The 144,179-nt window shown below is 36.9% G+C and overlaps 3 protein-coding genes across 3 annotated transcripts; all 3 read right to left on the bottom strand.

Moving 5' to 3' along the window:
• Positions 1-8,339: 8,339 nt before the first annotated feature.
• Positions 8,340-13,636, bottom strand: LOC131407137 (serine protease inhibitor Kazal-type 14-like). Its single transcript, XM_058543312.1, has 4 exons — positions 13,589-13,636; positions 12,640-12,720; positions 9,625-9,761; positions 8,340-8,385 (listed from the first exon to the last, which is right to left on the bottom strand). Exons 1-4 carry the CDS (start codon positions 13,634-13,636, stop codon positions 8,340-8,342), a joined length of 312 nt encoding a protein of 103 aa, XP_058399295.1.
• Positions 13,637-33,690: 20,054 nt separating this feature from the next.
• LOC131411035 (double-headed protease inhibitor, submandibular gland-like) lies at positions 33,691-37,625 on the bottom strand. Its single transcript, XM_058549748.1, has 6 exons — positions 37,559-37,625; positions 36,952-36,965; positions 36,290-36,411; positions 35,592-35,634; positions 34,253-34,359; positions 33,691-33,796 (listed from the first exon to the last, which is right to left on the bottom strand). Exons 1-6 carry the CDS (start codon positions 37,623-37,625, stop codon positions 33,691-33,693), a joined length of 459 nt encoding a protein of 152 aa, XP_058405731.1.
• Positions 37,626-60,310: 22,685 nt separating this feature from the next.
• SPINK5 (serine peptidase inhibitor Kazal type 5) lies at positions 60,311-122,720 on the bottom strand. The gene is made up of 28 exons (XM_058543186.1): positions 122,666-122,720; positions 121,405-121,430; positions 116,525-116,652; positions 114,856-114,928; positions 100,880-101,007; positions 98,981-99,044; positions 97,958-98,085; positions 96,428-96,494; positions 92,991-93,118; positions 91,547-91,634; positions 88,813-88,940; positions 87,510-87,591; positions 86,234-86,361; positions 84,602-84,683; positions 84,128-84,255; positions 81,431-81,479; positions 79,561-79,688; positions 77,906-77,993; positions 75,331-75,458; positions 74,605-74,671; positions 72,142-72,269; positions 70,524-70,617; positions 69,476-69,603; positions 65,775-65,847; positions 64,491-64,618; positions 64,249-64,327; positions 61,731-61,858; positions 60,311-60,456 (listed from the first exon to the last, which is right to left on the bottom strand). The coding sequence occupies exons 1-28, from the start codon at positions 122,718-122,720 to the stop codon at positions 60,372-60,374; spliced, it is 2,736 nt and encodes a 911-aa protein (XP_058399169.1). The 3' UTR covers positions 60,311-60,371.
• Between the last annotated feature and the right edge of the window lie 21,459 nt (positions 122,721-144,179).

The following is a 144,179-nucleotide window of genomic DNA, read 5'->3' as shown; positions in this document are numbered from 1 at the left end:
TTTTTTTGCTGAGGAAGACCAGCTCTGCACTAACATCTATTGCCAATCCTCCTCCTTTTGTTCCCCCAAAGCCCCAGTAGATAGCTGTATGTCATAGTTGCACATCCCTCCAGTTGCCGTATGTGGGACACGGCCTCAGCATGGCCAGAGAAGCAGTGCGTCAGTGCGCGCCCGGGACCCAAACCCAGGCCGCCAGCAGTGGAGCGCGCGTACTTAACCGTTAAGCCATGGGGCCGGCCCAGGAAGTTTCTTTGTTAAAAAGATTTTTAGGGGTCAGCCCCATGGCCTAGTGGTTAAGTTTGGCGCACTCCGCTTCAGCAGCCTGGGTTCGCTTCCTGGGTGTGGACCTATACCACTTGTCAGTGGCCATGGTGTGGCGGTGACCCACATACAAAATAGAGGAAGATGGGCGTGGATGTTAGCTCAGGGCAAATCTTCCTCAGAAAAAAAAAAAAAAGATTTTTAACTAGATCGAACTATTCACATTATTTATTTCTTCTTGAGTGAGTTTGATAATTTATAACTTTCAATGAGTTGGTCTATTTCAGCTAAGTTCTTGAATTCATGTCATGGAGTGGGTTCATCATATTCTCTTATTATTGAACTAATGTCTGTGAGGTTCCTCTATTATTTCTGATATTGGTTGTTTTTAGTTTCTCTCTCTTTTTTTTGGCAACCATTTTAAATGGCTTTTGGTTTTATTGATTTTATCTATTGTTTTTTTCCTTTCAGTGTCACTGATTTCTGCCATATCTTTGTTATTTCCTTCCTTCTACTTGCTTTAGGTTGTGTATACTTTTCTATTTCCTGTTCCTTTAAATGGAAACTTAGATTACTGATTTGATACATTTCTTTACCTATACCATTAAATGCTACAAATTTCCCTCTAATCACTACTTTAGATGTAACCCACAGATTTTGATAGGATGTTTTCATATTTCATTCCATTAAAAAGTGCTTGAGGGGCTGGCCCAATGGTGTAACGGTTAAGTTCCTGTGCTCCACTTTGGCAGCCTGGGGTTCACAGGTTTGGATCCCAGGCATGGATCTACGCACCACTTATCAAGCCATGCTGTGGTGGCGTCCCACATATAAAGTAGAGGAAGATGGGCATGGATGTCAGCTCAGGGCCAATCTTTTTCAGCAAAAAGAGGAGGCAACAGATGTGAGCTCAGGGTTAATCTTCCTCACACATGAACATAAAAATTGCTTGAGTTTTCCTTTATAATTCATGGGTTATTTAGAAGTGTGTTATTTAACTTCCAAATAATTGGAGATTCTCCAGATTTTTTCTATTGTAGACTTCTAATTTAATTTCTTCTTATTCAGAGAACATACATTATGTGTATGTTAAATTTTAAGGTTAATTTTTCTCCCATGATATGGTCTATCTTGGTGAATGTTTATACACACTTGAAAAAAATTAGACAATCTGCTGTTGTTGGGTGAAGTGTTCTGTAAACATCAATTAGGACAATTTCTTTGGTTGTGTTCTTCAGGTCTTCTATATTCTCGACGATTTTCTGTCCACTTGTTCTATCATGTTTCTGAGAGAAATGTTGACATCTCCAACTATATATGTGAATTTTTCTATTCTTTCTTAGCCTTCCATCAAATTTTGTTTAATATATTGATGTTCTGTTATTAGAGGAATGCACAACTAGGATTGTTATTAGGTGAAAACACATGTATAATTGACCCCTTTACTATTATGTGATGTTACTGTTTATCCCTGGTAATATTTCTTATTTTGAAGTCTACTTTGTCTGCCATGTGGTTCTTTTAGCTATCAATAAGATTAAGGAAGGGAGAAGTAAACTAAAAGAATTGTCAATTTTTCCAGAATAATGTAGATAAAATACAGAAGAACGTAGATGAAATGCTCCAAGGTGACAGTTACACCTGAGCTCCTGATCATCCTGCAGTACCAACTGCTGCTATGCGAGTGAGGCCATTTTGAAACTTCCAGCCATGCTAGCACTCCAGCTGACTCCATGTGAAGCAGAAGAATTAACTGGCCAACCCCCAAAATTGTGAAAATGAGAAATTGGTATCGCTTTAAGCCAGTAAGTTTTGGAGGATTTGCTATTCAGTAAGAGATAACCAAAACAGAGTGGCAGAGTGAAATCAGATCACAGAATTGCCTTCTTCTAAATTTAAGCAAATAAATCACAAAAATGAAAAGGGTGTCAAAATTTCTTGTCAGCATCAAAAAAGTACGTGGGGACAAAATTGTGAAGTATATGGCAAAATTTGAAAATAAAAAAGGAAAAAGAATAGTCTGATATGTCAAAGCTTAACTCCTAAGCTGAAACACCCTTAGAAAGCAGAAATGATGAGATTATGAAATTCTGCAAATTTTTCAGATAAGACTATTTGAGGACTAAGGAAAGGGCATTCTTATTGTTTTCCTCTTCTTGTAGATTGGGTAGGTGAGGAACAGAACGAAAAAGATGCCATGAAATGAAGGTTGAAAAAAGTGAATTAAAAAATTAAATTTAGTCGTCTCTGAAGGAAACTTAAACTCTAAAGTTTCACACCAAAATGGGGGACTAAATGAATCACAAAGTTATTCTTTCCATGTACATAAGATATATTACCACTCATGTCAATTTAAAAAGAAGAAAGAAAGCAGAGAGAGCCTAATTGTTCCAGGAAAGCTTATATTCTTTCTAGTGAGCTCTCCCTATATTAATTCCAAAACTTCACACCATGAAAAAAAGTAACAGAAAAATTAATTTAAAGTTCAAATGGGAAGATAATAAAGTTGCATATGATAATACACAGATAATTAAGGAAAATTAATTCACTTTATGTCAGGTCAAAGACAAGTATGGATAGAGCTGCACACTTTAAAGTTGAAATTAAAATGGGAGAACTGAAAGGTAGGCAATCTATAATCATAATATAGCCAAAGAAAAATTTAAGAGAGTAACACATCACACAAAAGAAACATGACAAACACTGTCTGAAAGTAAATATAATTTAAAGAATCCAATTTTATTTTTCTTTATTACTTCACACTAACATAAGAACAAGATTTATTATAACATAAGATAAAAAACCAGACAATCTAAAAACAACTGAAATGTGAAAGAAAATGGAGATAATGCATATATTTATTAGCTATTTTAATATCCTCATTCTATGTTTTGCACATTTTTCTATTAGGATGTTTGTGTTTTTCTTATTTATCTGTAGGACTTCATATATTTCTGTTATGAGCCACTTGTTGGATAATACGTATTGGAAACATTTTCTCTTAGTTGGTAGTTTACCTTTTATTCTACTATTGGTGTATTTTGATGAACTGAAGTTCTTAATTTTAATATTGCACAGTTTACCATATTTTTACTAATGCTTAGTGGGTTTTTTTGCCAGTCTAACCAATATATTTCCTTCCAAAAGATTTCTTGAATTGGTTTTTTTGAGTATCAATTTAAATTAAAGTTGAGTTGAGATTCGTTTTCTCTCATGTGTCTATCCAATAGACTCAGCATAATTTAATAAAGAGAACATCCTTTCATAATTTTACTACAGTGTCTTTTTGTCATAAATCAAATGACCACATATGTGTGGGTCTGTTTCTGGGCTCTAAATTCCATTCCACTCATCTATTTGTCTATCTTTGTACCAATATATTTTCTTTATTATTATTGCTTGAGAATATGTCCTGTTACCTGGTAGCGTAAGTCCTCCAGCTTTGTTCTTTTTCAAGATTATCTTGTCTATTCTTTATTACTATTGATTTTCATACGAATTTGAAAATCAAATTGTTATTCTCTCACAAAAACCCAGCTACCTATTTGAGTAAGATTATATTGAAACTATAAAACAATTTGGAGTGACTATACCTCTTTACAATATTGATTTTTTAAATTGATGAATGGATATGTACTTTCAAATAAAATCTTTGATTAATATTTTGTAATTATTCAGGGTCAAGATTATACATAACCATTTTTTAGAATTGTTTTTCCTTATACATTTGTTATTTTTGATATTCTAGGAAATAATATCTTTTAAATAAGTTTCATTTTCTATTTATTTATTGTACACATTTAGAATATAATTTTTTCTTTTTTCATGTTGACCTTGTATTCAGTAGATTCTCATTTCAAAAGTACCATGTATAGCATGATCCTGTTTTTATGATATCATTTGTATTACTGTCTTAATCTATATACTTAGTTGTTAAGAGCGATAGAAAGAGTTCGGGAAAGATTTTCATCTAAAATTAATGACAGTAAGTCTTGGTTGTAATGTTTTGTTTAAATTATTTTTAATATAAATTTAATTAAAATTTATAAAGAGTATATATTACTATTTCAAAGCAAAATAATATAAAAATACACACTTAAAATTTAAATTAAGGAAAATTAACCACAGTGTAGGTTGTCTTGTTGTTCACCTGTTATTTCAAAAAGCAGTAAGTAACCTCTTTGGCTGCCTACACAGACCCATACTCCAAGTCATTTCTAATTTTTGTTTGGAAAATATATGGTTAAGAGTTTATTCAAGTCTGTCTCTGAGTTAACTTTCTTTGGGTAAAAAGGATCTAATCAGAAGGAAAAAAAAAAAAGAACTCCATAGAGTTAGAAGAGTAATGTTTAGTCCATTATTTGATAGGAATATTTCCTAACTCTCTCACCCACGTGAGACCTGAATAAGAGCTAAGCGTGGAGTGTGTTAGCAGATTTCACCTTCCTGGGAAGAAGAAAAATAGAAAAACAACATCAGAAATTGCTGACATCTCTCTCCATCTCAAGCTCTCCCCCTTAATTGGGTTCAGAAATGAGATTTCTAGTTAGGCAACTAGGAGGGCCCTCTTGCTTCTACCTAAGATTTTGCCACTGTTTGTTGCTCACCTGTACATCCATATTTAAACTTTTTTGAAGCTTCACTTCCCCTCAGAATCAGGTATGTGCTGTTATTATTCTCGTTTTAAGTGATGAGAAATCTGCAGCTCGTAGAGCCTTAGCAACTTGCACCAAATCACATGGTTGGTGTGTGACAAGTTGGCCATTAGTCAGTTACTGGTTTAAACAGCAGTGCTTTACTGCCACCTTATGGGCAAACAGAGTTTGTTACAAGTCCTACAAGAGTTCATTACGGTTGAGGTTGGGCTTTAGAGAGCGCCTGTAGCAGATGAAATAAAGTGTCTTGTAAGTCATACTAAGATATTTGTTGGTATTATAACTCAAAAAGAATAGTGATCTCTTAAACAAGTCATATGTAAATGATAATATAATGGAGACAGGATTATGGTTGTGAGGATAAAATGGAGGCTGAGGAAACAGTTAAGGAGAGCATCAAAATAACCTATTAAAATATGATGAAGACTTGGATTAAATACATGTTCACGGGTTTAATTTATACTTAAGATGAAATAAAGAATATATAGAAAATGTGTATACTGAAACTGAGTTTGAGTGAGAAAGGACTCAGAGAGTAGCGACGTTGACTTCCATTAAATCAAAACATGCGAGGGAGCACCTTTAGAAAGAAAAAAATAGAACTTATATTGGATAGATTGATTTTAAAGATTCTGTAAGTCAATGGAATTAAGGTGGCTGGTATCTGATACTATAAGATGGGTACAGTGATATGGATATGTGAGTTACAAGTATATAGGCAATAGAGTAATTACAGATGTGAGTGGGATCGTCAAGCAGAGGAAGTAGGAGGGGGAAAGAGAAGATAGCAATGACAAAAACCTGGGACTGATCAATAATTAGGGGATAAAAAAATAAGGGGAGCCAGACGGAGGGATTTCAAAATTCAAAACATCTGCCAGAGAGGGGAAGAGAGAAAGAGAGAGAGAGAGGAAGAACACAGGCAGAGGCTATCAGAACTAGGACCGCTAAGGGGGAAGCTCATTTTATGTTGGCAGCGGTGGGATATGTGTGGAAGTGATCAGCTTCTAATGGTTGCGCTGAAAGGAGGGAAGTCTTGCATTTAGATAAATATGCTGACCTCCTTTTCCTTGTTAGGAAATGTCTATCAAATGACAGAAAAAATTATTGTGCAAGTCCTTTTTACTATTGTGTATAGCAAATTTAAGTAAATGCTTCATTATCAACTGAAAATATTTGTATTACTACAGAGCACAAGTCATCCTTTGGAATCCTTAGAAAAAGTAGATTAATGACATAGCACTCTAGTCTAGACTTTAGAAGGTATCAGAGGAAAATATATATATGATGACACAATAAAGATAAGCTGACTTCTACTTACAGATAACATAGAGTTAAGAGAGACCAGATATACCCTCCTACCTGAAACAATAACAAAAAGTCAGACTAAATATATGAAACAATGACACTAGATATCAGGCAATGAAGGATACTGATTCCTGAGAGATGGGAACTGAATAGATGAGCTCTATGATTGACCTTAGCCTCTACATTGTGAGAGATTCTAGGAATAGGAAAGAGGAACCCAGATGGAGCGAGTAGATTCCCTGGATTGAGGAGATAGACCAAAGTGGCTAGAATTTGCAGGACAACAGCATGGGAGAGCTGGACAGAAATCTCAGCAAATTACTGACTGGTACTTGTGTGCAAGCCAACTACCAAGAGCCAAGAAAGAACCACCAAAAAAGATTAGAGAAAACAGAGCCCATCTCATATAAGTCTGGTAATAGTGCCTACTCCTATTAGCCAGACTAGAAAACCGCCTAATTCACAGAGTATTGAGTAGAGTACTCAAAACGGTCTTGCCTCAGTAATGAGGAGTAATTAGCCCACTTAGTGAATACTGCATTGGTCCCACCTAAGAACTCCTAAAAGTGATATTCCAGAAAATCAGATTGTTTCCAAGTAATTGAGCTCTGTCTCATAACAAAGCTCAAGAATATTTCTAGAAATACAAAAATATTCAGAACCAAACAAGACAAATTTCTTAATATCTGGTATCCTAAGATATAATCCGTAATGAGAAGAAAATCAACCAACCCAAACCACCCAGAACTGACACAGATACCAGAATTAGCAGATAAAGTTATAAAAATAGTTATCAGTTTAACTGTTTTCCAGATGTTAAAAAGTTAGAAAAATGGAAGGTATAAACCAAAACTGTAGGGATGAAAATTACAACGTTTGATATGAAAGATCTACAGAATGACATTAATGGCAGATTAATTATTGCAGAAGAAAATAGTGTGAACATGAAGTCAAAGCAATGGTATTGGAAAATAATCCTCCCTGGAGTTCTGCATGTTCTTGCATGGCCCAGGACTTGGAGCAATGGAAATTGACATGCTATGAAGATAGAGAATATTTCATTTTCCCCAGAGCTATTTGCTTTTCACATTCTAAAGATGATAGACCAAATGTGACTGCTTGCTTTTTACTGGAGCCATGTGTCCACCATGTGGTCAGCATGGTAGTTAAGGTCAAAGAGCTAACAGAACATATAAACAGTCTAACCACAGTCTTACAGGATATTCAGAGGCAGGAAGGATGCTCTCTCCCAAGCCAGCAGGAAGAAAGCTTCTGGGAGGAGAAGAGAGCATATTAGTATATATTAGTCTTCTCTCTATATTAGGAATATATATAATATTAGGAATATATATATTATATGTATATAAATATATATATACACACAGAAGAAATATAACCCAAAGAAGAACTTGTCCCTATATATTTCAGATGTTAAAATGTGTCAAGAGAATTTAAGAAAAAAGACCAGTGACCAATGGGACACTCATAGATACCATTGATGTAAGCCTCCTTCTATGGAGAAAAGTGGGGCCATTGAAAATGTTGGGCCATGTTGATCTAAGCCAGATATGCATAAATGTCATCTCTTCAAGGCTGAGTCTGAAAGTAAGGTTGCTTAATAAGGAGTTTGCAGAAGGTGGGCAGCAATAGGAATGGATGGGAAGAGCACAGTGTTCCATAGTTCCTATTAATTGGTTTTAAAAAATGCCAAAGGAGTATAGAAAAAATTCTGTCATGTTCCTTAGAAGACACCTGGAGCCTCTACATAGATAACTCCACAGTTCAGAGTATCAGAGAACTGATTAATCACAATGTTTGTCTTTGATCCTTGGCTCAAATTTTCGATTTGTTCTACTTCTGAGACTTGAGACACAGATGTGAAACCCAAGGTAAATCAAACTTTCAGAAAAGTTTATTTATTAGGGAGAATACGGAAGGCAGTGAATCAGTGAGGGAAGAGGTCTAACGAAGAAACATTTAGCCGTCTGATACGAGCTCAGTAGGGGCAACTCTCTGTCACTAAGAACACACGCAAGGAGGGGTGAGTTGCAAGAGGAGGATTGTCATGATGGGGAGAAAGAGAAGATGGCTTCTTTCACATCTAAGTCCGCTTGGCTAGCATTTTCCATCATGTTCATATCTAATTTTTCCCCGAGATTTCCTAAAGGAAGAATCAGAATAAACATTTCATTAATAGAACGTCAGAACTACAAAAATACTTTAAAAATTAGCTTATCTGGGGGCTGGCCTGGTGGGGTAGTAGTTAAATTCACCTGCTCTGCTTTGGTGGCCCGGGGTTCGCGGGTTCGGATCCCAGGCATGGACCTACACACTGCTCACCAAGCCATGCTGTGGCAGTGTCCCACACACAAAATAGAGGAAGATTGGCACAGATGTTAGCTCAGGGACAATCTTCCTCAAGCAAAAAGAGGAAGATTGGCAATAGATGTTAGCTCAGGGACAATCTTCCTCACACACACAAAAAAAATTAGCTTATCTATCATCCTTATTTTACATTTGAGGAAACTAAGAGCCAGAGCATAAAGGGAACTGACAAAAGACGACAGTCAGGTTATTGGATTTCCTACCCGGTTATTCTTCCACGATTCTAAGATGTTACTGAAGATATTATGACCTGTGCTACAATCTCTTTGACAATAAGCTATTTAATCAGGCCTGAGCTTGTGGTATAAAAGTCATATCAATCCTCATCATCTTCTATCAATACTCTCACACTTTGGTTGAATTACTCATTAGTTGGGATGACCTGGGGTCTACACATTCCTGTCATTGCCTCTTGTACAAAATTACAAAATTATTGTTGGGCTGAGGACTCCAGTCTGATGCCATGGGGAGAGTTTTTCTCCCTGCGAACTGCACTGGCTTATCCAGAGATCAAACCCAAAGCAGTGGTTTTCTGAGACCCCAGTGTCTAATCAGTGACAATCATGTCACATAAATCCAAAAAACTGAACACTGACTCTTAGCTAAAGACCCAAACTTTGCTGTCAGCCCATCCTAGCTCAGAGTTTCAGATACACAAGAGGTTGAAGATATCTGAGAGAAGGCAAAACCACAATTTGTCTTAAAATCAAAGAATTTCAGGACTTGAAAGGATATTTGAAGCTTCAAGCGAAAATCCATCAATTGGCATAGGGGAATATGAAGAATCAGAGAGAAGAAAGGACCTGACGAACACCACAGAGTACAATGAGTCAGCTTTCTGCTCCAGTGGGCTTTGTATTACCACACGCTCTTCTGAGTGGGGACTGATTATTATCTGTGCAAACTGGAGCAAATTCCTGGCTTTAGGGCTGATGTACTTGATAGAAGAGGTAGACAGCAATTGCTGTGGACTAAGCTTGTCGTTCTTCTCTTCTTTTTCCTAAATTGTACTCACAAGCTCTCAACACACAAGATGCAGGGGTTTTCATAGGTTACGAAATTAGTGCCACAGATGGGTTGATGTAAACCAGGGCAGGGGTTCACTGTTCCTCTGAACCAACTCAAGTCTACTTTCCTAAATGGACATTTCACCTGAAATTGAGTTGAAAAGAATTATATGATTAGAATCATGCTTATAGACAAGTAGGTCATCTTTGGACTTTATTAGGAAAATCTAAACATAGGCAGGATCATATCCCAGTCTCCTAAAAGCTCTCACAGCTCTCCCTGCCACAAAGCAAGGGAACTAGAACCTATGTATATCCCATCTAGTACCAACGTGGTGCCCTGATTGTCAGGACCTCCTGACAGTGATAGAGAACAGAGGCCTGCTATGCAATAGTGGGAAAAGTAAGAGTGGATAAACAGAATGTATTGGGGAAATTTAGCTTCTCTCTCAATCTCCTTTATTCCCAGACTGACAGACCTGGGAATATTCTTAGAGATTTCCTATGCCAACTCAGCTAAGGAAATGGAAGCCCCATAACTTCCAGATGGAAAAGATGCTTCACTGGAATCCATATGCCTTGATTTAAAATATTTATCACATTTTATCCACTCTCAAATTCCCAAGCCAACTCCTATCCTGAAGTCGTGAAATGTGAGATCATTTAGAATAACTCCCTGAGTTTGTAGGGAAAACTGCAAACAAAGGAAGGGACATGTCTCATCTGGGACTAGAACCCACGTCTGCTTGCGGTGCTGGTGTCAGCAATGGCTTGAAGAAGTGCTCTGGGATGACAGAGCTTGAGGATGGTGGTCTCAGAGGCTCTATAGTGCCGTAAGATAGATAGGTGAAGTAACTCCAACACGAAGTGGGAAGGAGTTTTGGCTGAGTATTTAGAGAAAGAAGAATCATGCTTGAGATTCGAAACTCTTCTGCCTTTTTTCCTTATTCGTCACCACCACTGTGGCCAGGCCACCATCATCTGCCTGCTGTATGTCTGTCACCCAACTAATCCCCCCACTTCCTTTACTCCTCATGTCCTCTAGTTTCCATAGTTTAAACATCAATTGAATCATTTTATTCCTGCAATTAAGCTCCTTTAATTGCATTTCATTTCACTTAAAAAAAATCTGTCTTAATATGGGCTAAAAGGCCCTAAGTGGTCTAGAGACTCCCAACTCTTCCAACCTTGCTTTATATCACCTTGTTCTTTGCCTTTTTAGTTTAGTTTTTTTTTTCCTCAAATATTTCATACTTCCTCCATCTCATGGTTTTCTGGTTTGTCATAACTACCCCATCAAATATATATATATTTTTCTGAATCTAAATTCATTCTACCTTCAGAGCTCAGGTTATAACTCACTTTCACAGATTTCTCAAAATACAATCCCAACTTCCCATTCTTTCTTTTTATACCTCTAATCAGTGTGTAATAAAGCATTTGTGTAATTATTTGATTAATTCCACACCCCCAAAGGATTATAAACCCATAAGAAGAAGGTCTGTGTCTGAATCGACCAACCATTTTGCGCCCAGCACTTATATTGGCACTTAGTCATTGCTCTATAAGTATTTGAAAATGAATAAGATATAAAATAGTTCAATCTGAATGAATATAGATAATCAAATAAAAGCAAGAGTAGTTAGTATCATTGTCTATAAACACAGCTCCTTTTTTTTTCTCTTTCGAGTAGGATATGTGTTCGTCAAGTGAGGGTCCCTACCTACTGCTATCACTGCAGCATCTGCTGTAGACCTCTCTGCTTCTGTGCTCCAGTCACAGAGGACTTCCATCAGTGGCTCAAGTAGACGAAGTCTTCCTCACTGCTCTCCACCTGGGTGGCTCCTGCTTACCCTTCAGGCCAAAACGGTTTTCACTGATCACATTCTTTATAGTAGTATCTCTACTCCCAATAGATATTGTACCTACTTCTTTTATCTGTAGAATTTGCCACAAGAAATAGTTGTTCCCTTCCTTTTTTTCTGGCTGTGTGTAAGCCTCATGAGAGAAGGGAATATGTCTGTTTTCCTCAATGTTGCATCCTAGGGCACAGCACAGGTGATAAATATTTTTTAAAGAAAATAAGTAAAAATAAGTAAGTTTATTTTTATTTATGGATTGATGGGCAAGGGAAGGACTAATCCTGCAGACAACCTTCTGAAGAGGAAAATTCTAGGACTGAACTCCGTGAGACCAGAGTATAAATCCTGGACAAATTCTACACATTCTTTTGCTATAGCTCCTCATGGGTTCTACACTCTGACCTATAGGTCCCTTCAAGGTCAAGCTGCCCCCAAAATGCCTTTCTTACAAGTCAACTCATGACTGACTATTTTTTAAGAAGTAAAATTTAAAATTTACTGAGACAAAAACGTAAAGTCCAAACACTCCTGAAGTGAAGTACAGTGATGCAAATCTGCATCAAAAATAATAATCTCTCACTCACCTTTTCCCTCACTTATCACACATTTATTGACCTCACAATGTATTCAGCAACCAGAGGGGTAGGTTAAAATGAAGGTGTCTCCTTCATTTGACCCTCATATAAGTTGCACACATAATTTGAGGCTCTGTGCAGAGATTTCCTATTCTTTCACATTTTCCTCAGTCCACATCTCAGAGGTAGCTTCTCCTGTTCACAACTCATATAGGCATTTTCTGCACATCTCAGGGCACTTAGGAGCATTCCCTCCCCCAAACTGTGAGCTCCTGGGGAGCAAAAACTGTGTTATGCCCACATCTTTGGGCTCTTAAGAACCTGCCCTGCCCCTGGCAATTGTCGGCACTCATAAACATTTCCCAGGCATTATGGAGGGTATTCTGGTGTACATTTAACCAAATCTCAGCTTAGTGGATCACTGTACTCTGAGCTCCTCCTATACCTGCAGTGTGCCTGCCCCACTCATGTGAGTGGACCTTGAAGAATGTCACAGATGACCTTGCTGCAGTAAGGTTCTAAAATAGCAATTCCAAAGAAAATTCAGATTAGAATCTCAGTCCTGGGAAATCTAGTGGAAGATTACCTTAACAGGTCCATGTGGTGGCCACCATTGTCGAGGGCCTGAAACCAAGGCATAAACGAAATTAGTTACAGAGTCTAATATCTGGTAAATCATAGTTTAATTTATTGGCAAAATAAAAGATTTCTAATCTATTACCAAGAAAGCTTGCAATAATTGAAAACATGGTTTCATTTGTACGTGTATTCATTCATTTTTTTTTTCAAAAAGCAGAATAACTCTTCTACTCCTGATGAATGATCAGCAGAGGACTATATAGATGAATCATTGCTCTCATAAATGTTGCCTGTCCAGTGTACTAAAAGATTTTTTGATTAACAGTAATGAGCCTCGACTTGAGAGGATTCAGAACTGGGCCAATATACAAAAGAAATTAAGAAATGCTAGAATTATAAAGAGATCTTTTAGCACAATCCCCATATTTCAGAAATGAGAGAAAGCTACTTGCTTATGAAATGCCCAGGAATTCACGGTAGATTTGTGGAAAACCAAGCTCTCCAGTCCTTGAGGCTAGGTCTCCTTGTAACTCCCTACACGACTCTTCTCTAAAAGAGGACACAAAAGATAATGACTCACTCAAATACATGGCAAAGCATTTTCGAAAGCTCGGAATTTTTGAGATGTACTATGGTGTAGGTGTATTGCTAGCCCCTTTCACATGTTACCTCCCTGAATCACCCAAGTCCCCTGGTCCCCGTGTGTTAGATCTCATAATCTGCATTAATAGATAAGAAAACTAAGGCACCTACCCATTGGCCCATAGTCTTTTTTTGGACCACATTCTAATGTCTCTCTCTATGTAGATACAGATATATAGATATAGTAAAATGACACGTTTAAATAAATAAATAAGAATTTCAAAGCATTCTCTTTCGGATTACAATGTCAGAGCCCACAAATCAACCTTACACACCTGCCAGAACCAGCCAAATTACTCACCAGAAGGTAACACCAAATGTATCAGCATGAAGAACAGAAGTACTGGGAAAGATTTGGCCATTTTTCCTCCTGCTGTGTCCTTAGAATGAGGTTCTGAGATATAGCCTCGGGACGCTGACCTCTAGCACAATCACCAAAGCAGAGATAATCAGGATATTAAGGCCATCTTTGAAGTGAATATCCATCCCCAGTCTGCCCATTGTAACCTCTGTCTACCACCTGTTCCATCCTTCCCCAAGAACAAATGCTCAGGAGAAGTTCAAGTGTGGTTAGTCACAAACAGCAGTATAGACCTCAGGGAGAGATCTGTGACTACTCGAAGACAGAAGTGATCAGAGGTTACTCTATGGGCATAACCGTATTATTTTAGTATGAAGGCGTTTTAGGTGTCTTGAAAAGGCAACTCCTTACTTGAAGATTCACCCACATTTTTTCTTTGAGAGAATACAAAGAAAATGATGAGACCGCTAGAGGCTTCTAAACAACAGGAGCTTCTCAACTGAGGAAGCAGATCTGTACTTGCTCTTGAAGCAGAGGCTACTTCTTGAGATTAAGGCAAAAATTTCTAATATTCCAGGCATACTTGGCTGTGCTGAGAATCTTCTGACTTGGAATGTGAGACTCTCTTGGAGCATTCTGAGAGAGTGCATAGGGAGAAAAACCATTTTGTGCCATCTCTTGGGGGCCCCAAAGCTATTTGCGTCCAGACACAGAAAGGGAGGTCAATGAACAAATCCTCCCATGCGATTGCCTTCCCTTGTAGCAGCCTTTCTGACCCTCGAGAATGGTTTAGGCTGCTTCCATTGAACTCTCCCTATCTTCCTAATCCTGCAAAAGTGACCTGGTCCTCCCTATGTCCTCTAGGCCTTTATCTCTGCTCGATAGCATATGTCAATAGGTAATTTACATCAAGTCTTTGCTCATATGCTGTGGTGTGACATGTGTTATCTGAGACGTGGAAATGTCACCAGAGTATCCCACTCCTCAGGGTGATTGGAGGTTCTTGGCGCAATGTCCAGAGCTGCCTACTCTGCCTGCTCCTGAGACAATCTAGGACACCCTGTTTTCGCTAAGCACATCCCCTTCTCTTTCTGATGTCATCCTTGGAATCTTTCAGGAATGGAGCAGCAACAATGAAGATCCAGCTGCACTAAAGCACAATGCCAGGTGCCCACTCTCTCACCTCCTATGCCCTGGTTGACCCACCTCAGAAAGAAGAGAAAAGGAAGAGAGATGTAGCACGCTCCTTTGTGGTTGGTGCGTCTCCTTTAATGAGCGTGTGTGAGGGCCTCTGCAGGGAAGAGGGTAGCTGCACAGGAGAGAGAAGGCAATGAGGCGTTGTGTGGTGGGCTGAGCAGGCCCTGGGAGGCCCCACATTCGGGTTGAGTCAAAGTCAACCTTCAGCAGGAGGCATTGGGGGAAGGTAGCACAGAGCTGCCTAGAAGACTTGGGGCGTGGGAACAGATCACTGGACAGGGCAGCTCTTGGCAGGCAATCCACAGAGGCAACAGCATGAGGAAACATACTACAGTAGGAAAGAGCACAGCAGAAAAAGCAGAGCATGTTCCACAACAACGTGTGCCTTCAGCCAGAAGCAAAATGTGGAAACAGTTGAGGAAGAGAAGGAGGTTGCAATGACAGACAAGGTCCGTGGGTGACATTTGTGATGGGTCCAGCCTTGTCCCTGCAGCAATCCAGACTTTTGCAGCTTTGTCACAGGGGAGATATGTCATCATAGCTGAGTTTACTTCTGTTATCTGAACATCCTGCTTCTTTCTTCCTATCTGTAAGAAACAATTGTGTTTTTTTTGTTTTGTTTTGTTTTGTTTTGTTACTGGGGAAGATTCGCCATGAGCTAACATCTTTTGCCAATCCTTTTCCTTTTTTTTTTTTTTCACTCGAGGAATATTAGCACTGAGCTAACATTTGTGCCAATCCTCCTCTATTTTTTTATATGTGGGACACTTCCACAGCATGGCAGGTGAGTGGAGTATGTCTATGCCTGGGATCTGAACCAGCAAACCCGGGCTGCTGAAGCAGAGTTTGCAGAACCTTAACCACTCAGCCCTGGGGCCGGGCCCAGAACAATTGTTCTTTTTCAAAGAAATATATATTAACTTTAGAAAATTCAAAAAATAGAAATATAAAAAAAGAAATAAGAACAAAACCCAGAGAAAATTGTTAAAACATATATTAAATTATATCATTCCAGTTTTTAAAATAAATATATGCACGTACGAACATATATACATGTTCTTATTGTCATATTCAATCAAATTTTTGTAGTATATATTGTTTTCCACTTTTTTCACCTAGAAATGTACTATTACATTTTCTTGATCTTTAAATATAATCATGTAGAACATGAATTTAGATGCCTGGTGTCATATTCTGTCACAAATATGGATTTTCATTATGTTAGTTTATTTCTGTTCTTTCTCAATTAGGTTGATTCCAATTTTCATTATTATTGACAATGTTGAAATGAATAAATTTTTATTTACATCAGTTAATTTATCTCTTTTTTTTTTAATTTTTTGTTTATTGCAGTAACATTGGTTTACAACATTGTAAAAATTTCAGGTGTACATCACTACACCTCCACTTCTGCACAGATTACATCATGTCCGTCACCAAAACACCAACTACAACCCATCACCACAAACATGTACCGAACCATTCCCTTCACCCCCCTCTCTTCCCCCCCCCCCCCCGGCAACCACGAATCCAATCTCTGTCCCTATGTGTTTGTTTATTGTTGTTATTATCTACTACTTAATGAAGGAAATCATACGGTATCTGACCTTCTCCCTCTGACTTATTTCACTTTGCATTATACCCTCAATGTCCATCCATGTTGTCACAAATGCCGGATTTCATCGTTTCTTATGGCTGAGTAGTATTCCATTGTATATATATACCACAGCTTCTTTATCCATTCGTCCCTTGATGGGCACTTAGGTTGCTTTCAAGTCTTGGCTATTGTGAATAACGCTGCAATGAACACAGGGGTGCATGTACCTTTACAAATTGGTGTTTTCAAGTTCTTTGGATAAATACCCAACAGCGGAATAGCTGGATCATATGGTAGTTCTAACCTTGATTTTTTGAGGAATCTCCATACAGTTTTCCATAGTAGCTGCACCAGTTTGCACTCCCACCAGCAGTGTATGAGAGTTCCCTTCTCTCCACATCCTCTCCAACACATGTTGTTTCCTGTCTTGTTAATTATAGCCATTCTGACGGGCGTGAGGTGATATCTCATTGTAGTTTTGATTTGCATTTCCCTGATAGTTAGTGATTTTGAACATCTTTTCATGTGTCTGTTGGCCATCTGTATATCTTCTTTGGAGAAATGTCTATTCAGGTCTTTTGCCCATTTTTTAATTGAGTTGGTAGTTTTTTTGTTGTTGAGATGCATGGGTTCTTTATATATTTTGGAGATTAAGCCCTTATCAGATGTATGGTTTGCAAATATCTTCTCCCAATTGTTAGGTTGTCTTTCGTTTTGTTGATGGTTTCCTTTGATGTGCAGAAGATTTTTAGTTTGATATAGTCCCATTTGTTTATTTTTTCTATTGTTTCTCTTGCCCGGTCAGACATGGTGTTTGAAAAGATGTTGCTAAGACCGATGTCGAAGAGCGTACTGCCTATGTTTTCTTCTAGAAGTTTCATAGTTTCAGGTCTTACTTTCAAGTCTTTAATCCATTTGGAGTTCATTTTTGTGTATGGTGTAAGGTAAGGGTCTACTTTCATTTTTTTGCATGTGGCTATCCAGTTTTCCCAACACCATTTGTTGAAGAGACTTTCATTTCCCCATTGTATATTCTTAGATCCTTTGTCAAAGATTAGCTGTCCATAGATGTGTGGGTTTATTTCTGGGCTTTCGATTCTATTCCATTGATCTGTGTGTCTGTTTTTGTGCCAGTACCATGCTGTTTTTGTTACTACAGCTTTGTAGTATATTTTGAAATCAGGGAGTGTGATACCTCCAGCTTTGTTCTTTTTTCTCAGGATTCCTTTAGCTATTCGGGGTCTTTTGTTGTTCCATATAAATTTTAGGATTCTTTGTTCTATTTCTGTCAAAAATGTTGTTGGAATTTTGATAGGGATTGCATTGAATCTATAGATGGCTTTAGGAAGTATGGACATCTTAACTATGTTAATTCTTCCAATCCAAGAGCACAGAATATCTTTCCATTTCTTTGTGTCTTCTTCAATTTCTTTCAGAAATGTTTTATAGTTTTCGGTGTACAGATCTTTCACCTCTTTGGTTAAGTTTATTCCTAGGTATTTTATTCTTTTTGTTGCTATTGTAAATGGGATGGTATTCTTAATTTCTCTTTCTGCTACTTCATTGTTAGTGTACAGAAATGCAACTGATTTTTGTATGTTGATTTTGTATCCTGCAAATTTACCATGTTCGTTTATTACTTCTAAAAGTTTTCTGGTGGATTCTTTAGGGTTTTCTATATATAAAATCATGTCATCTGCAAATAGTGACAGTTACACTTCTTCCTTTCCAATTTGGATCCCTTTTATTTCTTTCTCTTGCCTGATTGCTCTGGCTAGGAATTCCAGTACTATGTTAAATAGGAGTGGTGAAAGTGGGCATCCTTGTCTGGTTCCTGTTCTTAGAGGGATAGCTTTCAGTTTTTCACCATTGAGGATGATATTAGCTGTGGGTTTGTCATATATGGTCTTTATTATGTTGAGGTACTTTCCTTCTATACCCATTTTATTCCGAGTTTTTATCATAAATGGATGCTGTATCTTGTCAAATGCTTTCTCTGCATCTATTGAGATGATCATGTGATTTTTATTCTTCATTTTATTAATGTGGTGTATTACGTTGATTGATTTGCGAATGTTAAACCATCCCTGCATACCTGGAATAAATCCCACTTGATCATGGTGTATAATCTTTTTAACGTATTGTTGTATGCGATTTGCTAGTATTTTGTTGATGGTTTTTGCATCGATGTTCATCAGTGATATTGGCCTGTAATTTTCTTTTTTTGTGTTGTCCTTGTCTGATTTTGGTATCAGGGTAATGTCAGCTTCGTAGAATGAGTTAGGGAGCTTCCCCCCTCCTCAATTTTTTGGAAGAGTTTGAGAAGGATAGGTACTAAGTCTTCTTTGAATGTTTGGTAGAATTCACCAAGGAAGCCGTCTGGTCCTAGACTTTTATTTTTGGGGAGGTTTTTTGATTACTGTTTTGATCTCCATACTGGTGATTGGTCTATTCAAATTCTCTACTTCTTCTTGATCCAGTTTTGGAAGGTCGTATGATTCTAAGAATTTATCCATTTCTTCCAGATTGTCGAATTGGTTGGCATATAGCTTTTCATAGTATTCTCTTATAATCTTTTGAATTTCTGAGGTGTCTGTTGTAACCTCTCCTCTTTCATTTCTGATTTTACTTATTTGTGCCTTCTCTCTTTTTTTCTTGGTGAGTCTAGCTAAAGGTTTGTCTACTTTGTTGATCTTTTCAAAGAACCAGCTCTTGGTTTTATTAATTTTTTCTATTGTTTTTTTGGTCTCTATTTCATTTATTTCTGCTCTGATTTTTATTATTTCCCTTCTTCTACTGATTTTGGGCTTGGTTTGTTCTTCTTTTTCCAGTTCCTTCAGGTGCATTGTTAGATTGTTTATTTGAGATTTTTCTTGTTTGTTGAGATAGGCCTGTATTGCTATAAACTTCCCTCTTAGAGCTGCTTTTGCTGTATCCCATAAATGCTGGCATGTAGTATTTTCATTTTCATTTGTCTCCAGGTATTTTTTGATTTCTTCTTTGATTTCTTCCTTAACCCAGTCGTTGTTCAGTAGCATTTTGTTTAATCTCCACGTATTTATGGTTTTTCTAATTTTCTTCCTATAGTTGATTTCTAGTTTCATACCGTTGTGGTCAGAAAAGATGTTTGGTATTATTTCAATCTTCTTAAATTTATGGAGCCTTGTTTTGTGGCCTAATATGTGATCAATCCTGGAGAATGTTCCATGTGCATTTGAAAAGAACGTCTATTCTTCGGTTTTTGGATGGAATGCTCTGTATATATCTACTAGGTCCATCTGTTCTAGTGTGTCATTTAAGGCCAATGTTTCCTTATTTATCTTCTGTTTGGATGATCTATCTGTTGGTGTAAGTGGAGTGTTAAAGTCCCCTAATAATATTGTGTTACTGTCTATTTCTCTTTTTATGTCTGTTAATAATTGCTTTATATATTTAGGTGCTCCACGTTGAGTGCATAGATATTTACAAGTGTTATATCCTCTTGTTGGATTGTTCCCTTAATCATTATGTAATGCCCTTCTTTGTCTCTTTTTACAGTTTTTTGTTTTAAAGTCTATTTTGTCTGATATGAGTACTGCTACCCCAGCTTTCTTTTCATTGCCATTTGTGTGGAGTATCTTTTTCCATCCCTTCACTTTCAGTTTGTGAGTGTCTTTAGGTCTGAAGTGTGTCTCTTGTATGCAGCATATATATGGGTCTTGTTTTTTATCCAGTCAGCCACCCTATGTCTTTTAATTGGAGCATTTAGTCCATTGATGTTTAAAATAGCTATTGATAAGTATGTACTTACTGCCATTTTTTAACTTTTTTTTTTTCCTCAGTGTTTTAGTAGTCCTTCTCTGTTCCTTTCTTGTTCTATACAGAATTGATGGTCACTTTAGTTTGACCTCTGTCTGAAAGCTGTACTCTTTAACTCCCCTCCTCCCTCCTTTTATGTTTTTGATATCATATCTAACCTCTTTTTTGTGCTTTTGTATCCATTACCCTCTTATCATGGAACTAGATAATTTTTCCTATTTGTGGTCTTCTCTTTTCCCCTTAAATCAGTCCCTTTAACATTTCTTGTAGCACTGGTTTCTTGGTGACAAACTCCTTGAATTTTTGCTTGTCTGGGAAATTTTTGATCTCTCCTTCCTTTTTGAATGATAACCTTGATGGGTAGAGTATTCTTGGCTGTAAGTTTTTTCCTTTTAGCACTTTAAATATATCGTGCCATTCTCTTCTAGCCTGTAAGGTTTCTGCTGAGAAATCAGCTGATAGCCTTATGGGGTTTCCTTTGAATGTAACTTGACTTTCTCTTGCGGCTTTTAGGATTCTCTCTTTATCTTTAATTCTGGACATTTTGATTATGATGTGTCTTGGTGCAGACCTCTTCGGGATTTTCTTGTTTGGGGCTCTCTGTGCTTCCTGTACCTGGATGTCTGTTTCCTTCCTTAGGTTAGGGAAGTTTTCATCTATTATTTCTCGAAATAGATTCTCTGCCCCCTTGTCTCGCTCTACTCCTTCCGGGACACCTATAACACGGATGTTAGTGCGCTTGATGTTGTCCCAGAGGTCCCTTAGACTGTCCTCACTTTTTTTAAATCTTTTCTCTTTTACCTGTTCACCTTGGGTAATTTCTTCTAGTCTTTCGTCCAGCTCACAGATCCATTCTTCTCTATCCTCTACTCTGCTTTTGAGTCCCTCTAATGAATTTTTCATTTCCAGTATTGTATTCTTCATTTCTGATTGGTTCTTTTTTATATCTTCCATTTCTTTGTTGACATTCTCACTGAGCTCATCTATTCTTCTCCCCAGATCAGTGAACATCCTTAACACTCTTAGTTTGAACTCTCTGTCGGGTAGGTTGCTCATTTCTGTTTCACTTAGTTCCTTTTCTGGGGTTTTGTCCTCTTCCCTTACTTGGAATGCATTCTTTTGCCACCTCATTTTGACTCTTTCCCTGTGCTTGTGTCTATGTATTAGGTAGGTCAGCTACGTCTCCTGTTCTTGGATAGGTGACCTTATGTAAGTGATGCCTTAGGAGGCTTCCAGTGTGCTTCCCTCAGTTCTCAATGTTCCAGGGGTGACCCCTATGTGGGCTACATGTGTCTTTCTGTTGTGGCCTGTTTGCCCTCCCTGTAGGCACCCAGGGAGGCCGAGTTATGCTCCTGGCCAGCTGTTGTAATGCTCAGCTGCTTGTAGTTGTTGTGGGCCCTTCAGTCTCTTTATCAGGTGTGGGGAGCCCCAGCACAGTTGGCTGCAAGTTCTAATACCACATTTGTGTTGCAGTGTTTCTTTTAAGTGAGTAGGCCCCCAGCGTGGCAGGTTGTTAGGCCCAGGGCCTTACAATTGCTGTAAGCCTCTAGCCTATTAGGTCTCTTGTCAGCTCTGTGAGGATTGCAGCTGGGTGGGGCTGGCCTCAGGCACAGGAGCACCCAATTGTTTCAGGCTTTGGAAGGTGGGGCAAACCTCCTATGTGGGTCTTTGAGAAGCACAAGTCTTCTGCAGCTGATAAGCCCTGTTGCCCACAGGTCCACACACACAGTCAACACAGTCCTGCCCCATGTGCACGCCCCGACCTCCCCAAGTAGACCCAGTCTCTCCACGGCAGGAGCCCCACACACTCCGCCACCGCCCCACACTCTCCACCCGCTCCTTGGGGACACCCTGCCCCGCTAAGTCGGCTCAGTTGCCAGGCTGCAGAGAATCCAGTCACCATTCTATGCAGGCGCACAAGTTGCCTGAGGGCTTGTTGTTGGGTGGGGCCAGTCTCTAGGGTGGGCTGCCTGCCCTGGCGGAGCTGGATTAAATCGGTGCTCTAGCGGGTGGGGCAGACCTGGGCTAGCAGGCCTTAGGGAGAACTCCAATGGCGTCTGTGTCAGCATGCCCACACCAGGCCACAACAATGACAACAATGGCCACCGCCAATGTCCCAGTCCCTGGAGAGGTCTCACCCCCTCACCAAGATGCACTCAGTGCCTATTAGGTGAGTCTCTTTTCACCACAGCACTGTGCACCTTTCTTTCTGGTGATTTTAGGATGCTTTCTGAAATGAGTGAGTTTGCGCATGGGCCCTTTAAGAGCTGGTTTTAGTTTCTTTGTGAACCGGGTTTTCTGGGGGTATTCCCCAATGTTTTAGTAGCAGCCACAGTCAGATATTATGCCACTGGTCTCGATTGTGCTGGGTCCACAAAATGCCCACAGAGGGGGCGCTCACTGGCTCAGGGCCCCACGCCTCCAGCGAGGCTGCGTACCTGTGGGCTGCTCCCGGCGGCTGTGAAGCTGGCGGCTTGTGAAGGCGGCGTTTTTCCTCTCCAGAAGGGAGTCTCTGCCTCTTCCACCTCAGTTAGTATTGTCTGTTGTTGCAGGAGTTCCTCTTATCCAGTTTTCAGTTCTGTCTCAGGGGTAATTTTTCCACGAGTAGTTGTAAATTGGCTGTGTCCGCAGGAGGAGGTGAGTTCAGAGTCTGCTTACGCCGCCATCTTGACTTCTCTCCTAATTTATCTCTTATTATTTCATTTTAATAAATGCCTAAAAACAAACTACTGGAAACTTCCAGAAAGGACCTGGATCACCTAGAATATGAAAGAGGTGGTTTTCATCTAATTTGTGGGCTCTGTGCTTATAATCTACCATGGAATATTTAAAAATACCCTGTCAGTTTCCTAAGTGAATCCCTCACCTCCCCCACCCACCCCCCACCCCCGGTTCAGAGAGGGAGAGGCACTCCATTGTTTAGAAAGGATTCTGGGCATAAAAACAGAAGATCTAGTTAGAGTATTTTGTCAACTTGGAAAGTAATTTCTTCTCTCTTGAATTTTTCCATTTTCACGATGGAGTAATCAAACTTTCCTTAAGGGGCTGAAGGTTTATTGGAGGTTTAAATGAGCTAACATTTAAACAGCTTGGAAAACTGCCTGACCTACATTAGCCACCAATAAATGCTATTTATTTTGGCTCACTCTTTGCCACAGCTACTGACTGATGTGGGCCTTGTAGGCCCAGAGCCACAGATTCATTGCATTGCATGAATATTCAAATATAATAATCACCGTGAAATTACCTCTCACCTGAGAATAAATAATTTACACTTTTCAACTATGCTTTGTCACAGATTTTGTTATTAGCAGAGCATCACTGGTTAAGTGAGTTCCCATAGACCTTCCAATCTCTGGGATTCTGAGTTGTCAGGAACTGGGGCACTGGAAATACAGTAGTGAAAAAGACTGGCATCTTCCTTACCTTATGGAGCTTGTACCGCATCAGGGGAAAATCATTAAACAAATAATTACTCATGGAAGGCATACTTGAGGAAATAATTTCCAATATTTGAGTTTTCTGAATTCTGTGACATTCAGGTGTGAATCCCTGCGTTTCTCATCCATATAAGCATTGAGAAATCAAACAATAAATTCCACAAATCCAGTATACCGACTAGGTAAAAGTGAAGCAAAATATCCTAAGATAAAAGGAATTGCATATTAATCACCATGTGGCTCTATTTAATAGATACAAAAATAAGATAACAGAGTGGTCTATAAACATTATTTAATTCTAAAGCACACAGAGGAAAAAATAAAACATCACAGGAAAGAAATAATGCTAAAATATCTTTAGCTTTTCCAAACTCCCCCAAATTCCAGTTGAGCTAATACTGGGAGCAGAGAATAAGTGAGACTAAGGAATCACATGTCCCTCAGGGAATCCTTAGCTGTGACTTCCTCTTCATCTGTCACACCCATGGCTTACTTCCAAAAGCTACGACTTGGGGCTGTGTTCCTGGATATCAGGCTCCTTTTCCTAGTTAAGAAATAATTCGATTTGTGTGTTCCAATGTCACCTGAAACCAACAATTTCACAAACAAACTCCTCACTATCTAGTCCAAAGCAGATTCTTATCAGCTTTCAGAGATGCCTTCACAGGATTTAATTTACAGCTCCATTGTTCTCCTGCAGAAAGGAAAGTCTCAACTCCACTGCCCAAACTATAGAACTTCCATAATCTGGCCCATTCGGGTAACCAATTATATTTCCACCACAGTACTGAGCTGCCTTCCCTGAGGTTCCTCACAGAACAGCCCTCACACAGATTATCAGCCTCCCCCCAGGCTATAGGGCAGAGTCTTTCCCTTCTCAGGGATTCTGTGGCAGCCACAGGACAGCATTAGCCACACTCACATATTCTCCTGCTCTGGTCTTGAGCATTGATTTGGGTAACAGAATTCCTGACCTGTTCTTTGGACTGACCAAGATGGCCCTAACTTTCCCCTCAGCTTGGTTCAATTTTAGACAGGCTTCTACCTGACTGTAGGCCCCTGATCTCTCTTATCCTACAGCATTTACTTTAGAAAACTTGTAATTGTAAATTCTTTCTCGGTTCCTTTGAGATGTAAATATTTTAGAAGACTCTTGCCAGTTTTATCATCCAGATACATCTTTCTCAAGGATTTGGGAGCCATCTCTTTCAAATGTAACCATCAAAGAAGACAATACAGGCTATCTCCTAGTCTCTGTGGAAGGACAGATGCCTGACTTCAAGTTGCAAGACTACCTCTTGCCATAAAGATATGAGAAATTTATGTTTCCTTTAGTTAAAGCCAGCTAGCAAACACAGATGGCCTATGACTTCCCCCAACTTCCTCCGGCACTTTTTCCACCAACTCACTCCAGAGCTTAGAAACGCTCCTCTTCCTTTTTTTCAGCAGAGTTGATCTCAGATTGAGTTTGGGCGCCTCACCTGTTGCAACAGCCTTGAGTAAAGTCTTCCTTGACTATTTAACTTTGTCCATGTAATTTTTGTTTCGATAGGACCATCTCGTATGCCAGATAAGACAAGATTTCTTGTTTCTTCTCTTTGGACAGAATCACTGTTTGGTTGTTTTACCTATACTCCTTCTTTCTAAGACCCATGTTCAACCTTGTACAATTCTACTGTCAGCCTTCCTATCTTTCAGAGGTGCAATTCCTCTAGCATAAAGTAGAAACACTATTTTTTAACCTTAGTTCTTTCCGAAGTTGTCCATTTTTTTACCTTGTCTGTGTTTCTGAGCTCCTCCCTGAACTACCCACTCCCTGGCTTGCTGGTCCCTATTGGGTAACTCCCATCTGCTGTTCCCTGTCACCAAGGATTAACCAAAAGGTAGAACTGGGACAGGCCACTCTTCTCTTTTATTGCCCTGATCCTTCATTCTCCCTGAAACCCACACCCCTGGCTGTACAGAGGTACATGAAGGTACATGAATTTCTTTTGTTTTTTTTTCACCAAGGAAGATTCACCCTGAGCTAACATCTGTTGCCAATCCTCCTCTTTTTGTTTTTTTTTTTTTTGGCTTGAGGAAGATTAACCCTGAGCTAACATCTGTGTCAATCTTCCTCTATTTTGTATGTGGGTTGCTGCCACAACATGGCTGACTAGTGGTGTACACCTGCCCCTGGGATCCAAACCCACGGACCTGGGCCGCCAAAGTGGTGTGCCAAACTCAACCACCAGGCCACGGGGCCGGCCCCAAGTACATGAATTTCTTTACTAAAAGTGTGGAGAAAGGAAATCTTTAAAGGGAATTACTGAGAAGGGAAAAATGTAAAAAGCTGTCACATAGAGATGGAATTCTCAGAGATGAAAAGGAAAATAACTAAGAAGTCCTTAAAGCGAGGCCTTGATGGTGAGCTCACACAGTGTCTAATCTGACTCCTCTTCCCTCAGGTTTATGTCCCTTTCAAAAGATTGATTTGCTTCTCTCCATTTCACTTTGGGACAACAAGTCCTGCCCATAGTATCTTATAGCGTATCTGGGAGGAGAGGTGATGGCAATCTAAATCTTGATAAGAGCCCAGGTTAGTTGTGGGCCCTCTGGATCAACTCTCCTTTGCCGTGTTTTGATCAGTGTGAGTTGAAGATGTCGCTCTTGCTTTTCACAGTTGTACCTGTCACCCAAGTATGAGCACACACACACACTTGGCAAAATTAAGCATTATTTCTCAGGACAGGACAGCACAAGTTTTTCAAATTGCATATTGTGACCCTTTAATGGGTTGTGAAATTTATGTTGTTACAACCACTATTTTTTTAAAAAATACAATAAAAGAATAAAGTAAAATAGAGTAGAATAAAATAAAAATTAAAAAGCAACTTGAATCATGTGTGTGTGTGTTTCTAGGTGATGAGGTAAAATACATTTTTTTTACTGTGAGTCACAGTCAAGAAAGTTGCAAAGCCCCTAGAATAAATCTATAAGTAAGGAAACAAAATTTTGCTATCTGCAAGCTGGGTATGTCTTACAAGGAGAAAATAAGTTTATTTTCTTTCAAGGTTTCAGAAGGAGCTCTTTCAGGTCTGCCAGAATAACAAAGGAACCAAATATCCTTTGTCCAATAGCATGGACTATTGTATCAGTTTTATATTGAATATATTTGAAAAGACCATTTTAGTGAGGACTTAAATTCTCAGATAAGAATCCTTGATGTCCCAAGGCTCCATACTGAAGAATGAAAAGAGAGGTTCTATTCTTCTCTTGCTTTCGTTTTATTTCCTTTTCCTGCTATTGACAATAATACTGCCATAAATTTAGTTCTGCATTTCCTCATCTAGCATTCTCCCTGTCTATTTGCTTGGATTTCTCTATGTGGCCCACCTCTAAGAAGACTAATAATATCCATGAAGGCAGAGATTGTCTTGGGCATCACTGAATCCCTAGAACCTGGCACAACGTCTGGCGATAGTGGGTGGTAAATTACAATCACTGAAACAGTTTCATCCTTTCTTTTCATTACTTTCTGGGGCATCAACATCTTACTGTATCTCACTAAGGCCAACCACCAGCCTAGACTCCCAACCCTTGTAAAATAGCAGCTGATGCATATATATCCACAAGAGGTACATAGATCAGTGAGGGGTATCGAAGATTGCAGCACCCTGAGAGAGTGCCCTTGACTATGGCCAGTGCTTGAATGAAGACGGCGGCACTGCCTCTCCTATCCTTGGTTTTTCTGTTTCCACTTGGCCAACACGATCTTTCTTGACATATATTAAATTCTTCTGTCATATCTGATCTGATCTTGGAGCTATTCCTTTTGGTAAGAAAACCTCTATATATTTTAATAAGCTACCATCACTGCCTGATTTTCCCTAAATGATAAAGAGATTTATTTTCGGGTGATAATAATATTTCATCAACTTCTAAGATCTTGGACCATGAGTTCTTAATTGTGAGGGTTGGATGATAAGCAGGTGAATGTTTATGATTCTTTTCTCTCTACTTTTGCATGTGTTTGAAATTTTTTATAGTACAGCTCTTTGTAACGTACATAAGTGACACTATGAAGAACTAAGTAAACAAAGATATGAATCTCATTTATGAAAACAGCATTTCTCACCTATAAAAAATGAAAGCCTCTGAAACATATCGAGTCGTCATTAATCTTGGAAGCCATGCTGCTGTATTTCCGTATTCTGTGATCCCCAGGTCCATGAAATCTTGACTCACGCATGCAAAATCCATCCCACCTCATTTTACTAAACAGGTCTGAAGCTTAATCAAATAAAGCTATTGCATGTGATACTTACTATAAACAAGATAATTGAGTGTGGTAAAGCCTGGTGTACTGTTCCCCTTAAGTAACAAGTGCTCCATATTTGAGCCATCTTTGCTTCCTGAGGGCAGAGCAGCAGAGACAGCAGAGGAACCTAAAGGAAAGCAAGATGAGGGGCAAAGAGATGCCCAGGCAAGTAAAGGAGTCTTCTAAAACCCCAATTCTGCAGGCTAGGCAGCCTTCAACGTGAGCATGGACTTGGCTGACAAACTCGAGGACGGTGGATAGTCACTCCAGTGACAAGAATGGGGTACGGCGAGGCGGGGTGACCATAGCCCTGCGGACAGCACTGTAGTCCCCCGGCAACTTCCAGGTTGTAGCAGGAGGCAATCCCACAGTTCGTGGCGGGGAGGACCCCAACTCGCTCCAGAGGCAGAGATTCTGACGGTTTATTTACATAGAACATATATTGGAGATGTACACTCACAATCAATTTGGAAATAAAAGTGCACGATCAAAAATTTTAGTCCCTTGCCCCTTTGCACAGAGTAGACTACTAGTGGTCATAAAGCTGTGTTGAAGATTAAACCAATACGAATTGACAAGTCAGAAGTGTTTAGCAAGTATGTTTCAACAACTTAGAGTATGTTTATCTAAGATATCTTAAAAGAAGAAGATATTTGGGAGGGGATATTTGGATACATTTTAGAAAAATGTATTTTCAATACACGAGAGACATGTTTTCTTAAAAAAGACTAAAACCAGGCGGGCCCGGTGGCGGAGCGGTTGGGTTCACGGGCTTGGCTGTGGTGGTCCGGGGTTCGCAGCTTTGGATCCCGGGCGCAGACATACACACCGCTTGTCAAGCCATGCTCTGGCAGCGTCCCATATAAAGTAGAGGAAGATGGGCACAGATGTTAGCCCAGGGCAATCTTCCTCAGCAAAAAGAGGAGGATTGGCAAGAGATGTTAGCTCAGGACCAATCTTCCCCACACACACCAAAGAAGACTGAAAACCCAAAGCGTAGGCTCAAAAGTTTAGAGAAATATTGACTATCTTAATTTTTTTAAGTTTTGGTTTATGCTTTTATTAATAATAAATGGTGTTTGGTTTCAGATTTTAATAATATGGTCTAAAATTTATCTTTCCTTTCTCTTGAGTTTGGCATCTCAGCTGATGAATGTTTATAATTGTTCCAAGAAAACTTTAAAGGATGTGTTTTTGCAAAAGAATAAGCTCTGTGACGTATGATTAAAATGTTATAATTTATTTATATCTATATATTGTAGAGTAGATTTACTTATATAGCTTACTTTTTAAAATATATATAATTATGGAATAATTACATAACTGTGTTTTTTAACCTGTAAATTGAAAAAGTGAGTTTACTTACATGAATTCTGTTTTTGTCTGAACAAATTTGTTTCTGTATTTAAAAATTTTTTTTCCTAAAATTGTAGTAGCCATTCTATTCGTTTAATGACACCACATCTTTACTTTTGATTATTTTATGAACATATAATTACTGTCTTTATTTTGCTTACTATGTTTTACTTAGAAAGTATTTATTTGATATTAACCTTAAATCTTTACTTTCTTAAAGTCTATGAGGAGTATTATATGATTATGAATTATTTCATTTATACCATATGCATGTTATGAAATCAAACAACACGAATATCAAGACTCTTGATTAAATGGAAAAAATATAATTATAAGTTATGTTTTATATTTTAGTCTAATATCAGTTTCAGGTTTCACTTTTCTTGTCAGTTTTGTTTTTGTTGCTGTTGTGGACTGAATTGTGTCCCCGTTCAAAATTCATATGTTGAGAATCCAACCCCCAGTGCCTCATACAGTGACTGTTTTTGGAGACAGAGTCTTTAAAGATGTGATTAAGGTTAAATGTGGTCATTGGTTGGGCCCTAATCCTATATGACTGGTGTCCTATAAGAAGAGGAGATTAGGAAATAGACAAGCACAGAGGAAAAACCATGTGAAGGCGCAGGGAGATGGCCATCCAGAAGTCAACGAGAGAGGCCTCAGAAGAAATCAACCTTGTTGACACCTTCATCTTAGATTTCTAGCTTCCAGAACTGTGAGAAAATAAATTTCTGTTGTTTAAGCCACCCAATCTGTGGTGCTTTGTTGTGACAGACTCGCACCCTAATACCGTTACATATTTAGAATACTTAGGTTCACCCAGATGAATAGTTGAAGATGTTTTCAAACAGCTCTCTTTATTTTCCTGAAATACCTGTTAATTACACCAAACCATAAGCTTGATAGAGGGATAGAAGACTTGTTTTTAAATCTCAAAATTGAATCACTTATGTAACAAAGTGGGTAGAATAAAATATTAATGACAGGATCTTAGAGGTGGGTTTACTGGTTTTACTGTAAAATTCTTTCACTTTTTGTATTTGCTGATATTTCATAACAAAGTATTGGAAAAAGTTATACCACTACGAATATCAAACCCTCACTTTCAATAATAGTTCAGTATAGATTTGGAGAAAGTTAATGAGTGCATACCTGACCAATTCATGTCTCCATGACTTGGATAAAAATGTAGCACTTTTCAAATACATTTAGTAACTTATGAGAATTTTTAAAAATATTATTAAAAGCAGACACTTTAGTTATCATTAGGAAATACACATTCAAGGAATTAAAGAAATCACACAGTTTCCCTTGCACGCAGAATTCAAAATTCAAGCTTCAAGTTCGTTGCTAGCAATTTATTTCAAGTAGGTAACATTACGGCTAGCATCGAACTCATTTAGCTTCAAATTATTGAGACATGCAAGCTGGTAGAACTATCTTATCGTTGAGAATTTTTAACTAACAATACTCGAAGATACTGTGTGAATTTCCCTACTTTACACTTTCATGAACATCCAACATTTTCAGCATAAAATAAATTTGTAGTCTTGTTGAACGGCTCGTTGCCTTTTTGACCCCTAATACGACCAGTAATGTTGAAAATTTTTCTGTTCAAAAACTGTGGCTCTCATGATTTTCCTGGTTTACCTCTCTTTAGCTATTCCCCACTTTTCAGCTATTCTCTATTCACAGAACCTGGGCCCCTCCTCACATTTTTTTTCACCTGCTCTTCAGTCCTCAGTTGCTCACATTTCACCAGCTTTTCCTAGATTTGTACATGCTCCGAATTCCCGAATTTCTCAGAGCTCATTGGCTATTCTAGTCTCCTGTATTCCTCCCACCATTCAAACCTCTCTCATTACTTCAGCTTCTCTTGTCCTTATATCATTGTTTGAAATGGTCCCTGCAATAAAAATTTTTAATCCTATTTTTTAACATTTGAGATTTTTTTGTCCCTCCACAGAAATTTTAGTGCCTATCTTCAGCTGTTTCTAACTTTTTAGAAATTTGTTTTGTTTTTTTTTTTTTTGGTGAGGAAGCTTGGCCATGAGCTAACATCTGTTGCCAATCTTCCCCTGAACTAACATTTGTGCCCATCTTCCTCTATGTCGTATAGGGGATGCCTCCACAGCGTGGAGGCTTGATGAGTGGTGTGTTGGTCCGTGCCCAGGATCCGAACCTGCGAACCCCCGGCCACCAGAGCAGAACACGCGAACTTAAACACTATGCCACACGGCCGGCCCCTTTTTAGAAATTTTGAAGGGAGCAGAGAAGAAACAAGGCAGGCTAGTAGAGCAACTGAAGAAATCAAACTTTTGACTAACTCTACCCTTCAGCCTTTCCCAGACTCTCACAAATTTTCCCACTTTTCCTGTCATCCCATTCAAATTCCTCACACACATTTCCCTACCGTCTGCATTCCTTAAGATTTGTTCTGCTTTTAGCTGATAATGAAATTACTCAACTGCTTAATTTTGCAGTTGCTCGCTTTCCCCATGTTGTTCCCATATCTCGCATTCATCCTATATTCTCAAATGCTACCATCTCCTCAGCTGTTTTCTCTTTTTCTTAGAAATTGCTCCAATATCCTCATTTCTTTACAGCTTACCCTGTTTCATCAGTTGCTCCCTCTAGCTTTTGTCTTCTTACACACACAAAAAGAATAATTGGAATTGGATAGTTTCAGAAGCTCCCTTAATGATTAAAACAGCTCTCACTACCACTGCCCATGTGTTTTCCTTCCTCCTGAAGTTTCCTGGAATGCTGCTTCTGCTGAAATCCCTTTCTTCCACTTAGATTATTCTCCAGGGACTACAAATAAATTATTCCATTTTATCTCCCATCTTGGCTTATTTAGTGTTGCTTTAGGATTTCTAGTATACATTCTGAGCTTCTCACAGTGTACCTTTAAGTGGCATTACACTTTACTTAGCATAGAACCCTATGATAGAATACCATCACTTCTCCCCTCCCAGTCTTTATATTGTCATCCATTTTATTTTAACATACGACAAAATAAAAATAAAGTTCTGGCAACCTGGCTGCAATGGACTGAACTGTATCTCCCTAAAATTCATATGTTAAAACCTGAATCCCTAATGTGACTGTATTTGGAGATAGGGCTTTAGGAGATAATTAAGGTTAAATGAGGTCATAAAGGTGAAACCCTAATCCAATAGGATTGGCCTTATAAGAAGAGGCCCATCTCTCTCTCTCTCTCTGCCATGTGAGGACACAGTGAGGAGGTGGCCGTCTGCAAGCCAGGAAGAGAGCTCTCACTAGGAGTGAAATTTGCCGGCTCCTTGATCTTGGACTTCCCAGCCTCCAGAACTGTGAGAAATAAATTTCTATTGTCTAAGCCACCCAATCTGTGGTATTTTGTTATGGAAACCTGAGCAGACTAATACACTAGCTCATTATATGACTAACACCTCAAGTCTTCCTTTCAGTTCTTCTTGAAATTTTAATAATTCTGGATTATAGTCTTTTTACAATGTATAGTAATCAACTCTTTAAAAGTCTGTCTTTCTGACTAGTCGACAAATTCCTTAATGACACAGACTCTTCTTTTTGTCCATTTGTATTGCCTCTCCCCACACAACACATTGCTTGACCGCTAGTGACCTTTCTATCTGTGTTGTTAGAAAAAACACACAAATCTCTACAGCATAGCTGGCAAGCATTTAACCACCCTATGCTAAAATACCATTGCGCTTTCGACACATGAACCTTTAGGGCATAACTTTATTACTATTTGCATCTATCTCCTCATATTACATTCATGATCTGAGCCCTCTCTCTGGAGCCTCAGACCTGAGAAAGTTCTGATCCCTCTATCTCATGACAGTCCTGCATATACCCTCATCTTTCCCATACCTTGAATTTTCCTCTGGCCTTTTTAGTGACTTCAACATTTGATCAGATGATATTGTCTTTAATCTCTTCCCCAACATAATTAGCAAGATGCCTTCTTTTGCAGATGTCCATATGTAACTGAATCCTCTTTAAATGGTGACACTTAAAGTATATATGTTATTCCTGGTCTGTTCTGATTAGTTTATAGTATTATGGATTCTCACTCTATCTTTCTCCAAGTCTGAATTTTCTGCTTTTCATTACTGTAGCTAAAGGTAATGTAAGACTAATGGTCAGATCCACCCTTTGACCCATGTTTACTTAAAAAATTTGAGTCTTTTTTAAATGGGATGCTATGAGCAGATTCTCCTCTTACCAGGGTGTGTATGATCTCTCTAGCTTCCCAACTTGAGGAGAAACAGAGGAAATCTTTCCATGTGACTTAGAGTTTAGGAAAACGACCATAGATATTCTCCTTAGGAGAAGAATCACATCCATAGAGACAAGGAATTGCTGCTGAGAATCTTTTATTGAAGAATCAAACCCATATTTTTGCCCCCACAGCCATCCTAGACAATCTGCTTCTCTATGAGGAATCCACCGAAGGGATTCTGGTACTCTTGAGCATCAGTGCATGATCCATAATTTGCCAAAAAAAGGGCACCACGGCTCATCCTACGAGAGAAATCATTTTTTTAAAAGGAAGGTCTTGAAGACTTCAAATTAAGTTTTGTATTCTTAGCTCAAGCCAGCCAAATGAGTACACAGCTCAATTACTGATCAATTACTGAGATTAATTACTGAGCTTCAGCACCATAGAAAAAGAAATTCAATGCGCTAGTAAAAGCCAGTGTTAGGAGCCAAAGAATCTGTAAATTTCTCTTGTATCTGCCCTTTAATAATATTATGAGGTTGATCAAGTCTCTTGTTTTCCTAGCTTCAGTTTCTTCCTACTATCCACTTATTTCTTTCTCTCTCCCTCTTTTTACTTCTTTTTGTAAAATATTATGATTATCAGTAAACCATCTCTTATGCTTCATAGCAGCATCCAGCTTATTAGGTAGCTAAAATGGTTTCTGGCTCTGTGGGAGAGGCTATTCCTCCAACTAACGTATCGAATTCAGCACTTACACAACAGCATTGCAAAACAAACATTTGTTGAGATATTTTCTTCCATCAGATCCACAGAGAGGCAGGTAATCCTTGGTGCATGCATCAGAATATTCAATACACGCAATCTGCCACATCCAAAAAAAAAGGAAAACAATTTCAAATAATTAAATTACAGAAAACGAACTTTTTAAAGACCTGAGGGATCATTTAGTCCAAAATCCCACATGCAAAGAGACATATCCTCTGCAGTTTACATAATCTGACCCAACAATGATGGGAATCTCATCACAGCAAAGAATAGCTCAGCCCAAGTCGAAGGCTTCCCTCTCACTCATTCTCTACATTGAAGTGACAAGTAGAATACATCCTGTGGGTTCTATCTTGTACCTAATTTCTGAATTTGTCCTCTCCTCGCCATACTGTTATCCACTTTATTCAGGCCCTCAATATGTCTTGTCTACGCAGTTGCAATTGCCTGCCAATTTATTGCCCCGCCTCCATGCTTATCTGAGATTTCAATCACCCTCCACACTGATGCCAGGGTGATCTTTTAAATCAAATCAGATCTTGTTCTTCAAATACTTAACTGATACCCTATCAACAGAACATCTCCTCATGACTGGGTCTTGTCTCTCCAGTCTCATCTGCCCTGCCTCTTACTCTAGCTAAATTTAAGGACTGAATTCCCGGAGTGTTTCCTGCTCCTGTATATCCCTGTGTCTTTGCTTAGGGTGCTTTTCCTGCCTTGCATGACCTTACCCACTTTATCCATCAGACTGACTCTATTCCTCCTTAAAAGTCGGTTTAACAAATTTTATAGCAGTTTCATGATGACATTTTTCTCCCTCACCCATTAAATTGGGTTAGATGTCCCTCCTTAAAATGAACTGTCTTTACTACCACAACCTCATTTTATAATTCTCTTATATCACGTTTCAAACTCCATTAGAATTATTGACATTCCACTCACATAGCTCTTTACCCCTGAATTGTCTCTACATTTGTTCTTGAATTTTTTGTGCTTTTTTAATAACTTCCTTTACTGTTATAAGAGCGTCCTTGAGTCCCTAATGTCCTCTTTCTAACCTGCTAATTAGTTGCAGTGTTAGAAAATAACCACATGAATACCAATGTGCCCCAATTAAAGGCTATGAGTAAAGTTTGTGGAGTCTTCCTCTGGGTAAATAAATTAGCTATACTTCAGGTCGTCTGTTTAAGCTGGCCAGATGTCTTATCTATGATTATAGTCATAGATAATTCCTAGAATATGTACTTTAAAGTAGTTTTCCTCTATGAAAGTGAGGAATTATTGTAACATTTTATATTAAGAATAAATAAGATTTCTGCATATACTTACACATATACCATCATGAAGTTTTCTGAGTAGAAATCCTTTATTTCTAGAAGAGAAGATTTTATTGAATGGGTAATGCAGTTACTTGATATTTCATAATCTACAGAGTGAAAAACAGTCATGTATCTACTCTAGTTGGCTAATATTGATCATTAACATCTTTGAATGGAGGATAATTTGTACTTTCACTCTCTTTCCTAGACTTTCCAGACAATCATGAGAAGCAATATGGATTTCCTCTGGGGTGTGAATGATCCATCAAAGTCTTGTAACAGTGTCCATGGCTATCAGCCTAAATAGAGATAGCTGTCTTCTGAGTTGCCATTATGCAATAAGAAAGATGTAACACAGGAGATTCATGGAATTTTGACCAAGGTACATTTCCTGCCTGATCCAGTTTCCTTAAACGGTAATGTGGGAATAAAAATGTCTATATGTAACAGCTAATGCCCCAGGATGGTGTATAATATGAATTGAGAATTTGACTGGATGGCAAAGAAAAATATATATATATAACTTTAGAGATCTAATTACGTTTATTTTTTTATTTTAACAAAGCAATGTCCAATGAGTATTGGAGGAGCATGACAAAAGGTAGGATTTGTCAAACTATGTTTTTAGAAACCAAGAAGATTTTGGCCAAGGTGGACTTTGTGATCTTTAACAAAGAAAAAGGGCTCCAGTCTGAGTACTCTACTTACTGGTTTAGCCTGCAAAACACGCATTCATTACTGTATGTCTTCTGATCTATGCCACATATTGGTTTCCACTCCCTTGTGCACATAATCCTGGAGCTTTTTCTGTTGTATTTGGAGCAGTCCACCTGTAATTGGAACAAAAAATAATGTCCTACCTTCTCTCCCTTTAATTCTGTGGTCATTCTCATATCAAGATGGTAAGAGAGAGAAGAAACTGGAAATAGTGCTAGCCTCTTCAACTTTATGGCAAACATGTCTAGAAGATCATCTATGGACCAGGTGCTGTGCTACAAAAATAAATCAGACCTAGAACATTCCTTGAATAAAATGAGAATTAGCTGTTTGAGAAGAAAATATTAATCTCTCTTTTTAGGGTTACAATGAGAGTCCAATAGAATAACAAATATGAAAATCACTTAGAAAAGTTTAAAATTCTACCCAAATGTAAAAGTTCACTTTATCTGCTGTTCTCGTTTTGCAAGGAGATTCTTTTCACAACTTTGAAAGAAAGAAACACCACCAGGAGAAGTAGAGTAGGGACTGTTTTACCTCCTGAGGAATTTTTTCAGTCCATTGTGATCCAGTTTAGCTATTTTCACAGCTCCGTTTACACCTTAGCTCTGATTTCATTTTTACAAAGACCACACAGAGAAGGTTGCACTCACCTTTGTCCCTATTTCTTGATCACCGGAAGAGAGGGGAATGAGATATAATTGCAGAGAAGGAATTGGAGAAAGAACAAATTCCATAGTTAGTAATGCAAAGCTGAATTCATTGCTCACAGAAACTAAAACCTATTTCCCAACATCCCTTGCCCAGGTCAGACCTTAAGAAAGGTCATTTCTTCCCTCAGGGCCACCTCAGTATGAAGACAGAGATGTATGTGATACTGATAAAAAAAAAAAAAACATGTGGGAAATCCCTGGCCTTTGGAGAAAGGGCTGTCACAGGTCTCTAGGATTTCCTGTGGGCATGCCCAGGGTAGGGTTGGATTACGGTCTCAAAGTTGCATAGGTGGTTTCTGAAAGGGCAAGTCAGACACCTGAGCATCCTTATCAGGAACTGCACAATGAGCCCACAATCCTTTTCTTCTTCTTCTCAGTCTCTCTTCCTCTTCTTGAAGGTCTGACCCACCCCCACTTTATTAATCAGACCAATCCAAATAGATACCTTTTAAATTTTCTTCTGACTTTAACGTTCTATAATTACTTAAGGCTGAATATATTGCAGTTAACACAAAAGTATGAGTATTGAAAAGGGATACTAACTCACCAGGCAGAGAGACAGCCCATGTAGTGGCTGCCAGAGCAAGGATGGCAAAAGCACTGATACTCTTCATAGTGATGATGAAGGAGGGTAGTAGAGATTTGCTGCTCTGAGGCAAGAAGTCCAGAGAGAGAGACAGAAATCGGTCTGCTGAATACACACACGCGCACGCACACACACACACACACACACACACACACACACACATATATACATCCATACACAGTACACAGGCAGGGTCCCACCCTCATTAAAAGTGGACCTGTTCAATCATGATTGGCTGTTAACCGAAGCTGGGATATTTATTTCATTTGTCACGGAAAGCTTCCTTCTTATCTTGATTTATAGACAGTTGGAACAGTTATGCCCTGCAATTCATCTACCAAAAGACGTTTTGTGTAATAATTCTCTGATCTCTCAGCAAATACAATGGCATGGCTATATTTGAGAACAAATAAAATCATAGGTATAGTAAAGAAGCAATAAACATTTAAATGACATGTCTAAAGGGTATTAAGGTTATGGTAAATGCAGGAAAGTTTAAATAGAAAATAGAAGCAAGGAGGACATTTCTTTAAAGTGTACGGTAGTAGACAACATTAATAGTTAGCACTGTAATACCTTGCTTTTCTAGATTATGAAGATACTTTACAGTGTTCGATGAAGGCTTATTGAATGATCAAACTTGTGAAATATGCAGACCAGTATTATTGCTATTTTGCAGGTGGAACAACGAAGTCAGAAAGATTAAGTGAATTCTTTATAGTCACATAGTTAACAGTTGGGAGAGCCAGTTCTCCAGAATCCTAGGCCTATACTTCTCTCCTAAAATCTGGGTTTTTTTCCCCACTAAGATATACTACTTCAATAACTAAAATGGATATTTTTAATGAAAATCCAGATTTTAACATAGTGTCTCATGCTACTTAAGATTATAGCCATCATATTCTGTTTAACAAATTCTCCTGCACCCATGTCTATATATTTCTGTCTATCCACATCACCAATATTTTTTCAATAATAATATAGGCCCAATGATTTCTAACTACTTAGCACTTTTGTCCCTATTATCTCGTGTGGTCTTCATATCAACTCTCCAGAAGGCAGAGTTAATATAAAGTTAAGATAGAGAATTCACAAAGGACAAACTCAAAGAATTAAGCAAATTCCCCAAAGCAGACAGCTTCAGAGTGATAGAATCTCGACCAAAACCAGATCTTCCAATTTCGGTTCTTATGATGTCCCAGTAACTGATTGCATTTGTTTCTCATTTTTAAAGTGCATCTCTCTCATTCATGCTTTCCATCTTCCAATACCACTTCTTTTTCTCAGAATTCTATAATTTTAATTTATGCCATTGTAAAATTTGAATACTTATACCTCACCCATATTTCAATGCTTCATCATTTGAAATATGTATACTACACTTAAATGCTCTCCAGAAGGTATTCTGAATGGGATGAATGATCTTCTTCCCACTTGTCGAGAAGCATCTGATTAGACTGACCATGTTCTAAGTAGATAACAGAATTAAGAACAATGACTCAGAGGATGTTAGAAGAATATCCTGGCAAGGCCCCAAAAAGGCATCTGGGTCTGTGTTTTTCAAACTTTTCATTGTTGTTGTTGAATTAAAAAATGGAACTTCTTTTTTTCTCTCTCAAATGTAATTTTAGAGGCACATAATAAATGAAGCAGTTTTTTTAAAGGCAGTAACTTAAACAGAAGCAAGACAGGGCTCAAGAATACTTGCATTGCCACCTCACACCTCAAGGTTCCATGGAAATCCATTTGAAAACTGACCTAGACTACAAAAAAAGGCAAGTGGGGCTCTGAGAGGAAGAGTATCTTGCCCAAGATCACTCGGTGAATCAGATCCCCTGATTCCAGTACAAGATTCTTTCTGCTATGCCTTACCCTTTCACGCCACCACGCAGCCCTATGTCAACGTGGGATTTCTGCCTCTACTTACTTTCCCAAAGAAGGCGAGAGAGGATCTGCCACCTGGGTCCTAGACTCAGCTTTCTACTACTTACTGGACATCACTTTCTGGACATCTCATAGGATCTTCCAAATCAACATGTCCCCAAAACCTGTTGCTAAATCTCATTTTTAGTGGCTTCTCTCCAGTTTCACTCTGTTAATATCTGTCAGTAGTAACCCAATACAGGAAAATTTAGGAGTCTTCATTTCCTCTCTGATTTCCACACTCTCATCTAATCTCTCACCAACCAGGTTTTAACTTGTGTGTGCCTTCCTCTCCAGGAAGAATATAAGTTTTTTGTTGTGATGTTGTTTTATTTTTTGAATTCAGAGTTCAAGAAAAAAGGCCTTATAGATCTACCTCCCATGTTCATCATTTTCCGGAAATTCTCATGGGAATGACAGAGAAATTAATCCTGTCAGCAAACTCTAACAAGACTGCATTCTTCTTTCTTCCTTTTGCCACTACTTGGTAAGTAAGGATTTAAAAACGGTATATGGAATTACGTCACATCATCACAATACGTAATTGTGATGTCAAAAGTCACTTCAAAGAATCCATACCCATTTCTATTACCAGTTCCTCAACAGGCTAAAGGTTTTTGTTTCAAAATGAATTGAGTGGCTGTGATTCTAGGGCAGCTGGCCCTTAATATGGATATGCACCACACATGAATTCCTAGCAATCCCCAGTATGGTCCCACACATAGTCGGTGTGAGTTTTGATCAATAAATATAGATGTACAAAATTATGAATTCCTTCTTTTTCTCTAAATAAAGTTACATATGATTCTGAGCCCTCCGTTCTTCCTGGATTTGGGGAGATTTGGTCTCATTCATTATTGGAGTTTATGAGGATCTGAGATGCTTACACAGTGCACAGAAAATGAGAGCAGGCTCTCTAATCCCTGGACCACCAGAGATGCTGCCTGCATCCTCATGATCCAAGCCAGCCATAACGGTTCCCTTCACTGAGGTTGCTCCCTGGTTCTGTGTCACACATGGGACTGACCCCTGAATCTAGGGTTCAGCAGACAATTTTTATAGTCATACCCTCAGCAGTCTTCTGTCTTTTCAAGCAGCAGTCTTGGGTAGTGTTAGAACTAGGTCTGTTTCATTTCTCTTGAAAGCTTTTTTTTTTTTTCTTTTTTTTTTGTGAGGAAGATCAACCCTGAGCTAACATCCATGCCAATCCTCCTCTTTTTGCTGAGGAAGACTGGCCCTGAGCTAACATCTGTGCCCATCTTCCTCCACTTTATATGGGACGCCGCCACAGCATGACCTGACAGGTGGTGCCCCATTGCGAGCCCGGGATCCAAACCCGGGCCGCCAGCAGTGGAGCGCGCACACTTAACCACTACGCCACAGGGCCAGCCCCTCTTGAAAGTTTTATTCCTTCTGTTTTGGTTGCTTTCTAAAGTACTCAGGTCATAAAAGTAATTTCTTGCCCATTACTTGTGTTTTTATCCAGTTTAACTCAAACATCCTCTAAAGCAAAAGTACACATATTTTTCTGCCAGCTTTGTGATTGGGGGAAAAGAAAACTAGTTAATAGCTTTTAACTATTGATTTCTATTGTTGATGCTGTGTTATTATGTTTTGTTTGACATGTTGACATTAAAATGAATATGAAATTTCATCCTTCTTTAGAACCTTATCTTATGCTTCCAGGAAAGTGCTAATCTGGAATTAAACAGCTCCACCAGAAATCCTTCAGTGGGCACTCGTAACTGGAGCTCATCCACCTGCCTGCACCTCTTCCCATGCATGGGAACAGCCTCTGAGTGGAGAAGGATGTGGCATCTCCTGCTTAATTCATCAGTGTCTGTCCTGTGACCAAAGGCCGAGACATAAGCAAATATCCTTTGTCAACACAACTTGTCAATAGCTCACTTTTTTGAGACATTGGCAACAGGAGTTCTGGCAACTTTTTCACTTAAAATTCCAGATGCAAAGAGATGAATATATAACAGCTGGCAACTTTTCATTTTATTACTGCTCCCAGAACTTCTTTCATGTCAGTCAAGCCACTGGAATTACTTTTTGTTGCTAATCCCATTACTAAAAAATCTGCCTGTGTACTTTCTCCTGCCACATGTTTCATAGATTTGGAGTTGAAATATTCCACAAATATTTTCTGTCGTTAATGAATAATTTTCTACAGTCACTGGATACAAAATTCATTCCTTTTGCCCAAAAACATAATCAAATAGATAATATTATTTGCATCAAGAGCATGGAACTGGATGGAGTTCGTGAGGCCAGAGGGAATAGTGTAAGAAACATGAGATTAAAAACCATTTACTTGAATTTGTAATTCTGATTTACGCCTATTTCGGTAAGCTGGAAAATTACTTTCCCCTTCTTGGCTTCGGGATTCCCATACATTAAACATGCTGGTTAAATCATCTCTAATTTTCTTCTGGCTCTGTCATTCTAGGATTTTATCAACCTGAGATAAACTAACCCTTCGCTGATTGAGATCTTCTTTATCACTGCATATTACGTATTTAGCTGATAAAAAGCATTTAATTGGCTGAAAGTCAGTACAAAGTTAATTATAACTATACACTTCACAGCTTGTTTTTTCTGGGCTCATGCTGCTCTTTGCATTCCTCTTTAGCCGCAACTTTTGCTAATATTTCTGAGAAATACCTCATGAATCTAGACTTCCTGGGGGGCGGGAGGGGAGATATATTTTATAAGTTCATATTTTCACGTAACTAGCTTGTTTCCCACCAGCAGTACCAGCAATTTTTAATTTGTACCAGGGAGAGTGTGCAGAATCTCTAAATTCTTTGAAAAATAATAATCCTTCCCTATCCTTGTAGACTCTATGTCATTGATCAGAACTGAGAGTGTCTGTCCTAAATTCCCTTTTAAAACACTCATCTTAAAGGTCTAGGTTTACTCAACAACTTTTTTTTGTGTGTGTGTGAGGAAGATCAGCCCTGTGCTAACATCCATGCCAATCCTCCTCTTTTTTGGCTGAGGAAGATTGGCCCTGGGCTAACATCTGTGCCCATCTTCCTCCACTTTATATGGGATGCTGCGACAGCATGGCTTGCCAAGCGGTGCATCACTGCGCGCCCGGGATCCAAACTGGCGAACTCTGGGCCACCACAGCAGAGCGCCGCACTTAACCACTTGCGCCACCGGGCCGGCCCCCTACTCAACAACTTTTAATGAACAACTGCTCCGTGCTATGCATTGACCTAGGCACCAGGGATATAAACAAGAATATTAAGCTGTCTCTTTTTGTAAAGAAGTCGCAGTCTAGTGAGAGGGCTGGACTTATACATAAGCAACTACAAAACAGAGACAGCTAATAATACAGGTGTAAGCACAGGATGTTATGAGAGCATAACAAAGGAATAACTAATTCACATTCTGAGGGGAAAGAGGTCATGAAGACTTCCAGAAAAAAGCTGCACCTTTAATGAGGTGAGAACAAATTAGTCCAGAGTTTAGAGGGATGGACCTTGTGAGATGGAAGGAAAAAATGGGAGAAGGACCAGGGGTGCATAAAGAGGATATGTTAGGAGGAGAGGACATGTAGGAACAAGTTTAAGAAATTTATTCAAGAGGAGAAGGGAGGGAGGGCAATGCAAGAGTTGAAGCTGGAGAGGTGAACAGAGGCCTGTGTGTCAGGAGGAGTTTGGAGTTCATCATGGGAGCTAGAGAAGTCACTTAAAGATTTTGAGCATAATACCATCGAATTTGGATTTCAGATCCTTACTCTGCCTACGGTGGAGAATGCAATGGAAGAGAGAAGACTGAAGCAGGGAAATTGTTTATAAGGCTGTCGTAGTCAATCATGAAAGGAAGATGATGACTTGAACCAAAGAGTTTATCAGATTTGGTTATTAACTCTACGGAGGACAAAAGAGAGGGAGGAAGACAAGGCCTAGATTTCAGGTTTGTCTCATTTTGCTTATTCTAGTGCATTGTGGCTGCTTAATAGGAGTTTTCAAAAAATTTAAACTGGGGGATGAAACAGATCTGTGTTTTGAAGAGGTCATTTGGAGATTAAAAAAAAAAAAGATCTGTAAAGGATAGAGAAAAGAAAGTCTGTTAGGTCCTTGAAAAAGTCCACTTAAGAGAAAAAGAGGGTCTAAAATTCACAAAAGAAAAAAATAAGGTAAAATGCACAATGTCTATAGGCTTGAAAGATATTTACACGTACTGTAACAGATGAGAATGGAATGCATAGAGTGGCCTGGAGGAAGAGAGCACATCATCCCTCTAATCCAGAAGGAGCTCCATGGTCAAATGAAAATTCCATCAAGGATGACAAATATTTTATTTGATTTTTTTCCTGGGACTGATCTTCCATTGACTCTCTGTTTTCTCTTCATGCTTGAAGAATAATTTAGGGTCACATATTATTTAGACAGAACTTTAATTTGAGTGCTGGAAAGAAAAAGGGATCTGTGTGCCACAATAGTGTCAGAGAAAGGACAAGATGTCTTGTTATGCTTTTTCTATGAGGGAAACAGATATCATCCCTCATAGGTAAAGGCCACAGGGAGAGTTCTTTGTGGACACATTCACTTTATTTGCCATAATCTAACTATGTAATACATGAGACTGGCCTTGGTCAAAGTCAACCAAGAAGGTCACAGAGAGTATTGGGTTGGGGTACAAATGGGAGTCTTGCCATGTGCTTTTCTCAGTTTCAAGCACAGATTAAATGTTTAGAAATGTCAACATTTACTATTTTCTATTATCGTTATCATCGAATGAGAAGTGTGGCTGGTATTTAAGAGTATAGATGGCAGCAAAGAGAAGACAACTAAGTTACCAAGAAGAAGGATAAGAGATAGACTCTTAACCATTACTGAGTTACAGCCCATAGGTCAAACCGGCCCACCACTTATTTTAGTAAATATGATTTTATTGGAACACAGCCATGTATATTTATTTATATAATGTAAATTCATTTATTTACAGAACAGCAGCATTGAGCGCTTGTGACAGAGACTATATGTCCCGCAAAGCCTAAAACATTTACTATTTGGCTCTTTACAGAAAAAATTTGCCAACGTGTAGTCCAGACAAGTGCCCTTCTTGGGTGTTTTTGAAGCCTTGAGAGAGAGAGGAAGACTTCAGATGAGTTCCTTACGTGATAAAATAAGAAGTTTGACAATGGTATATCTATAAAAACTTATATTCTGAAAATGGAATCTGCAATATCAGTTATAGAGAAATGCCTAAGTCTGTGGTAGAGACCAGGAAGAAATGATAGAGGCAATTCTGCTTTCTTTACTTCCAGCTCAGGATCATTTGTCACTTCCTGGTTTAGAATTTTAGGGCTGGTTTGTGAAACTTCAGTGAGATGGGGCTGGTTTTCATTTGCCTCCCATCCATCACGATATAACTCAAGAAGCAACTTGAAATTAGTTTACTTGACATTTAATGCAGCTATTTTGTTGTGACCATTTTGACACAGGTGACATTTTATATTTTTATATTCACCTCTAGTTTGTGTCTCCAAAAAAAAGAATCAACTTTCATTTTTTTTTTAATCCCAAGTGATGTATTCAACACATTCACACTCTTAACCTCAATCCCTGAGCCTCAGTACATTCTCTACTTTATTTTACTTGGTCCCCACCCCATTCCTCACCTCTGTACCCCCACTTCATCCTTCACTTTTAGTGGGTCCCTGGCCTTTCTCCATCTCTGTGCCCTATCCCATTCCAGATCTCTCTATCTTCCATCCCACCCTCTCCCTAAGCCATACTGTTTCCCTGACACTCAGAATGATTGGATTGATTAAAGATGGTTAAGTCTTAAGTGTGGGATAACAAAGTCTTTTGTGTATATTATCTGATAATCATAATAATAATTAAAATAATAACAATAATGAAAGAAGTGTAAACGGTTTATTGTTTGTATCTCAATAAAATGTTCAAAATGGCATGACAAAGCAACTACTTCTCAAAAAAGAACATGTCTCAGCCATGAAAACAGAGTTTCTAGATTTCCAAGAAATAACCAGGAAGGAGATAGAATCTCATATGTTACAGAATCTCTAAGTCATCTCCTTTATCCTGGAATTGCCAAAGAAAAAGGCAACATTGTTTTCTCACCTTTTTTTTTCTGAAATGATTCTGTATTTTATGCTTGAAAATGATTTAAAAGGCTTCTTTCTTTCTTTTTTCTTAATGATAACATAGAGAAAATAGGATAGGGATTGATTTATTTTCACTCAGTTACAAAAGACAAAGATCACAAAATCCTACTATAATTGGCCTTGTGGCAACTTATCTAAAAGAAAAAGGGCAGAGGAAAAAATACAAAATTAACTTCTTAAACCCAAGTAGGCCTGCCGTTCTGGGCACAGTCCTTCTGTAGCTGAGAACAACTTGAACCATGATGGATTCTCCATAAGCTTTCTCCCTCCAGAGTGTCTTCAGCATCAGCCCAGAAACTGCATGTGACCCATGTAACTAGGTAGTGTCACAGGACACCAGTAGCAAGATTCTGAGCATGACAGAGTTTCAGCGTTGACGCAGGAGCTTACAAGTTGTTTCATCCCACCTTGTCTAATGTGTGTGTTTCCTGGTAGATTTCTTGTGTGCATTAGCTCACTGACTTGTTTAGTAGCCTCTGGCCACGTGTAGCTATTGAGCACTTGAAATGTGGCTGGTCCAAACTGAGATGCACTACAGTATAAAATACATATCAATATCAAAAACTTAGTAAAAAAGTTTATATAGATTATATTTTGAAATGATCATAGTTTTTATATATTGGGCTAAACAAAATATATTATTAAAATTAATTTTACCCATTTCTTTTGTAGCTACTAGAAAATTTGAAATTACATATGTGACTTGTATTATATTTCTATGGGACAGTGCTGCTCTAGAGACTTGCATACATTGGTAACTCTCATTTCCTTAGTCTTCTCCGAGTCTATGGGTCCAAGGCCCTGATATAGGAAATTGTCAAGAGGTCACATGATTGGATATGAGAAATTACTGGTTTGTGTCATTGGATAGGGCCTATGTAACTGAGAGATAATTATGCTATTCATGGAAATGCAGAAGCTAGATAGGGGAGCTGGTAAGGTGACAGATAGTGAAGGTGAGGTTGATTCATAGCTGGTTTGGCTTTATACAGCCATTGGCTACCTGGGAGCCCATATCTCCCTACCTGTCTTCTAGACACGCCTTCCCAACTATGACAGCAACCTGAATCTGAAAAAAGTGAACATTCTCTGTCCACCAATGGGCTTTGCAAGACACAACGATAGAGTTTATTCAGCTTCGGTAAAAACCAAGTTCTTATTATCCAGGCAGTGGCAAAGAAATCCCAGAAATGGTGTTTGGCTGGGTTTACTTTTATTGAACAAGCAGTTGGACAGACAGCATTGTGATTAGGAGGTTTCGAGAGCACAGCCTGGGTGGAGGTGTCTCTGTGCGCTCAGATCACAGAATCTAGGAGGAAAGAGGTGGAAAAGACTGAAAGTCAGTGAGTCCATTCCCCCAACAGCTTTGTATGGTTTTCTACAGTAAATGAGATGAGCTCTGAAGAATTATTTGAATATACAGATGGTGAAGGTAGGCAATTCAGAGCTGGGGTATAATTTTCCCTCATGGCTTTCACCAATTCTCACATCATTTGCCCTAGAAGAGAAGATGGATAGGTTAGACACTTCAAATTCAGAGACATTGTAGAAATGTGGGCTATACATTTATAGCTGTACTATAGTCAAAGAAATCCATAAATGCTTGCATTCTGCCAAGAACTCACAATTTAAAATCACTTTCACATTTTATTCAATGGATGCAATGAGTATTTATTGAACACCTAGGATGTATTACCTGTTGAGATGGATACAAAAATGAACTCTGCTCCTGATTACATGTGATCCTCATCGTAATAAAAAGAGTCAGGTGTCCTTAACATCATTTCACAGAAGGGGAGATTGAGCTTCAGAGAAGTTGAATGACTTACCAAGGTCTCACATTCGGTCAGGACTTAAATCAAATTCCTCTAATGCTGATGCTTTACTATTATAGTTTGTTTTAGGCCATGAGAATTTACTTAGCTGTCTTCCTTGTCTGACTCATCCATATATTCATATTTAAAGCAACACTTAATGTCCTGAAATCAACTTTTAAAACACTAAATCAATGTCTCCAATTTTTTAAAATGGTGGTGAGGGCCTCAGGAATTTTTCTTCCATATAACTGCACATCGTAAGCTAGTACCACCTGGAGCACTAGTAGCTCTAGCATTCCAACCTCAAACCTCCATTTTAGTTCTCACATCAACCCCATGAGGCTTCTTTTGGTTTGAAAGCGGCAAGCTACGGTCTGGTTGAATCCTTGAAAATCTTTGTCATGGAATTGAGAATAGTCATTTATTCATTTCACAAAATAGTATTGGTGTTTTCCTTAACATAGAAATTTCCTCCCGATGTAGCTAATCTTTACGTTAATTGAGATAATGCCTTCTCTAGAGCCCCTGGTTTTCAGAATCTCCTGACAACTAAGGGATGGTGGCAGAGCATAAGAAATGAAGTCAGAAGATCTACACTGGACCCCAAATATGACACTGAATAACTGATAAATTACAGGATTTCCTCCAGACTGATTTTGGATAAAATGTGAAGCTTAATGATCCCTCCCCTAATCACAAGACTAGTGTGATGATGCAAAAGGAAAAAGCACATAAAACTGTAAAGAGTTACATAAATCTTTGAAGTTATTGTATAATAAAAAATACCTTAGATAGTAAGCAAAAGTATGGGTTCCAGGAGCCTTCAGTCTGTTTTTCCAAGAAAGTTGTGACTGCCTGGACTTTTATTCCATTCTTTGGATTCCAGACTCTCTTAGAGAATCTTCTATCCATCCTCCAAGATATGAATCCATAGTAGGCATCAGAGTGATGCTGGGCTGTGACCCACCCATACCACCTTGATGTATCCAAGACTACATCACTGAATCATACAGAGGGAACTGAAACCATGCCCAAAACATTTTTTGTTCTAATGACTTGTTCCATCAGCTAACATCATAAATAATCACTATCATTAATAATCTTTGTTATATAACTCTAGTGGAAAGAAAACACTCAAAAATGAAAGAAAGGAACTCTCTTACAAAAACTTTTGTGCTTACTCCTGGCAAGATTCTTCATTATTTGAATAAATACATCTTACCAGTATTATCCTATGGCAAGTTCCTCGGAAAGTTGTTTTTGTCAAGTTGTCTACATGAGATTGCAGCAAGGTGTGGTCTAAGGTGTGGTCTGTCGGACTTGCATAAAGATTATTCTTACCTCCCTGTTCTGAGATATATGTAACCAGGTGTGTCTGTGAGATGTTGGGGGACGGTATATTCTGTCGGTAAAATGAGGAGCAAACCACTAAGACTTTATGTGTAATAAGAGAGCAAACACAATATGGAGACTAGAGCAAAAGTTGAAACACTCTCTTTATGGATGTGTAAAGAACCAGAGCAGTTAGATGACTTTGTCAAGTCCACATGAGAAAGAAATGAAATGAAGATCTCCTGATTTCATCCCAGTACTCTGCCTACTCTGTCCTGCCTGCCAGCTGCTAGTGTGAAACCAGAAACACCTAGCTTATAGTTCTTGTTTTTCCAGTTTCCCATATCAAGGCTCGCTGAGTAGTTCTTTTGAATATGGCCTCATCTAGTGTTACTTAAGATCCCCAAATCTGGCAGAATAGTTCCCAATTCCATTATTGCCAAAGTTTTCTGTGGCAGTGGAATGGAGTAAAAACTGTTGTGAATAATAATTTATTAAATATAACATTAAAATATTGTTTGCTTTTATTAAATATAAATATATTTTTAAAATATCAAATATAAATTTATTAAAATATAATTCATTAAAATTATTAAAAATAAATAAGTGCTGCACCAGAGTCTGTTTCTCTAAGTTCATACTTTGGACTCTTCTCTTCCTCTAAGTTCATACTTTGGTCTCCTAGGCATAAAAATAATAGTGATAATAATTATAAATGCCATGAATTTTTAGACACTGCCAAATGCTTAAAAGGCAGTATTTATTGAATATTTTCAATAACTTGGTGAGATCTTTGGTTTAGATGTTTATGTGATTTGCAAAAGGTCTCATATATGAAGAATATCAAAAACTGGAATTTGAACCCATATTTATCTGGTAACAAGAAATTTTCTCTTATTTGAAAATTCCTGGTTTTTCCCCAAGTTACATATTACCTAGCCTTAGAAAGAGATTCCTCAAGTGCAATCACCAAGGAGAATGTTAAACTCAATAATGTGTGTCAAAACATCCTTGCAGGGATTTAAACGAAAAGGTCAACTTTTCATGTTGGGAGACAGTTTAATGTAATGTAAAGTGCAAAGATATGCGGGCTACACAGAAATGGTTTAAATCCAGCTCTGTCACTATCTGACCTCTCCTGGTCTCTGTCTCATCTTTTTATTACAGATCACTAAAATAAAACCTACTCTGCAAAAGTGTTAGATTAGGGACATTGCTCATAAGCAATCTATTAATGATCCCAGTAAACATCTAAAAATGTTAACTACTGTATTATTATTCCCATATATCTCAGTAATTACTTAACTATCTTCACAATGAAGTTGTGATCAATTCTGGGGTTACCTGACCCAGTTTCACTTCCCTGGCCAGAGAAATGTCCATCACAAAGTGCAAGAGAACAGAAGCAGAACCAATCGGTTCTAACATTAAGCACGAATGCCAATGTACTTACAGATGCTGGCACGCTGAGAGATGTGGTTCCTGGAGTGCTGCTCTCCTCACACCTCCCTTCACTGCGTATGTGTGTGTTAGTTTGGCGCATTCTAAAACAGAACAGAGGAAGTTTGCAAGGTGGGAAAACTCACAGTTATAATGAGAAAAAGCAAGGATCAATGTGGGTGACATTTGGTTGTCAAACCAGAACTGAAAATAGGGGTAGGCCCTGGGATCTGCACTCAACTATTTTCCAATAGGCACCGTCTAGGTTTAGCCTCTCTCTTCTGATTTAGCTCCTGATTTGTTCCCCAGCCTTGGATCTATTCTGTCACATTTCATTCACCTAGATAGTCACGGAATTGTTGAACATGGGAAATAAACTTAGGGATCATCCAATCCAAAAACCTTTATTTTATAGACGGGAAAATTAAATCCCAGAGAAAAGTTTGACTTTATTGAATACCTAGAAGGTGACTTGGGGATTATAAAATATAACATTTTTTTATAAAATATATTTTATGTAAATATATATAGGATATAGATTCTATATATAATATATTTTATAAAATAAAACCATACAGAATCATACAGTCTAAATTTTATAGGTGGAAAAACTCTTAAAAGGTATGAATTTTAATGCCTCTCTCTTAAGAAATATTATATATCAAACACTTACTTGTTTGCCTCTGGTGATGGGAAACTCACTCTCTATCAAGGCAGTTCATTTTTGTCTTTGAACATTGGTCAAGTTGCAATTGCTTCCCTATAGCTTCCTCTAAGACCACAGAAATTAATACTATTTCCTCTTACCTGGGATAACCTTAATCTTCTCTTCATAATATATACTCCCAGTTCCTTTAGCTACACAATCCATCCTGAATCATGCCTTAGTAATATTTTCATCATTGGAGTTTCTGACTCTGTAGTTCTCCTTGAGTAGAGGATCACTTGTTATGGGTTTATATAGTTAATAGAATGCTTGGCCCTGACATTCACAATAAAGAGAAGTTGAAGGATTTCTGGGCTGAGGATAAGGCATATATAGTAACAAATTCTTGAATGGTTGTACTTATTCCTCAAACAGGGATCTCTTAATTCTTAAAACTCTATAAGATCCGTGGATGGATTTCAAGAGATTTATGTGCCCACAGATATTATGCATACAAGTGGTTAATGTTGCATCATTTTCTTTTCTTACCTGGAAAGACATAACTTTCTCCATATTATCAAAGGAATCTTTGATTCCCAAATGTTTAAGGAACTACTGCCTTGGATAAAACAATAGTGTAGTGGGGAGAAAAGAAAACTGTATTTAGACCCAAGTCAACAAAGTTAAAATCCTGTCTGCTCTCCTAAGTTTTGTGACTTTAAGCAAGTTCCCTGAATTCTCTGAGCCTCAGATTCACCCTCTGTACAGTGAACATAGTACCACTCTATAGCAGGTACTGAGGATTCAGTGAGAGGGTGAATGTGAAAGTGTCTTACTTACAGATGTGAGAAGATCTAAAGCACTCATATTCAGATTTTATTCTAAATATATGACTGTGAGGTGGCTTTTTCTTTTATGAGTTATTTGATTTAAAAGGAAATAAACGTAAGCTCAAATATTTTTCGTGGCTTGAAAAGCAGGATATCAGGCCCATCCTCACATTCTGGGCCTTGCTCATAGCGTCCTTAGAAGGAGAGAATGTGCAGCGACTGCAACGTAAGTCTGGAGTGAGGTGGGGTGGAAAAGTCAAGATTTCCCACCATGATCTCATTTAAAGCCAGTCAAACGAGGCTGGGAAAAGGTAAGGAATGTGTATGAAGGTAAGGATAAGATAGCATTTGAACAGAAAAGCAACACAAAGCTACAACCAATAACAAAAGTATTAAACTCTCTTGTATTGAACTTAAAAAAAGAGTTCTTCTCAAAACCCTGTGAAGTCAGTTCGCTCAGAGAACTGTCTCCACTTCTCCAATGAAGAAACTGAATCTCAGAGGGATGAGATAATATGCCCACAGATGCACAGATGGCAATAAATTGAGAACAGACACGAGGTCTGCCATTTGCTCCAGGGTGCTTTCTTTTGCATTATACCACTTCCTACTCCAAGAAGACTTAGAGAGGATGGGAAATCTGTGACTACCAGGTAGTCATAAGGCCCACTCGAGATTATAAACCAGGTTGACTCTGTATAGCAATCATTCTCAAGTTTTTTTCTCTTTACACAAAGGATGGATTATGTTCACACTCCCATGAGTGCACATGAGTTTACAGAGATTTTCTCTAATTGTTGTAATCCCACCACTTTTTCCTTTTTCTTCCACTCAGTCAAGTACATTAGCAATTCTATTAAAGGGATAACTTTAAATCCTTTCTATTTTATATATGGTGAAGATCATTCACAAATTTGAGTTTTTAACGGCTGTGATTAGTAAATTAGTTGCAACATATCTCAAATTGATATCAGGACACTACTGTGGGTCAATGCTGTAGGCAAGAGCCTCTAGACTGGTTATGATGGTGTGACTTGTATACTTACAGATTTTCATGACAGAGCATGCAGGGATTGTTGTATGTCTGGCCATCATCGCCACAGACAGGCTGTAAATTCTTTGGGCAAAGGTAACCCATCTTAGGCAACACTCGGTAGTGTTTGCACATCTCAGAATCCTGAACAAGCAAAGCACAAGTCAGATTTGCCCAATAACACTCAAGAGGGATGGGTTTGAGAAAACTTTTTCATTTCCTCAGTCACATTTGAATAAACGATTAGTAAGGAACTGTAACATAGGTCATACAAACTCACATATTTATTTCACATCATTATTAGGTAATTTAGTGTCCTGGACTTGGCTTCTTTTTACAAGGGAAGATAAGTAGCTAAACCAAGAAACAAAGAAAAATAAAGCAATAAGAAAGCAGAAGCCCTACACGATATTGGGCACAGACAAACTGAGGCATGCCCATAGGATGAAAACAAGGATGGTAATCACGCAAGAAATAATATTTTTTCTTTTTTTTCTTAAATGAAGGCACTGGTTATATACAATCTAGAAAGGAAAGACTCAGAAGTAAATACTAGTTAACTGCTTAGACTTGAGTCCTAGCTCTGCCACTAACTAGAGGAGTGTTTTATCTAACTTCTCTGAGCCTTAGTTTCTCATCTGAAAAACATGAATAACCATAGTTCTGGGCTGGCCCGTGGCTTAGCGGTTAAGTGAGCGTGTCCGCTGCTGGTGGCCCAGGTTCGGGTCCCGGGCGTGCACTGACGCACCGCTTCTCCGGCCACGCTGAGGCCACGTCCCACATACAGCAACTAGAAGGATGTGCAGCTATGACATACGACTCTCTACTGGGGCTTTGGGGGGAAAAATAAATAAATAAATAAATAAAATTACAATAATTCTTACCTCATATTGTCGTTTTAGGGGATCAAATCAGATAATGCATTTAAATGTGTGTATAACACAGTGTTTGGCACACATGAAGTGCTCAGTGGGTGCTAGTATACTCGTCAATATATTTCCCAAGGTAAAAAAAATATTTTCATATAGAAGAAGGAACATATTTGTTCTTTGTAACCTTTTGGAAATACGAATTCAATAATAATAAGAAGAAGAACTTTATTAATTAAAAAAGTAGGACCAAAGGAAAAAAAAGATGGAGGAATTTTAAAAATAGGATTATAGATGACTTAAATTCAATTGTGTCAATAATTATATTATATATTAATGACTGAGCACTCCAGCTAAAGAACAAAAACCAAAAAGACTCAACTATACGATGTTTACAAGACATAAAGTCTAAATATATCTTTGTATTTCAACCAATAAGTTGAAAGCAAAAGGCTAGAAAATATATACATGCAAACACTCATCATACAAAGGCTAGTATATCTATATTAATAGCACACAAAGTAGAATTTAAGACAAGAAGTATTAACAGAGATAAAGAAGAGGATTTCTAGTGATGAAATAACAGATTCATTCAATCCCAAACATGTATGTACCTAAAGTATAGTTTCAAAATACATGAGGCAAAAATTGACTGACTGAAAGGAGAAACAGGCAAATTAGCAAATATAGATGGAAATAGTAACATACTTCTTTCAGTAATTGATAGCACAAAAAAATCAAAATATAGAATATTTGAAAAACAAAATTAACCAGTTTGATCTAAATGGTATTTATAGACCTCTATATCCAACAATTGCAGACTACATGTTCTTTTCCAGTGTACGTGAAATTATTGCCAAAATAGACCATATTCTGGGCTGTTAAGCAAGTATCAATGAGTTTCAAAGAATTGAAGTCATAAAATGTAAGTTCTATGACTACAGTGGAATAATACTAGTAATAAATATGATAACTATAAAGTTCCTAGGTGTTTAGAAATTAAGCAAGACACTTCTAAATAACCCATGACTCAAAATAATCATATTGGAATACAGAAATGTTTTGAACTGAATGATAATGACAATATAAATGATCAAATCACAGCAGCTAAAGCAGTGATTTGAGAGGAAGTTGTAACTAAACACATAATTAGCAAAGAAGAAAGTTTTAAAATCAGAGATCTAAACTTCCATCTCAAGAAGCTAGCAAATAATAAGCAAATTATGCTCAAAAATATAAGAAAACGAATACTAAAGAAGAGAAATTTATGAAATAGAAAACAGAAGAAAGTCAAACATTGGTTGTTTGAAAAGGTTAATAAATTGAGAAACCATTGGCAAAATTGACAAAAAGGCAAGAAACACACTTTACCTATATTAAAGATAAAAATGTGTCACTATATAAATATAGATGTTAAAAGGATAATGTGTGAATGTTATGAATAACTATATGCCAATAAATTTGGCAACTTAGAAGAAATTAACAAATTCCATGAAAACTACTTTCTGAAGTAGAGAAGAAATAGAGAATTAAATGGTATTCTATCTGTTGATATTCACTTCAGAGGCGTACAGAAGTATTTGCTTGCTAGTTTGTTTGTTTTGATAAATACTTCAAACATCTAAATGGACTGCTTTAGATTGTGGTGCATTCCAGATTGACAGAGACATTTGGGGAGAATTTGGACAAGCACCTCCTATGAATCACTGGCAAAGGTAGGACTGAACCAGGTATATCCTCGGTATTTTTCAGGTATCTGCTGCTACAAGCTTCAAAACTACCAGGATAAAGCATTACAAAGAAGCAACAAAGACAGAATGCCTCTTTTTTTCTTACATAGTACATCAACTCAACAAATTCTGTTTGACTCCACCTTCAAAACAGACTCAGAATCCAACCACCTCTCACGACCTCCACCACTACGACCATGGTATAAACTAGCATCGTCTCTTCTGTGGATTACTGTCATGGCTGACTAACTGGCTGTCCAACTTTTGCCCTTGCCTCCCTGTCGTGTATTTTCAATACAGCAAGCAGAGTTATCCTTATAAAACATAAGTCAGATCACGTAACTCCCCTTTTCCAAAGCTTCATTCAGAATAATGGCCAACATCTTTAAAATGGGCTACAAAATCCTACACAACATGGTCTCCTGTTACTTGAATGACTTCCTCCTCTGTAGCTCTCACTGAGGTCACTCTATCTCATCCACACTGGACTCTATACTGTCGTTCGACCACTCCCTCAGGGCTTTGCTGTTCCTCTCCTTAGAATGCTCTCCCCTCACTTACACATATGGAATCTATCCCTTTAGGCCTTGGTGCAAATGTCACCTTCTCAGAGAACTCTTTTCTGTACCCGCTTTAAAATTGGATCCTGGCGTTTACTATATCATTTTACTACTTTATTTCTCCCTTGGCATTACATTTTATTTATTCACATTTTCTATTATCTATGTTCTTCTAATATAAACTCCATGGGTGTAGAAAGGTTCTGTCTGTTTTGTTTATGGCTGTTGTTCACACACATAAGCAATGGTTGGAAAATAGTAGGTGCTCAATAAATATTTGTAGAATGAATAAATGGATAGCTAATTGGATAATGAATATAGTTCTCTTCTCCACGAGACAGCTCAGCTCGAAACCAGATTGTCCATTAGCTGGAAGCATGATGGGGCTTCTGGTCTACTGGCGATATCTTATTTCTTGACGTAGGTGCTAATATCACAGGCGTGATCACTTTGTGATATTTCATTTAGCTGTACACTTATGATAATGTGCACTTTTTCTACTTCACTATTATACTTCAGTAAAATGTTTTTTTTAAAAAGAACAGATTTTATTATTCACAATAGCCAAGATAGGAAAACAATCTAAATGTCTATCAATGGATGAATAGATAAAGAAGATGTGCAACACGATGGAATATTATTCAGCCACAAGAAGGAAGGAAAAAGGAAATCTTGTCATTTGCAACAACTTGGATGAGACTTGAGGGCATTGTGCTAAGTGAAATAAGTCAGACAAAGAAAGACAAATACTGGATGATATCACTTATATGTGGAATCTGAAAAAGCCAAACTCACAGAAACAGAGAGTAGAATGGTGGTTACCAGGGGCTGGGACTGGGGGAATTAGGGAGACGTTAGTCAAAGGGTACAAACTTTCAGTTATAAGATGTATAAGTTCTGGGGATCTAATGTACAGCATGGTGATTATAGCTAATAATACTGTATTATAAAGTTGAAAGTTGCTAAGTGAGTAGATCTTAAATATTCTTGCCACAAAAAAGAAATGGTAATTATGTGAGGTAACGAAGGTGTTAACTAACGCTATGGTGGTAATCATTTTGCAATATACAAATGTATCGAATCAACACATTGTACATCTTAAACATATACAATGTTATATATCAATTATATCTCAATGAAGGTGGGCAAAAAAGGAACAGATTTTGTGAATAGCTCTTCTGCATGCTTAGAGTTTTCTAGTGTAGTGCCTAATTTACTAGAAATATATAATTAGTTTATATTTTACTAGTGCAATTCATCCATTATCCTAGTTGAATTGGACAAATAATTAGATAAAATTCATGTTTGACACCTTTCTTTCTTCTTTTCTAAGTCATCGGACGAGGTGCTAAAGTCTCACTTTTAGGCCCCCATGTGAGATTCCACTTTATAAATATGCTTCACGCTCTCACATCCCCCTTCTTCCTTTCTACTCCTGACCTTGGTAAACCTCCAAAAAAAGCAATCCAATTAGGCTAGTTTACACTAAGGTATACATTACTGATGGGCATCAGCCTATATCTTAAATAAAAAGTTTTAATCACTATGAATTGCTAATTGGCGGAATTTCACAAGTGTGAACACGCTCAGCATAGTGGTCCAGGCTATTGGGAAAAGAATTTGGTTTGGGGAGGAAAAATGAGAGGAAGCTGGGTGAGGAGACTTTTTGGTGAAATTATAGAATTGTAACTACAGAATTACTGAACTGAGATTATAGAATTGAGCCTCCTTACTACTTATGTGACCGCATGTGCAATAAGTCATATTCATTACACACCCACTTTTTAAAATTTCAAAAATGTACTAAATTGGCTTGGAGCAGAGCTAAGAATCTCCAAGAGCACAGAATAATGCACTGGTGAGTAATCCCAGACTCTTACCAAGCCTGAACTACAACTAATCTTCAAAGGACTTGAGGCTGTACTGACTCAGGCTTTTCCAGACCTTTCTATGGAAATGAGGTTTATGGAGGGCAAGTGGCAACAGGCTCCCCAAAATAAGCGAATTAAGTTAATTGGTAGCTTTTCAGACATAGTCATTCTTACCAGAGAGGAATGGAGGGAATCTGGGCTGTGTTCCTCTTGAGAAGATCTAACATGGGATGGCTTTTCTCGAATTCTTGCCCTTTCTAAAGCTTCTTTTTGACTAGAGAAAAAAACGAAAAGGAATTTAAAGTTATGTCCACAAAGACCAGCTCCTATAACTTCCACTGGGAAGTTAAGAAATTCTAATAAAATATGATAGAGCCATAAAAAATTCAACCAGAGTGACCAGGATGATATGTTAAGAAAAGTAAACAACTGGGAACTGATTTAGAGCTCTCATCACTTAATAGATGTTCAACCTTGGACAAGTTGCTTAAATTCCTCGAGCTTAGATTTAGTGGAAGATAAAAAGAGGGTAGTATTGGTAATTCTTACCTCAAGAAACATACAACTGTCCCCCCATATCCACAAGTGATATGTTCCAAGACCCCAGTGGATGCCTGACACCGCGGATAGTACTGAACTCTATACATACTGTTTTTCCCTATACATACGTACCTGGGATAAAGTTTAATATATAAATTAGCCACAGTAAGAGATTGACAACAATAACAATTAATAAAATAAAACAATTATAACAATATACTATAATAAAAGTTATGTGATTGTGGTGTCTCTCTCTCTGAAAATATCTTATTGTACTGTACTGATCCTTCTTCTTCTTGTGATGATGTGAGATGATGAAATGCCTACATGATGAGATGAAGAGTGAATGACATAGGCCTTGTGATGTAGCATTAGGCTACCATTGACCTTCTGACCATATGTCAGAAGGAAGATCATCTGCTTCTGGACCCAGTTTGACGGTGGGTAACTGAAACCGTGGAAAGTGAAACCACAGATAACGGAGGACTACGGTACTAGAAGAGCTAAAATAATTCTCATTATTATTATTGTGTTCACAGTGTTTTTTCACAACCATTATCATTATCATTATCTATCCTGGCCATTAGTCCCCAAATATGGTTGTTCATCAGAATAACCAAGAAATCTTTTCTACAAAAAATTCTCTAGCCTGAAGATTCTGGCTTAATATATTTTTGGGGTGTAAAATCTGTATTTTTTTTTAATTTCTCTCTTGAGTCTGATCTAGTCGTGGAACAAAGATCTGGAACAATTTCTTGTAACCATGACCCCGAGAGTTGGAAAAACTTTTTTTCAAGTGACACAGCTAGTAAATATCATGGTTAGAACTTATATCTGGATTTCCTGTCTCCAAGTCCAGTCTTTCTCCTATATCAAGTGTTCTCAGTTTAAGGGTCTTGAATCTAAAGACTTATTTTAAGGACCCCATGGATTCATGAACACATGTTTATGTAATAAGCGCTTTCTAAAAACACAGTTGCCCCACTAGCTGAAGGCGTAACAGGATCCTCTTACTCACAAGACAGTTCTGCACATGTAGCACTTGTTTTTATATAACTTTCCATCAACGCCACGCACGGGGTCATTCTCTCGAGTGCACAAGAGCTCGTCATTCCTCGAGTAGTCCCGAAACTGACTACATTCGTCCTAGAAAATGAGAAAGCGGAAGTGAACATGGCTTTTTCCCTTCTTGGCTTGGTGGTTTTCTCAACCTTGGTTTTAGGAATTCCTTTCTTGGCTCCGGGCTCAGACTCACTGCACTTATCCTGACAATGGAGGCCAAAGGAGGCTCAGACTGTCTAAATTTTCCATCCTCCGCTTCACTCCGAGCCTCTCTGCACTGGTCCTGGAGACATAGGGAAACATAAAACAACACTTGATAGACCTCCTTGTCTCCCTCGCCCTTTCCTTCCATCTTTCCTTTCCCCACTTTTCCACATGAGGTGTACTCTTGACCAAAGAACAATCTCAGAAGAGTCTAGCTCTACAAATGTGACGATCACTGTTAAGGACTGAGGGAAGATGTCTTCTTTGCAGTCTTAAAAAGTAAATAGAAAAGATAGTATCATGCACGCACACTATTGATTTGTTGATGCTGAAAAAACCATCTGGAGAAAACAGAAAAAATACATCAAGGACAGAAGCTAAAGAGAAGACTTCAAGACTAGTTTATATGACCTGAATTGTTAAAATCAATGTCACAAGCTACCTAAAGCCCCATTTCACATTTAAAGTGTCAGAGATAAGCATGCAGTTGAGGTGGTAAAGAATTTTACCCTCTATTTTTTAATTCACATTTCTCCCAAAGAGGAGAGACTAAAGCAGTAATTAACACACACTGTAGGAGAATTCTCTACAAAATTGAGAAGAACATTAAACTTCAAAGCCAGAAAAAAAATCTTATTATAACCCAAAGTGACGACTTTGACAAAATCAATTTTCTTTGAAGCAAAGGATTAGCATCTTTATTGTTATGTAAGAGAATACAAGATTCTGAGGATGAAAAGTAAAATAGTTATCTTGATATCTTTTAAGAAATAACCTTTGCATCTTTTGAGGGCTTGGCATTTGATTTTTCTTCATCATTCTTTTTTCTTTCATTAGCTTCTCGCTCACTGCAGAATAAAAAAGAATAGAGTCATTTTTCCAGGGTTATTGTTGAATTTTTTTTAACCAAGTATTTCTCTAAACATCAGCAAATCTAACACTATTTTCTCATATCTAAAAAAAATTTAAATTTCTTTTTTTACTAATGAGTTCTGATTGTCAGAATTTGCATAATATATCTGTGACGATAACTTTCATAAATTCAGTTACTATATTCTCATCCAGAATGATATGATCCTAAAAGGCAATTTCTTTTTCTCCTTAATTGAACATATTTATGGCTCTCATATAAAGAGTTGCTTCATTTCTCCTTTTTTTTTTTTTGAGGAAGATTGGCCCTGAGCTAACATCTGTTACCAATCTTCCTCCTTTTTTCCTTTTTTCTCCCCAAAGCCCCAGTAGATAGGTGTATGCCATAGTTGTACATCCTTCTAGTTGCTCTATGTGGGACACCACCTCAGCATGGTTTGATGAGCGGTAAGTAGGTCTGCTCCCAGGATCTGAACCAGCAAACCCCGGGCCAGCGAAGCAGAGCGTGTGAACTTAACCGCTACACCACCAGGCCGGCCTGTCACATCTCCTTTTTATTTTTCTTATTACATTACAACTACACTCTCCAGTATTGATTGTTCTTTCCATAGTTAGAGTGCTTTAAAGTTTATAAACATTTTTTAAAGTATTATCTCCTTGAATCCCTACCCAAACTATATTATATTGTTATCTTTCCCTTTACATATAGGAGAAATTGAAGCTCTGCAAAGTGAACTGGCCTGCCCTATGTTAGTTAGCTGATAAGCTTCCTTTTTAAAAGTCCATGATTTGGGCCCTGTACGATCGCTATCTTCCCGTCTCAGATGCTCCAGGTATGATTATGTTTCTCATCATCAAAATAAAAATTTCTTGGGGCTGGCCTGGTAGCGTAGTGGTTGAGTTCACGTCTTCCACTGTGGCAGCCTGGGGTTCGCGGATTCGGATCCCAGGTGCAGACCTACACCACTCATCAAGCCCTGCTGTGGCAGCATCCCACATACAAAAAAATAGAGGCGGATTGGCACGGATGTTAGCTCAGGGCCAATTTTCCTTACCAAAAAAAAAATAATAATAAAAGAAATAAAAATTTCTTGTGAAAGTGCTTTAGAAACTTACTATCTTCTTATAAAGTGAGGTGCTATTATTATATTTTTAATGTGTGATCCAATGCCTTAAGTTGTAAATTAAGAGGAACTATTTTCAGGCAAACACGCACAACATATCAAACTGATCAATAAACCTCTTCACGTACAAGATGCTCTCACACATGGCACACTTGTTGGGATGCATCTTGCCATCTGGACCTCGAACAGGGTTATTTTCTCTGGTGCAGATAAGCTTTCCGTCTCTCACCATGTTCCGGAATTCATGACACTGATCCTGCCAATAGGAACAAAAAAAGATGTTACTATGATTGTCTGATCTATAAAACTGAAAACATGGTTGGTTGGTTAGACATAAACTCCTAACACTTGAGGGGGAAAATGAACACCTCGAGAAAAGGAAATTTTAGAGATGGAATGTGTTTTAAAGGCACTTTCTTCAATATCTGCTTAAGAAGTTTTAATCTTCTCCATAGCATCCTCTCAAATAATTGCCTTGCCCCAGTGGGGTTTCACTACTACCTAAGGCAGGCTGCACCATTTTTATACAATTTTCACTAGGCTCAGCCCCAAATCTGTCTCCTTGTAACTCCACTCATTACTCTATACATAAAAAGCCCTGGAATGAACTGAAAGATGCTCTTTTGGCACAGACATATAAACATGTAAACTTTTAGTTTTGGCCCTCAAGAACAAAATTAAAAAAAAAATTTTTATCAAATCGGTATTATAGACCAGGCATTCTGTTGTGTGCTCTAATCGATTTCCTTTGGTTGTCCTAAAAAAGCTGTAAGATAAACACCCATTATCCCCATTTACAGGTGAGAAAATTAAGGCCCAGAGAGATTAAATCATTAAAATCAATGTTGGAATTGTGATCAGAAACCTGCTAACAAGCAGACTATACTCCTTGCCTTCTTTGCTTTTACCTGGCAGAGAATAAAGCTCCCATACATTTGCAAGAAGATGGAGCTGCCATTTTGTTCATTGAAAAATAAGAACCTTAAAAAGAAGCCAATGAAACTGAGTCCACAGGATCTGGCCTCTATTAAAATTTTCGGACATCTACAGAAGTTTGTCTTAAACTTCCTTTAAGCCAAAAGAGCCAAAGTAGAGACATGGGAAGATTACCTTAAAAAATACCTGGTCACCTAGATTGTAGTTATCCTTCTTTATTTAAACTGTGATACCCATGAACAACTCAAGATCTACTTTTTCTTTTTTTTTTGTGGTAAGGAAGATCAGCCCTGAGCTAACATCCATTGCCAGTCTTCCTCTTTTTGCTGAGGAAGATTAGCCCTGAGCTAACATCTGTGCCCATCCCCCTTTATTTTATATATGGGAAGCCACCACAGCATGGCTTGATGAGCAGTGCAGAGGTCTGTGCCTGGGATCCAAACCTGCAAACCCCAGGCCACCAAAGCAGAGCCTGTGAACTTAATCACTATGCCAGCAGGTCGGGCCCCTCAAGAGCTATGTTTATCTGCAGCATTTAAAAAAGTCTCTGGAATTGAACACCTGATCAATATATTAAATGTCTCACAGCCACCATTTTTAGAAGTTACTAGAATTATCTTTTTATCCAGGTGCCCCAAATACCACACACACATATGTGTATGATCGCAGCCATCTGTCTGTATTGCAACTTTTGATTTATGGATGCAACCCCTGGCCCTTCTATTTATTTGGTGTGTACTTAACTTCTCTGAGTTTTTCTCAACTGTAAAATTGGAACAAAAATACCATCTTCTGCATAGATTTTGGGGAGGTTTAAATACGATGATGCATGTGCTTTGTAAAGCTTATTTTACTGTGCATATGTAGATAAGATTGCAGCTCTCTTTTGCCACACATACACAAAATATCTGGATTTCTATAAATACATATAGAGAGAGTATTTTTTTGTTTGAAATTCCTAAAATAGATATTTAAAAAATGAAAAGAAATTGACCAAGACTATAAACAGAATAGACGGTCAATAGAGATCATTTGAAGTTGTGCAATACAGTCTTTTCTCAAAGCCATTCATCTACCAAAATGCATAACAGAGATTCCCAAAATATTTTTAAAACATGATAATTACTATTAATGTTTCATTTTGTTTAGTCAGTATAGATCTAATGAAAAATTGCCTCATTAATGGGAAAATCTTCCTGGGGAAATGTCACTGTTTCACTTTTCTAATTAGAGTCTATAGATGTATTAGAAGACATTGTGCTGTGTCATATTCTATGTGTTGGTGTTGTAAAGCATTGAACATTATTCTTAAAAGCCCAAAATTGAACATAAGATGGCACTGGAATGCCAACTCAAGAATCTGTCTTCTGGAGAGCTCCAAGTTTTTGATACTTGCTTTCTTGTTTGTAATTTTAGTAACTCTTTGCTTGTTTATTTTTTGTTTTAAAACTTCAGAAAAGAAATTCAACTGATAACAAGAATAATTTGACAACTGTCACTGGTCCTACAAATGTGAAGTAATTGCTTCAGAGTTGTTCTCAGGGTATTGAATAGCATGCTATTTCTTTGCAAGATCTGGCTATGTCTTGCTTGTTTACTGTTATATCCACAGATTGGGACAGAGTAGACATTCCATAAATACTTGTCAAATTAATTAACCATACAACCAACCATCCAAATTTTAGCATCAGCGTGTCTAGCACATATTACCTGTTTTTCATTGCTCCTTTCTCCTGTATTTCTGCTGTTGTCCTCCTCTTTCTTTTTTCTCTCACTTGCTTCTCTTTCTCTGGAAGAAAAAATGGAAAGAAACATTTCAACCAAACTAAACAAACACCTCATTAATTACTAGATCTGCTTTAAAAAAAATCATCATTTTTCTCAAACTGTTGAGAAATGATTATTCCACTTTAAGACTCACAATTAAAAGCCCATTTTTGAAAAATACTCACAGTTTTTCCTTACACATAGCACACTTATTGCCATGTGTCTTGCCATGTGGACCCCGGACAGGATCACTCTCGCGGGTGCAGATAAGTTGTCCATTTTTCATTTGGCCTCTAAACTCATCACATTCATCCTGAAAAGAAAGGAAAGATTATATTGGGAATGCTGTTTTCACATAATATTTAATTGGGCTTGAAAATCTGAAGATTTCAACTTAAGAATCAGGCAGCCACTTAACCTTGCTGTGGGAGGCAGTACAATGTTCCACGAAGAGGTCTACATCCTAATTCCTGGAACCTGTAAATATGTTGCCTTACGTGGCGAGGAGGAATGAAGTTGAAGATGGATTAAAACTTTGAAATGGAGAGATTACCCTGGATTGTCTAGGTGGGCCCGACGTAATCACAGAGGTTCTTGTGAGTGAAAGAGAGAGGCTGGAGGGTCAGAATCAGTGTCAGAATGACACAGCATGAAAAAGATTCAAATGGCCATTTGGCCATTGATTATTTTAAAGATGGCCACAAGCCCAGGAATGCAGGCAGCCTCTAGACGTTAGAAAAGGCGAAGAACCACATCCTCCCCTGGAGGGAGGGAGATCACAAAGGAATGCAGCCTTACCGACATCTTGGTTTTAACACAGTGAGACCCATTTAGGACTTCCAAACTCCAGAAATGTATGATAATAATTTGCTTTGTTTTAAGCCACTGTTGGTAGCAAGTTGTTATAGTAGCTGAGCCTCATTTTGCCCATCCATAAAATAAGTTTAAAAAAACCAGGCTGTTGAGCAAGTTAAATAAACTACTATTTGTAAAAGAGCTTTGTAAAGTGTTTGACTGAAAGATTTCCATTTGGCATTAAATTTCTACACTGAACAAGTTACCACTGATATTCACATTCATGATGTCTTCTGACTTTCTAAGGGCAGGATCTTGGTTGGCAACATTGATATCCTCTTTCCACTATTTTTTTGTGTGTGTGTGAGGAAGATTGGCCCAGAGCTAACATCTGTGGCCAATCTCCCTCTTTTTGCTTCAGGAAAATTGACCCTGAGCTAACAACTGTGCCACTCTTCCTCTATTTTGTATGTGGGACGCCTCCACAGCATGGCTTGATAAGCAGTGTGTAGGTCTGCGCCTGGGACCCAAACCCATGAACCCTGGGCCACTGAAGCAGAGCACTCGAGCTCAACCACTATGGCAGTGGGCCAACCCCTTCTTTCCATATTTTTGATAGACATGTGTTGACTTACAGAAAGCCCATTCTTGCCAAAAACTGGTTAATGACTCACCTTTTGTGATGCTGAGTCAGTCTCATCTGATCTGTTACCAGAATGCTTATTTTTTTCATCTGCTTCTCTTTGCCTAGGAGAGAAAAGAGTCAATAGCCATCTTGTTAACACATACTCAGGTTTGGAAGAAGGCTTAGAGCTTATGTATCCTAAACAATTTCCTTCATAGAGAATCTCTCTGTATATCCCCAAAATGGACAGTCAGCTTGGTTATTAAGAAACTCCTTCCCCACAAGGTGGATATTCTAGGTAGATCAACTTAAGTAATTTCAGAGTCTCCTTTGTTTGAGTCCAAATTTATCTCCTTATAACTTCCATCCTTTAGCTTTATTTCACATTCTCAGGACAACACAGAAGAAGCCTGCTGGATCCATACCTCCTCCCGATATTAATCCTTCAGATATTTAAAGGCAAGTTTCAGGTCTCCAAATCCAGCTTCCCCAGCTCTTTCACCTTTTCTTCATATGCTGTGGTTTTTAATTCCCCATCAACTCACTATTGTAGTTCTTTGATTTGTAGGTCAACCCATTATAATATTATTTCTTAAAGTATGGAGGTCAAGATAGAAAGAAGACAAGTAATCTAGAAAGTACCTTAAGATCATGTTATTTTTTTTTTAATCTCCTACCTTTCTGATAAAATATTTATGCCAGAGGTCCCTAAGTTTTCATATGCCTTAAGAATCACCTGTGAAATTTTTAAAAATTCAGATTCACTAACCATCCCAACATTCTTATTGACAAGATCTGGATTGGGACTCAGTAACCTGATTTTTAACAAGCAAGCCAGGTTGGCCCAAGATCCAAAGACTGTAAAACTCTAACACATGTATTTCTCTTTCAAATTTTCACTTGGTTTTGCACACAAAACAAATGTGTATGTAGGTATGTAACACGACATATATATATATATGTATGTGTGTGTATATACATGTATATATATTCTCTTTAGGGAGCTCCCTTTGTGTATGTAAGAAATAGGGAAATGGTAATAAAATATATCCTAAAGATTCAAACAAATATAAAGTCATGAAATTTTAATCAAGTAGACTCTTGGAAAAAGACAGTACCTATAATGATTCACTTTGGTGGAATTCTAGTTATAGTCATGGCTCTGCTCAAAAACTTCCAGTGGCCTCTGATTACATATAGAATAAAATCCACTGTCCTTTTCTTGGCCTAAAAAGCCTTATATGATCTTTCCAAACTCATTTCCTGCAGTTTTCCATGCAATAATCCTGAGACATAGTGACCTCCTTTCGGTTTCTTGAGCTTGCTAATTTCACACATATCTTCAGACTTTTGTATTGGCTCTTGCTCTGCCTGAAACTTTCTTCCTCCAGACAGCCAAATGATTCACTTCACTCATGTTTTACAGGTCTTCCTCACACATCAGGCTTTCCCTGAACACCACAAATAAAGTAGTAACTCCAATCCCTTTCTGTTGCCTTACTCTGCTTTATTTTTCTTTTTACCACCTGGCCTTGTGTTATGTAGTTCTTTGCTTATTTGTTAATGATCTGTCTTCCCTATGTTACATTATAGTTCCATAAAGGCAGGAACTTTGTCTTGTTCACTTGAAGAGTACTTGTCCGTGAAGAGTGTGCATTACATAGTAGGTAGTCAAGTCAAAAACCATTTATTGTCAGATGAAGGGTTTCCAAAGACTATAAAAAATATTCCATTTATATGTGTTTTGTTAAATACCCCATGTGAATATCTTGTAACGTGGATGACACTGATTATGACAGCAGAGTTTTATCTTAATAATTTTCTGCATCTGAGAATCATCATTTGTTCTTTCACAAAATTATCCACTATTAATATGTGATGCAGAAAGAAACAGAGTCATAAGTGAAGAGCTATCTCAATTATGTTTGTTGTATCTGTGAAGTATGTGTTGTGCAAAGGGGCACCCTGGTACAGTGTAAGAGATCGTAACATTAGTCATTATTTATTACCATTAATGACGATACCCATATATTTACTAAACACTAATAACGGTGCTGACCCTGACGATTCACATTTATTGTGTGCCTACTTTGTGCTAGGCGCTGTGCTAAGAGTTTTACATGGTTCCTTTCATTTAACTTTCAAAAGAAACACTACATAGCCACTGTGATTTTTGTTGCCATCACCCCCATTATAAATATGAGCAGACTGAAGCCTAGGGAAGGGAAATAACCTGTCCAAGAACATGGAGCTGTAATAGCATCTGATGCTGAAGCCCTAGCACTGCCACACTCTGCCACCCTACTTCTACCAAAGAATTTTAATAATGTGGAATAAACACTAGTCTGGTATTCAAAAGAACTGGATTCTAGTTTCAGCTCTGAAGCTCCCTCCCCCATAAGACCATGAATAAACTAATTTCAGTTTTTGTAAATGCAGCATTTGGATTAGTAATATTTTCTCACATGGCCTGTATTACTACAAGATTGTAATTTTTTTCCAAGAAGAAAAGTGAAGAAGCATTAAATACTTATTAAATACATATCAATTAAATGCCAAAATTAAGAGCGTTGTGGAGGCGGAGTCAAGATGGCGGCGTAGGCAGACTCTGAACTCACCTCCTCCCGCGGACACAGCCAATTTACAACTACTCGTGGAAAAATTACCCCTGAGACAGAACTGAAAACTGGATGAGAGGAACTCCTGCAACAACGGACAATCCTAACTGAGGTAGAAGAGGCAGAGACTCCCTTCCGGAGAGGAAAAACGCCGCCTTCACAAGCCGCCAGCTTCACGGCCGCCGGGAGCAGCTCACAGAGACAGCTAACTTCAAAACCTCCATGTAAGCTCAAAAACTCAAATTTTATTCAGAGCCCTCCACAAAGCAGGCCTTCAGAAAATACCAAAGATGATCTCGGAGGAGGTGAGAACATTGCTCCAAGAAGAGACCGACAGGGTACAATGTGGGAGCAGAGCTGCAGCAAACGCCTGCCTTTTTCCCCGCCTGAAGGTGTCTGTTTGCTTGGGGTTGATTTTTATCTTACACTTGATGGATTGATACATAGATTTGACTATATCATGTGTTGTCCCATCAGTACTGCTCTGCAGCTATTTTACATTCAGCCTGTGTGCCAGATTGAATTAAATGGTTTTTTTAAAGCCGATAAAGCAGGAGAAAAAAAAAAAAAAGAGCGTTGTGATATAGGCATCAAGTTTTAAAACTACGAGTAGCCATCAAGGTCACCTAGAAAACTACCTCAATATACAGAGGGACTGACGGTGGTTATGTTACTTTCCCCAATAATACAAATCAAGAGTGGCTGATCTAAATCACAAAACACTCCAACTCAGAACCATCCTTCAAGAAAAAATAGACAAAAGGAACACACTCTGGATTATGCGATGTGTGCTCCACATATATGATAAGAAATAGCCCTCTTAAGCTATATGCTTGGTCAACTATTCCAAATGACTATTGCAAAGTCTCCCTAGGATTAGGCATGATGTGTTCTAAAAAGCAAGTATCTACTATGATGGCATTTACAGGTCACAGAATTCTGACAGAAAATAGAGTAGAAATAAGCCACTTGCTGGGGTTCATTGTTCCTTAGGGAAGGCAAAGAAAAGAGATAATATTTGGGAATTAACAAAAAGAATAATTTTTATGGAGGGAACAATTGAGCAATAGCCATTAATTCAGGAGGACTATGCAGGCATCTTTTAGATATGCCTGTTGAGAGAAGTACTTACAGTATCTCTTTACACATGGTACACTTATTGTTGTAAGATTTGCCATTAGCATCACGTACAGGATCGCTCTCCCGAGTACAGCTGAGTTTTCCATCTTTCATCATTTGCCGAAACTCAGCACACTGGTCCTGAAAAAAGAGAAGAGAGCAGGCCTCTCAGATTACTTGGTCTGTTGTATTATCATCAAGTTTGTTAAACAATTTGAGTAAGAAAATTGTTTAACAAATTGTTCTTGCCTGCCTCCTCTTATAAGGAATATAACATCTAGGATTGCTAACCACAGACAAAGGAGGGGCTAGAATCATCCATATTCTAAGACATCAGTTGTCACAGCTAATAATGTTCCTTTTAATGTTCCACACAGGAAATTATAAAGCTGGTTCGGACTTAGTAGCATAGATGAAAGGTCAGCAAACTATAGCCTACAGGACTAATCTGTCCTGCTGTCTGTTCTTATATATAAAGTTTTCTATATAAACTTGAAAACTAGTGTCCTAGTATTGCTAAGTAAGGGAAATAGAGTTCAGTGAGGTGAAGTAACTTATTCAGTGCTTCACAAGTCCTGTACGTCAGGGGCAGGATCATACCCCACACTATCTCACTCCAAAACCCATGCTCTTTTGCCATCTTATGCTGCCTTGGATCTACAGAAAATATAGCTCAAAAAACTGGCTCCATTCAGGGAAAGAGAGAACAATAAAAGAAAATGAGAAGCCTGTGATGCTAAGCGGAAACATCCCCAAATTTGTACCACTTACTCTCCTGTGATCAATGATTGGCATGAGAGCTAGATTATATAAAGAGGAGGCAGGAGTCTAGAATAAGGTCATCAAGTTGACTATTTCCAGGTTTAAAGAAGTTAAAATGGGCCCTGGAGAGACTAAAAATTGCTGAGATATTACCCTACAGTCTTAAGGGGAAAATCTGTCCTTCCAAAGAGGCTTTCATGCCCAGCACTACATACATTGCCTTTTCCCACAGGCTATGCTGTGGCCCCACTGTCAGAGTCGAGTCCACTCTGGTTACAGAAATTAGAGGTTGCTCTCACCCGAGATTTCCCTCCTCCACCACGGGAACCATTCCCTGCGGCATTTCTTTGATTTTCCTCTTCTTTTCTCTTTCTTTCTTCATCTTCTTTCTGGCTGGAAATTAGAAAGTGGGAGGTAGGGAATAATAGATTACAGAGAATGGAATGCATTTCTATGAGTTTCTCATCAAAAGACCAAATTCGATTTGTATAGAATTCACCAGCATTTATTGAACATCTACTATGTTGCAAGCCCTCTTCTCTGAAAATAAAAAGATGAATAAAAAGATAAATTTTGCCTGGCAGAGTTCTCATTGCGGCAGAAGAAAATTAACATTTACATAAACACAAGCAAGTCTAGGTGAGCAATTAATTAGCATTTCATAAATGCTCACTGTGAATCTCCAACTGGATTTCTCTCAAATACCTCATATTCAAGAGGCCCAAAAATAATGATCTTCTCTGCCAAAAATATTCTTCCTCCGAGATTCTCTTTCTCACCAAAAACAAAACATCAGAGCCATCTGTAACTGCTCCCTCTCCTTCAGCTCACATAGCTGTTGCCACACATCGATTTCACCTTCACGTCTCCCGTGTTGATCCACTCACCTTTTATCCTATTTCCCTTGCTCTGGTTACTCCCTGGGTTACTGCAATCCCCTACCACCACAAGCAGCATTCTGAATTTTAGTCTTTTCCTTCCTACGAATCTTCCTAAAGGAACTCTATTTATGCCACTTTCTCTCCTACTTGAAACATTTCAGCAGCTTCCAACTATACATAGAATTGACTTCAAAATCCTTGATCTGGCATACAAAGATGGTAAAGTTAAGTTCTAACTAAATAAAATGACTTGCTCTTTAATGTAAATACTACAGTTTTCTTAATTTTAGATCTTTACTCATGCTGTTCCTCTCTTTTCCTCTCATTTCTTCCTGTACTGTCCACATCGTATCCAAATTATAAGGTCCAGTTCTATCACCCTATAAAACTTTTTATTAACTCTTCCTTCACTGAAGTACCACAACACATTGTATACATCATTTTTCATTCAGCAATTCCTCCTTTGTATTATATTAACTTATGCCCATCTCTAATCCCTAGTAAACTATGCGATTTCTAGAAAGACTGCTTCATCTATGTATAATCATTATACATGTTACACATTGTAGATGTTCAGTAAATGGCTGTTAAATGACTTAAATATTTTAAGTGTACTTCCAAACTTTGTGTAAAGAGCTATTTTACATTTCCTGAAAATGTGATATTTTCAAAAATGTAGGTAGAGGAGTTAGATTGATAGTAAAATCTGTGTTTTTTTTCCCAATGGGAATTACAAGATAATCCAGAGAAGGGATCCACCTGACAGCAAAGGACTTGGAATTTTATCAAGAAAGATGTTGTGATGTATTGGTAGGCTTTACCTGAGAACTAAAGGAGAATGTAATAACTTAGTCATATATTGTCGATTTCTAGAATTGTGAGTCAGCCTTTATAAAGGAAGATTCACTTAAAATGCTTTACAGATAATCATTTGTTGCTTTTACATGTAAGGAAAGGATAAACACAGTATATATTATCTTCCCAGCTCTTTGCCTCTCCAACTCTGCCAACCCACAACCTTCATTTGTGCACTCACAAGACTGCTTTACACATGGCACACTTGTTGCCATGGGTCTTGCCATCTGGGCCACGCACGGGATCATTTTCTCGTGTGCAGAAAAGACTTCCATTTTGAAAAAGGCTTCGAAATTCACTGCATGCATCCTAAAAGGAGGAGAAAAGTCAAGAGCTTGAGTATTTTTTTGGAAATTATCTTTGTTGGGTCCCTATTGAGTGCTTTCTGGAAAAAAGAGAAAATGACCTAAGCATTTTTTTCCGGCAATTGTTTCATTCAATTACTACTAAGCACACAGGACTTAAAAAGACATTTCTGTTTCTTTTTGCTTGAGAGTTAGCCTCAAAATCCAGACTGAACCTGCAATCACACGCAAGAAAGAATCTCTTAACAAACTGGGTTCTCTGAGGACTGGTCACAGTCCTTACTCAGAGTTTTATTCTCCATCTCATATTATAATGAAATAAAAATACTGTACACGTCATAGAATAAAAAAATTTCAAGTTTGTATAGAATTTCAAAGTTTATCTGGTCCAACTATCCCTACTATATCTCAGTCCCCTTTATGTCATGCCTGTCAAGAAGTTGTCTAATTTGCATGGGAACACCTGCAGTGATAAGGAGTCCATTACCCTCCAGATAGTTCATTCTAAAGTTTCTATTAGATAGTTCCCACAAATTAGCCACAGTGCTACTTTTAGGGGATCTTGGAAAATAACTCTAATAAATCCTATAGGATTCCTACTCTTAGGGTTTTATTTTTCTAAAATGTCATCGCAAATCAGATGAGTATGTTCCTTCAGACCAGTAAGCAAAATCGAAGTATTTTACTTCCTTCAGAGAAATTGAGAATATTTTTCTTCTTCCACATGAGAGTCTTTCAGATATTTGGAGAAAGCTTTATTATCCTTCTCCCATATCACCCTATGTTCTCTTCCAACAGCTAAACATCCCCAGATACTTCAGTCATTGTTTCAATCATTTGCACCATTTCTCATTCTGAATTCTTCCCCTTTCCTAAAGAATTTAACATAATAGTCCAGGTATGGCCAGACAAGAACTAGCATGTTGACAGCTATATTATGTTGTTAATTAGAATTCCAATCTGCCACTGAGAGACCTTAGGTGAGGGGTGTGGCCTCTCTGTGCCTCAGTTACCTCATCTTTTAAATGGAAATATTAATAGTATCTATTCCACATGGTTAAAATAATAACGGCCAATATGCATTGAGTATTCAATATACATCCTGGATTGTTGTGAGAATAACATGAGATAATACACGTCTGTAAATCTATAATAACTAACATCTAGGAAGTACTCAGCAAATGTTTGCTCCAGAGTTATGTGAGGAATTGAGAGAGAATAAGCAAATCACTCAAGATCAGAGAGTTAATTACTGGTGCCAATTAAGATTGAATTTGTGTTTTTTTCTGTATCTTTTAGTTCAAGTTGAAATTCAATGAGGACAAGAGTGAGTTTTTCTCCCAGCTCTGCTTCAAAGTTCACTGCCACATTCCTTAACTGGTCATACTTAGCAAAAGAAATATGATATGAGAGAATTGTTTATAGTAACTAACATGAAATCAGAAATTGTCTCATACTGAAGAATTTCCTGTTGTAAATGTTCAAAAGTGAATCATACTAGCTACACATATTATTTTTAAATTCAGACTTACAATTGTGGGAAATACAACCGTAAACAATACCGAATTCCAAGTGTGATACTTTTCGTTAGAGGTTATTTTTAATATCGATAGTTTTTGATGGGGGCAAGGAAATGACCACAAACCTTCAAAAATCTGCCTGGAATCAGTCTTTTTGCAACCAAGAAAAAAATTACTTGGGAAACTTGCTTTTCTATTTTTCCCAAAAATGCTGGTACCAGAAATAATTAAAGGTAAAGCAAGAAACACACCTGGTTTGACCAAACATGATCATTCAAAACTACATAACGTGTTAGGGATAATGCTAGAGTTGGTGTCAGGAAGTCTACATTTGAATTCTATTGTTTCCACTTTCAACTGTGAGAATTTTGAAATATGAAGGTATGGATTCTGATACCAACACTCCCACTACCTTTATAAGCAAGTTCTTCTTTCTCTCCGGATTTTAAATCTTCATTTAAAAATATGGGAGTGGAGTAAATCGAGGATTTGCAAACTATGGCCTGTGAGCAAAATCTGGCCCACCATCTTTTTTTTGTAAATAAAGTTTTATTGGCACAGCCACGCCCATTTGCTTGCACATTGTATATGGCTGCTTTACAGTTGCATCAGTAGAGCTGAGTAGTTGTGACAGAGACTGAATGGCTACAATCTAAAATATCTACTATATGGCCCTTTAAGAAATATTTTGTCAACTCCTTGACTAAATAAACCTCGAGTTCTCTCACATAGGCCTTCAGTAATTCTGTGATTTATTTTTAAAGAGACACTGCAAAACCTTGTCCTTTCATTGTGGTACGAACTTTCCAGGACAACTACCTTTTTAGCTTCTCTCTTAGCTTTTGCTCTAGATTCAGCTTCTTCTTTTTCTTTTGCTTCTTGCTGGCTGTAAGAAGAGGGAGGGAAAAGAATCATTTCTAGCACCCGATACATATTATCCTAAAGGGGAAATCTCTCTGGTAGATTACTTCTAAGATTACTTCTACGCCTCTACCAACCTAGCTCGGGAGTAGCACGGTAAATGCACACCCCTCCACATTGTTCTCCTTGTTATTAATGTTGCGTAAAGAATAAGACACACATGCCTCAGCAAACCAGTAAATAAATTTTCACTACTGTATTTCTTTTGGAAAATAAAGATATTGTCCTTTTCCCCTGAAAGCAACTAAGATACTTAAAAATATTGACTAGATGTTAGCAAACATTCAACGTGTTAGCACCCAGTGGTTACATCTTTGGATTATTCATGCTAGTACATACACAGAGAACAGAAATCCCAGTCCTTGTCTGCCACTAACTCTGGGGGAATTTGCCCTTAGCACGTGGTCCTCCCTGGATGGCAATTCAAGTACCTCTCAGAACACTGAGAACACTAGAAACAAATGCGCTAAGTATATGGCTTTCTAATAGTAAATCCCCAAACTCAATGCAAAGGTAGCCTTCATTATCTACCTCCTAGAGAAAACCTTTGATATCATCTCTCTTGCCCACCCCAGGCCTATCTTCTCCTACACTCAGCAGCAGAGTGGCTGCAGCTCCACTCACAAGAATGCCTGACACATGGAGCAGGTGTTGCCATGGATTTTTCCATCTAGGCCCTCAATGGGGTCATTCTCTCTGGTGCAGGGAAGTCGTCCATCTCTCACATAGTTACGGTATTCGCTGCACAGCTCCTGCCAAATGAGGGAGGATTTAAGAATCAGGTAACTAAATATTAGAAAGCTTCCTCCACATTACCCCTTTGAAAACTATGATATAATGCCCCAAGATGTAATAGATGTATCAAAAAGGTGATACAGTAGGTCGATATTAGCCAAGATGATTTTCAGAGGCCTAGGTCACACACTATTTGGAATACAAGATTGCTGCTACTTATCTCATTAGAAAATCTTCAATTTAATTCAAATATTATTCTGAGCTAGGCACTGTGAGAGATACAAAGAATAACAATTTATTGTCCCTTTTGTAAAGGAATTTGTGGTTGGCAGAATAATAGCAAGCCACCCCCTAAATTCATCCAAGTCCTAATATCCAGGACTGGTGAATATATTAACTTACAAGGCAAAAGGGACTTTGCAGATGTGATTAAGTTAAGGACCTTGAGATGGAGAGATTATCCTAATGTGCCCAATGTAATCACAAAGGTCAGTCCCTAACACTGGAAAAGTGAGACAGAAGAAAGAGTAAGAGGGAGATGTGACTACAGACGAACAGTCAGAAATGCAATGTTGTTGGCTATGAGGATGATGGAAGGGGTCCAAGAGCCAAGGAACATGGATGGCCTCTAGAAGCTAGAAAAAGCAAAGAGAGAGATTCTCCCCTAGAGGTTCCAGAAAGGGATGAAGCCCTACCAACTTTTTGATTTAGCCTAGTGAGAATCCGTGTCACACTTCTAACCTTAAGAACCATGAGATAATAAGTTTGTGTTGTTTTAAGCCACCAAGTTTGTGATAATTTGTTAAAGCAACCATAAAAACCTGATACACAGTTTTTAGTTGGCTTGGAGAAATACATAGAAACATCTATAAGTTAGAATAAAACAAATGATATAATTGAGAAATAAAGGAAAACTTCTAGCATAATAGATGATAGAGCTGTTAAATATATTGTATAAATGGGAGAAATCTTTAGGAAGCAGAAAATACTTAATCTGAGCCATGAAAAGTGGCCAGAATTTTGACAGATAGAGGGAAGGGACAACTGAGTATGAGGAAAGCCATATAGAAGGTAAAGTTCAGTGTATCTATAATATTGAGGACTTAAGACATGTGAGGGACTGTGCTGTTAATACATGGATAAATTCCTTGGGATTTCATACAAATAATATACATAATAATAATAATATCTTTATTTTATAAATGAGGAAACTAAGACACAAAGAGGTTAACTGTCTGATCTCACTGGTAAGGAGATGGAGCCAGTATTTGAACCCTGATTGTATGAGTCCAGAGTCCAGAGTCCAGAGTCCAGGTTTTTAACCACGATGTTACTGAATCCACAAGATGGGAAGCTTTGAATCAATGCTTGGCATGTCCAGGAAGCAGCAACCAGTATGGCTGGCATAAAGGTAGCAATAAGTAGAATAGCAGGAAATGAGGTCTGAGAGGTGGCAGAAGTCAGATCGTGTATGACATTGTAAGCCACTAGAAGGACCTTGGTTCTTCCTCTGAGTGAAATAAGAAGCAGTGGGTGGCATAATCTGCCTTATGTTTTTAAATAGTTACTTTGGTATCAGAGTTGAGAGTAGATTCTTGGGAGCAATGGTGAGAGGAGGGAGAGTAATAAGAAATGAGATCTTCCAAATTAGAAAAAGATAAAGGAAAGAAGCGATGAAGACCTGAGGCACAGCCTGCAGGAATGTTACAAATGGCAGTAGGGTACAGAATCTAAAGTGCATCATGGGTTTTAAGGCCAGAACTCATGGTCCAATTGCTAGCTCTCAAATTGCTAATACATTTCCTAACTTTTTATCTGAGCCTCCAAGTCCTCTTCTATAAAATGCAGATAATAATACATACCTTGAATGGTTACTACAAAGATCAGTGATAAAAGTTTTATACCCTGTGGCATACAGTAACAACTAAATAGTTAAAAGCCATCACCATCATCATTGTCATCATGAATACCATGTGAGATGTACAGAATGCAAACACAAGGCTCAAAGGGGCTCTTAAGTAATTTTCCCGAAATCTCACAGAGAATTAATTGAGATGAAACCTAGTTTTTTAATTTATTGTTATTATTAGCTAAACACCCTTATCCAAAAAGGTATGGAGAAAAATTTAAAATCTGCCTTTATTGGTTTGCATTTAGATAACAAGATAGGAACAAGATACACTTCTTTTTTGGGGATAATATAATTCACATGGTCAGTGGAGAAAAGGATGATTGCCTCCTCTCTAATGCACAAGCAACCAGATCAGATTTGGTGTGGATAAATTGAACAAAGAAGAAGGGATTTCTATATATATATCTATATATATATAGATATATATATATATTTAGATACATTTTCTTGTTTGCAAAGTCACCAAGAACGCTGGGATTAGGAGGAGGGAGTGCTAGTCTTGCCTAGAGAAAATGGAATACTTATGTGGCTCTGATGATTTGAAACAACTACCTGTACTGCTTCTCTCTTAACTTTCTCAGCCTCAACTTTCTTCTTTCTTTCCTTGCCGTTATTTTTCTTTTCTTCTTCTTCACGTTTGCTGCAATAAAAAAAGAAAATACAAGCTAAATACAATTTCCCATTGTCTTTGGTAATGTATTTTAAAAAGAAATGAGAATCTTCTAGACCAAAGGTTAGATTCAGTCTTTAGCACAAATTTATCCAGTCTAAAATGTTCTATTGCTTTGCCCAAACACAGATAAATGCAGTAGTTCACAATCCTGCTTTAAAAAACAAAACTAGCATGCTTTTTTATCAGTATGTGACCACAGGGTGATCTTTTTCCTTTAGGTCAGTGACTTCAATCAATGATCTGAACAAAGCCACAATTGCCTTAATTAATTCTTCCTACCTAAGTAAATAGCATATCAACGATGGAAGCAAGGGGTGATACCAAATCAGACAATGGGCCCATAATCAAAACAAACTATGTTTTACTATAAAATAAAAATGTTAAATATTATTTTAATGGCATTAATATTCAAGTTAAAATCCGAGTTTTAAGTGCAATAATGATTCAAGTCCAAGAAGATGCAACAACCGATTTTTTGAGGTCGATCAGGAGCCTAAGATTCCGGCATTTCTGCCGTTTTCTACTGACATGTAGCATATCAAAGCTGGAAAATCCTTAGCATTTATCACATCTAAACTAGTCATTACCGTAGCTCTAGCAAATTGAGCCAGTGAGAGAAGAACTCTGATTTCTTGAATCTCAGGCCACTGTGCAATCTATTGGCCTACTCTGTCACTCTCTCCTTTAAGGAACAATGTGTATATGCTTAAGATTGGACAAAACATGTGAAAGTTAAGGGACAATAACTTTGCACCTCTTTCAACAGATATTATTTAAATATTTGTCTCAACACTTATTTTAGCGTGAAGCTCGTAGGGGAGTAGGAATCTAAGAAGGAGGAGAATCAGAGGTGTTAATAATAAACTTCTCCTATATTGTCTTACACAGTGGAGCTCTGGCCCCACTCAGCAAAACAATGGCCTAGAAGGCTCTGGACCTGGCTTAACAAGAAGACATTTTACTAAGCAGTTATTACATGGATCTGCCTCTTAGGGGTTTCACTCTCTACACTAAGCCACTTACCAAAGAATTTATTTCACCTGCATATGGTCATGTCCCTGAAAGGATAAATACAATCCTCTCTATTCCATTTATTGTTAGGGTTATTTTAACAGTCCTTACATACTGTCCCCCCAGACTTCTGCCCAGCTGGCTTTCCCTTAACCAATATCTGAATATACTCACAGAATCAGAATATGTCACAGGTAGGAGAGAGATCAAAGAGATCATCCCATCCAGATCATAAAACTTCTACTCTCTTTGTTATGAATGAAGATTATCAAGTGTTAAAAATATATTAGCACTAAATTGAGACTTTTCCCATGACTTAACTAGAAGACAGAAGGATAATTGAATAAAGAACAACATTTTGTCACTATGTGATTCATTATTACTTAATGTCTTGTCCATATGCTTTTAAAATTATCTAGCACACAACCCATGGTATATATTCTACACATTTCTGAAGAAACCACGACTCAGAGATGATCAATAATGAAGAGATTCAGTGGAAGAGATGAGGGTAGATACTCACAACACACTTGCACACATGGCGCACTTGTTTCCATGAATTTTGCCATCTGGGCCACGGACAGGATCATTCTCCCTGGTGCATATGAGCATTCCATTCCTCACTTGGTTCCGAAATTCACTGCAGAGTTCCTGGAAAATGAAGAAAATACTTTCTCATAACGGTTTTCTACCCTTCCTGTACCTTTGTCTTTTATGAGGAATAAGTGAGGAATGAGTAACGCAGAGTTAGAAGAAAAAATAAAAGTGATTACATGTAGCAGTAAATCAATAAGTACTTACGAAACTTCCACCACGGACTCAAAATTGTCCCAGCACTACAGTAGATCTATAAATATTTATCATCATCATTCTCCTAAGGGTACTTATAATTTAGGTGCAGAAGAAGGCTGACAAAATTGGTAGAGACCAATACAAGTACATATATTGTGTTGTGTTGTGCATCACAGTCTATAAAAGCCGTGAAAAGTCAAAGATGGGCAGATTCAATAGGCCTAGAAGGGCCTTCCTTCTGGGAGAAATGGAATATTGCTGAGTCTTCACGAGAAAGAAGGAAATCTTGCCATTTGTGACAACTTGGATGTACCTTGAGGGCATTATGCTAAATGAAATAAGTCAGAGAGAGAAAGTTAAATACTGTATGGTATCCTTTATACGTGAAATCTAAAAAATCCAAACCTCATAGAAACAGAAAGTAGAGTGGTGGTTACAAAAGGCTGGAGGTGGGGGAAATGAGGGGATGTTGGTCAAAGGGTACAAACTTCCAATTATAAGATAAATAAGTTCTAGGGGTCTAATGTAAAGCATGGCGACTATAATTAAAAATATTGTACTATCTACTTGACAGTTGGTAAGTGAGTAGATCTTCCACGTTCTCACCACAAAAACGAAATGGGAATTATGTGAAGTGATGGAGGTGTTACAGGTATTAGCTAACGCTATGGTGGTAATCATTTTGCAATATATAAGTGTACCAAATCAACATATTGTACATTTTAAGCTTATAAATGTTATATATCAATTATATCTCAATAAAGCTGGAAAAAATAACACTAAAATAATGTGCAATATATATATAGCTGAGCTTTCATTTGTCTTTAGAAAGCTGAGAAAGAAAAGAAAAAACATGCTCAAACTAAGAAATAAAAATATATCTGAAATAAAGATATGGAGAAGAGAACAAGTATGAGGCCTGGAGAAACTGATACCTTTTGGAGAGTTAATTGATAAAGTCTAGGGACGGTAGAATCAGATTGAAACAGGAGAGTAACAATAGGCGCGGAGAGAAGGGGGAATGTGTTAGGACCATTTGGAAAATCTAAGAGGACTTGGAAACTGATCAAATATTATGGATAAAACAAGTTTTCAATTCTAAATTACCAATAAAAAGATGGTTCCAGCTGACAGAAAGACAGTTATTGAGAAACTGACTCAGTTTAAACGTAAACTTTTAAACTGTGTCAACTTTCCCCAAATAATTATTAGGCTTATACTTTTGCAGCTATTGTTAGGAAATAATAAATAAAGACAAATCTTGTATATGGCTATTTTACGAGAGTAATTCAATGTCTACATACAGATGTATGTGCCTGACAACAGAAATCTAAGAAAAGCCAAATACAGAGACTATCCCTTAAAAGTAAGTTAACGCTACACTTTTTATGAAATAAATCTCAAAATTTGAATTATCATGAAATACAATTGGTACTCAGGAAACTTCTAACCAAGACCCTTTTTTTCAGGTTAAAGATTTTCTTTGTTCATTTCAAGAATGAAAATTGAACAGGAAAACATTTATGCTTATGAAATATCTAAAATGCTATTATAGAGAAAAACATGTCAGGACATAACATCAGCATTCCTGACAAAATTACCTCTGCAGCTTCTCTTTTAGTCTTTGCTCTCGCTCTTTCTTCTTGTTGACTATGAGGAACAGGGGAAAAAAGAGATGAAGAAATGGATCTCAATACAATAGAGTAGATCCTTAACATTCACAAGTTGATCATTCCTTGCTTTGACTATTCTCAAGCAACCCCAAAAAGCCACTCATTGTCATTTATAATTTTATTGGATAATAAGTTAGAATGATTCACCTCACCTCAAGAAACGATATGCAAGAGGCAGTCCCTTAATTAATGAGTAAATCTATTTAGCTTTCCAGCAAATATACTGAATTAAGACTTTCTTATTTCCTGACTCTTTTTCATCTGCAACAACTCTTTATATAGAGGTAATATTTGGCTTCTGGGAGGCAATATAGCATGGTGGTTAGGATGAAAGACTCTGGAGCCAGGTTGCACATGGAACATAAGTTTCTTAACCTCTCTCTGCCTTCTTTCTTTTTGAATGGGGAAAGGAAGGGAAGGGATAGGAGAGGAAATAAAAATATCTTTCTCATAGGATTGTTGCAAGAATTAAACAGGTTGACACATGTAAAGCAATTAAAATAAGTATCTGACACATAATAAAGTGATTGATAAAAGTAATATAAGTGATCGATATCACCAGCATTGTAATTATTATTGAAAGTGAGCCCTCCAAAAATAGGTGTATGATGGAAATGAAGTGAGAGTGAGAGCTCTTAACCATTTTGGATAACTAACACTATTGCAAATCGAGTTTAGTAGACTCAATCTATAGCATAATTGGATCTATAATGCAAATTCAATCATGCTGTAGAGACAGAAAAAAATTAAATTCGTGAAAATGTTTTAACATGTTCCAATGACCATAAAACTTGCTTGTTGATCAAATTAAAACTTCTTTAAAAGTTGAAAAGACTTTTCATATGTTATAAAAGTGTGCAAGAAATTACTACGGAGGGAAGAATGATTCTTAGAAAAGTCAGTAGCCTTTGCTAACATATCCATAAAATATGAGGTAATAAAATTTTACTCCTTTTTGATAAGAAATTTTCATATTGATGGGAGAAACTAAAATAGCTCCCAAATTGTGGGACTTCTCATACTTCTTTATATGGAAACTGATCTAAACTTTACTATGAGGGGCCAGCCGGTGGCATAGCGGTTAAGTGTGCATGCTCCGCTTTGGCGGCCCACGATTCGCAGGTTCAGATGTTGGGCGCGCACCAATGCACCACTTGCCAAGCCATGCTGTGGCAGCATCCCATATAAAGTAGAGGAAGATGGGCATGGATCTTAGCCCAGGGCCAATCTTCCTCAGCAAAAAGAGGATTGGCATCAGATGTTAGCTCAAGGCTAATCTTTCTCACACACACAAAAATAATAATAACAATAATAATAAAATTTTAAAAAATGAAAAAATAAACTTTACTATGAGTCTAAGTTGACTAAAAAATTTCAGAAGCATGTTCTTTCCACAATGGGATATTACCAGAGGAAGCAGCAGAGCTGACCACTGGGTGGCAGAATTACTTCCTTGTCACTGAAAGATTAACGTAGAGGTAAAGAAAAACAAACTGGTACAAGCCTAAATACAGGCAAATGTCACTACCAGAAGTTGATAATGGCTTTGCTAAATGATCATATCCTTTCTACACCCTACAATGACAAAGATTATCATTGTTTTCATTTTTCCTATGCTCATATTTCCATCATTCCCATCTTCTCTTAGCCTTTTTTTTCATCTATAACTTGTGATAATAGAGAACCTATTTCATATGGTTGTTGTTAAGATTTAATAAGACTACCTAGTCTTAGCTCTTAGCAAGCATATGTTAATTATATGTGTTCAATAAATGTGCATTATGATGATTATATGGTCGTTGTCTTGACTTCCATCTAATAGACTTTTAGTGCTTTCATAGCCCAAACACTATGGGACAAATCTGCTAAGTTATATTGACCTCTACCAGGGAGGACTGAAAGACTGAATCCTTTCAGAGACTCTGGGCATATAGAAAATAAATTGGAGTATCCCTTGGTACAAAGATCAAAAGTCATAAAGAACATCATAGACTCTTATTTGAGGGGATGTATCATGTCGTCTATTCTAAAGTCATACTTTAGTCCCCTATACATCAATATCCAACTCCTACACAACAAAATCTCCATTCCTGAAGCAGCCTTTCCCTACCCTAACTTTTGCAAAATTCATCTTCATGTTGCACCCAAATCTGTCTCCCTGTAGTTCTCACCCATTTTAATACTATTCCACAAGGTCGCACAGAATGAGTAGGAAGAAAGGTAGTGAATTAAAACCAAAAAAACTCCCCAAATTTGCCATGCACCATAATGATATATTACATGTAATCTCAACCATTTCCTATTTCAGCTGATAATCCTTCAGAAAACTAAAAGCAATTAGTATGATTATCATAGAGTATTCTCTTTGAATAAAAGATTCTGAGTTCCTTCAGAAATGTCCTGAAAGAAATTATTCTGCATCTCTTTACATTACAATAGTTATCATCTGAAAGCTCTTCACTTGTTTTGGGTTTTGTGATTTTTTTGTTTTTTTAGTTCATTTAAATGTGACCCCCAAAACTTAATGCTATGCTGAAGAGGAAAATGCATTATTCACAAATATTTGAAAACTCCCCTTAGCAGTTCCCCATCCCCACTCCCTTAGAAGCTCTGAGCTCTACTCACAGGAAGACCTCACACATGGAACAGATATTGCCATGCATTTTCCCATCTGGGCCTTTGATGGGGTCGTTCTCTCTAGTGCAAAGAAGCTGTCCATCCTTCCGGGATTTGCGGTATTCGCTACACAACTCCTGCAAAATCAAAGAGAGAAGTTCGAGGTATTGAACACAAGTTGGATCAGATTGCAAAAACAGGTGAGGTGTAGACTTTGTTTCTTAAATGTGGGTCAGCAATTGGCTTATTTTAGAATACTTCTGAACTTTCAAGATTTGAATATTTTTAAATGATAAAAGTTATAGACTCTCAACCTAGAAACAGTCACATATGCACATGTGTACATGCACACATATAAACACACACACAATCACAAACTGTACAAATGTTTCATACAGTTTCAGGGGATTTATGGGTTCCCTGAATGCTGTCTATAGATCTCAGGTCCATATGCCTCTGACTTTCCGGAGAAGGTCTCCTCACCTCAAAGGGAGTTGTATTCTCAGATTGTCTTTTATTTCTTGATTCACGTTCCTTCTTTTTCTTTTCTTTTTCTTCTGCTTGGCTAAAAGAGAGTGATTAAAAAAGAGATGATTAAGAATCATACAATCTCCAGATTGAAATTGATCTCAAATATCATTTAATTATTATAGTTAATATATATTAAATTCTTACTATGTGCCTAACCTTGTGCTTTTACTATGAAATCCTTGCAACTGCATGAGGCAAAACTACTACAAAACCCCATTTTAGGGCCGGCCCATGGCTTCGCGGTTAAGTGCACGCGCTCCGCTACTGGCGGCCCAGGTTCGGATCCCGGGCGCGCACCGACGCATTGCTTCTCCGGCCATGCTGAAGCCACGTCCCACATACAACAACTAAGAAGGATGTGCACCTATGACGTACAACTATCTACTGGGGCTTTGGGGAAAAAAAAAAAAGCAGGATTGGCAATAGATGTTAGCTCAGAGCTGGTCTGCCTCAGCAAAAAGAGGAGGATTAGCACGGATGTTAGCTCAGGGCTGATCTTCCTCACAAAAAAAAAAAAAAAACCATTTTACAGACAGAAAAGTGACTGCATAACTTGCCCAAGAACACAGAGCTAATGAGTGCAGATGAAGGATTTAACCCTTGTCCAGAGGCAGTTTTCTAAACTCCCAATACTCAAAACTGTATCTCTGATTACTATCTAGCTTTGCTTTAATCTGCCAGGAAATTCTCTACCTGCATCATCCTTGAAACCCCGTGGTAAGTCCTTCCATCCTTGAAGTCCTCAAACTGTTAGAACTTCTGTCTGGGATTGAGCCAGAACCTGTCTTCACAGCTTTCACTCACTTGGATATTTCAAGACTGACTTTCCCCTTGCTAAGTGTGCTGAGCCTTAATAATCCTCAAAGGACAGGGTTTTTATACATTTCTCCAATCAGGGATTTCCTCTATATTTTTATTTTCCTGTTGAAGTGGCCCTCTCGTACTTGAACACAGAAATTAAGCAGAAACTTATCTGAACTCAGTACTCACATTTTCTAGAATCCATTCCATAATAATGACAATTGTCCAGTGGAAGAGAGAAATATTAAACAAATGGTCACACATGTAAATTTCCAACTACTGACTGTGATTAGTAGTATGGAGGAAAAGCCCTGGTTACTATGAGGGAACAGTTCAGGGGTTAGGGGCATAGAGAAGGCTTCAACAAAACTGTTCAAACTGACAAGACAACTAAGAGGAGTTAACTCCACCAGATCGTAGTCATTTCTTATTCCAAAGCATCCCCCCAGGTCCTGTGTATAAACTGATGTACTGTTTTGCATATTGATATATTTGCTTTGTGATTTGTTATGTGATTTTAGACGATTTCATATCCCACTCTGCAAGGGTAAGATCCTTGTTTTACATCTTTTACATTTGCACAGAAACTCAACCAGATTGATATGTAAGAATTATTCTTTGATAATTATGACATTGTGCAAAAGTGTGTCACAAAAATGTCATTGACAAGAAACAAATGCAATTTAAGAAGCAAAATATAATCAAGCTCAAAAAAAAAAAAAAAAAGAATACAGCAGAAAGAACAAAACCCTCCCTCGTTTCCCCAACTGCAGTGCTACTCACAAGAAGGCCTCACACATGGAGCAGGTGTTGCCATGCATTTTCCCATCTGGGCCCCGGATGGGGTCATTCTCTCTGGTGCAAGGGAGTTTTCCATTCCTCAAAAACTTACGGTATTCACCGCACAGCTCCTGCCAAGACAGAGAAAGTAAGTTGGACATACATTTTACTCCTATCCAAAGCAGAAGATTGAAACATCTATATAGGCAGAAACTAATGTTATGTTTCTTTGAGCCCAGGATTTTAGTTGTGTTTCTCTCAAATGTAAAATTCAGTTTAACATGCAAAACCCATGATTTGCTAACAGATGGGAAGAAATAAGACATAATATGATGTCACAACATAATAAAAGACATAGACCAGTAAACTCCACTATAATCTAAAAAGAATAAAATAAGTGCAACATGTAGGTACTAGAAAATCTGAGAACTCGGAGGTTGGGACCATGAAATCTGATCGTGGAAACCAGGGAAGATGTTAGGGAACAAGAATAGTTTGAGTGAGAGTGTGCAGAGTAAATAGGATTTTCCTGTGTAAGAAATGGATTGGGCATATGCACACTAGATTGTTGAAATAAACTGAGAAACACAGGTAGGAAACTAGATGGCATACAGCAGAACATGAGTTTCTGAATGAAGATAAGGAGTCAAATAAGAAGATAGACAAGGAGATTAAAATTCTGTAGTTGATGAGGAGCTGTTTTGTGGGCTTTAAGCAGAGCAGTATTGTGATCTGGTTAACATTTTGAAACTCTACTTTAGCTGTGTTAGGGAGGATGGTTGGATAAGGAAAAAAGTAGAACCTACAGGGCAGATTAGGAGACTTTCATCATCTAAACTATAGGCTATGATAACTTATATAAGCCTATAGAAATGAATATTGTAACATTTCAGAGGTAAAAATCATGGGCTTTTGTGTGGAATCAAGGTATTCTTATTATAACTCAGATGTGAAATTTCAAAAATTCATATGTAGAAAATATATACGTAGAGCCTCTGGAAAGTGGTTAGCAAAAGTTAGCACAGTCTGTAAATGATTAAACTACAACTAGAACTTAGTTTTTCAGACTGCAAAGAAGTTCTTTTTATTGTACAGGGTTAGTCTCCGAATCAGCAAGAATTGATCAATCTCCCAGAGCATTCATCTCAGTGTTATCTCTAGACTGAAAGGCTAAGATTTTTCTGGGGATTTTTGCAGGGTAATATTCTAGCCTTTAGACTCTTTGAAGTGTGTTCAAATGATAGTGCCAAGTAGGACTTATTGAATGGACTCCACTCACTGCATATGAGGGTGCTTTTCCAGATTCTCTTTTACTTCTTGCTTTTGCTTCTGCCTTTTTCTTTTCTTCAGCTTCTGCTTGGCTGAATGAGAGAGAAAGCGAGAAGGATCTATAGGACCAAACACAGGCAAAGATCTCTCCACATTCCCACGTTGCTAATCTATCCTCCCTCCTTAGGAAGGAACAACTTTGTCCTTTTATCACTACATACCAGGAAAGCAATAAAACAGCCTCCAGGATGGTAAGATACCATAACTTCTTTATAGTTTCTGCTTAACATTAAAAGAAAAACAGTAATTGTGGATCTGGAAAACTTTCTTTCTATAAATTACCTTTCTTGCCTGTGGTCAGAAAAGAAACATCAACAATGCCCACCAAGGCGATATCAAAACTAGTACCATGGTGACATTACACCTGGAGGCTGAAAGTGGTGTCAACAAAGCACATTGACTGGTCCCCTTGTTTCACAGAGAGGAGGTAAGGCAGTGAGGGCTTTGGCTATACTCTCAGGAAATGACTACAACAAACCAAGGTCTCTCCCCTCAAGTCTATGGTCTATCTACCAGATCATGCATTTCCTAGCCTTATTAATTGAATTTAAATATATTGCTTACTCATGGCTGTGTTATCTAAAAGACAAAATGTAGGGCAAGTGCAAAAAGGCCAATAATTTCCATACACTGATAAACCAAATGAGCCTAAATTTGCTTTGTACAATGGAATTGCATGGTACGTACACTAACTGAAGGTATTTCAACCATACATGGTTGTCAATCAAGACAAAAGGCCATAGATTCTAAATGAAGCCAACTACTTAATCTGAGCTCTACCAAATAAACAGAGCAGTCCCAAATTTTGAAACCAACCTCAGTTTTAACTTATTGAGAAATGTCATGTTATATAAAGTAACATTTACTTTAATTTTGTAAGACTTCCTCGTTGTTTCATGGGCAACCTTAACTCTAACAATCAATTTCTTCATTAAGTACTAACTTTGGGCCCTAACCCCTCTGGAAGATGAGACGCCTGTGAACTTGTACAACAGGTTCAACATATGAAGCTTCAGCAGGAGGGTAAATTCGATATTTGTACAAGTTCATGTTTGTCGGGATATTCCAGTGCTAAGAGAATGAGTGTCAAGGAAAAACAGACATCTTGGAATGAATAGCTCTAGGTCCTAACTCCCAGCTCTGTTACTTATTCAACCTATTCAACTCACTTCCCTATTTCAAGCCACAGTTTCCCCTATGAACTAAGCTGTAAGCTCCCTTCTCTCCTTGACATTCTAAAACTCTATACTTACTAGAAGGCTTGACACATGGAACACAAGTTGCCATGCATTTTCCCATCTGGACCACGAATAGGGTCATTTTCTCTGGTACAGAAGAGTATTCCATTCTTTGCCTGATTCTGATATTCACTGCAGATTTTCTGAATAATGAAAATCAGATAGTTTAGATATGGTTCTCTGTTTCTTGTTTATAAATTTTAGATGCTCTTTGTCAAAGATATTGGAAAAGAGGAACTAAAGATGAAAAATAAAACACTTAGGATTTAGGATCATCCAAAAGTTTTGTGATATTTCTCTCCTTGTAATACTCATCCATTTAAGTATTCAACAAGTACATTAAGTTAGGGTGATGTAAACATGAATGTGATTTAGCTCTTTTATCAATCAAGTGGAAAAGATAAGGAATTGCAATTAAAAAATCTAAGGGATATAACGTAGCTCTGAATTAAGTGTGTACAAGCATAAAGGAAAGAATGATTCATGGAAGTTCAGAGAAGAGCTTATATCTGAGTTGTATGTTTAGGATGTGTCCAGGAAAACAATGTGGCAAAAAGGTCCTCCAAGAGGAATTATGATAAGCCAAGACATAGAGGCATAAGAGAGCATATCATTTAGAAATAATCTACTATAGCCATGAGTATAGTGGCTAAAGAATTAGTTGGTCAATGAGAGGATGGGGTTTGGAAACTGGTCGAAAAGGAGATCTTGAAGATAAGTCAAAAACAGACCACTAAACTTTTAAAGGAATTTGGACTTTATTCTTAGGAAACGGGAAAATAGCAAATATTTATAGCAGAGAAGAACATAATCCAATCTTTGCTTTAGAAAAACTATGTAGCCAGAGGTGTGGGGGATTTGAGCGACTAGAGACTGAAGCTAGGGCAACTACAGAAATAAAGAAAGAAAAGAAGGAAGGGAGGGAAAGAGAGGGCAAGGAAGGGAGAGAAGGAAGAAGGAAGTAAGTAAAGAAGGGAGGGAGGGAGGAAGAAAGGGAAGAAGGAACAGAGAGAGATGAAGAAAGAAATTGGAAATGAAAGATAAAACGATAGTTCAGGGACATTTGAAAACCAAAATTAAAAGGCCTTCACTACCATATGATCCAGCTATTCCACTGCTGGGTAAAGAATTTGAAAACACCAATGCGTAAAGATACATGCGCCCCTCTGTTCATTGCAGCATTATTCACAATAGCCAAGACTTGGAAGCAACCTAAGTGCCCATCAAGGGACGAATGGATAAAGAAGATGTGGTATATATACACAATGGAATACTACTCAGCCATAAGAAACGATGAAATCCAGCCATTTGTGACAACATGGATGGACATTGAGGGTATTATGCAAAGTGAAATAAGTCAGAGGGAGAAGGTCAAATACCGTATGATTTCCTTCATTAAGTAGTAGATAATAACAACAATAAACAAACACATAGAGACAGAGATTGGATTGGTGGTTACCAGAGGGGAAGGGGGGAGGGAGGAGGGCGAAAGGGATAATTTGGCACATGTGTGTGGTGATGGGTTGTAATTAGTATTTGGGTGGTGAACATGATGTAATCTATGCAGAAATAGAAGTATAATGATGTACACCTGAAATTTATACAATGTTATAAACCAATGTTACTGCAATAAACAAAAAATAAACAAACAAACAAAAAAGAAAAGGGAAAAAAAAAAAAAAAGGACTTCATAACCTAGGATTGAGGATAAGAAAGCAGTTGAAAATGAGTCCTAGGGCCGGCCCCGTGGCTTAGCGGTTAAGTGTGCGTGGTCTGCTACTGGCGGCCTGGATTCGGATCCTGGGCGTACACCAACGCACCACTTCTCCGGCCATGCTGAGGCCGCGTCCCACATACAGCAACTAGAAGGATGTGCAGCTATGACATACAACTATCCACTGGGGCTTTGAGGGGGAGAAATAAATAAATAAATAAAATTATAAAAAAAAAAAAGAAAATGAGTCCTAGGCAACAAGATGGGGTTACATGGAGGCAGAAGGTGGACTAATGGAGTGGGCTATTTTATGAAACTGAATTACACATCATAGAAGGTGGGATAACTCTCTGTAAGAAATAAGTTAAATAGGGTTTCTTCATGGAGTGAAATGGCCCAAATATCCCCTAGGATAACTTCAAATGTTGGATTTTCATAATGCCTTTGGTTCATGGAAATGTTTCCATACACTGTCAAAACAACATGGAATATGAATTGTATCTTGCAGATTGAGGAAGATGTTGGCTAGAAGTATAGGCACCAGGCAGGATGCTAATGCATCAATGCAAAGGAAAGCTATTAGGTGTCTGAACTAAGATGCTAGCAGCAGAAAAAAGGTAGATGACCAGCTAAGAGATGTTTAGAAAGTAGAATGTAGTATGATTTTAAAGGGAGTATATTAAAATTTTACATTGATATTGCTTTCAAAACAAAAACCTACAAAACAACTACCATACATTTGAAGAATACACAGCAAACTTTGAATTCACATAATGCTTTGATATATCACCTTCATTTAGGAATGTGGAACTATTTTACTAATATGATTTGATTAATTTCATCCCAAGTAGAGCTAAAAATTGTAATGCCATAATTATTCCTCTAGATCTTCTAAAATAATAACTATAAATTAGTTTCAGGAAAGCACATTAGTAGTGGAAGAAAAATGAATCAATATTGAAAATGCATTCTAGAGTAAAATTCACACATGCACACCACAAAAGTCGTAACTAGATTGATCAAACTAATCCTCACCCCAATTTCTCTCTTAACTTCAACTTTTTCTTCAACCTTTCTCACGTTTTTATCTCCTTTATTTTTTTCTTCTGAAAAACGCTGTTTGCTGGAGAAACAAACAAAAATAAATAAATAAATATAGATGTTTTGAATCATCATGCTACAAAATAGTCATTTAGGTTCAGGTGGATAAACAGCTAAGTGTTCCTGAGTTCTAGTACAAACACTTTCAAATCACCTTAAAGTCCCTTATTAAATTGAAGTCTTCACTATTTCCCCAAAGAACCCCTTTCATTTTGCCTTCATGTGTGCCATTTCCTGCCACTATCATGATCTTTTTTGTCATCTTCCCTTCTTTTAAATCTCCCCAGCTTAAATTTTATCCTCTTTAAGAAGACGTCCAAGACCTTAAAGTGGAAATGAGTTCTACATCTGTCACTGTATTTTTACACCTGAACTTCTTCTCTTATAGGATAATTTTCATCCTGTCTTGCAATATATGTGTGCACACGCAAGTCCATGGCTTATTTCTGCTATTAGCCTTAAGCTTTTTGAGAGCAGGGATTTTCATTCATACATTCAAGGTAGTAACTATTTTTGGCAAGCATTGGCCAGGGCCCTGGGCATATAGCACAGTAGTACACAATAGAAACGCATACCCTGTCTTCCTGGAACTTATAGCCCAGTAGAGAAGACCAGCAGTCAACAAATAGTCAGAAAATAATTATACAAATACCAACTGTGATGATTTAATTAATGAAACAAAATTATTAGATGTTATAAGGATTTCAATAAGGGATTTTAGGAGGTCTTATCCAAGGATGGATAATCTTGAAATGCAATCCACAGAAGAGGAGACATTAGTTGGCCAAGACTGATTTGAACTGACAGTAGGACAGCACATAGGAAAGAGCTTACAGAGTTCAAGGATATGAAAGGAAGTGTGATGATATCTTGTCTGAGATACCTTCATAAATGTTATAATTTATGCATTGTGAAATTTGTTCTGCCCCCAAGGTCAGATATCCAAGATGAAAAGATAAAGTTAATTCAATTCACATACGAACATGAATTTTTTTGTAGGCATTGCACCTATTTCGTCACAATGGGACAATTACTGAAGGAAAACAATCAAAGTCTTGGTACGTGCTTTTACCCTCATTCCATATAATGACTAGCTCATGCTATAACATAAAAAAGCTTACAAAGGCCATAGGAGGAAATGTTAAGAAGTATTTTGTAATCCAGTCTTCCAACTGGAAAATAGAATCCATTTGTACTCAAAAATGGATATATATCATTAGGGCCTACTTAGTAGGTGTAATATGATTTGTGGAGGACGTAAGAGTGCTCAAAAATTCTTAACAACAAATCTTCCCCTCATAATAGGTCTTACTCATCATTTGCATCAATCTCCACATCACCTTTTGAGTCACTGCAAAGAAACCACAGCTATACTCACAAAACTTCAGCACACAGGGCACATTTGTTGCCATGTATTCTGCCATCAGGGCCACGGACTGGGTCACTCTCCCGTGTACAAAAAAGTCTTCCATTCCTCACTTGGTTTTCATATTCTTTGCAAAAATCCTTTAAAAAGACAAATAATTACATTTAGCACTTTTCTACTCTTTAATCTAGAAAATGTACATCATAGATTTAGTCAAAGAATGTCATATCTAGAAGGTGTTGGTAAACACATACAATTAAATATTGAGAATTAGTAAGAAGTAGAAGTTACATTGTCAAATTACTTGGTACTTCTATCTGCTGTGTGGTATATTTATTAAAAGTTAAAAGAGCCTAGGAAAGAATAAGGCTGAGCAAATATTTCCTAAAACCACATAGTTCTTGTTAACTCTCAAATCTGTGAAAAAAGATAACAAAAAATAAAAGATCTCTTGTGGGGTACCAACAAAGACACACCAAAATGGAGCAAACCAAGACAAATAAAATGGCGTCAATGAGCAGAATATAGAATCTGTAAGATGAAACGTTTAAAAGCTACTTAATATGGACAAAGTCAAGAATGATCCAACCTAGTTTGCAAGGAAAAAGGAATAAAATAGTATCCAACAGCATTATACTTACTTTAGTTTGTTTTCTCTGTGGATCTGTGGATCATATTTATAAACTCTGCCTCCTTTATTGATGCTCATTTCTAATATTGTAGGTGGAAACCTCAGAGACAGTGAATCTAATTTTCCTTCACTCCTCACTTACAAACGTAGACCATCAAGACTGATCTTTATTTAGAAAATCTAAAAAGGTTGTGACGTCCCGCCCAAAAATCCAAGAGAGGTTTGTACCCAGATTTCCTGATTGCTTTGGTTGAGTACTTTCAGGTTTCTCTATGTGTTTTGAAAATTCTACTATTTGATGAGGCCCTACAATTCCATATATATTTATATATTTATTCTAGTCTTGGGAATCTCTATGTCAATAAACATAGACATATTACATATCACAAATAAACATTTGTGACAGGATATATTACTATAATATAACCTACAAAAAATGCTTCTCTGTAGCCTTCTTTTCAACTGTATGGTCCTCATCTTCCCAGTTCAGCCGAGAAAACATGAGTATAAAGAGTGTGGTTTGCAGTCAGAATGGCAGCTAGACTGTGGCTCTAACTCACTGGGAGGCCAAAGCAAAGTCTCGTCACATTTGAGACCTCAATCTCACCCCCTACACAAAAGAGGTTTTTTGGAATTGATGCTCTTTAGGACCTTTTCTAGGTCTAGTATTCTCCAATTTTTTTTTAATAATTGATATTTCACTGGGACACTTTAAAGGAGAATCCTAATTGCCTCCGAATAAGAAGATATTTGTTTTTGGAGGAGCAATGGGTGTGCTCCAAACTTCCTGGTTGTAACAATCTAGGAATACAGATGCAGGAGACAACACCTGATAGTCATAGCATGGTCATAAAATTAATTCTCAATGATTCCCATAAGAGAAACAATGATGATTTCAGGTATAAGTTGTGATTCATCCAAGGAGATTCTGAAGGAATACTTCCATGAGCAACCTACTAACAGGCTGACTATGAGGCAGACACTGAGCCGCCACTATGAAGGAGTCCTAGTCACCGTCATCATGCCCAATGACCTTGCCAAAACAATGACCCCAGCCACAGAGAGGAAGAGGGAAAAAGAGCCGCGATGTGATGAAGGACAAGGGAGAAGAAGTGTCTGTGTTCGTGGAGTAATAAAATGCTAAATATCACAAGATGACGCAAGGCTTTAGACTGAAATGGAACAACCACCACAAAAGAATGGCTATTCAAATCTCAGTGAGTGTTGAACAAATTATTGGCAAATTTTGAATGCTCCATGTTTCTTAATTTAAACTCTGAACACCCTGTTTAGGGTGGGAAATTTGCTCCATTGAGTAGCACTATGAATTGGAAGGTCAGCTCTTAACTACCAAAAACTGGACCTGTGTCTCCCCTTAGGAAAACCTATGCCATACAATCCACAGAAATAGTATACTTGTATTAGCACAACAGGGTACAGGACATAGAATCAGAATCCAACAGGAAGGTAAAATTGAGACCAGTTATCCAACCTCCTTATTTTGCTAACAAGAAAATTGAGACCCAGAGAGAAGAGACGACTTGCTCAGTTTCACACACCCGGAGCATGATAGAACTAAGGCTTGAACTCAGGTGTGCTGACTTCTCAACAAAAAGCTAGTCATTTACCAAAGTAACTGCTATCACTTTTATTGAAAGTAGGTTTAATAACCTTGGTGATTTAAGAAATCTAGGCTGCACTGATGGTCTAATGGTTAAGATCTGGCCTTCTCACTGCTGTGTCCTGGGCTTGTTTCCCGGTCAGGGAAGCACACCATCCCTCTGTCGGTTGTCATACTGTGGCAGCTGCATGTTGCTGTGATGCTGAAAGCTATGCCACCAGTATTTCAAATACCAGCAGGGTCACCATGGTGGACAGGTTTCAGCGGAGCTTCCAGACTAAGATAGACTAGAAAGAAAGACCTGGCCACCCACTTCTGAAAAAATTGGAATAGCAGCAGAGCATTGTCTAATATAGCTCTGGAAAGTGAGAGAATGGCACAAAAAGACCAGTCAGGGTTCTGCTCTGCTGTACACAGGGTCTCTAAGACTCAGAATCGACTTGATGGCAAGGCTTCATTACCTATACTGCCTATTCAATTAACAAAAGGAATAACTTTTTGTATTAAATTGAAAAATTAAATCATCTAATAATTTGAAAACCCTTAATTTTAAGAGTATTTTTTAAACCACAATCTCAATATTTGTTTGAGATTTTTGTTTAAATAGAAGCAAGACCATTATAAATGCAGGTCTCACTGAATGTAATAATCATAAAGGAAAACTGAATAACTCCAATTTTGTATAAATGGGATTATACATAAAATACACCAGTGGATATACTGTTTAAAAGACTCTGGACTTACTTATAATAAAGTATTATATTATATTATTATTTATAATATAAATATATTAAATATTTATAATATTTTAAATTATTTTAAATTTATTTATTTAAACAATTTATATGTTGCTTTTTTTATAATTTATTCAAAGCAAAATTAATTTATAATAAGTCAGAGAGAAGTCTGGTGAAAATTAAGCATTTAATTTGCATAAACTTTCTGTATTACATTCTCCCTTTTTTTTAAGCAAAGAGGGAAATTGCATATTTTGAACATTAAGTAGGAAATGCTGTTTTAACTTTGAATCTAATGATTAATATACTAAGAGTAGTCAACTTGGGGAATTTTGAAATTAAAGCAAAAAAATTCAGTTTAATAGTGAAGAACAATGACACTATTGAATTACCTCAAAGTTTCAAGCATACATTTGTTAATATTTGTGGCCACAAAAAACAAATTTTGTTGGTAATTTACCTTTTCAGCATTTCGTCGAATTCTGGTCTCACCTTCTTGCTTGGCATTTTCTTTAGCCTCCTTTAAGCTGTTAACAAAAGAAAATAGTTGGTCAGTTTATGCCTCTGTCGTACTTTTAGCGTCCAGTTCTGTGCTAAGTACTTTCATATTCTTTGCTATAACTATTTAAACCCATGCACTTACATGAGACAAGCTTTTCCCTGTCTCGAATGTCTGAGCCAGAAAATTGCCAAAGATAAGGAAGGATGTGAAACTGACTCACTGACAGTCAAATAGAAGCTTTGTTCTGTAAACCTGGATGGGTGTGACTCCTTGATTGACAAACAGAAGATCGTCAGGAAAATTCCCTAAGCAGGCAGAACCAAGAGCTTTAAAATGACGTTGTGACAAGGGTGAAACCAAATTAAGCATTTGACATATTGTCATCCACACCCTTATGTATGGCTTTTTATACCTTGTAAAGTATTTGCCTTCATGTGAAAGCATCCTTGTTCATACAAGCTACACTGAACTGAGCTTCTAAGTCCTTTCATATCTACTCTCTAATTTCAATCTCAACTTGGAGATAGGCATTACTATCTTAGTTCTACAGAGGAAGAAATCAACCAGGAGTTAGGGAAGTCAAATTCTCTTTTTCAGCTAGTGCATGAAAAGAAACAGAAAGTCACAGAATTAGGGCAGATTTGAACACTAAAAGCACATGCCTCCAAGATAAGAAAGTGGAAATTAGACGGATATTCTGTCTGCAAAGTTATAATCACTGTTTTGTAAACCTGGTAGGACATGACCTTGAAGTCTACAACAGCATACCGTAATTTTCAAAAGCAGGTATGAAGTTTATTAATCTGTTAAATCTTTCTCTGTCCTGATTTTAAAGATCCAGTGATGTAAATAGAGCACTTTAAGGCTTGCTGACACATGGATTAGAGAGTCTATACCTTGTTTAACAGCCAGAATATTCGAGACTCATTGGATCTTATTCATATCTAGGTCTCAGTGCTCAGAGCAGTGTCAGGCACTCAGGGAAAGATTAACCCAACAGCTCTTCCCTTTCATAAAGTTCTACCTTTTATACTAATAATGAATTCAGCCAATGTCATTATTATTATTATTTTAAATTAGACTGTCATTTTTAGTAAGAATCTCTATACATGCCCAAATGAAGCAATGTATGTCAAATGACTGTCCTAAATTCTTCCATATAAAAGCGCTTTTTAAATTTTAAAATATTGCACCTTATAAAACACTGTGCATTTTTAAGTCACTGCAATTAAACAAATTAAGAGCCTTGAATTTAACAACTAATATATGCACCTTATCCACTCCTTTTAAGAAACTTTAGTAGGTGATACAAATTAAAAAGAGAAGAAGCCAGTCTGGGAGCAAGGACTATTCCACAATATAAAGACAAAGGATTGCACGCTTCACAAAAAGTTCTTTATCTCTCTGTGGAGTGGGTCTCAGGACAGCAACCAGGTGCACCCTCATCAGGTCCACGTGCTTGGTCTGCTTGGGGATGACGATACTTACAACAGCTCAGCACACATCGCACACTTATTGCCATGCGTCTTCCCATCAGGACCAAGAACTGGATCATTTTCCCTTGTGCATACAAGTCTTCCATCCTTCACATAAGACCGAAAAGCACTACACATGTCCTGAAGGACAGAGAAAGGGATTTGAATTCACCGTCCTGACTGTAATGCTTACAACACTATTTTCACAAATTTTATAGAACTCAGTGCCTCTCTGCCCAATGCACACTAGCCACCAGATGTGTAGAACTAGCTCAGTGAGTATTGTATAATTCATATGGTTAAGTATGGAACTCATTTACTTATTTATTCATTTATTAGTAAACACAGATAACCTACTATGCACTAGAACTAAGGTAGAACACAATCTTTGCCCTCAACTTGTTCATAGTCTCCTGGGCGACACAGAAAAAGAGACATTTAAAATACAGTATGCTAAATGTCTTCGTGGAGGTAACCTCAGGTGCCCTAGCTGCATATAGAAAGGCACCAAACCTTGACTTAGGAAAATCATTCAGCTAGAAAAAGTCAAATGTGACACATATGAGATGCTCACTTTCTTTCCCTACCATGACGGGCTCATAGAATTTTAGCATAGAAAGAAGCTATTAAATCCAAATCTCATTTTTAGATATGGAAACACTGGTACAGTGTGGTTAAGTAATTTGCCCAAGGTCTCCTGACAGCAAGTGACAGTACTCGGGTGTCAACAGAGGTTAAGTGACTAAAGTCTAGTGTCCTCCTTTCTACTACACATGTAGTTCCCTTTCGATTTCTTTCTTTTTTTTTCCCCCCATAGGAAGCAGAAATAGACCTGAAAGGTCTAACCGCTGAAGTAACCTGCTCCAGTTTCAGGAACTGTCAATTGCTTTTGATCTAAACAAGCAGTAACTCATTTCAAGTAGAGCAAGAATTATTGCCTTCCAAACACCCCACCAAAGAAGGAAGAGAAGAGCATCTTCTTTCTCTTCGAAGTCAGTCCCCCAATGTTTCTCACCACTCTGACATTTGTCCTCACCTTCTCTGGATTATTTTTCTCACATTCTCCTTCGCTTTTTATGCCAACTTGGGACCTGGTTTTCCTGGAATTGAAAGTTAGTAGACACAGCAGTTTAATGTCACGGAACCTCTCACCATTCAAAAGTAACTTATCTTCATTGTGTTGTGATTTTCCTTTGCTCCTGAAAACAAGTGTCACATTGTATTCTTTTCTTTACTTACTCTTTCTAATGAGAGCCTACGTTTATAACTTGGAGTCAAAGGAATGGAATCACGTTGGAGGGCTGATAAGATTCAGACCTAGAAATATCATTTCCAGAATTTTTTTCCCCATGTCCAGAGAGGATCCATATCAGAAGCGTGGAAAAAAATAAAGCTTACAAGTAGATATTAGATGCTCCACAAGGAACTATATTGTTGTTGATGATGTTGTTGTTGCTTTAAGTAAATGAATTCAAGTTTGTAGTATCTAGCATCTTATTATACTCTTCTTAATTTGAGTTATGCTAATATTTTATTTTTCATGGAAAGTACATTAAGTTTTAAGAATTAATTTTGTTCCATCTAGTAGAGCTTTAAAGCTTCTGAAAACATAGAACCATTAATGTAAGATACACTTTCTACTTTCTAAAAAGATAAGGTGGGTTTCAACTATAGCATCTGTATAACAATAAAAATAATATAAAAGAACTAAGTAGTTAAAAGTGATAAGAAAAAAGTTACATCAAAAGATGTCAGCTGAGGGAAACCATAAAAATTGAATGCCGATGTTACTGCAGAATCTCCTTGCAGACAGAGCTAAGAAGGAAACACAATGAGCGGTAAGACCCTCACTGTGCAATAAAAAAATATGCCAGAATTAGGGGAGAGAAAGTCTCACCCGCACCAGAGATTTAAAGAATCTATCACAGGATCCCCCACATAAGACATAGTAGGAACTAAATGTACAATGTGCTCATAGTAGTGTTACAAAACACGTATCTAATAAAAACCTGTATGTTCTTCTGATGTCTAGTTTTGTTTTCTGTTTCTTTATGTTTGCCCCCGGACAGAGTTGAAGGCATAATTTTAGAGTACATTTCTGAAAATGCAGTCATGTGAGGGATCAGAGTGATTTAATTCAGTTGTGTGTTGCCAAAGATACTTATTACAAAGAGGGATAAATCTTGTGGAACCTTAAAGACTGAATATTTATCATATCCCTTACTAGCCTTCTCAAACATTGGTTGCTATATTTGCAAAAACTGAATAGCAGACAATTCAAGATTGAGGTCACAAGCCAGAACCTGCAAAGCAGGTATGTCATCTTGTTGGTTCAAGACATTCAATAACCAAACCTGGCATTGAGGGTAGAGAAAGAACTAAATGGGCACAAAATATAGGACAGTGAGATGCTTTAGCTAAGTGGCAAAGGTTGAATAGATGGTAAAAAGTTCGGTATTAAAAGTCTCTATTACCTACTCTAATATTATAAATTACTGAGCACTTAATAAATAAATATTGCTTGATGATTAAACATTTTCTATGAAAAGGATATACTCCTAAATAAGATAGAAAGAAAATGGATAGGTAGATAGAAAGCTAGATAGATGTGTGTATGTTTGTGTATATGTGGATATATGTGTGTGTATACGTGTATGTTTGTATCTATATAGATATAGATATCAGATGTCTGTCTACTTTATAGAAACAGTAATAATCATCTGATAAATTGTACCAAATGTGCTTTGTAAAATATAAAGTGTTATACTATGTACATATTTTTTTCCTTAAGAGTAGTAAAAGAAGTGGTTCTAATAATTTATGGATGGATAACTCCCACAAAATGAATTATCTTAAAGACTGTAAGAAAAAATGTGTCATGTAACTATACAGAGAGCATGCTTTAGGGGGAAAGCCTGCTTCAGAGAATACTCACGCATTCTCAGCACACAATGCACATCTGTTGCTGTATGTTTTCCCATCTGTGCCACAAACAGCTGCATTATCAAGGGTACAGATAAAATTCCCATCTCTTTCTCCTGTCCTGAAATCGTCGCAATTCAACTGCAAGAGACATGATCAAGGAACATCAAAATATAAGAGATAAAATATTTCTTAGATACATAAATAGGTTAATATTTTAAGCCCATAACAATATAACTCACTAGAGAAGAAAAACATCTAAAGAAGACCATAGTGAGCTAATAAAATCATAGATAATAAAATATGGTCCAAGAACAGAGACATAATTAGATTTCAGAAGAAAGGATTTCAGTATGATTTCAGCCACTTGCTGTCAGGGCGAGGTAGGCCAAGTCACCTCTCTGAAACTTAGTATACTGTTTATTTAACAAATCCTGCCTCCCTTCTCTACACAGGGATATGAAAGCTCTCCGTAAACTATAAGCGGCAATAAAGTTTCTATTATTATAGATTAGGATAGTGATCAAGAGCCAAATTGCTGGGTTCATAATTCTAACTCTGCCATTTACTACCTTTGTGTTTTGAGAAAGTTACTTAACCCCTCTGTGCTTTAGTGTCCTCATCTGCAAAATGCATATAATATTACCAGCCTCTCTGGATTATAAAGAAATTTAAATATATTAATACATGTACAGCACTTAGAACAGTGCCTAGCACATCATAGCCATTTATTACTGTTGTCCTTATTTTACATGTTTTCTCTACTGACAATCCAGCCAATAAAACTAAATACCTCTTAGGAATGATAGGAGACATCCTCAAGTTTCTGCTCTGATAATATGACATATACTTAGTGACAAACCGGTTTGGTGAGAAAAACTACACCAGGTAACAACTGAAGACTAGTGTTCAAATCTCCGATCTGCCACCTACTCACTTCACCTCTTTGAACCTCACTTTCCTTATCTGAAAAATGGGAAATCACACCCTATCCACATTACAGATTTGTGGTGAGGATCAAATGAGTACTTATGAAACACTATTTGGTAACTCATTATTGTGACATAGCTAGCTAAAGAAGATACAGAGCTAACTTGGACTTCATTGCTATCTAAAACCAAAGAATAAAACTGGAGACTTTTTCTTTATGATATCACATTGCAAAATAAAATTTTTGATGTCATTACTGTCATAATAAAAATGATTTAATTATCGATACTTAGAATATAGACCTGTGACCTAGTATGTCACACAATATAAAGAATAAAAGCGGAATGAAATACAAATATATAATGAATTTGTGAACTGTGAGATTAAATTGAGGAATTCTCCTGGAAGATAATTAAAAAGGAAAAAGAATTTAAAATAGAAAAGAAAAGCTATCGAACACACTCTACTATTCATGTCATATGTTTAGGAAGAAGTTAAAAATAGAGTGAAAGCAGGACAAGTAATGGTGCTAGTGTTATTTCACTCATTCATTTGCTCACTCATTCCTCAAAATCCATGCACATTTACTAGGCTCTGGGCATTGTACTAGACTGCAACACAGCAAAAAAGACAAATGGAATACATACTCTAAGGAAATTACATTCTGATGGGAAGAGATAGACAATAAACACGATAACTTAAATTGTAATTAGTTCGAGGAAAAGTAAACTGAACAATATGACAGTACCTAGATGGTATCTATTTTAAATATAGTGTCAAGAAAGATCTCTCTGCAAAGGTAGCATTTGAGGTGAGATGAGATTGATGAGGAGGAGGCAGACATTAAAGATCTGAGGGAAGAACATTTCAGGCAGAGAGAACTGCAATTGTGACCTGTGATAGAAACTAGATTGTCCTGTTTAAGGGGCAGAAAGAAAATAAGTGTGGCTGGAGCATAAGGAAAAAGCAAGAGAGCTGCTGGTTTTCTCTCATATATCATTTCTAGAGAAATTACAGAATCATGAAGATAGAGATTGAAGTAATTAACTTTGGACAATCATTGCTTATCCCCCTTCACCAGCAAAATCAACAGCAGCATACTAGGTCACAGGTGTTGGCAGGATGATGACAGAGCAGATTAAAAGCCCAGCTCAGACATGATAACAGGTGCAAGCATTTACCACTCCACTTCCTCCTCCTCCAAACCCCAAGGGCTAGTGGATCAAGGCCTATGGAGAACGCCTCTTCCTAATGTGGACAATTTCTGAGAGCTTACAGGTGGATTCCTGACCTGGTGAAGTGGCAACAAACTAGAGCGAGTAACACTGGTTTGAGAAGCATCAGCTCTGTGCCTTCTCTCTTCTCCTATCCTTACACTCACCAGGAGAGGCAGAAACTGAAACTCTGCTTGAAATTCATCTAACTCACCATGGCAGAAAAAGTAACTAAAACCATTATGGAATCTTACAGTAAAATATCTGTATATCCAAGGAGTAAAACAACATAAAATAAATATGGTAATATGAACAATATGCAATATCAACTGAAGCAGAATTATTGGAATGCATAGAAAATAATTTATCAAGTGTAACTATGGTTTAGAGAAATAAGAGAAGATACCTGCAATATAAAGCAAGAAAAAGAAATTATAAAGAAAGAAAAAAGTGGAAGTTTTAGGTATGGAAAATATTTAAGTGGTAATAAATAAAGCAATATAAAGAGTAAAAGTAGAATAGTTGCAAATACGTAATGAATTTGGGAACCAGAAGACCAGATCAAGAAACTCTGATAGAAGGCAATGATAAAGGAAAACTAATTTAAAAGAGAAAAAAAAAAAAAAATCTAAAGAACATAATAGAATTATAAAGTCCCAAAAAAGGAGATAAACAAACGTAGAAAGAAACATTTGAAGAATGGGGAACGTTTCTAGAATTAATAAAAAATGAAAGAATAGGAGAAATAAAGAAATAGAGCAACTCAAAGCTAAAATCTAGTCAATAATAAAATTGTGGAGGTTTAGGAGATTTTAGCAAAATGAATCGATAGCAGGCTAATATACACTAGGAGAGAAGATAGAGGTATTAACAATAAACACAGACATTATCAATAGTATATATAATTACAAATATGGATATTTGGTTAAGAGTAGTCATATTAACAAAAACAGATATGCTACATTTAAATCATCATCAAAGAAAAGCTGGAAGGAAAAAACTACTTTAAAAATAATTTTTAAAAAATCTGATAACTGAAAATATGAAAAAATAGGAGAACCAAGTCCTAGTATAACAGAACTAACAAAAAGTGTAAATGGGCTAAACCCACAAATTAAAAGACAATTTGTCACCTGATTTAAAAAAAAATAGGATCAAACCAGGTATTGACCAAAAGAGAAAAATTAAAATTAAAAAGTACACAAATACTAAAACAATAAGATAAGATACAAGGCAAAAATGAGTAAGAAGAGAGCAGATACAGCAATATTAATATTGAAAATATAGAATTCAGGCCAAAATGCATAATAAGTAATAAAGAAGAACATTATATAAAGTAAAAGGAAAACGAGAACAAGAAGGTATAATAACCATGATACTAATCATGAGCATACATTCACCTAATAATGCAGAATCTAAATACATCAAACAATAACCAACAAAATGTGATAGAATTAGATAAAACAATAACTGGAGTTAGAGATGTTAGCACACACTTCTCAGAAACTGATATTTCAAGTGAAAAAAATTAAGATGCTTAAACCATTAGATTTTATAGAAAATACATCCAAGAAACAGAAAATAAACATTTTTTCAGAACATTTGAAACATTTCTAAAAGTAGAATATTTATGAGGTCACAATAAAAGTCTTAGGAAATCCCAAAGGATCAATATCATATGATCTATGTTCTCCGACCAAAATTCAATATAATTAAAAGTTAATTTAAAATAGAAAAAAGTACCACACATTTGAAAATCAAATAACATATTACTAAATAACTTTGGGAGGGAGGAAAATTAAGAAATGTTTGGCAAAGAATGACAGATGGAAACACTTCAAGTACAAATCTTGAGACAGATGATCACTAATATCTTTAAATACCCTTGTCATGAAATTTTAAAAGTTAAAATTTTAAAAACTAGGTATTGCTCAACCCATTGTAAAATGAGCAACAAAGTAAACATAAAGAAACAGGAATGAATCATCTAGATAATAAAAACAATATAGAAGATTAACAAAAAAGCTGATATGATACATTCTAATATGACTGATAAAAGAGAAAGAGAGGATGAAAATAGAAAACACATGCAATGATAACTGGAAATAACTGTATACACATTGAGCTATAAATACAATTAAATCATATTATTAGTATCCATATGCTAATACATTTGAAAACCAAAATGGAGATATGGCTACAAAAAAAAATGGATAAAATACACATGTTGGTTCAATAAAGAAGAGAAAAGTTGAACAGACCAACAAGCATTAACCTAATTGATGTCTTCGTCCGAGACAGTCCCTCTCCCGATACCCCAGTCTCAGTAGCTTCACAATCCATTTTGTTCCAGTTTTAAGAAAAAAGGAAAACTTGTATTGAATAATAATAATTTACAAGTTCTAAAAATTGAAGAGTGCAAACTGAAAAAAATTGTAAACAGTTTTATTGAGGTTTTATTTGCATAACAAAATTCACCAATTTTAAGTGTGCAATTCAATGATTTTCAGTAAATTTATGAAGTTGTTGAACCATCACCACAACCCAGTTTTAGAATATTTCCATCATTCCAAGAGTTTCCCCTGTGCCCATTTACAGTTAATCCCAGCTCCCAGCTCCAGCCTTAGGGAACCACTGAACTTTCCGACTCTATAAATTTACCTTTTCTGGATATTTCATATAAATGTAATCATAAATATGTAATTGTTTGATTCTGGCTTCTTTCACATTGCATAACATTTTTGAGGTTCACCCATGTTGTAACAGTATCGGTAGTATATTTGTTTTTACTGCTAAATAATATTTCATTGTATAAATATACTTCATTTTGTTTATCCTTTCACCAGTGGACATTTGGACTTTGAATTGGTTCCAATTTAGGATTATTAAAAACAATGCTGCTATGAATATTCACATGCTTGACTTTGTATGGACATATGTTTTCACTTCACTGGGGTGGATTCCAAGGACTGAATTTACTAGGTTATATGGTAAATTTACGTTTAACTAAATGCCAAACTATTTTCCAATGTAGCTGTGCCCTTGTATACTACCCCCAGCAATGTATAAGTCTTCCAGTTTCTCCACAACCTTAACGACATTTTGTATTTTCTGTCTTTATGATTATAGCCATTATAGTGGGTAACAGTATCTCATTGTGGTTTTAATGTGCATTTCTCTAAGTAATAATGATGTGCAACATCTTTTTATGTGCTTACTAGCCATTAATATATCTTTAGTGTAGCATATATTTTTAATGGAGTACTTTGTCTTCTTATAATTGAGTTGTAAAACGTCCTTACACATTGTAAATAGAAGTCTTTTACCCAATATCTAATTCATGAATATTCTCTCCCAGCCCATGACTTTCTTTTTCATTGTCTCAGTGATGTCTTCTGAAGCACAAAAGTTTGTAATTTTGATAAAGTTCAACTTATTAATTTTGTATTCATGGACCACGTTTTTGATTTCATATCGAAAAACTCTGTCCAGCTCAAATTCATGAATTTTTCCCATTATGTTTTACTCTAGAAATTTTATAGTTATAGTTCTTATGTTTGGGACTATAATCCATTTTGAGTTAATTTTTATATGTGATGTAAGGTAAGATTCTAAGTTTATTTTTATTATTTCTTTCTTTCTTTCTTTCTTTCTTTCATAAGGAAGATTAGCCCTGAGCTAATATCTGTTGCCAATCCTCCTCTTTTTGCTGAGGAAGATTGGCCCTGAGCTAACATCTGTGCCCATCTTCCTCTATTTTTTGTATAGGTGGGATGCCTGCCACAGCATGGCTCGATAAGCAGTGTGTAGGTCTACGCCTGGGATCTGAACCTGCAAACCCTGGGCCACCAAAGTGGAGCATGCAAACTTAACCACTATGCGACCAGGCTGGCCCCTAAGTTTATTTTTATGATTATGGATATTTAATTTTCCAAGCACCAGTTTATCTTGACATGTCGGTCAAATATTAATTGACCATAAATGTAAGGAATCTCAGTTCTATTCCACTGATCTTTATGCCTATCCTTGCACCAATAACATACTGTCTTTATCACTGCTGCTTTAGTGCAAGCTTTGAAGTCAGTTACTGCTAAGTATCCCAACATTCCTGTATAAATACTAGGATCAATTTGTCAATTTCTACCAAAAAAAAAGTCTGCCAGAATTTTCATAGGGAATATGTTGAATTTATAGATTAATTGTTGCAGAATTGCCATCTTGACAATATTGAGTTTTCCAATCTATAAACATGGACTATTTCATCATTTATTTAGATCTTTCATTTCTCTCAGCAATGTTTTGTAGTTTTTAGTATAAGTCTTGCACTTGTATGTATATCTCTACATATTTTATTTCTTATGCTATTGTGAATAGAATTAATAATTTAATTTTATGAATTGTTCATTGCTCATGTATAGAAATGTAATTGACTTTTATTATTGATTTTGTATACTGAAACCTTGCTAAACTTATTTATTAAGTCTAGTAATTTTTCTTTTTGTGGATCCTTAGAATTTTTTATATACAGTATCATGTCCCTTTAATTAAAGATGGTTGTTTCCTTTGCGATCAGGATTTCTTTAATTAATTAAGAAATTTTGCCCTATTATATTGGCTAGACTCCTTAGTTCAATGTTGAATGAAGTGGTGAGAGCAAACATCTTTGCTTTCTTCTCAATCTTAAGGCCAAAGTATTCACTCTCTATTCATTAAGTATGATGTTAGCTGTAGGTTTTTCACAGATGCCCTCTCTCAGCTGAGAAAGTTTATGCCTATTGGAAGGGGTTTTTGTGTGACTTTTTGTCTTGAATGGGTGTTAGATTTTGTTAAATGCTTTTCGTGCATCTCTTGAAATGATCATGTAGTTTTGTCCTTTATTCTATCATTATGGTATATTAGATTTCCTGTTGTTAAACCAATCTTACGTTTCTAGAATAATTCCCACTTGGTCATGGTTTATCCTTTTTATGTTGTGGATTCTGTTTGCTAATATTTTGTTAAGGATTTTTCCATGTATGTTTATGACATATATTTGTCAGTAATCTTCTGTATTTGTGATATCTTCCTTTGGATTTTGTATTAGAATAATACTGGCCTCATAGAATGCGCTGGTAAGTGTTACTTCCTCCTCTATTTCCCGAGTGAGTCTTAAAGTATTGGTATTATTTTTTCTTTCGATATTTGATGAAAATCACCAATGAAATTATCTGAACCTGAGCTTTTCTTTGATTTAATTATGGATTCAATTTCTTTACTTGCTATAGGAGTATTTTGATTTTCTATTTCTTCTTGGGTCAGTTTTTAGTAATACATTTCTAGGAATTTGCCCATTTCCTCTCAGTTGTCTACTTTTTCGGCATAAATTTGTTCATAATATTCTGTTAAAATCCTTGTAATTTCTCTGGAGCATACATTGAAATCTCATATCTCATGCCTGATTTTGGTAATTTTTGTCTTCTCTCTTTTTTTCTTAGGTCAATTTATCTAAAGGTTTGTCAGCTTTGTTGATCTTTTCAAAGAAGCAATTTCTGGTTTTATCAATTTTTTCTACTGTTTTTATGTTTTCTATTTTATTGATGTCTGCTTTAATCTTTATTATGTCCCGTCTTCTGCTTGTTTGGATTTTAATTCGCTGTTCTTTTTCTAAGTTTCTGAATGTGGAAGTTTAGATTATTAATTTGTGACCTTTTTCCTTTTCTGATTTAGACATTTAAAGCTCTATACGCTGCTTTAGCTGAAATCCCTAAATCTTGAATTTTTGTGTTTTTGTTTTTATTCAGTTCAAATTATGCTCTAATTTCTCTCCTGACTGTTTCTTTGATCTATCAGTCATTTAAAAGTATTTTGCTTAATCTTCAAATATTTGGGAATTTCCATAATTTCTTTTTTTTTGGCTGGTTTTGTATTCAATTCTGTTGTGGTCAGAAAACATACTTTGTATGATTTTAATTCTTTTAAATTTATTGAGATATAGTTCATATCCTAGTATATAATATATCTTGAAGAATGTTCCACCTTTGCCTGTTGCTTGTAAAGAATGCACCTTCTGCAAACAGTAGGGGAGCACTCTCCATTTTTCAGTTAAGGTTGACTCTGCATTTCAGTTTAGGTTGGGTTAATTGATAGTGTTGTTCAAGTATTCTATATCATTGATGATATTTTGTCTAGTTGTTATATTGATTTTTGAGAGTAGAGTATTAAAATTTCTAACTATTATTGTTGAATTATTTCTTCTTTTAATTATAGCATATTTTGTTTCACACATTTTGAGCTTTGTCGGTCGGTGCAGACACATTTATAATTGTTATATCCCCTGATGTATTGATACTTTTAAAATTATAAATTGTCTTCTTTTGTCTCTAATAATATTATTTGTCTTAACGTCTATTTTGTCAGGCAGTAATACAGCAAATCCTGCTCTCCTGTGGTGATATTTGGCATTGTATCACTCTTTCATTATTTCAGACTATTTGCATCTTTGAATCTAAGGAATATCTATTGGAGACAGTTTATAACTGCTTTTTTTATTATATAACAATCTCTGTCTTTTGATTGGGATGTGTATATCACTTACATTTAATATAATTATTGATATGGCTGTCTTTATATTTGCTATGTTACCGTTTGTTTTCAATATGCTCTTGTCCTTTTTACTTCTCTACCACTACTGCCTTTGATTAGGTTAAATATTTCTTATGTGTCTTTTTAATTCTTATGTTGATTTTATTTATTTATTATATATGTCATTTTCTTAGCAGTTACTCTAGTGATTACAATACATAACCTCATTTATCACAATCTACTACAGGTTAATACTTAATTATAGTAAAATATAGAAACTTTGACCCAATATATCTCTATTTCCTCCATCCCCTTTTGTTATCATATGTATTATATCTATACTCCCAATCAAATAGCATTATAATTATTGCTTTATACAATATTATATTTTTAAAATAAGCTAGGTAAAAATAAGAAAAATATATTTATAGAGTACTTCATATTAACCCATATATTTACCATTTCTGGTGCTTTTTATTTCTTTCTTTTATTTCTTTACAAGTTACCATTTGGTAGTCATTTTTCCTTTCAGATAAAGGACTACCTTTATGATTACTTGTAAGACAGGTCTGTTAGCAACAGATTCTTTCATATTTCATTGATATGGGAAAATCTTTATTTTGCCTTAATTTTTATAGGATAATTTCAGTGGATATAGAATATTGGTTAATATTTTTCTCTTTCAGCACTTCGAGCACTTCATTCCATTGCCTCTGGCCTTCATTATTTTAGATGAGAAGCCAGTCATTAGTTGTAACCTGTATATAGAATGTGTCACATTTCTCTTGCCACTTTTAAAATTTTCTCTTGGTTTCAAAATTTTGATCATGAGGGCCTGAGTGTGGATTTCTTTGTATTTATCCTATTTGGAACTTGATTAAATTCTTGAAAGTAAAGACTAATTATTTTCCTCAAATTTAATACACTGTAAGCCATTATTCCTTCAAATAATTTTTCTATCTATTTTCTGTCTCCTCTATTTCTGATATTTCTATTGCACATGTATTGGCATGCTTGTTGTTATCTCAAGGACTCTGTGATTCTATTCATTTACTTTGCATATTTCATAATTTTTGTTGAAAACTGGACATTTTGGGTAATATATTGTAGGGACTCAGAATTATGATTTTAACATAAAGATTTTTTTTGGTGTTTTATAGCGTTTGTTTGTATCTTTGGCTGGGCTAAATCTCTGATTTCTCACTCTCCTATAGTGTGCAGCTGTTGACATGGCTACTAAGAAAATGTTCACAGTTTTTATTTTTTTTAAGCCTGGCTTTCTAGGTTTTTTAACCCCTGTATCTGTATAACTTAGCAGTTGGCCAATGATTAGACACAGCTTGTGCTCAAGCCAGTAAGGCTCCCATCCTCTACAGATAAGCCTTTGTACAGGGGAAAGGGCATTCAAAGTCCAGGCCATTTTTACATCTACCCCAGCATTTGCTTTCCAACAGGATTTTTTTTGTGTGTCTTCTAAGTGCTTGTGCACAGCCTTGTGGTCAGCAAGGACTTTGTGAATTGCTTTGTCCCTGTTTGATCTCTGCTGCCCAAGTATGAATATTCAGCCAAAAATATGCTTGCTGTAACCATGCTACTACCTCAGGTCATCCTCCTTACTCTTTGCAAAGACCATGACTTCCACCAAAAACATCTCTAGGCATGATTGCTGCCCACTACTCCAAATTAGGTAAGCCCCTTTCAACAATGGCAGTGTAGTTGCTGACCCTCATAGCCTGCCGTACTTTGGTAGACCCTCCATACCAACCAAGCAACAGGGCTGAGATGTAAGTATTCCTAAGCAAGAATATCACAGACTCCCGTTGTTCCAATCCAAAGTGAGCAGTTTTTCAAGCATAAATGCCTGTCAGATTAACATAGGCTGCTAGGCAATTTCCAGAATGCTATAATACTTGTTTTGGCCAATTTTATCTAGATTTATAGTTGCTTTTGGGGGAAAGGATTTGCTGAGCTCCTTATTCAGCCATAGCCTGAAGTGCCACCCTTCAGGGTAGTTTTATATTGATTCCCAAGCCAGATAAAGATAATTAAAAAGGGGAAAGTATAGACTCATTTTTACTTATAAAAGTAGTTTCAAATTTTCTAAATTGAATAATAACTATCCAAATTCAACAGTGTATGAAAAAATATATTATGGTTAAGTGTCTTTTACCCTAAGAAAACAATAATGGTTTAACATTAGCAGATTATCAAGAAATTTATTACATTGATAGACTGAAAGAGACAAATCAGAAAATTATTTCATTAGTTGCAGAGAAGGCAGTTGATAATAATCAAGACACATTCAAAAGATTAAGCACAGAAAGGAACTTCCTAAACTTGCTAAAGTTTAAAGAAAAAAACACCTGCAGTAAACATTATACTTAAAGAACTTTAGATGTATTTCCTTTAATATGGGAGGAGAGAGGGCAGTTTGATGTTCATTATCATCACTACTGTTTAGCTGTTAAAATCTAGATCCTGACCAATGATATAAGGAAATAAACAGAAATAAAGGAATGACAAGATTGCAAAGGAAGTTATAAAACTCCTATTATTTCTCATTATACTCAGATAATGTAATCAACTACCCAGAAAAAGAAATAGAATTAATAGATAAACTAGCAGAATTAACACAAGATATGATAAAGTTGTTGAATGTAAGATCAACTTGTAAATTTGTCTGTACCAACAATAACCAGATAGAAACCCTGTAAACAACAAAATATCCATCAAAATAGCAATAAAATTACACATTTTCAAGGTAATAGCAAAAATTATAAAAATCTCTGTGGAGAATACTTTATAGATTTCATAAAGTACACAAAGATTATATGAATTAATGATAAGGTAGTCTGTGCTCTTGTTGGGCAGGATAATATTATAAAAAGTCAATTTTACTCAAATTAATTTACGAATTCTTTGTATCCTTAATCACATCGGGTTCCCAAATTCAAGTTGGATTTTTCATAAACTCAGTAAACTTTTTATTATTAATAAATATGTGGAAAAATAGGTATCTATGCATAGGTAAGTCAACTCTGAAAAAGATGAACTAAGAAAGAGAACTTGTCTTATTAGTATTAAAGCAATGAACTAAACTGAACAGAATACGGAACTCAGAAACATACATGTATACACATATGAACTTAATATCCTACAAAGTCGGCAACCTAAATCAATGAGAAACATTGAATGAATCAACCAATTAAAAAATACAAGTCTCTATATGAACCAAATATGTTAGAGATAAGAAATTATGAAGAACTGGACTGGGGTGGTAGAAATAGAAATGATAAAAGAGGAGATGAATTTGGAATATACTTTGGAGGCAATACCAACAAGACTTGTTGGATTGGATATTAGAGTTGGGAGGTGAAAGAATGACATACTAGTGAGGAAGAAATTGATGATGCAAGAGAGAGGATGCCTGTAGGAGGAAAACTCTTGAACAGGTAGAACACCTTATTCTGAGAGTGAGTTTCAGGCTTGATTTTTGATGGGAGGAATCTAAGCATAGAAAGTGGGTATATTTTTCTTTTTTAAGGTGGAGAAAAAAATAACAACAAAAACAAATTGTAATTGCATGAATTCATTCAAGCACAGACAAGTAAAAATCTAGACAGAAAGTACCTGAAAGGTACATAGCCAAGTATTAACTGCCTTAATTCATAAGTAAGTAGTTTCCTAGGTAGCAAAACACATAACCATAAGAACTTTACCTAGAAGTGAAAATTATAACTCAGGCATAAAATGTTAAGAGAGAAGTATAATGTCTTAAAATTCTATAATTTTTTTTCTTAAAAATCTTATTTGATTAAAATTCAGTAAATGTAAGTTTACATATGAAAACATCTGACTCATAATATTTTAAAAATAGCAGATTTGTCAGGATTGGGGTGTGTGTTTGTGTGTGTGTTTATTTCATTTATTTGTTTGTTATTTGCTTGTATTTTATATTTTTAAACATCACTTATCTATCAATTTTCCATGAAGAAAAAAGAGGAGGAGGAAGGGGAGAATGGGTCTTACAGAATGAGCCTCTCTCTAAATGTGACAAATAAAGGCAGATTTCAAAGTTAGTAGTAAACTTTTCTGACCTCCACAGATTTTGTAGAGCACAGAAGCAGCTCCCTTTTGTGCAGATAAAGCATTTGCGGTGATTGACCAATTGAGTGGTGACTGTGTTATTGTTTTAAAAGTGAGACTGGTTGAGCCCAGGCAAAGAATTTGGTTGACTAGATTTACTACGGAGGCTGAGGTTCTCAGACATTCTTGAGTAACACTGAGGAGGAAGATGGTAGCTTGGTTAGACCAGGGATATTTAAGTAATTTAGGAGTGCCTGCCCTGACTGATCATTTTAATTATGTGTCAGGGCTAGGAAAGGGAGAAGAGAAAGAAGATATTGGAGAATAAGCTACATAGGAGACCTGGAATGATGTGAGTAGTTGTCAGGACACCTAGTGATAGCCTCAGCTTTGGCAATAACTTATTGTGAGACATTGTAGACCAGAAATTTCCCCCACTGGGCCTAGAATTTTAATTTTTTTGTATAAATAAAAAAAAATTTTGAATAAATATAAAAAATATTTATAAAGTGAAATCGTTGTATGATACAGCTTCTCTGTAGCTTCTTTCATTTTTTAATTTTTTACGACAGAATACTTTTCTCAAACAAATATTAGCCTGAATCCCAATCTACCAAATAGATATAAACAAGCAGCTTGAATTGAATTAGGGGAACTCTTCAGGTATTTTAGAAAAGATGTACAGAAGGACGTAAAAGAAGACAAGAAAATGGAAACAAAATGAGTCAAATGCTTGCTAACACATGTTAAATACTTTAGCTGGCTTTTTAAACTTAATTTCTCATTTGATCCACATTCCATTTCACAGACGAAAAAATTGAGACCTAGAGATACACGATTGTCCAAGTGACATAGAACTTAGTTTTCTACAGTCCTGTGAAGGCTCTTGTTGGAGCTAATACAAGACAGGAGGAATGAGAAGCGGCTATGGAAGACAGACGTCACCCTGGCTTACTCCACCTCTTAGCGTCTGTCAGTGCCCAAAATGTTTTCAGAGAGTTGGGTCATGGGTCGGGCCTATGGACAAGTTGTGCCAGATATTTAGCCCACCCCTGGACTAAGCCATGTTCCCTCCCTTCTAAGTAGTTGGCTTCAGACCAGGTACAACCTAGTAATTAGGAAATAAACAGATAGTTCTAAAGAGAGTCAAACATAATCTCAAAAGCAAGTATGACAACCTGACTCCAAATAGTCTCACCTTTGCTGAGGCAGTGGCCCTGGTGTCTCTGACTAAATGCTGGGCCCTTTTCTGAGATTTTGCTTCTTTTTCCCTGGAAGAGAGCAAGGAATAGCAGAGATTAGACATGCTTGCCCAACTTTTAGGGATACCAGCATACATAGTAAACTTAATTCTGACTGTTCTCCTCAGCCCAATCTGGCGTGTTAGAAGTGGAGTGTCAAGAAATGAGCACAAGTACCACAAATCTCTAATAAGTACGGAAAAGTATCTCAAACACGATTCTACTGAAAGCAAGAATCTCTACTTTTAACTGCATAACAGTCTACCCCCCCTTAAATACTTCTAACATCCAGATGCTCACCCACTCTAAAAGCCATCTGTACCATTGTTGGAATGTTCTCTTTGAAAGACCATATTCATATTGAGCCAAAATCTACCTGCCTGTTTTAGTCCTGGTTCCAACCTGTAAGGACCCGCAGAGCAAATTTACCAATTTGAGGATAGCTTTTATGCCTCATACAGTCTCTTTCTTTCCAAGTTAAGAAACAAAGTTTTTCCCAACATAATTTACACAGGTAAGAAAAATAATAATTGAGTGAGTGACTTCAAAGGGATAAACTGCCTTGCGTGTCTTAAGGCATTTTATTTTTGTTCTAAATTAGTTTTCAATAAATTTATTATATTCATAGTTTCAGTCCCCTATCAAAACATCCTATGTAACAAGAAGGAAACTTTATAGTGAATACACCTGCTGGTTTACATTCAGAGTTCAAGAAAATAAGAAAGCATTATTCAACCTGCCCTGGGCCGCCTCCCACCCTAAATCTTGCCCTGCCTGCCTTCATCTTCCCACAGTCTCTTCACCAGAAGTAGCACATGTGATCAGAGTTTTATTATCCCAGTTTTATTGATTGTCAAATTAAATCCCCTGACACACAACAACCTGGCATTTTAAAAACTAATTATAACATAATTGTCTTAAATAAGTAAGCTTAGTAATGGCTTGTTACCAGTGTCGAAGTTTTGATGGTAGTCAGAAATTGAGAATGATCTCCTAATTTGTTCAAAAACAAATTAGGACGCCATGAGTTGAGAATTGCAATTGATAACTCAAGCCTTCTCCCACCTCTAGGATGTCATTGGAGAGAAGGAAATTAAGTTAAGAAGCATTGCATAGATGTTGGTAAACTTTCAAGATACTAATTCTTTCCTAGTTGCTACAATCAACTCTGGTTCATCTCATCCTAGCATAATTCCAGATGTCTGAAGACATGGCAGCTCACAGAGCCAGGGCGTATCCTGCTTAACTCCTTCTGCTGGTTGGCTGCCACAAGGAGAGTCTGGCATCATTTGCAAGGAGCTTTTCTCAGTCCCGGAGGTACAACAGTGTCAGGTCTTAACAGGCCCAAAAAATCTGACTTTCTTTTTTAAAGTCTTTTTTCCCAGAGCTAGGAAACTCTAATTGAAGCTACATCCTCAAAAAACTATTAAGTGCTACATAAGGTATTAATACTGAGCCCTCTGGGATGTTGTGGAATACCGTTTGAGTGATTATTAAATCTTTCCAGGTAGGTGGCACTTATCTAACTTTCCCTAATTAGAGGTGTCAGAGTGATCTGCTAAGTATCTTTACTTAAGCATTTATATTTGGAAAAATATATTTAACAGAAAACAAGTGCTTACTCACAATATCATTTTGCATGTGGTACATTTGTTGATGAACATTATTCCATCAGGCCTTTCAAAAAATTTTTTATCTCGAGGACAGAACAATTTTCCATTTTTCATCATGGCCCGATATTCATTGCATGTTTCCTAAGGAAAAGATGAAAAAGAGTTGTGTTTACCAAAACCCCATCAAAGCAAGACTTTATCTTCTAGAAGAACTTCCTTGAGCAATATTATTTAATGACCACTACCTACTTTGTATGGAAGACATTTGCTCAGTTGATACAAATAATACAAATAAAAATAATGACTCTGGATTGTCTGTTGGAGATTGCAAATTCACTTAATAAGCATTCATTTAAAACTATTAGTGATGGGGCCAGCCCGGTGGCGCAAGCTAAGTGCGCGGCGCTCCGCTGCAGCTGCCCGGGGTTCGCCGGTTCGGATCCCGGCCAGGTGCCGACACACCGCTTGTTAAGCCATGCTGTGGCGGCATCCCATATAAAGCAGAGGAACATGGGCATGGATGTTAGCCCAGCGCCAGTCTTTCTTAGCAAAAAAGAGGAGGATTGCCATCGGATGTTAGCTCAGGACTAGTCTTCCTCACAAAAAAAGAAAAAAACGATTAGTGAAATGGAAAAAACAAGAGACTCGGTGTCAAAAGACCTGAGCTTATATTCCAGGTGTCTCATTTACAAACCCAATAGCCTTAGCAAATTAACTTCTCAAAGTCTCACTTACCACATCTGTAAAAATAGTAGATATAAGTACGTTTCATAGGTTTTGTGAGGGTTAAATATTATACGTACGTTAAGCTCTCCATCATCATACTGTGGCAGCTGCGTGCTGCTGTGATGCTGGAAGCTATGCCACTGGAATTTCAAATACCAGCAGGGTCACCATAGGGGATAAGTTTCAGTGGAGCTTCCGGACTAGGAAGAAGGAAGTGGCCACCCACTTCCAAAATAAATGGCTATGAAAACCCTATGCATAGCAGCAGATTATTGTCTGATGTAGCACCGAAGGTGAGAGTGTGGGGCAAAAAGACCGGACAGGGTTCCACTCTGCTGCACACAGGGTCCCTAGGAATCAACTCTACCACCAACAACAACTAACAGCCCTCAAAGAGTGCCTGATACATAGCAGATAATCAATAAGTAGATTCTCCTCCTCATCTCTTTCTCTTCCTTTATTATTATTGTCACTGTTGTTGCTGTAGTCATTATTATTACTGGAATATGCTAAGATGACACATATAAAATACCTAGCACACAGTAGATCAATAACAATTGCCGTAAAAAGGAAAATGAAAAGGTTGTTGGAAGGTTCAATATGTATTATTGAAGATTTGGTATATGTGACTCACTCTCTTCTAGAAGCTTAAAATCAATGTTGTGTTTGCACTACCTGGTAAAGTACTGATTTAAAATGTTATATTCTCTATTAGTCTAGAAAATTGACTGGACCTTTAAAGCAAGCCTTTGGAATCTAAGGTTTTTTTGTTTTTTTGTTTTGTTTTGATTTTGCCGAAAAGAAATACTGCTACAAGATTCTCATATCAGAAAAAAATTAAGCCTTTGCGCCAACTCTGACTTATACAGCCTCTTCCAAAGGATTGATTATAGAGTTCTATTCGGCTTTCTATATCTTTATAATAATCATTCAATCAGTCAACAAACACTTATTATGAGATTACTATATTTTACTAGGTGCTGTGGGTATAGCAGTAAATAAGGCAGAAGGACCCTAGCCTAAATGGTGCTCATCATCTAATGGATAATGATGTACCTAGCCTCTTAACCATTGGAGGCAGTTGGTAGCACTTGCAGAATGATTAATGGTGAAGAAGAGTGACTAAATAACATCAGAGACCAGCCCTGGAAAATTTTGCTAAGGGTGACCTAGCAAAATACAAAATACAAAAGATTATTATTACCACCCAGTGATCTTATCTGAGTAGCACAGTAGTAATTTCTGCAACAGACTGACAACTGGGCGTCTTGAGATCCGTGTCTGGTCTCTGACTCTATAGTATCTTATGCCAACGTTGCAAGTTACTGCTTAGCTTGCCAAATATAACTGATTCTATAAAGCCTAGACAAAAACTTTGTTATAGAATCAGAGAAGAGTCTGGTGTCTTTGTAATACAAATATAACCCTTGTGAGGTGAGTCTTAAAGAAAGTATTGAAAACAAAGATTCATGACAACACTAGAAAGAAGCTTTAAATAGTTTTTAGTGGTCAAGTGAAAAAGAATATTATCAATCAGGATAGTTCCTGAATTGGATTTCTCCGATGTCACAATTAGATGAGCACCTAATTCCTAGAAAGACCCACTTTTCTTACAAACAGACAAACAAGGCCCAGAAAGAAGGTTAAGAAATTTGTTCACAGTGTCTAATTACTTAAGATAGACCTCAACGCTATTTTTCTGAGTTATGAAATTATTCAATGTATCCTCTTGGGAAACAGGAAAAGCCCATAAAAATGGAAAGCAGCTGTTGGGTTTTTCTCTGGGAAAAATATAATATCATCCCAATTACCATAATAGAGAGGTTGAAACAGGGGCAGATCTAGACCAAAAAGGCGTCCTGAGGTAGGGAGATAACTTTTCAGCAACTGTTTACTTGCAGTCTAACTTCCAACCTTTGGCTCATTTTTGTTTTGTTATTGTTGCTGTTGGTGTTTTCTCCACATGTCTCAGAAAAACTGGAGCCCTCTGGGCCAAGCTCTTTCTGTTTCCTTCACTGGTGTGAGATAGCCCGCTGTCTTCCATTGTTCCTCCCCAGACATCATAATAAAATGCCAAGGAGCTGGCATCCCCCTTTCTCTGTGTTACAGCGCTAACCGGGTTGCTTCTGTGATGACAAATTTCAGCGTATGGTAAAGATCCTTCCAGATTACCACAGGGCTTTTTTGTGCTGTTTTGGCTCATGTTTATACACTCAATACACTATTATAGTACTAGAAAGAGCTTAAGCTACAGAACTTGGAAAAGAAAAATTCCAGCACCATGAGAAAGACTAAATCAATAGTTTTCATTTCTGAAAAAATATCCAGACTAAGATCAGAAATATTTCCAGAGAAATAATTACTTCTTTGTGATCCTCTTGCTTATGTGAACAAAGGAAGTGGCTAAATTTATGTTTTCAAAACATTTCTAAGTAAAATAGAGATTAATGGTATAAAAAGTATCAGTGCAGGGGCCGTTTGGGTGGTGCAAGTGGTTAAGTCTGCACGCTCCGCTGCAGCAGCCCGGGGTTCGCCGGTTCGGATCCCGGGCGCACACCGATGCGCTGCTTGGCAGGCCATGCTGTGGCGAAGTCCCATATAAAGTGGAGAAAGATGGGCACAGATATTAGCCCAGGGCCAGTCTTCCTCAGCAAAAAAGAAAAAGAAAGAAAAAAGAAAAGAGGAGGATTGGCAGATGTTAGCACAGGGCTGATCTCCTGACACACACACAAGAAAAATCAATGCAAAATTCGAAATATCCACTGGAAATCATCGCCCATTATCATAGACTCTGGAAAGGAAAATATGGCTTCATGCACAGTGAGATTTACACAAAACTCTGCTTTTTGCAAATATAAAACATCCAAGCAAGCATGCTCTTTGATTGCCAAATTTTCAGCCTTTTTTTCTATTCTACCATACCACTTTACTTATACCATCGAAGTTTCTGAATCTCTCCTTAATCTTAGATGAAATAATAGAATGAAACTTAGATGAAATAAGAGAAACTTAGATGAAATAATAGAAACTATAATGAAATTCTCTACAACATTTCTATAAGAAGTTTCCTTTTTAAAAAATTTTTGTAATAAAATACTGCAAGAGAGTATTTTAACCATAGTTCTAAGAGTTTTGGTGTGGAAAAGGGTTGTTTTACTGGTTTATTATTTTAAGGTTCATGGCTCCTGAGAGACATAGCAAATATTTGCTATATCCCTAGCACTGTTTTAAGTGCTGAGTTAAGGGCATAATTGTATGTGTGTAGTGTATGCGTGTGTGTGTGTGTCTGTGTAATTGGCCTTTTCAACTTTTTTTTCAAATAGATAAAAAAATTTAACTTTTATAGAAATGATTCTTTTATTTCTCAAACAAAAGACCTCTAAGAGTTGGTGGAGCACCCTCCAGAGTCAGGGGCTTCTGCCCAGTTTGCTATATGTTGCAAATATCTTCACCACTCACTCCCCCATCACCCTCAGATCCTTGTTCTAATGCTGTCTTTTCAGGGAGAACTTACCTGACTATCCCAAGAAGGATTGATACCACCTGCATCCCCAGAAATTCCTATCTTCCATCTTGCTTTATTTTTCTTATAGCATCAATCATTATTTAATGTAATATATATTTTACTAATTTACTTATTACCATGTCTGTTTTCCTCAGATATAAGCTCCATGAAGGCAGGGTTCTTTTCTGTTTTCTTTACTTTAGAATATCCCCAGCATCTCAGACAGCATCTGACACATAATCGATGCTCAGTAAATATTTATTGAATGAAATATACACACTGACTATATACAAGATACAGACAACTCCTTTTTGCATAAGGATCATAAGAAAACTTACTTCAGCTTCCTATATGTGTCATGACTTTTTCAGCTGTTAAACTGAACAGTAGGAATGCACTAGTTTCTTTATGAAATTTAAAGCACTCCTTTAGCATGGTAGATTGCCTCTTGCAGAAATCCAGTATCATTAATACATTAATTTGTGTGTGTGTGTGTGATTCATGCCTTGATTCATAAAGATCTGTTTCTGTGTTTTTAACAAAAGCAATTAGTTCCCATCAGTATAATATGTCTGCGTTATTAACGTGAAGGTGTTGGCCACAAACCATTTCTCTTTAGGGACCTTGGAATGGATTCAATGAACAGAAAAAGCAGGACTAACCTGATTTTCATCCTCACTGGCAGCATCTGGGACAAAAATACAGAAACCAAAGTTAAGAGAATGTAAAATATTTAATGAGTAAAACAAACAATTCACTCAGTGCAGGGTTTTGCTTATTTTAGTAGCAATATGCTGCAAAACCACAAATTGTTTTTGAACACACTAAAATTTACCATGGCAAGTAAAATGAGGGCACTGCACCAGGGCATCAGCATATGCACTCATAAAGGTCCAATCACTCAGAAAGTTCCAATTACTTTGGAAAATAATACTAATTTAATTTCATGGTAATGGTAATAATTTTTAAGTTTAACAACATTTTGAATTTGATAAAATTATTACATATCAAACATATCATATCAATTGTAATTTAAAAGTATAATTAGCCTGAAGTTTATATCATATATACATATAAAATTAAATGTTCTGAATTCTGGTAACTCTTCCTCCTCATTACAGCTGCAAAAATTAGAGATCTGATAAAAATTAAGATGAATTTAAATCACAGACTATTATACTCTCTTATTAACAGGCTCCTTTTTGTACCTGCACACTTATACACAAAGGAAAGTGAACATCATTTGTGTATAATGATGTCCTGACTATCCATCTCTGAGGATTGCTTTTAATAAATATAAAGCCTTCAGAGAAAGGTAAGTCTAGGCAATCTAGGCATGTTCCCTTCAAATTCAAGTAGCGAATGCAAAACCCTAATTCCCGGCTCCCACAAAAGTGCCTTACTCTTTAGGAGAAATACTTCCAATCCACTTAGGATTTGAAAACACAAAAATAAAACACACTAGAAGACACTTCTGCTTTAAAATAAGAATTGATAACTGAATTGGAATTTTTAATGTTTTATTTATTTATAGTATTAAAATAAATATATATTAGATACATCTAAGTTTTAAATATCTATTATATACATAATTCCTATCAGTATGAATTGATATGCTTGGTGAGGAGAAGATAAAAAAGCATATTAGATTTTCAGAACTAATGTAGAATCAACGGAAGGATTTCTCATGGATAAAAATTCAGATGATCTCAAACTACCTGCCATTTCTAAAGATAACAACATAGTTATAAAGCCACATATATAATTCTTCAAAACTCTGTACCTGGCAAGATATTTTAAGATTACATATATATGTGTATATATATATATATATATATGTTTAGGAAGGGAGTAGGGAGACAAGTGCCTGTCCGGGGCTTTTTATGTGTGGCAAGAGGCTTAGATTACCTGCAAATTGCTCACCTTGTATGAGGCAAAGAGCCAGGGTCAGAAGCAGTGGCACTGTGGCTATCTTCATGTTGAAGATGATGTAAGTTGGTTACAAATCTGCTCCATGCATTGCTCGCCAGCTGGTGCTTTAAGACTGAACCCGTGGAGATGCAGCTCACTATTATATATACCGTCAAACACCGGCGACACCCACAACAAGAAGCAACATTACAAAACCAGTTGTTCAAGGTCGTGCTAGACTTAATATACCACGTCAATTTAGCTTCCATCCTTTCGGATCCTGTCAAGGTGGCAGATTTTAACAGATAGTGTCCATTTCTGAAGTAGTTCTAATGTGTTTTCATGATATCTCCCCTGAAAGGCAACAGATTGAGTCCAAGGACCCTACTCAAAGTTTGATACTCCTTATATCCTATACAAGAACTGAATTCCTCAGCAACACCAGACAAGACATCTTACCTTGTAGACAAACATGTTTCTAACTGGGCTCCTTTCATAAGTGGGATGGGAGGGAAAAAGAAGATAGATTGGTTGTCCTACCAGTCAGACAAAGATTTAAAGATTTCCATTTCTGGAGAAAGCTGATTATTGTAAAGGAAGCTAGGATTCCTGTTGCTTCATCTGAGGATGTTCTGAAGTGTCTCAATTCAGTGTCACATACCCATGTATAAGTTACAGTTGAACGACCCTAAGAGATAACCTACCAAAATTCTAACACTGAATACATAGGGAAACAGAAACTCAGGGAAGGAGCAATGACTTTCCCAAGAACACGCAGTTTAGACAGAAGAGGCAGAGGAGGCACTTGAAGAAGACCACAAGTTCAACATTTTTTCAACTCCACACCGCTTCACTAATCACGTTAGCAAAGGCAGAAACTATATGAAATCAAAGCTTGCACATAACTACTTTTAAAAATTCTCAGTCTGAAGGATATTTTATATTCTAAAGCCTTATCTTATAGTCTAAGCAAACATCATAATCATAAACATTGGAAACTCAAGGTTTAACTTTCCACAGCCCATCACTCCTCAAATTACTGTTTGAAAAATTTGGCTCATTCCCCAAAATTAAGTTTACTCCTGTATTGCCTCATTATTTAGTCTCCCAAGAAAGAAAGAAGAAATAAAATACAGTGGTCCCCCCTCATCCATGAGGGATGTGCTCCAAGACCCTCAGCGGATGCCTGAAACCGTGGATAGTTCTGAACCCCAAATATACTATGTTTCTTCCTGCATATACGTATTTGAGGTGCAACAGCAAAACTAGCACGAATTTCCTTTTCCTTCTTCACAATTTCATGGAAGCAAGATTTGTTCTTATGGTAGATTTTAGCGACCTCAGCACACAATTTTTTTTTCTTTCCTTATTAAGCTGAGAACTTTCACTTTTTCACTTGAAGGAAGCACTTTATGGCTTCTCTTTGACTTATCCGAATTGCCAGCATCACTACTCTTGCACTTTGGGGCCATTATTAAGTAAAACACAAGCACTGCGATACTGCGACAGTCGACGTGATAACTGAGGCGGCTGCTAAGTGATTAACAGGCAGGTAGCAGATACAGCATGGATACAAGGGACAGAGGGAGGATTCACGTCCAGCGTGGGATGGAGCAGGATGGCACAACATTTCATTATGCTACTCAGAAGATGACGTGCAATTTAAAACTTATGAATTGTTTATTTCTGGAATTTTCTCTTCAGTATTTTTGGACCACAGTTGACTGCAGGTAACTGAAACCATGGAAAACAAAACCGCGGATAGCGGGGACCATTGTATCAAAAATTATAAATATAAAATGTAACATCTTTCTAGAGAAAGCATTTTTTTCTTCTTCCTTCTTCCATTCTACAAGGAACATCTTTTGTCTACCAGCTTATTTTACTCTACCAGCTCAAGAAAGCACCCCGAAGAAGTATGAAAGGATAATTGAAGCTAGAGCCAAATAGTTTGATTCCAGTACTCCACAGGGTCTCCACCTCCATACAAGGAAAGTTTTGGGCTTTATGGGATCAAAGACCTTTTAAAAATTTTCCAGAAAATTAATCTAAGGCTAGCCGACGTTGGGATCATGCCAATATTCTGAATACCGTCAAAGTCAGAGTATTTCCTTTTTTTTCATAAAGTAGTTTATTTCCTATAAAAATATAATCATTAGTTTTAAAGTGTGCGCTATTAGCTTTGTTTCTTTTCAAAGGTTTAGTAAAATTAGTGCCATGGAAAGCAAGTTCAAATTGCACTACTGTTACAGGTTAGAAAATTGATATCCATCATAGCTTAATAGAAAAAGAATGGGACAGGGAGTCAGGAAATTCGTTTCTGTTCCTGTCTTCGCACTACACAGTGTAATGAAAACAAACCTGGCTTTGGAGCGTGGTAGATCTGGGCCCAAATCTTGACTTACCAATCACCGGCTATGTTGCCTTAGGCAAGTCACCTATTTCCTCTCAGCCTCAGTTTCCTACAACAAAAAACAGGGATAATAAAACTACATTGTACAATTGATGTAAGGGTTAGGGGTAATACATGTGTATGTGTGTGTGTGTGTGTGTGTGTGTGTGTGTGTGTGTGTAATGTTTAGAATGATTTCAATTTTTATGTCATTATAATGATGTGGTTATACTAGGTAATTTCTAAGATTCCAAGAAAAGTCAACATCTCTTGAACTTGGACCTCAACGACAGATTTAAGTTTACTCAGCATAGAATACACTCCCAACACATTCTAAAGTGAAATTGAAAAGTCAAGATGTAAGTTCTCTTTTTCATTTTGTCATTGTATTCTAAACCACAATACCCTAAACAAATCAAAGCATTAGCTGTTTACAACTTGCCAAAGTCATTGCTAAGTTTCAATCAGGATTGATTCCTTATTTCTCTCTGTAAAAGCCTCTTCTAAATATTGACATATCAATGCTAATTTTTTATTTTTCATCTGCTCTGTTAGACCATAGGAAATGTGTCCCAAGCATACACTCTGTTATTGGTGGTTGAAAAGTTTAATGCCTTACAATAGAACTAGTGACTGTGTAATATGCTGTGATGAACCCCCAATCTACCATGAATGGATAGTATTCCCAGTAGTGGAAGTGGTGCTAGGGTGGAACAAAAGAACCAAAAGATGATTCCATGCCTAAAGAATCTCTGCTATGAGGAAAGGGTTAAGGAGTTGGTTTCCTTCTTACTGGGGAAGAGTTCCTCACTGACACCCAGAACCTTCTGAAATGATGAATAAGAGGTTTGGAACTGATAACCTCTTCTAAGAGGAGAAGGTAGCCACAAGAAGATTCAGTGAGCACCCCTAATATTGGAAGTATAAGTCAGCTGGCATCAGGCATCAGAGATTTTTCTCCATTTCATTTCAGGAATGTTGTAAATCCAGAGATGATTCATCACATAACTCTGTTAATCATGCCTTGTTTCTGAAAATCACAGAATTTAAATTCAAATGAATGGGACTGAGGTTTTAGAGAATTGGAGTTTGGGTTATCAGAATGCTTTTATAGCAGGTTAGTAGAGTACTTTTCTTAAATTCTATAGAATTCTTTTGTTTTTCAACTCTTTCAATTATTCATCAAACATGTAGAACCCCTTTTCCTCTCATTAAATAGGAATAGAGCTAGGTTATAAAAAGTATAATCTTTACAATTCAATACAAGCATCAAATAGCCCAGAATTTGAATTCACATCAAAGATGTTGACACAGAGGAAAGACATGAGAAAACTATGAAGTAAACAAGATTTTGTAGACCAGTAATGTCACTGAAGCCAAAAGTCACTTTCAAAATCCAAAGTTATCAGATCATTGTTCAAATCTTCTCTTTTTCTATGAAGAGATATCCTTGGTGATCACAAAGGTTTAATAAATAAAGTCCCTCACAATTAAATCACCTTCCACATCTTTCAAAACAATCTGCCATTCATTAGCTCTTTTGATTTGTTTATGCAATGCTGGGAGGTAGCAAAGTAGGTGTTATTATCCCTTCCTTACCTGCCAAAAATGGCACCATTAATCAATCCCAGAGGAGAAACTAGCTTGGTAATTCCACCCTTGTCACTTTCTCACCTTTTACACCCTATAAGCCTATCTCATAGCTTTCCAGGTGGTTCAAAGAGAATCCAGATATTATAGTGCTTTAAACTAGATATAGTATTCTGCTAATGTGGCTCTCTCCTGTAATTTCCTACTCTCTCTCTCTCTCACACACACACACTCATACACACACACATACACAACTATACTGTCATAATGACTTGTGCAAAGAAGTGTGTGGTGACCATGACTGAAGAGTATATGTCCTGACAGATCTTAGAAGACAAAGTAATTTCTCATCTATTTTCTTAATTTTTAATTTCCCTTTCTATAATTCTCAGATTTTACCCCATTAATTTAACATGTCTGTATTCACCTTTTTGAAAGATACTAACTGGAAAACAATGTTTACCCACCTTCCTTTCTTGAAATGTTCCATTAACAGCTAACTTCACTTCCTCTGTGAGAATTCCTTTCTGTTTGTCTAGAAAGGCCAAGAAACTGTAGAGATAAGCATCTCATTTTATCTAAGAACAGCATGGGATGGACACTGTTTGATCACTAAGCATACAGACTCTGCTATTTATAGATATAATTTTTGCTTTTATTAGATAGGGATTAAGAAAACAGGAAAGTTTCAGTATCTAATTTTTAACTCTATTAAGTTTTACATATTGAGTTGTATTTGGTTCTTAAATACAATGTCCAGCTTCCCCCTACAGTTGATGCTACCGGAACACCTGTTCCACGACCCCACACTGTCTATCACCTGAAAATTCAGTGCATTCTAAAGTCTCCTAGGATTCATCCTGACTATAGAAAACAGAGGTCTGTGGAGCTACAGTCCTTTGAAAAAAATCACAATGAACTAATTCTGAAGTAGCTAGTATACTGAATTTTGGCAAAAGAGTATTGCATATTTTATATGGGAAATATTTATATGTGCGTATACAATAAGCAAGAACAAAATTGTTAGATTTATTAGCAAAATTAGGAAAATATTATCTATATATCTTTATAAAATTATTTGCAAAGAAATATAAAATTTTCTAGCATGTACTGTGCACTTACTAGTGACAGGTACAACAATAAACCTAAAGGGTAACTATCATTTTGTTCATTTTTTTACAGGTAAAGAAATTGAGGTTTGCTGAGATACTGTAAATTTCCCAAGGTCATACAGCCTGTAAGCAGTGGTCTTTGCAAATGATAACAGTCAATGCAAATAAAGGCAGTCAAACCCCAGGACCCTAGCTCTTAATTACCACGCACTGTAGTGACCACATTACCTACACCTGTAACTAACTTGTCTCAGACACTCACTGTTATGGATTGAATGGTGTCCCTCCAAAACTCATTTATTGAAGCTTTAACCCGCAGTACTTCAGAAAGTGACTTTGGAGATAGGGCCTTTAAAAAGTTGATTAAATTAAAATGAAGCCACATTAGTGTTGGGCCCTAACCTAAACTGACTGGTGTCCTTATAAGAAGAGGAAATGTGGACACACAGAGAGACACCAGGGATACATTTGCACAGTGACGTACTCCAGGCCGCTTGGCTTGTAAGTGATCAGGCTGAGACTCATATCTAGGTCTTAAGACTTAAAATTTTTATTTAATCAAGTAACAAGTTAAATAGCACTAACCATTGTGTTATACCACAATCTTGATCCATTAGACAGAAAAAGAGAATAAAGAAAAGAACAATAAGTATGAAATCAGAGAATTCACAGGTATGGGACTGAATTGCTAAAATGTAATTGGAAAAGTTAAAAATGTAAGTCTCATGTTAGGTGTTATGGTATTCCAGTAGATTCCATAATACTCCCCACATGAAAACAACAAATATTTACTAAACGCCTCCATTCACCTGGCACTACATAAGAGCCCAGAGTTAAACTTGTCAATAAAACAGATATGGTCTCTGACCTCTAAGAAGTCATCGTCTAGTGGAAGAGGTGGAAAATAACCATACAAAACGTTGTTCAATTGAATCTGTGAAAGTGGTTTTAAAAAGATGTCCATAGAGTAAAGCTAGCATATAATACAGATATTCACCCTTTAAAGGTGGATTTCTTGATGAAATTAGGCTTAATTCTAAAAAATGAGCTGGGATTAAAGAGATATATAGCCTCATCTATCTGAAAAATTCAGCTAATCAGAATCAATCATTCCTTAATTATGAGAACCAAAATTTTGCTCTGGTAATTTATTTTACCTGACATTTTTGTTTCTGCTGTATCACTATTTAGTTGTCTAACACTATGGGGGGCAGGCACTGAAATTAAAACTGAATATGGAAATTATTTTTGCATTTGGTGGGTTTTTGGGTTTATTTTGAGTGATGCCTCCCATGTTAATGATATTAATGCATTCCATCACCAAATCCTTGCTATTAACTGCTCTATTTAAGAAAATATTTTTTCACATCAACAAAAGGAAAAGACAACCCAGCAATTGGGAGAATATATTTGCAAACCATACATCTGATAAGGGCTTAATCTCCAAAATATATAAAGAACTCATGCATCTCAACAACAAAAAAACTAACAACCCAATTAAAAAATGGGCAAAAGACCTGAACAGACATTTCTCCAAAGAAGATATACAGATGGCCAACAGACACATGAAAAGATGTTCAAAATCACTAACTATCAGGGAAATGGAAATCAAAACTAAAATGAGATATCACCTCACGCCCATCAGAATGGCTATAATTAACAAGACAGGAAACAACGTGTGTTGGAGAGGATGCGGAGAGAAGGGAACTCTCATACACTGCTGGTGGGAGTGCAAACTGGTGCAGCCACTATGGAAAACAGTATGGAGATTCCTCAAAAAATCAAGGATAGAACTACCATATGATCCAGCTATTCCACTGTTGGGTATTTATCCAAAGAACTTGAAAACACCAATTTGTAAAGGTACATGCACCCCTGTGTTCATTGCAGCGTTATTCACAATAGCCAAGACTTGGAAGCAACCTAAGGGCCCATCAAGGGATGAATGGATAAAGAAGATGTGGTATATATACACAATGGAATACTACTCAGCCATAAGAAACGATGAAATCCAGCCATTTGTGACAACATGGTCTCTGATGGTATTTGGATGGATGGACTTTGAGGGTATTATGCAAAGTAAAATAAGTCAGAGGGAGAAGGTCAAGCACCGTATGATTTCCTTCATTAAGTAGTAGATAATAACAACAATAAACAAACACATAGAGACAGAGATTGGATTGGTGGTTACCAGAGGGGAAGGGGGGAGGGAGGAGGGTGAAAGGGATAATTCGGTACATGTGTGTGGTGATAGGTTGTAATTAGTATTTTGGTGGTGAACATGATGTAATATATGCAGAAATAGAAGTATAATGATGTACACCTGAAATTTTTACAATGTTATAAACCAATGTTACTGCAATAAACAAAAAATTTAAAAAAAAAAGAAAATATTTTTTCAGAAAGTAATTTTAATAAAATTATCTAATATTTACAATTTATTTAATATTATTTAATATGTATTTAATCTAAATATAATATTTAATATTATTTAATACTTAAAATATTTAATAATTTTAATATTTCTGAGCAAGGAGCTATAGGTAGTGGACATTTATTTGTCAACAACATAAACCTCAGAAAACACAATAATTAGCTCTAGTCTACAGTATAAAATGGGGATTAATTTTTCTCTCACTACTAGATAGAAAATACTACTTACACTTCTGGGAGAAATATTTTAAAAACATATAGGAAATTATTTAAGAACTCTATGCAGTTACTAGCATTAATAAAGGCATTCACTTTATTATTGTATTGACAGAATAATTATATGTAAAATTTATTTTATTATAGAATAATAATATTTATAAAATAACATAGTACAGCACCAATTTGTACACAATATGTACAAATAGAAATATTTATATACTGTTTATATTTTACATATTTGAACCTCACATTAACTCTTTAAGGTAAGCAGATAATATGTTATTTCCATTTCATGGTCAGTAAAACTGAAAATCAGCATGGTTGAATGATTTTCCTCAAATCTATTAGCCATAAGGAAAAGAGCTGTGTTAGAATTCAAGCCTCTTGACTCTTTTTTTAAATTTTTTTTCCACTCTTTCATATTTAAAAGAGATCTAAACACTAATTCAGTGAGAATAGAATAGGAAAGAAGGAGAAAACATGGAGAGACTACAAAAAAGATGCATGTATTCAGAAAGAAATAAAGAGAACAGAAGGGCACCAAATGCACTAAAAAAGAGAAATAATCAAATTTAAACCAATCTTGGTGATGAAGGTCAATACTAACATGTGTAAAATGCTTTACAAATTAGAAGGTTTTTTTTTTAATACACATTCTCTTTAGGGCCTCATGCCCAAACCTGTGGAATAGGTTGGACATGTATTATTGGTAGCATCCCCATTTTACTGAAATTTAGAGAGATACAGGAACTTTCACAAAGATACAAATAGTAGGTGGTAAAAGTTGTAATCAGACAGAAGTCTATTGAATCAAGATTCTGTTGTCTTTTCCCTATGCCCTGGGCTTTCCTAGCAATATGAGAGATGCTTGAAGATATAGATTTCATAATTTCATTAGGAAGCAAATGATGAGAAGGCTTTGAGAAGGTGGATCAGAAAACTAAAATACCTTCTTTATATCCTGAAAAGAGAAACAGAAATTAGTATGTATGCTAAAAGATACACCAGTTTGTTTTTAAATGGTAAGATTTCTGCTTCTGGCCAAGATAGAGTAACAAGGAAAGAATTTTTCCTCCCATCTGAAACAATGGAAAAAAATATAGAAAAACTACATGAAAAATAGTTTTCTGACATTAGACATCAGATAGTGTAGGTCAGTCTTTCCTAGGATAGGGAACAAAAACCAAGTTAGTCTTACAATGTCACAGCTTACTGTCTATATAGAGTTTCCAGGTTGTTGTACAGAAAGAGAAAACACAGATAGAGCCTAGCAGTCTCCCTGAGATGAGGATACAAAGCTGAGAGCTGGGGAGACCAAGGGAGATAAAATTCACATGGCATGGTACCAAGAGAACAGGCCTCCAGAGATCTGCAGCAAATTGTCGACCTAGAGTCTTCAACTGAGTACCAACAAGTAAATGTATGTGAGAAAATTACTCAAGGCTGGGGGAAAAAAATCACCCTAAGGATTACAAGGAACAATATCCAGTGCTTAAAGAGAGGAGGAGACCACTTGTGTTCCTATAAGTCAAAGGGGAAAACTTTGTCATTCAATTAGAGATCTGAAAAGAGTATTGCCCTAGAAGTGGAGCAAAATTAACCCCAAAGCCTGCTTTGGATCCACCTAACAAAGCTTAAAATCAAGACTTGAAAGGGCAAACTATTTACAAGTAACTTAATCGTGTCCCAGAACAAAGCTCAAGGACATTTGGAGGAATACAAAGACATTCATCACACAACAAAGTAAATACACAATGACTAGCATACAATCAAAAATTACCAGACAAACAAAGAACCAAGAAATAGAACCCTTAATGAGAAGAAAAGTCAATCAAAAGAAATTGACTGGACTCATGATTCCAGGCAAAATGAAGTAACTGGAACTAGAGTTATACTTCTGCCTGCAACAAATGAACAAACAACAAGCAGACAAAATACATGAAACAATGATTTTCAAGATACTGGACGTCAGTCTCTTGAAATGAAGACTGGCGATCCATGAGAGACAGTAAACAAACAAGTTGAGCCCTAAAATTGCCCCAGCTTACAGTCTTGAGAAAATTTCCAAGCCCTAGAGCATGAAGGAGATACTCAGGCACAGCTATGTAGACTCTCTGTGTTAAGGAGACAGCTGAGATTGAAAGGATACCAAGACAGTGGAAGTTCACAGGACACTAGAGATGAGAGAGCTGAATGGAGTGGGAACCTGAGAGATACGAACATCCTTTAAGTATTCAGCAGAGTACTGATCATCAAATGCATATGAGGAAACTATTCAAGACCAAGGAAAGGTCTACCTGAAATGATTAGAGAGAAGAGTACTCAATGTTCACACAGGGCCAGGAATAATGCCTGTTCCTACCACCCCCACTAGAAAACCTTAAAATTCATAAGGCATTGGGTAGAGTATTCAAAAGGGCCATATCGCAATAGTAGAGCATAATTAGCTCTAGACTAAATGTTCCTCTGGTCCTACCTAACAAATTTTAATAGCAAGACCCAAAAGAATTCACATGGTTTCCAACTAACTTAACTGTGTCCCAGGACAAAATTTAAAATTATTTTTAGAAATACAAAAATATTCACTATTCAATAATGTTAAACTAATCATGTCTGGTATTAAATACAAATTTACTAGGCATGCTAAAGAAGCAAGAAAATAGTGGAGAGAAAAAAAATCAATCAAAAAATAACTAAAAACTGTCACAGATGTTAGATTTACCAGACAAGGACATTAAACAGTTATAGCTGTGTTGCATATGCTAAAAAATGTAAAAGAACATCAAAGGGAAAGAAGGCAATTCACAGATAGGTGAAAAGGAGCAAATATTTAGAAAACAAGTGCTTTTTTGGCCACATAGAAACAGAAGAACACAGAAGGGGACCCAACAAATAGGCTTTTCTAGGTTACAGCTCGTGTAATTACCATCACAATCAGGATATAAAAGTTTCCATCACCACAAAGATCTCTCTCATGCTATCCCTGTATAGTCACATCTACTCCCCATCCAACAGCCACCCTTACCCCCTGGCAACCACTAGTTTGTCTTCATGTCTATGATTTTGTGATTTTGAAAATGTTATATAAGTTGAATTATAGTATATGAATTTTGGAGATGGGTTTTTTTCACTCAGCACTCTTGGTTAGCTGTCATTTATTAGGTACAAAACATTTAGACTGGCAAAAATGTCCTCTTGGTGAGTTGATCTCTTTGTCATCATGAAATGATTCTCTTTATCCCTGGTAATATTCATTACTCTGAAACTTACTTTGTCTGATATTAATATAGCCACTTTAGCTTTCTTTTGATTAATGTTAGCATTATATATCTTTTCCTATTCTTTTATTTTTAACCTATTTATATCTTTCTATTTAAAGTGTGTTTCTTGAAGGCAGCAAATAGTTGAGTCTTCCTTTTTTATCTAATTTGACAATCTCTATCTTTTAATTTACGTATTTTCATGTAATACACATATATTTATAATACATTTACATAGAACATATTAACATTTAATACATATATATTTTTACATAAAATATATAGATTTACATACAATATAGATCATCGATATGGTCAGATTTGAGTCTACCATCTTATTTGTCCCCCCTGTGATTTTTTTTGTTCCCTTTTCCATTTTTTCTGCTTTTAGATGAATCAAGCATTTTATAATTTCATAGCATCTCATTTGTTAGCCTACTATCAATTAATCACTGGTTATTATCATTGTTGAAGGAGTTTTTTAAAAAGAGATTTAAATAATAAGAAAAATTCTCATATATTTACCCACGTAGTTCCCTTCTCTAGTGATTTTCTTTCCTTTGTGCAGATCCATATTTTCACATGGTATGTTTTTTTCTCCTACCTGAAAATGTTCCTTTAACATTTCTTCTAGTGCAGGTACACAGTAAGAGGTGAATTCTTTTAACTTTTATATGTGAAAAAGTCTTTATTTCACCTTCATTTTTAAAAGATGTTTTTACTGGGCATAGAGTTCTAGGTTGACGATATTTTCTTTCGATATTTTAAAGATGTTGCTCCACTGTGTTTTTACTTACATTGTTTCTGATGAGAAATCTTCCATTTCCCTAATCCTTATTATTCTGTATATAATGGAGCCCTTCTCCCCGCTGACTGCTCTTAAGATTTTCTCTTTCTATGCATGTTATAAAATAGTATTGAACTACATACATGCATTTAATCCAAGTCAAATTCCTAGTTTTGATTTTGTACTATAATTATGTAAGATTTAACTATTGGGGGAAACTGGGGGAAGAGTACACAGTACCTCTTTGTACCATCTTTGCAAATTCCAGTAAATCCATAATTATTTAAAAAAAACTTTTAAAAATGTAGATTACAAAATCTTACATTCTTTCTATAAAGATAAGCATACACTTACTACATGACCCAGCACTCTCACTCATAGGTATTTACTCAAGAGAAATTAAAACATATGTCCATACAAAATCTATAGAAGAATATTTATAGCAACTTTATTTATAATCACCAAAAAACAGGAACAATCCAAATGTGCATCAAAATTGGTGAATGTATAAACAAACTGTTGTACATCCATATAATGGATTTCTACTCAAGAATAAAAAGAAATGAACTATTACACCTGCTACAACATGGATGAACATCAAGAGCATTATTCTAAGTGAAAGAAGCCAGACACAAATGTTACATACTATATAATTTCATTTATATGACATTTTTAAAGTGACAAAATTATAGGGGTAGAAATCAGATCAGACATTACCAGGGGCTGGGATCCAAGGGAGAGGATTGACCACAAAGGCACACACAGAAATATTTGGGGTGATGGAACTACTCTATATCTCAATTGGACCAGCAGTTACTTAAGTGATTGTTTGTCAAAACTCATGTAACTGCACACCCACAATTTTGAATTTTGCCTTTATAAGTTTTACTTCAGTAAAGCTGACTTTAGAAAACATTCACATTCGATATCATACTATTTTTAAAAACATTTACGTATTTACGTATTAAGAGAGATAGAAGCGGATTTACCAAAAAATCCTAACATTCGTTTTCGCTGACTGATAGAATTACTTATGATTTTTTATGTTTCTCTCTCTATTTTTCTTTTCTGATAAGTTTTTTGCACTAAGTAGGTATTATTTTTAACAATAAAAATGTTATTTTAGAAAATTAGTTAGATATTTTTAGGGCTAGATAGGACAATGAAACTCATCCAGCTCCCCGCTTTAGTTTACAGATGAAGACGTGAGGGCTAAGAAAAATAAAGTGATTTTTCTTAATTATTTAAATTTAAAAACTCACCTCTTCAATACCCCCACCCCCTAAGCTATATGATCTAACTGCAAATGTCATGATTTATTTTGATGGGATGAGGATGATTTCATCCTTTCAAAACTTCCACTTCATAATGGCAAGGTAAAGTGTTTTGGGGTTCTCCTGGACCATCTCCTGTAGGTGGATCCAGACAGTGTCTGCACAGAGAAGATCAGTTCTCCAATCTGCACCATAGAAGACCAATAATTTTTTTGGAAATGTGTGACTTGCTAGCGTTTTGACCTCAGACGAATCATGATAAGAGTATCCTCCACTTGAGAGGATTGTTGAGCAGATCGAGATCATTGTGTGAAAAAGCTAATGCAACTATTACTATTGGTAACAGTTCAAGTCATATATAGTGAAGGCTACTTGGGAACCAGAGGGAGATATAACTTAGAAGTTAAGTGGGTTTCTGGAGCGATGCTACCTGGGTTCAAAAACTGGCTTTTTTGCTGTGTGACCGGGGACAATTTACCTAAACTCTCTGTCTCAATTTCTTTACCACTAAACTGAGAATTGTAATAGTGATCGCCATGAGGATTACATGATATAATTCATATAAGCCTTTAGATGGTACCTGGCAAATGGAGAGTGCAGTGTTAGCTGCTGTTAGAAATGTCTTCTTGTTATCCTGTTGAATACACTGAATTAGAGATCACCATGGGGATATCCACTTCTGGGTCTTTTAAAGTATTGAATAATTTTGTGGGAAGTGTCAAAAACTAGTGCCTAATTTTAGAGGCATAAACTAATAGCCTCCAGGGTAGAGGAGTCATTTCCCTATTAGTGACCCTTCCTTTGGACCGATTATTACACTCCAGGTGGTGAGGCTTTTGCAAGGAATTGTGTCACCCTCAATGAACAATAGCCACACATGGCTGGATGGACTGACAGGTCATTTGAGCCATGAAAAAGTGACACCTTTTCAAATAGGTCAGGAAATTAAATGGCTCATTCTAATCTCTTAAATTTTCAAATATGTTCCCTCTTTAAAGGAGAGGAAATGTTTTATAATCCAGCTAGGGATGGGGATGGGGGAAGTGCCTCTTCTTACTGTTATCAGTCCCACTTATGCCTCAAACTCGTTAGCAAGTTCATGCATGTAGGCAAAATGGTATTTGATGTGGAATTAGGAGGTCTGTGTTTTAATGCCAGTTCTCACTTTTAGCTGAAGTGAGATTGTGAACACAGATTAAATTCCTAAATTACTCATGAGGTGAGGCACATTGGGAAATGGACAAAAGGCACAAAAAAAAAGGTAGACCAAGTAAACTGTACTAATCAAGGATATCAACGAACATAATAAGAATATCGCCTTCACACAGAGGATTTTTAAGTTAGTGAAACTACTCTGCATGATCCTATAATGGCAGATACATGTCATTACACATTTGTCCAAACTCATTGAATGTATAGCATCCAGAGTAAACTCCAATGTAAACTATGGATTCTGGGTGATAATGATGTGTGTCAGTGTAAGTTCATCAATTATCATGGATGTACCACTTTGGTGGGGGATGTGGATAATGGTGGAGGCCATGCTTGAATGGGGTTGAGGAGCACATGGGAAATCTTTGTACTTCTGCCCAGTTTTGCTGTGAATCTAAAACTGCTCTAACAAAATAAAGTCTGTTAAATAAAAGTTTTTTAAAAATATATTGCCTTCAAAGGCAGCAATACCGGGAACATGGCAGCACTCAATATACAGGGAATTAATTTGATGACTCTTTTGACCAGATAATTCTACGGTGAAGTTACTTAGGGAACAGCTGTGAAAAAAAGTAAAAAAATGAGATTTAGAGTCAAAAAACTGGGTCTTGAAACTTATCTGTGTGATGTTAGACACGTTTATTTACATCTTTGAGTCCATTTTCTCATTTATAAAATACAAATAATATTGCCAACTACATATCAGTTTTGTCATGAAGATATAACTAAACTATATAAGTGGAAGGACTCCACGAGCTTTAAGGTGCTAAGCGAAAGCTAGCTGCTGTTCCTAAGTCCAGACTGGTATTGTGTGGCTTCATCAGATATGTTCACTTACAAGGCTAGCTCATTACATCTTGAAATCTCAAAAAGAATGGGGGGTATGGGGGAGGTGGGAGGGAGGAGCTGATACTTTTTTTTTTTTTGCCCCTGGATTAATTAATATATGCAATTTTAATTAAAGCTAGTCCTTAAAAAATACAATCTGTTGTCGTCTGGGTGTGGTTGCATTGTAAGATGCCACTGCTCTGAGGGCGGCTGGCAGCCGCACCAAGCCAAATCCATCATGGGTGTGGAGACGTCCAGAATAATATAGTATCACTCCACCCTGTCGTCTTGTCGTCTAATTAACTGCTGTGCTCTGAAAACAACTCTTGGGAGTCAGAGTAATCTCTCAGAGTTGTGATGCAATGGAAAAATGACAGCTTACTAATGGTGGAAATGCAGACTATCCTCTGACGTGCGTTTTCTGGGAAGAGAGGCAAGTGGAGAGAATTGGACTCTACAATTCCCACGGAAGTTCACTCTTGATTCCTCGCCCACTTCCTCGAACCCGAACCCTAACCCTAACCCGAACCCGAACCCTAACCTCTACATTTCTGAGCTCAGCAAAAAGTGTTTACATAACCAATACTGCTTAGCTCCAGTCCTCCTCTCCAAAGGGAAAAAAAACGAACATCATCTTAGGGCAAAATAGACAAAATAGATGTTTTTGCCAAAGCACACTTTTTCCTTCCATTTCTCATGGAATTGAGCAGTGAGGGTAGGGATGAGCCGTGCTAGAAAAGGAAAAAAGAATGAGGGAAAACCTGTCACATTAGGCCCTGACAAGAAAGCATACTCAGCCCTCTTGAGTGTTCAGTACCCAAAGAACCAGGAATATATTTATAAACAGTCACAAATGTATCAAATCTTTGAACTGGAACGGGCCTTGATATATTCTAGTATATTCAAATATCTTCATTTTATCAGTAAGGCCCGACGAGAGGAAGCCATATATTCAAGAACAAACTGCTAGCCAGTGGCAGAGCAGGAACTCATTCCACTTCTCCTGACTCCCAGTCCCATGTGCTTTTCCCAAACCACCACTTATTCAAACACCAACTCACACCTGAATTTGGGGACCGGCTCTTCTTTCGCCACCCAGTATTCCAGGGAACAAGCAGACTCATCTCACATACAGCATTTTATGTAATGGGTTTGTCCTCTACTTTACATTTTTATTAGCTTTATTGTATCTTAACTGGAGGCAATTTTGCTTCTCAGGGGACATTTAGTGACGCCTGGAGGCATTTTTGGTTGTCAGTTAGGGATTTTCTATGGCATCTAGTGGATAGTGGCCAGGGATGCTGTTAAACATCTTGTAATGGACAGGACAGCACCCCTCCTCCCCAACAAAGAATTATCCAGTCCAAAATACCAACAAAGATGTTCAGAAACCCTGCTCTATGCTTATTAGCCAGAATTAGCTTTAAAGCTTCATTAATTATCTTGGTGATTAGACAATTATCTTGGTGATTAGATTCTGGAACAAGGGACTCTGCTATAACCCAACAGGAGATAAGGGTAGTACTGATAGAAAAGCCAAGTCATACTTATTTTTGAATGATTTACTAGACTGGCCAGTTTCTCATTTCTGATTTTAAAAATCAAATCCTCACCTGGGTACAGAATGCATGAATAAACCTTGAATCCATCAACAACCCATTTTGGCCAGAGATAGGACCACTTTCAAGAAAAGATGTAGAGTACTGGGCGTTTTACTTTGGCCTTCTTTCTATCTCTTTCCTCCATGTTTTCCAATCATTATTTTGCCATTAGCATCTCCAAGGCTGAACTTCTCTGAGATCTAACTTCCAGACTCTTTCTTTCCAAGGACCTTCTTTGAATGGCTTCTCGTCTGCTGAAACTTCACCACACTACCTAGGAATTCACAGTTCGTGCATTCTAAAGGTATATTTCTATTTCTGATGCTCTTCACTGTTAGAACAATGATCCACCTCAAATTTGCATTCCAAAGACTGCTTTCCTAATTTTCTCTCTTCTTGCTTCTTTAGAACTTTTCTAGGTGTCTCCTGTTCTTTCTCTGGGGCTTGCAATATTTCCGTCTTTGCTATATCTAATTCAATGCTTAAACAATAAAATTTGTTCAAATAAGATCTTGACTATAACCATAACATATATAAAAAATAAAGGTGTTTGGTTTTCAAGTAGAGGTGGGAGGACCAGTGTGCCTCATGCAGACCCCCCCCCTTCATGACAAGCACAGAGATCATAACTTTTTAAATCACCAGTGTATATCTAGCTTCTAGCACAGGGGGTACATGCAAAAAAGTATATAAAAAAGATAAATGCACTATATATACATATTTATTGATCAAAATGAAAGAAGGAAAAGGCATAAACAGTTTGAAAATCACAATGATGCCAAGTGTGGACTTTTGTCCCCACTCCATTTTCCCGTATATCTCAAATGTTCTGAGGTGTGTTGAATCTAGTATCAGTTGAATAGTCCTCACGTTATGAAGAATTGTATCTTTCCCAATTGAACATATTATTCAGATTTGCTGTCCCTTTCTTCTTATTCAAGTCCATTTCTCATTTTCCATTATTTCTATCAGAACTATTCATTCATTGTGCTTGCTTCAGCAGCACGTATACTAAAGCTATTCATTCATCCATTCACCGAGTCATCGTTGAGCATCAATTTCAAAATCTGTGAAAGCTACTGAAGATGAATCAGATATATGCCTTGCTCTCAAGGATCTTATAATCTAATAGGATAGATAAGGCATATCCCCAATATAGATCTACTTTGAAAGAAAAAGTGATGACTGCCACAGTAGTTTGGACTGCGAAAACTTACTATCTGTGGAAATATTAAGAAAAGATTTATAGGAGACATGAAATTTTACAAAAGCCTTGAGAGATGAATGATCTGAACACACATATATGAGGGTGAGGCTCAGAAGAAATATATTTGGAGGAAAAGTGATATTGTAGAGTTTAATTTGACTGCAACAAAAGGTGAATGAAAATAATGATAGATACAATTAGAGAAGGACATTGGGACAAAAATGTACAGGACACAATACCCGGATCTTGGATCTCATTCTGCTTTATTTCTTATGGCTTTTTCTACCTGATGGTTTTTAATACTAAATCTTTTATTTATAGGAAGTCTGTATACTGGGTTAATGTTCTATTAAAATAAACATCTTGGTTAACTATTCTGCTTTAAATTTTTACAATATACAGACAAATTTTGGCGTATCAGATTGAAGAGTACTCTGATACACTTTCATGAGTTAGAGAATATAATCAGTGGAAATGGTTATCACTTACATATAATCAGTAAGAAAATATTGTTAAAACTTGGGGAAAGTTAACACAAATGACATTTAAAAATGGAATTGAGGGGGCCGACCCGGTTACACAGTGGTCAAGTTCGCGTGCTCTGTTTTGGCGGCCCAGGGTTCGCAGGTTTGGATCCCGGGCGTGGACCTACGTACCACTTATCAAGCCATGCTGTGGCAGGCATCCCACCTATAAAGCAGAGGAAGAGGGGCACGGATGTTAGCCAAGGGCCAATCTTCCTCAGCAAAAAAAAGGAGGAGGACTGGCAACAGATGTTAGCTCAGGACTAATCTTCCTCACATGCACAGAAAAAAAAATGGAATTGAATAAGCAGTTTTACTGGAAATGAGCCAAGCTTTATGAATAATATTTTGAAAAAAGTAAAATGAAAAATTATGAAAATTGTTTAAAAAACTACAGCAAGCTTATGATTTTTAAATATACCTGTATATCTATATATCTGTATATATTTATACCTACCTTTCTCCATCTATGTATCCAAACATTCAGCAGTGATGACAGTTACTATGACAAGTGCAATAACATATTGCTACTGCTAAGAAAATATATTGCCACATGCTACTTTTTCTTAACAATGCTGACTGCCTTGCTGATAACATCTGGTATAGGAGAAACAATGAAAGTGGAAATCCAGAGACACAGACTATACGTTTGACTCCTAATTACCAGTCATCAGGCCTTGGACAAGCTGCATTGTCCTCTAAGAACAGAGATTACTCATTTATGCCATATAGAGAATAGACCAAATGACTTCTAATTTCAAGTAATGACAACAATATTAATTTTGTCTTTTATGATGCCTGACACATCTATGAGAAATCGACCCACCCAATTTCTTTGAGAAAAGAGAAGCTCTAGGCTGTTCTTTGGGCATGGGGAGGCATAGCCACTAATTGGATGAGGGTGGGCATATAGTCCAACGGCAGTCAATCCATAGGCTAAGATTACTTTGCACAAAGACTTTTGCATAATAGAGGCAATGGATATTATTTTAGCTAAACAATCCCCCTTGCTGGCAGTTGAGTAATGTAATATGGAAAGAATCAACATGCTGACAAATGGAAAAAGAAATAAGATACAAAAAAGTAGCTGAGGCCAGGAGAGCAGTGGAGTCAGAAGAACTAGTGAAAGGGATGGCAAGAAAGTTCATTGTTCCCAGAGATGAAGGCAGGAGTGATAAGTATTGTGATTATATTGATACACCTCTCTGAAATATGGAATTCAAAATTGTAAAATTACTAAACACCAAAACACGAATACAGCAGTCCAGCACACCTGAGTTTTCCCTTTATGGCTATGCACTGATTGTAATGAAATATCAAAACCTTGAAAAATAAAATTCTGGTACCTTGGCTTTGTAGCTCCCCAAGCACATTCTCAGTCTCTGTATTGGATCACTTATTTGAATTGCTTTTGGTGTTGAACTGCTTTTGGTCTTGAACCAAAGCCTTTCCAGGATTCCCCAAGGATCCCTCCTCCTTCTTCTCTCTTTTTTTAATTGTTGTAGAAATTACATAACATGACATTTACCATTTCAAAAATTTTTAAGCATACAGTACAGTATTGTTAAGTATAAGCACACTGTTGTACAGCAGATCTCTAGGACTTTTTCATCTTGCATCACTGAAACTGTATACCCATTGAACAATAACTCCCCATTTCCGCCTTCCCCCAGCCCCTGCCACCTATCATTCTACTTTCTGTTTCTATGAGTTTGACTACTTTAAATGCCTCATATAAATGGAATCATGCAGTGTTTGTCCTTCTGTGACTGTCTTATTTCACTTAGCATAATGTCCTCAAATTTCATCTGTGTTGTAGCATGTAACAGGATTTCCTCCATTGTATGTATATACCACACTTTCGCTCTAGGATCCTTCTTTTTTATTGCCACATGACATCCTCACAGTACCTTCCCATTACTAGAGGTAGCTTGGGTAAAACCTCTTCTCCTCGGAACCTGGAGAACTAAGAGAATGTTTTTCACCTGTCATCTGATTTAATGTTCCCCATAAACCTATGAGGTATTATCATCTCCATTTTAAAATTAGAACCTGAGGCTCAGAATCTTACCCCAAATCACAAAACTAGAGAGTGGCATAGAATGGCTTCAAACCTGGAAATGTGCGACCACAGAGGCCATGCTTTTGAGCCGCCTTCCAAATGTGAAGTTACAACAGGCTGTGATCCCACACCTCTAACTGAAGACAATAGTGTAATATTTTCCAAAATACTTTCATATTCTCAGTCCATTGGATCATAAAAGTATTTTACTTGTTCCTATGTGGGATATAAATGAGAAAGGTAATATCATTCCCATTTTGCAAAGAGGAAACTTAAGATTCCACCAATCTGGAGACTATAAAGCAAACAACTACAGAGGAAAGGACAAATGCTGTAGAGCCTGCCTCCTCCACTTACCAGGTATATGAACTTCCTCACATCACTAATAGGGAAGGAGAAATAATGACATTGATCTCGTAGAATCGTGTGAACATTAACTTTAAATGAAATCTAGCCCAATGATTGGCAAATAAAATGTGTTCAATAAATGATTGTTCTCTTCCTCTTCCATCCCAGATCCCATCCACCCTCTTTTTAAGAATTAAATCGCACTGTCCTTAATATCCATCAAACTCTCCAAGGTCAAATTATAATGTGAAATGCATGAAGTATGATTCATCATAAAGGATTTGTTAAGATTTAAAGGATGCCATTTTATCCAGGACTACTTGTGTCTATTTATGCTCATTTGTTAATTTACTTCCACCCCTCCTTGTTCTAAAAAGCATTTGAAGCAGACAACTCAACTCTTAAATCAAATTGCCTGGATATAAACAGTGACATAAAGATGAGAGAGCTTACTCTTTCGGCGGTCTCCCAAGGAAACAATTGCCTATAGAAATGAAAAGAAGTGCTAAGGTACAATGATCTGAAAGCCAGACACATTTAGAATTGAGTGCTGATTTCATCATCCAAAAAGCTAGATTCTAGGAACGTTGTCCTATCTGAGCCTCAGTTTCCACATCTGTGAAATGAAGAAGTAGGGTAAGTTGATCTTTCATTTTCTTCTCTATTTTAAGATGCAG

Source organism: Diceros bicornis, chromosome 1, assembly GCF_020826845.1.
Source record: "Diceros bicornis minor isolate mBicDic1 chromosome 1, mDicBic1.mat.cur, whole genome shotgun sequence".
Lineage (NCBI taxonomy): Eukaryota > Metazoa > Chordata > Mammalia > Perissodactyla > Rhinocerotidae > Diceros > Diceros bicornis.
The sequence above is the reverse complement of the archived record's forward strand: the minus strand, read 5'-3'. Positions and strand labels throughout refer to the sequence as shown.

Coding starts and splice junctions, on each gene's coding strand:
- LOC131411035 (XM_058549748.1), bottom strand. CDS start 37,625: ATGAAGAGTATCAGTGCTTTTGCCATCCTTGCTCTGGCAGCCACTACA. Junction 35,635..36,289: donor GTGTTTTGCAGGCTAAACCA/GTAAGTAGAGTA, acceptor CTTCTCTTCTAG/AAATAAAGGATTTCTACTCA. Junction 33,797..34,252: donor TTGTTTTGCAATGCTGTTGT/GTAAGTGCTGAA, acceptor TTTCTCTCGTAG/GATGAGCCGTGGTGCCCTTT.
- LOC131407137 (XM_058543312.1), bottom strand. CDS start 13,636: ATGGCCAAATCTTTCCCAGTACTTCTGTTCTTCATGCTGATACATTTG. Junction 9,762..12,639: donor CACCACATGGACCTGTTAAG/GTAATCTTCCAC, acceptor ACTCAATTTCAG/GTGAAATGTCCATTTAGGAA. Junction 8,386..9,624: donor ATCTTGTGTGTTGAGAGCTT/GTGAGTACAATT, acceptor TTCTTCCTTTAG/GAAATCTCGGGGAAAAATTA.
- SPINK5 (XM_058543186.1), bottom strand. CDS start 122,720: ATGAAGATAGCCACAGTGCCACTGCTTCTGACCCTGGCTCTTTGCCTC. Junction 74,672..75,330: donor TCCATGTGTCAGGCATTCTT/GTGAGTGGAGCT, acceptor CTCTTCTTACAG/CCAGCAAGAAGCAAAAGAAA. Junction 64,328..64,490: donor GCTATGTGTAAGGAAAAACT/GTGAGTATTTTT, acceptor TTTTTCTTCCAG/AGAAAGAGAAGCAAGTGAGA.